Raw genomic sequence first — 144,179 nt, forward strand, 5'->3', positions numbered from 1 at the left:
GGTGCAGCGGCCAGGGCAGCTGGCTTCGGAGCACAGGGCTCACGGTTCGATCCCTGGCTCCCGCGGCAGCTTATCCCAGCACCACTTGACTCTGGGCAATAGCTCACTTAATTTCCACGATGGCCCCCAGCGCCTTGAGACCCGTAAGGGTGAGTAGTTCGCGCTTTACAAATATGGATTCCAAGTTCGAAAACGATAAAGCAACGATCTCGGTACCCCAAAAATCTCCCTTATCCCCATGCAAGCCACACTCCTCTTCGGTGAGACCCGCTAGGTTCACATCACTCTCACACTTAAAAAACAAACCAGCTACCAATCGAAGCAGGAAGTATATTCAGAACAACCTGCATTACCCACAAAGCTCTCTAAACTGAAAAAAACTATTTTCCTCGCAAATAAACTGCTGGCCGTAACCGGCCTTTGCGAAGCTCAAACACTCTGCTCTTGATTCCGCCCAAAGAAAGATTACCCGCCTGTTCGTTCTCTGGGCTTCTGCCTAGAATTTGGAATGCCCTACCCCAGGAACTCAATCATTCCTACACTGAAGAGAAAAGTTCAAATACTCCTCAACAAATACTTGAACCTTCCCTCCTAAAATATTCCAGGCTTTCCATTGCTACCCCCGAACTATATCGTCCTTCTAGTACACCATATATGGTATTTTTATTTTTACCCTGAACTTTTCTTCTTATGTATTTCTTGTATGTGTTGTGCAATTTCTGTAAAGAGCTCTGATACCTACGGGTCAAGTACACTCTATATAAAACTTGAAAAATATATAAATCCCTTTAATGTTGGCTCAAACCAACATAAGATCTTGCAGTACAGAACATGTTGGTGAAAAATGTTTCTTCATTTAGTGACGACCAACAATTTGAAGGGAAAATTGTGAAAGTCTGCAAAAATGTATAGTGCTGTACAATTCAATACCTTCCTGCATGTCAAAAAAATAGCACTTTATGGTGCTCCATTTGAAAACAAATATTTTAGAAAGGGCATGTTATCTTTTCATGTGTCAGAAGCTTGGACAGTGCTACACCATTAAAAATGGATGGTATTCCCAAAGTCTAAAATATTGTCAATGCCCTGGGAGCATAGTGCAGAACTACTGACGTGATAAAGGATTGACCAAAATATGTTTGTTTTTTTAGAGTTTTATATAGCGCAAACTAGACCCGAAGATATCGGGTATCAGAGTGCTTTACATAGCACCAGTTTTGTTACATGAGGACACATTCATTTTTGTTAGGCATGGGGAGATTAAGTGATTTGCCCAGAATCACAGGATGTTGAGCGTCGTTGCCGAGACTTGAACCCGGTTCCCCAGCTTCGACATCTACCGCTCTAGCCGTAAGGCTACATCCTCTCCCCACCCCAATGACAAAAATTCTTAATTGATTCTTATAGACAAAACACAAGTTCGCATTACTCCTAATGCCAGCCTCTTGATGCCTATTCAAAAAAATCCAAACGTTTTTAACAAACGAAAGTGGTACAGACAAGTAATAAAAACGATATTTATTTAATGTTGAGTCAGGGTATAGACCATGTTCTTGCTACAGACTGCTTCACATTATCCCATGGATGTTGGCCCATCTCCGCTCACACAGGTCACTTGTTTCTTTTACATACAGCTTGCTAGCAGGTTTCTGTTGACTACAAACCAGTCACTTCCAAGCTGTACATGTATTTTCACGACAGGCATATTATTGACTCCTCTCTTACCATACGTTGGAACTGTTTAGGTGCAAAAGCACATGCATTGAAACAAAAACTTTGACAAAACGTCGGCACCACATGATCCATTACAAGCTGATGCGCCTCCCTGGCGTGGCGGAGCAGGAAATGGTAAGCCAGGTAAGCAGAATTGGCAGATCTGGAGTCTTTTGCAGGATATAGGCAGAGGGGTGTGGGAGCATGTCACAGGAAAGACAGAGCAGGTGGATCACTGAAAAAGCAAGAAATAAACGCTTTACTTGGTGGATAGAATGAGGAAAGGGAATGAAGAGTCCGTCGCAGCTGGATAGACAGCAGTGAAGGAGTGTCTGTCGATGGTCAAGAAAAGGGTTGACTGGACAGTCCTTGTTTAAAAGAATGTGTGGAGAGGGGTGATTGTGGAAAAGATGAGCGCGGCAAAGAATTCCAACATATGATATACAAAGCGAAGAAATATCACTTGACTGGTACGTAAGGAAGTTAGTTGGTTACAGGACACTAAGCAGGAAATGGAGAGCAAATCATTCAATGGGCCCAGTGGGATAGCGGAGGTGTGTCAGGGGACAAAGCAATGAAGTCCAGCTCAAGAAGAAGAAAGTTGCTAGACAGTCAAAGTATGAGAAGATGTGTGTTGAGGAATATCATTAGACAAGGTAGAGTGGTGTGAGACATCCATCACTTGATAAGCCATGTGAAAAAGATGGCATTGGTTACTAGACAGGCAGAACTGAGAAACGATTTGGTACAAGGCAGGGTGAGTTGCAAATGATGATCGTGTCAAGGGACAGTGCAATTGTGGTGACCACCCTCCCCACCAGCACATAAGGCGGAACAGGACACAAAAAGATCTGACCAGTATATGTTGACAGGATGGGGGCTGAGACACCACTTCTTTCACTTACAAAATCCCTTCATCGAACACCAATGGGCAAACTGGAAGGCTCAAGAATGTAAGTGTGTGAAGACTGATCAAAAAGATGGGTGGGGGAAAAAGTTGACGCCCCAATATGGAAAGGAAATACAAAACAGAACAGCCCTGAGCAACAGTGAAGCAAAATAGAGTAAATCAATAAAAAAAAACATAGGAAAATGACGAAACAATAATAAATATTGATAACTCAATGGTAAAACCTGTGATCTATGCAGTTGGTGCATCAAGAAAAGTGGGCCGGACATACACAGAGTTGGTAATCAGGGTAGGGGTTACGTCTGTAGCAAATGAAAAGTGTGGAAGGATCTGTCAGCCCTTTCTGGGCTGTCATTAAGGAGAAGGCTGAGGAAGGGTGGGGTCGAAGCCCTTCGCTACATGTGGGATATACAACGCCTGCGTGGTCGACAGCTAGACCTATTTCGGTGCCTGAAATTATGAAGCTGTGCGACCCTCCCTAGGGAAAAGGCAGGGCAGCCTGTGGTGAACCACATGCACGCTGGTATTTGAGCATGAAGAGTGGGCGTCGTTACCGGTGAGCCTTCACAGACTTGCATTTACTGAGAGGTAGGCGACCACATCTCAAGGCATGGTGGTGCGCAACAATGTAACCAAAAATAGATACATGTGATGGATCTTTAATGCATGTCAAGAAACATGAAGTGAACACCCCAACTGAAACGTGTAATTATAAACTTTTTCCTAGCAAGATTTTGTCTTTTTTTTTTTTTATAAAGAGTTTATGGTTTCAACTCTTCTATCATACACATCTCCGAAAATTGTTGCCACCGGAACCCCCACGCTTCACATCCGCAACACCCACCCTGTTAAGTTAAGCATGAGGCCTGTCATATAAACACACAAATGGTGAATAGTTGGGCAAGCGGTCATGGTACCATGAAATCACTGCCATCCTGCATGGTCTGAATTTTGTAGCCATCGATGGTGACTTGTTCGATTGCTTTGGGCCGGATGTTTGGGGTCTCTTTTGCTGTTTACGGTGAACCTCTTGTCTGCGGTTCTTACGGACAATTGTTTACCAATGAAAGTTCTTTGGTTAAGCACCGGTTTTAGAATAGGGTGCTTAAGGTAGATGTGATTGTCACATTTGCAAACTTCATGACAAACAGGAGGTGAGGGCAAGCAAGCTTCCTGCAAAAAGTGAGTCACAGCTCTAAATCAACTGGGCAAACTGGCAGGCGAAAAGGAAGTGGGACTTCCCATCACATGTGCAGGTCTACAAGTAGGTGGGCCTTCCCTCTCTGCAAAAAGCAGGGATTGTTAAGCATTTCCTGGTATGGAACCGTCATTTGTTCTAGTAACACATAGCTTAGTTTGCTTTGGTCTTGTAGGATGGTGCTTTGTGAAACGACCATAAGATGTCCCTTTTGTTGAGCAGGAGAAGACTCCAAAGAATGGTCCCCGTTTGTGTGTACTCTCTGCCAGACAGTTGATTCCTCCATCTTGGGTTGTAAAAGTGGCTTGGACAGGACATCTGCCAGAACCAAGCACCAGCCCTCGGGGCTCTCAATGTAGGTCAATCCTCTTCTTCATCATCGTCCTCCATGGTGATTGCATGCCGCCCACTGTCACCCTCCGACACCCGCTGGATAGATACAATACCGCTGAGCAAAGCATATCCAATCATGGCCAACACCCCCACCATGACAGACAAAACTTGGGTCCGCCGCTTGTGTGGTTCTTCTTCAGTGTCTGCAGAGTCGGCAGAATCTCCAGAAGGCGCCTTCAGGGGTGCCTGTGGACCATCTACAAACAAGGAAGGAATAAAGAGAGATAGGTTAGAGAGACACAGAAAGGTAATGCCATTTAACAGTGTGCCCGGGCTGTGGTTTAGCGTGATTGGATGGGAAATTCTTTCTATAAGGAAGCAATTATCCGCGTTCTGTATGGAAAGCAATTCAAGTTAGAACTTGGGGAGAGGGTGGGACATAGACAAATACTTTAACAGGAAAACTGAAGATCTAGGAGAACAGACAAAAGAGAAAACAGGAAGCTTTTCTAATAGAAGAGCTGGGCCAGAATCAGTCACGTTTGATGTTAATGTCCAAAATAAATTGATCTCTGTCCCAACCTCACACAGTCACTGTGTACTCAGCATATCGAAGAATACTGTGGAGTGCCACGTTCTTACCTCCGTCCCAAGTGAAGTAGATGTTCAAAATGGACGTGCAGTAGTTACAGAGATTGTCTAGAGACTTCAAGTGCTGCTGCAGTTTGCTGCTGGGCAGATGTGCTTTCAGCAGAGGGGCCAAGTAGCTGAAGACATGTGCATCGAGTGAGGCCGGTCTGCAAAAGAGAATAGAAAGATCACAGGCCACAAGAAAAAAAACCTAAAAGAATGGAGCGTAAGTGATAACTTACAGGTTGAAGGAACAACAAAAATGGTCAATGGCAAACAGCAACCAGATAGTGTACACTGAGACTTCTCTAGGAGGCTGACAGAGAGTAGTCTTCTGTTTGAGCGTTCTTGAGAAGGCAGACTAGTCAGAAGTTCCCTAGGGCATTCTCCAGAAGTATGGAAGTAGTTGGCAGTATACTAGAACATTTGAGGTTGGTGGTCGTCAGAAGCCTCCAATGGTATTCCTTAAAGGCTAGCAGTAGTCAGCAGTCACTGATGCCATGCTTTTGGAAGCTGGAGGCAACTACGAGCCCCCTAGGGGTTTCTCCAGGAGGCTGCAGCAGGTAGGGGTTCCCTAAAGAACTCTCCAAGATCCCGCTTGTTGTTAGCGGTCCTTGGAGCATTCTTTGGGGAGCTGGCGGAGCAAAACAGAAATTTCCAAGAGACTTTTGGTAGAGCTTTGTGCTGCTGAACGCTCCAGGAGTCCAACAGTCTTCGGTCTGTTGACAATTCCGCAGCAGACTTTCAATAGTATGGGGTCTGGGTTACCTGGTTCAGGAAGCCGGTATTAGTAAACTAAGGGAAGTCTGCAGTAGTCAAGATCCTGCAGTGAATGTTCCACCTGGCAGTATTAGTCAGTTGTGTGTCAAACATATTGGGAGGAGACGGGCAAGGGTTATTGGGTCTAAGGGGCATAATGGAGATGTCCAACAAATGTCTTTATAGAAATTGCAGCAAGTCTCAGAGAATGCTCCGGGTGCTGTCAGCAGATACAGCTGGCTTAGAAGGAGGACCGCTTGACCGAGAAAGGGCTTTGGCTCCCAATTATGGCGCTCTGTGGCAGTGGTTCTTAACATTTTGATAGCTGTGGACCCCCACGTAATCAGTAATTGACTGCGGGGACCCCCCACTCAATCATTATTGGAATCCTGGGAACCCGGCCTAAGCAATTTTGATTATTTGAACCACAATACAACACACAAATACAGAAACAAGCATTCATCTAACAAACGCACGAATGGTGAAATACTTTACTTAATTCACAAACAAATATTTAAAAAAAATCAACATTTAATAGAAATGTTGGAGCTTTTTTAACTTCAATTGAGGCCACTCATCATCCATAGTATATTCTGCTTGATGCAGTTTCACAGCACCCACAAATCAATGAGAACACCAACTTAACTTTTAGCTTCCAATTTCAATTATGCTTCTTTATTTATTTACACTTTATTAATCTGTTAATTTGATTTAAGTCTCTAAGAGGGCATAGACCCCTCCTTGAGTAAGCAGCGTGGACCCCCAGGGGTCCGCTGACCACAGGTTGAGAACCACTGCTCTACGGCATACATTACATTTGGTAGCCTAGGTTCAAAGAGGGAGAGTGTTTATGGAGAACCCATCAATGGGCGTCTGGCCCAGGGGAGGCGCTTGCTTTTCCTAGAGGCTGGCTTTGAAGGCCTTCTCGCGCTCTCTCCCCTGTGGTCCCTGAATAAGCAGTTTTGTGCACAGATCATACTGCACCACAAGCCAGCTCTCTGCCCTGCACAAGCGGCCCAATTCACCTGGCTGGGTTCAGATCATAAATCTTCAGGTCCCTTAGGGCCAAGCTGACAAGGATCCCTCTAATGAGACCAACGCTCAGGTAGCTTGCGGCTCAAGTGGGCTAGCGGCTTCCTGGCAGAGAGGATTTGTCGGAATGGGGGAAATAGCGTGGTAACCCACCAGGGCTTACTCTCCCGAAATAACTACCATTTCCTCGGACAGCGGAGGCCAAATATAAGGTACAGTTTTTAAGTTAAAAAACTAATTTAGTTGACGTGCATGTTTAGAGATGTGTGCGCATCCTGCAGGTCTGAGGATCAAATCTCCAGCAAGGGCATACCCAGTCATTCTTTATTGAAGGTCGATTAAATTAATAGCCGTCAGTTCAATGAAGAACAGAAATGATTTAATTACAACATGAAGAGATAAAACTTTAGGCTTGCAAACAAAACTTGTTATACATTGTTTCTGGGCTCTGTTAGCCGAGGTATCCATGCAGTGAACATGAATCTCAGGGTCAACTGCAAAGCCAGCAAAATGCCTGCATGTGCATTCCACAGCTTCCCTCAAAGTCTTTGCTTTATGGCTGCCACACAACAACTCTTCCGGGCCCCACAAGACCTCTTCCGGGCCCCGCAACATCTCTTCCCGGCCCCACACTTTTGTCGATACCTAAAGCTTTGGGCAGGATGAGGGCAGACACCACATTTTGTAAGAGTGGATAGATATATATATATAGATATATATATATATAGATATATATATATAGATATATATATATATAGATATATATATATAGATATATATATATATATATATATAGATATATATATATATATATATATAGATATATATATATATATATATATATAGATATATATATATATATATATATATATAGATATATATATATATATATATAGATATATATATATATATATATATAGATATATATATATATATATATATATATATATAGATATATATATATATATATATATATATATATATATATATATATATATATATATATATATATAACAAAAAGTTTGCCCCATTTAGAAAAGCCAGCATTCAGGTAGGTTTCTGTAATTTCGTTTTTTATTTTCAGGAAAACAGCGTGGAATAAAGAAAACAAAGTCCATGCAATTTACAAGCCTGACGCGTTTCATGCTCCCCTGAGCATTTCTTCAGAGGCTTCTGTAAACTCTGTGTGGAGCTTTCAAAGTCTTTAAATGATTAACACCTGCTCCAGTGGGCGTTGGCGCCCCCAGAGCCTGCTGGTGCTAGTAGTTCAATAAATCACGCTCCAGTGAGCTGCTCCCAGAGTGAAATAATTCTTCAGAGTAAAACCTGAGTGGGTCTGGAAAATGTTCAATCTGATTCTGCGCTGCAAATCACATCCTGAAAAACGACCTTGAAAAGGACTTTGCCATTGAAGAAGGGAACGCTGTTCCCGAAACGCGTCTGGCGATATTGAACTTTGCTGTTACTACCAGCTATCTTTGCCTGTTGTTGCTGCCTGCAATAAATATTGAGGAATCACGCACTTGTTGGTGTCTCTCACAGGGGCTAACTTTGTTTGATGGTATTTTGAGCGGCTTTGCTCGGCCGCGAGAGAACGCCCACCGCGAGGAGAGCGGGCCCGCAATGGAGCCATGGCGGTTTTGGTGCACAACGGGAGGTGCGCTCAAGCTGGCGGCAGTAAGACACAGCAGTCAGAGCTGGCTGTATGTATCGACCCACATGGGAATTATTCCATCACGGATTTCATCCGACCCAACCCACTTGGGTAACACTAAACCTTGCACTACCAAGACCAGAAGGCCAAGGGATTGGCCCCGCCCACTGGGGCAGGACTTTGTGACATAATTCGTGCAGGTAATGAGGTCTGGCTGAAAAGGACTTTGCCATTGAAGAAGGGAACGCTGTTCCCGAAACGCGTCTGGCGATATTGAACTTTGCTGTTACTACCAGCTATCTTTGCCTGTTGTTGCTGTCTGCAATAAATATTGAGGAATCACGCACTTGTTGGTGTCTCTCACAGGGGCTAACTTTGTTTGATGGTATTTTGAGCGGCTTTGCTCGGCCGCGAGAGAACGCCCACCGCGAGGAGAGCGGGCCCGCACTGGAGCCATGGCGGTTTCGGTGCACAACGGGAGGTGCGCTCAAGCTGGCGGCAGTAAGACACAGCAGTCAGAGCTGGCTGTATGTATCGACCCACATGGGAATTATTCCATCACGGATTTCATCCGACCCAACCCACTTGGGTAACACTAAACCTTGCACTACCAAGACCAGAAGGCCAAGGGATTGGCCCCGCCCACTGGGGCAGGACTTTGTGATATAATTCGTGCAGGTAATGAGGTCTGGCTGAAAAGGACTTTGCCATTGAAGAAGGGAACGCTGTTCCCGAAACGCGTCTGGCGATATTGAACTTTGCTGTTACTACAAGCTATCTTTGCCTGTTGTTGCTGCCTGCAATAAATATTGAGGAATCACGCACTTGTTGGTGTCTCTCACAGGGGCTAACTTTGTTTGATGAATATATATATATATATATATATATATATATATATATATATATCTGGGCACTGCCTTTGGTGCGCAGGTTATGGTTGGCACCGCTGTTGGTCGAGTTATGAATTTTGGTCCTAATCATAACTCAGTGTTTGGGTATTTTTTATTTGTAACCATAATTTCACGTTAACTGTGTTTAAGTGAATTTATAAAGGTTTCTTTAAAACATGTTAACTTGTTATAACCAAAGCAAACAATAACTTCACTTTAAACTTTGTTTCCCCAAAAATTATATAAGTTAGCGCCATGAGAACTCATCGTGAACGTGCACTGTATAGCCAATAGCATACAAAATATATATATATATATATATATATATATATATATACACACACATACACACACACACACACACACATATACACACACTTTCAAAAGTCCCTTGCTCCAATAGACTCATCATAAACAATCCAAAATCTTGCCAGTACTTACGCTTCCCCGAAGAAGAACTTCTGGTTCCCTAGTCTCTGAGAGAGATGGGTCATACACTCCTGTGCGTCCCTGTAGAGCTAAAGACGAATAGATGATCAGAGTCAATAGAGCAGATTTATATTGTGCATTCATCGAACATGAGGGCTCACAGAGCACTTAGAACTCACCATGTGGGCCATAAGTGGGAGCAGGCATCAGTGGGTAACAAGTGTAATGCACGTGGAGATTGGACCTTTCTATGCGTACTAGGGCCCGCCAGCGGTTACCAAGCACTAGCCGTGGTAGGTACCGTTCATCACTGGTGCCACCGGAGCTTCGGTTACCACTGCACTCCTATTGACAACCAAGTCACTCCTTTTGTACTCTTGACTCTCCAATTATGGCTAGATTGGTCAGTCAAGACGTACTCCGTGATGTGTAGTTGGTTAGAACTTAATAAACAATGCCCTGTCTCAGCAGTTGTTTTTAAAAAGAAGAGATTTTTTGTAGGTAAAGTACAGCTGTTAAATATATGCTCAATAAGAGAATGTCCAAACAACTTCTGAGGCCTGGTCATGAGCCAAATAAATGTTATAATCTTTTGGGTCCCAGAAACAAGGTTTATGTTTCTCAACAGTTCCAGGATTCAGAGACAGAGTTACAAATAAGTTGTATGCTTAGATGTGTCTGCTTATGGCGCATGAGCCTGGGTTAAGATTTTCCACATCATTCACCAACCTCAAGTGAAAAAGAATTCTCAATCCACGATAGATTTCTGGTGGAGAAGAGGACACTAGTTCAAAGCAGAGGAATTAAAAGTCCTACACATTGCAACTTTGCTATGAAAAGCTTAAATATACGAACTGTAGAGCTACCAAAGTTAAAATGAAAAGCTGCCAATAAAGAGTTTGAGGAGTAATGGCATGAAGGTTCCCACTGGCCTGCAATGCAAAGTTTCTGCCGCTCTGGATTGTTTTCTGCAGATATGTATGTGCCCCTGTGCCCCTCGTCTTTCCCTGGTGCCCGACAGCTCAGGGCACCTGAAACCCAAGACCGCCCTACACAAGTTTGAGGACCTCAAGACTCATCTCCTCTCCATTTTCCTCTTACCCATGAACACAGCTCCATCTTCTCCCACCTTCAATGTGATCTGTATGTGTCTGCTGGGTAAAAACACCCAGAGGCAAGTGTGGAATGTTTTCCTGTTGCTACACATAGTGTTCCACTGCTGTCTTGGGGCTAGACTCGTGCTATATAAATAGTTTTAACAAAATGACAAGCCCAGAGTGAGGGAACAAGTGGAATCCGGGAATGGTGGACAGAGACACAGGTGGCCTGAAGTTGGGCCATTGTATAATTTATAAACAAGTGTCAACACCAACTTAAAGGACACATATAACAGGGAGGGACAATGCAGGACACATATTCCAGCGGTCTGCTGTACAGTAGCTGCGTAGAGATGCAGTCCACCAATACACACCTCCTTTTCCAGTTCTTCTTCGTCCTCGATCCACCGGTCTCCCCGTAGTGTCTGCAGTCGTTCCAGGTGCCGCTTGTGCATTTGGTTGGGGAGGAAGAAATTCAGAGGAAAAGGGATGGCCTCCGCATACCACTTCCTAGTGTGCTCCACGTAATTCTTGGAATCGACCCAGAAAGTGTGGATCTGCAGAGGGACAGAACTGGTCTAAGGGTGGACAAGAACTCAAGAAACCAGAGAGGCCCAGGAGAGGACCAGTGCAGGGGGAATGCCTACAAGAAGGTGTGCAAACACAAGCAATTCAAGGAAAGTACTTGGCTGACAATTTTGCATCGAACGACTGTCTGACCGAGGATGTGGTGTGAACAATCATTCAGATTCAGGATCTCTGGGAGAGTGGGGTGAAGAATTGAAACCAGAGCATGCCCATCCTTTCTCCAAAACCAGACCAGTTTAGCAGATCATTAACCTAGAGGTACCTACAAACAACAAACTCTAACAGTGGCTCTTCTGGTTCGATCAATGGCTTTCCAGATCCAAACGAGAGGGTTCCCAGATAGAGAACACACTACAATGGCATAACAAATGTGGATGGTGCTACACAAATGTGAATAGCCTAACCATACAATGCTCTAACAGAGCAATCGCTGTGACAAGGGTAGACATCCGCTTTAGCTTGGTCCCCAGAGAAAGACATACATTTTGTGCAAATAAGTCTGAAAGACAGCGGAATCCTGGGCAATATTATTTTATTATAGCATGCAGGTGGAGTCGGAACGTGGAACATCAAACCTGTTTTTGCAGATAGTGCAAGGAAACACTGGAAATTGCTTTCCGATTAAGTGAGCTAAATGTGGGTCAAGTGTGTTAAGCTAAAGCCAACAGTTAGAATAGCCCTTAAAGAGGTTTATGATCATGGGTCAAGGCAAGGCTTGCAACAAAAATAAATGACAGAAAGGGGGGGTCTCTCCAGTAGAGCTGCTGATCTCGGGAGCAAGTGGAAAGAAACTTTTTTTTTCCAGAAAGTATGAGACGTGCAATGTGAGGAGATAGAGGAGAAAAAGATGAACATTAAGCAGACAGCAATTTGAGAGAAGCATCAAAAGAAGTTTAAAGTAGGTGTGCAGTAACACAATGTTGAGTAAGGAACATCTTACTTTACTGTAGTATTAAGATAATAGACTTACAAGATGTGATCCCTAAATTCTCCGTAATAATTTATGCCTTCTATGAAAAGCTGTCTAAAAGTCACGGGTAGGCAGGGTATCAACCCCAGTCTCCAGTAAATATTTTAATTCCCGCCCCTCTAAATTATGTGTCAAGTCCAGTCTTTTGTCACGAGAGACACTTACATAAGCCGGAAGCAGCTTTTCTTCCAATAGAGACACAAATGCCAAGGTATCTGCACCTTGTGTAGGCGAAAGGTCGTAGTCTGCATTATATTTCTGAAAAAAAGAATAAAAACACGATTTTTGAAACTATCAAGAGAAGAAAAAAATGCGTCCAGGGGCTATGACTGTTTGTTCTCTCTATTTGATAATAAAGAAAATGGATTTAGGCACTTGACTGTCCAGAGAAAGAGAAGGTGAGTAGTCAAGGCTTACTCTAGGAGGTGATTGTGGGCTAGAAATTCAGATACAGCACAAGATAGAACACACAAACTTAATGCCCAACCTAAGCTATAGCGTCTGTTTATTAATATTCATGCAATAAGTCACATACAAGTAAGATATTCATTCAAAAACAGAAGATACTACTATGTTCTATATTACTTCAGTCAATGGGGTACAGCTACTAGAAAAACAAAAATCAATATAGTATCAATTTTGCTATTTAAGCCTGGCATAATTACTATTTCAATCACCCTCATTGCCATTGTGCGTTGTCTTTATCATAATTATATCCCATTTGCCCACATGAGCCATTGTTTCTTATAAAAAACCTTCACCCAGGCTCCAAGTGAGTAGGGTTCCCTTGTTTCCTTTTCCAATAATTACTTGGCAGCCCTTGGTGCAAGGTGAAAGAACAAATTGGGCTTGCGCCTGTATGGTAGAGTTTCTGGCAAAAGTAAACCCGATAGCCCAATACCTTCCTATCAAAATCCCAAAATGTTCTTATGTAAGGGTGCCAAAGGCGAGTTCACACACAATATTGGTGCCTTGGTGACAACGCTATCGAGGGTCTGACAGGTAGGGGTTCTGAAGCACTAAGCTGTCGGAGGAGAAAAACCAGTTAAGGGCTCACCGATGTGCTATAGAGGGCATGCACAACAATGTCCCCCAGGAGTTGCCAAACGGGAGTGGATTGTATCTCAAACCTAGCCAGGTACAAGTGCCTAAAATGAAAGTAACTGGAAACGTAAAATGTAACGTAACTGGAAAAATATGTAAAGCGCTCTGATACCTGATTCGGTTCGGGTCTAGTTCGCGCTACATAAAACTCTGCAAAAAAAAAAAAAAAAAGGTGCAACAAGCTTTGATCGGCTCAACCATTAAAGACTGGGAACAGTTTTTTTTTGGTTTTTTTTTGTCAGTGGCCTTAAATGGTTAGTATATTCTGAATTGTTAGGGTAAGCAACCTGTAAGTGCACGTCAGTTTGGCCGGCCATCTTATGCAGGCCAAACAGACATTTGCACTTAGAACTTTCCCACCCATCTGTATTGTACAGTAGGGTGGAGAAATAGCACAAGCTTCCAGTCCCTTCGTGAGAGCCTAATCAGCCTGCTCAGACAAATGCAGGCACTGCTCTCACAGGATGATATTGGGTGGGGAGTCTGGGAGCCTGGCCCAAGAACTTCTGAATGAAAGGAGCACAGAGGTGACCTGCAGATGGAGCGGGAGAAGCAGGTAAGTGTGTTTTTTTTAAATTATTATTTGCCCTCGTGCTACCCCACCATTTTATTTTGGCAGCAGCTGCTGCTGGCTGCTTGAGGGAGTTTGCCCGCAGGCCAGGGCCTGTAAAAACTAAAGGTTACAAGGACGTTATAATTATTAAACAGAATTTTAAAAAACCTTAGCAAATCACTAAAAATCCAAAGGTTATGGGGATGTTCTAGTTCGGTTCAGATTTTACACACATAAACCCATAGAAATTCAGCCGTTATAGTTACCTCAAGAAATTATAACTTGTGCCTTCACCATGCACTGCTAATGACCCCACATATTACATCAGTCATGACATCTTCTATGACATAATTGATACTATCACTGCAAAAGTTTCTTATGGTTTTAATTAACTTAACAATAAAGAATTTCACTGCAAAGTTTGCAATAAAGTGATTGATGAGAAAACTGTGCATAGCGTGGATGCGAGTAAGAGTTACCTTAGGGCATGAGATATAGTTACTTGAGATAACTATAACTGGTGAATTTCTATGGTTTTATGTGAGTAAAAATGGAGGGATATATATATATATCAAAACAATACCCTTGCGGCATATAGTGATGCATAAATTATGCAAAAAAGGAGAGAACTCTGGGTAGTTCCCACGTTTAGGTGGAAGGCAGCTCCTGAATAGAGCACCCTCAACACCAGCGACACTCTAAATTTGCTCACCTCAAATGTCTGCTTTTGTATCAAAGTTTTTAAGCATAGGATTAGCACAGTGCTATCCACGCCGAGATAGAAATAGACAAAGTCTTTTGCCATTTGTACAGCAAAGTCACAAACTTGGGGACTACCCAGAGTTCGCTCCTTTTTTGCGATATATATATATATATATATATATATATATATATCTCCCCTCACACGCCGGTTCACAGTTCCCCGACCCTCGGGTGCTCACATATATCTCCATCTATATCTATCCATATCTATCCACACACACATTAAATGCACCCGACCAAATGTGGACAATGCTTTCAATACATTTCAATGGTGACTATCACAAAAAGTGTGGGAGGATCTCAAAAACACAGTGGGAGGATGTTTAGCCTACTGTCAGTCCAAGGGTACTTTGCTGCAGCCTCTCTTGGTGGCAACATTATGCTTTTGGGCTACCTTACCGTAACTTTCTATCTAACCCCATCCACAATTCATACAAAACAGGATTAAAAGAAATTCTCTTCATATCCGCTTAAGATTCCAACGCTGGCTAACTTCTCCATGTGTGCTTGTTGCATGAATTTTTAACGGACTGTGGTTTCTCTTTTTGTGGTAGTTTATTATCTTATAGACTGGATTTTTGCTGTACGCCGAAATTCGGCAATGCATTACTTGTTTGGGAAGGCCAGTGCTTCATTAAAAATAAAATAAGACCAAACCCTTGAGGTGACAACAAGGTCACAAAAGTAGCACAAAAACATAGCTAACTAAGGTGTATCTAGGAGTGTTTATTGGAGCCGTACAAGATGAGAAGGTGGTCTTATAGACAGAGTGAATGTGAATGTGAGTGGAGGGCAAGGTTGTGTCAGACTATGTTACATAAGGGGAGTGCAAGTTTGAATGAGGTTGCATGTGAAGAGGCAGTGCGAGAGCAGAGCAAGGCTGTCTTCCTCACCTGTTTTCTGAGGTGTGCAATGATTTTGTGAGTCTGGCATACAACACCATTGGCCGAGGTCTTCAGAGCAGGCAGGGTGCCTACAAAAAGGAGAAAGAGGCTTTCTTCAACAGGAGCAGTTGACTTGGATACATCTGACCAAGAGCACTATTCTAGACATGCACAACACAGGCAGGAAAAGAGGTCCAAGCAGAACACACACATTGGAACATGGTCACAAACATACACATTCCTGGTGAAACAGCAATTCACTGGGTTTGTAGCAGCTAACCCCTCAAATCCTACTTAGTATACACACAAAAAATGTATAAACTATGGAAGTCTAGTTCTCAAACTTAAGGTCTAACAGTTAACTTCTTCCCAAAATACTTTCTTTGCCCTTTTTATTCTCTCCCAGTTTGTGCACATATGAAACCTGCTCTTTCTTGTTTGTCCTCTTCTTACCAGAGGGGCTTCTCCAGGGGTTGCTGATCTTGTGGACTTTGAGTGGTGCTCCGGCAAACCGAGCATATGTCTGAAAAGGAAAGAAAGAACACAGTGAGGCAAATGATACTGTTAAAGTGGATTGCGCATCATGGGGTTCCCAGTCTTGAGCAAGGGCGCAGTCTCAAGGGGGCGAAGCAGTGACGTCGGAGTTCAAAGGTCTCGATTGCTACAGAAAACCAATGAAACATCTCAATCAAGCCCCATTTGTAAGGCCACGGAGTATGCGCTACTCATGTCAAAGTACATCAGGTTAGGTCTTCAACTTCAGCACTGAGAAGTGAGGGTGAAGCTAAAGGCTGGTAGGACCGGTCTCTCAAGCCTGGGTGGAAAATGTGCAGGCTGGCAGGGCCTACAATCACATATAAGCAATTCAGCACAAGGGAAAACAATCATTTTAGTGTGCCAGGACCACCTTCTTCCAAAATACTTGTGCGTCACAGAGGATATAGCTCTGCATGCATCAGTTCGGAGAATTTGGCATCAATATCCAAGACCATTGAAAAATATCCCACCAAAATCCTGCAACTTTAGAATACACCCCCCCCCCCCCCCCCATCAAGACGTATACAAGCCACATCACTACTGCAGCACGTTACTACAGGAGCTGCAGATTACTAATTACTGTACTATCTTCCATCCGCCACACTCGCAATGCAGAGCACTGCCATGAAGGAGCCGCCCTGTGAAAAGTATTAAGTGTGTCCTCTTACTCAATCTAATATCAACAATCACCAATAATAAGGGTTCTGGAATGTTTCTTTGTTTGATGACGTTAAGTTAGGTTGAAAAACCTATTTTGGCATTCTTAGATGGCCATGAACAGATGGCCAATTTAAGCTGAGAGACGAGTTCTAAGGTGGAAGAAAATAATATAGCTTTTGTAAGCTTTCAACAAAGTACACACCAAGTATTTTGGGTGGCGATTAGCGCTTACATGTGCGAAGTGTGAAAGACAGCTATCATCAATGTGCTTGACTGTTCTACGGATCATGCCTGTATGCCACTATTCAAATTTCAAGAAAGTCTTTTGTTGTGACAGATACCATGGATAACTCCAGATGAACAAGTTGCCTATATAGGCGCCACCCCAGTGCACTGATTTCAGTTTCTTTATGTGACATTTCTCGCCAGGAGCACAGAGCCCCAAAGGACACTGCCAACTGGTGTGGGAAACAAGGGCCATGAAAAGGTGAACTGCCCTGGCCCTAGAAATCCATTTGCAGAGAGGGGAGTACGAGTGGGTCATTAAGAAATCTGCAGCTAGACTGAGTGTCTACCAGATAAGGTGTTACCAAGGATAAGTAACATATTCATTTGATAGAGACGTCTAGACACAGATTCCTTACTTTAGAACAGATACCCAAGCAATACCTCACCGGAGGTGGGTCTGCAAAATCATTTCAAATCAAAAGGTTCTGCAGGACCAAACGGGCAAAGTGCCCATCCTTATGGACCAGACTGTCCAGGTAGTAGTGTTTTGTGAATGTGTGCAGAGAGGCTCATATTGCTGCCTAGTAGATGTCAAGGACCGGAATGAAGCATGCTAACGTAGTGGTAACAGCCTATGCTCTAGGGAAATTAGCACGCAAGCCATCAGGGAGTTGCTTCTTGGCAAGTGCATAGCAGATCTTAATGCAGAGTATGATCCATCAGGAGATGGTCTGTTTCTGAACAGCCTTCTCCTTCTTCACTTCGACATGCCCCACAAAGCGTTGGTCATTCACCTGGAACTCTTTCGTGCAGTCAAAGTAGAACAACAACCCTTTTTTGGGTCCAGACAGTGGAGTCGTTCCACTTCCTTTGAGGGATGCGGCATAGCATAAAGGGTAAGCAGGTTTTGGACTGGCCTACCAGAAAAAGGAGTGAGAACTTTTGGCAGGAAGAAAACTATAATGCAAAGCCAGCTTGTCTGGGTAGATTTTCAGGTACAGGGGCTTAAATGACAAAGACTGAAGCTCACGGATTCACCGGGCACATGCTATTGCCACTAGGACAGCCATCTTGATGGTAAGGAGTCTGAGAGGACAGTTGTGCAGCGGCTCAAAAGAGGCGCACATCAGAAAAGTGAGCACTAGATTGAGGTCCCACTGAGGCATAATGAAGGAGGGAACAGGTGCTGTAGACCTTTCAAAAACAAATATACAACGGGGGATTTGAAAAGGGATGGTTGATCAGGTAACCGAAGAAAGGCTGAGATGGCAGCAGGATAGCCATTTAAGGTGCCCAAAGCAGAGCCTTGCTGAGCAAGAGAAAAAATAAAAAGAAGGACCTGAGAGAGGGGAGCGGAAAGAGGTTCAACCTGTTTCTCTGCACACCATGCCACAAAATTGCCCCAATGACAGGCGTATACTGTTTTGGTAGAGGGACGCCTGGCTGTCGAGATAACTTTGCAGTCTTCGGGCGGAAGGTCAAAACTTGTCAACTGTCAAAGCTCAATCTCAATGCATGAAGACGGAGAATTGACAGGTTCGGGTGGAGAACATTCTCCTGTTGCTACGACAGAAGATCTGGAGTACGGATTCCACCGGAGACCAGGGACATCTTATTCCCACCTTTCCCAGATGGATAGTCTATCCCAGGAGTGACGCATCTATCACTACCTTCTGATCTGGTTGGGGAAGGGAGAGAATATGCTGCTGACCTAATCACTGTTCTTTAAAAAAGCCACTGCAGGTCTTTCGCAGTTCCCTCCGAGATCTGGAACACGTCGTAAAGAGTCTCCTGATGCTGCGCCCACTGGATCTTTATGTCCCACTGCAAATTCAGCATATACCAGCGGGCATGTGTTACATGCAGGAGGCCATGAGGCCCAGCAGCCTCAGGATAGAGACTGAATCATTGGTATCATAGTCCGAATATCCTGGACTCACTGTTTGGGAGGATAAGCCTGAAACCGCAGTGTCCAGAACAGCCCAGATGAAAGGGAGCATCTAAGAGGGAGTCAGGTGTGACTTCAGCACATTGATGGAGAACTCCAGCAAATGCGGGAGGTCCGCCGTAGTCTGGAGGTGGGAGACCACTGCATGGAGCGGTCCCGCCTTCAACAGCCAGTTGTCAAGATAGGGGAAGACTAGTAACTCTGATAGTCCCAGATGAGCTGCAACCACTCATCACCTTGCTGAATACCGGAGGGGCACTGGTAAGGCCAAAAGGGAGCATGGCGAACTGAAAGCACTCAAGGCCTACCGTGAACCGCAGGTAACTTTTGTGGACGGGGATATGAAAATATACGTTCTGTAAGTCCAACGCTACCATCCAGTCTCCCGGGTCAGGGCAGACCGGACTAGAGTGACCATGAGCATTTTTAATTTCTCCTTCTTGAGGAAGAAAAAAGAGAGGGCACAGGTGTAGAATAGGACGAAGGCTACCATGCTTTTTAGTCACTAGACAGTAATAGGAATACCAACCATGACCATCTTCTCTATGGCACCATGTCTTTTATGATATGGTATCTGTCGCACAACTAGAGCTCTAGGCAAATGTGGAACCTCACTTCTGCCAACTTGGTGAAAATATATTTAAAACTTTGTGAACTTGACAAAATTTGAGAAGTTTAAATTTAAACACTAGCCACAGAGCTAGTGAAGCTTCCTTCCTTTACTTCTAAGAATGGGCACCAATCTGCTGAAGTTTAGGAAACAGCTTAAAACTTGGCTATTCTCTCTTTAACTCGTGATGGCTTCCTTCTTTCTGCGTGTAATTCCTTAAAACTTAGCACTAGGATACCGGTGGGCAATTGCGTCCTCAATAAAAACAAATAGAAACAAAATGTACAGAAACATTTAAAAAGGTTTTGCTGAGAAAAACTGTGCAAAAACATGCTTTAAGGCAATCTTTTTATGCATAACACTTTGCCCATTGATGCAATTATGACGTTTTCAAATTTTTGCAAATTCATAAAGAAGATTTGTGAAGTTAGCTCGAAGAAATGTAATTTCCTACTTCCCTTGTTTAAACTTTAAATAAAAGAAGCGTTTGGCTTTCCTGGAGGCTGAGGTAAAGATCTTTAAGTTGATAAATTTGTACAGTTGGATCTCCAACAAGGGCGGTCATGTTTTCTGTGACTAACAAAAAGGAGCAGCTGAAGGGGGCTTTCGCCAGTTTAGAGAATGCAGAAGTGGGTCGGTCCACTGTGGAGAATAGAGGTCCCTGCACTTCTCTACAGAAGGCGTGTTGTGAGAGCTGGCGTGGAGACATGTGGGTTTAGAAACCCTAGCATTAGGGAAGACGGTTGTGGTTGCAGTGATGAAGACGTACTGTTAGCAAGACTGCGGTAGCATGAATGAAAACATGTGCTATAGGCGAGGCTCTGTGGCTGGGTCTGCACACTTGGCACCCTCGCTGGCAAGGCCCGAATTGTTTTTCTTACTGTGGTTGATGAGGTAATGGAGGAGCTTGCAACGAATGGAGAATCCAAACTGCTGAGTAGAGGAAAAAAAAAGACCAGGATGTGAATCTTTCCGCTTGTGGGATGAATGCAGAGCCCACTTGGTGCAGACCCTGGCTCTGGCTCTAAACTTCAGCATGAGTGTGGATCTCAAGATTGGGGCAAAAATCTACGCCTATGTAGATAGAGCCTTGCTCTTGACCGCGTTTGATGTACTGGACACCTACTCCAACCTCATTCAGGGTGCTATTCCTGGCTCTGGGCATGCACCCCTAAGTCAGGGAGTCATGGTAAGGACATCTACATTGTGGACCGTGGCTACTGGCAGGGTCTTGCAGCAACAGACACAATCCTGATTCTCAGTTATGGATTATTGCTCAGAACATCGGCTAAAACGCTGAGTGTTTGCCCTGGACCTGACTCTGGGCACGTGACCCAAACTCTTGGTGTGGACAACAGATGTGAACTGGGGTCTTGGTAAATACTTCAAGTTGCCATTACAAACCTCACTGATTCTAAAGCTGATGTGCGGCTTGGGCTTAAGCCAAACCCGGCACCGGGTGAAGAACCGGTCTCAGATTTCAGGCTGTAACTGGGCTCCAAATATAGACCTCATCTGGATTTTGGAATAGGCTCCAACCCACCTCATGTCGCAGTAACCTGCAGGCTTCTGGGCACGGACCATGGCCTGGCTCTGGGAATGGAGACAAGTCCAGCCATCACCAGAAAGCCAAGTCAAGCCGGTATTAGGAGCAGAACTCTGCTCTGTCCTTTAACCATGAAACTATACATGGGCTGCAGCTGTGTTCTGTGTGCCGATAGTTTGCAGAACAGCTCTTGGCATGGACTACCACAACTCTCTGTGTAGACACCGCCACATCGCTGACTCTGCAAACAGACCCCATCCAGATGGCAGTCTTGTTGCCCTGCACATCCCAGCCCAAGGCGCACAGCAAGGGACATACCACTCCTAGTTTTGGGCACAGACACTTGTCCAGCTCTGGGTTAGACTCGAAGCTTGTCCAGCTGCTGGGATAAGACAGATGTTATGTGGAACTTTCTCATGGAACTCTCCTGAGAGACTAATCCTTACTACAGATCACGGTTGGGCTAGTAACAGTACATGTTCACGGTCACAAACTGGGGAGCGTGCGGTTGGGGCTTGGGGGGAGGGCTTCTATCCAGGCACACTCTGGCATCCTTTAGTGCTTCTATCACACTGGAAAATACAAACCCCAGCCTGTAACTTGCGTTTAAGGCACTCCAAAGAGCTAATATAAGATTTTACAAGCTAGTCTACCAAAAAACTCACATCTTTTCTGTTAAGAGTGGTAAGGGAAGACTGGGTTTAAGCAACCCAGGTGGACCCTCTGGGCTGTTACTGTCACTTATTTCCAAGGAGGCTCGTTTCCATCAGTGGTTTGCTCTAGTCTAAGGTAACATTCTGAATGATGAACGCATGCACACCCCTATAGAAGAACAAATGGCTATGTGGTGGCAGTGGCCAACGCTGGCTAGAAAGTCTATCCCGTTCACCGCATTATGTGAAATGTTTAAAAACAAAAAAAAATTGGTTTCAAACGGCCGATTTGCGGAATCTGGCCATTTACGACCACAAAAAGCATTTTTTTAATGTACAAAAGCCAAATTGCAGTTCGGTAAATTGTTACTGGCTGCATTTCAAAGAAATTCTTTTTGCTTTATTAAAAAGCTATCAGATATTGTGGTCTGCAGACCCCAGCAGGCCACCATCCCTGTAACTGCTGTGCTTCCAAGTGAGTCACAAATTGCGAACTACCTCATTACTATTTATGAGGTAGGTTGATTTGAGACCCCACTAGGAATCAACATTTTAAAATATATTCTTTGGTACATTAGGAATTGCGATTTCTAAACTGTGATTCAACAAGAAACGCAATTTGGAAATCGCTAGTCCTCCTTTTTGTACATATGGCCCCCTGTGTGCCTTTCGGGATAGCCCTTCAACTTAGCCAATGACTCTCCATTCCCAAGGAGGGAACGGTGTCCCTATGACATGGAAACTCGCTGGTGTTTGCATAAGACCAAGGGAAGTAGCTGCATGATCCCCTGTGTAATAATTGATCTTGTTCATTACTGGTAGAACGGGATTTGTGGAGACATTTTTCCCAAGACAACATAAACAAAAGCAGTAAATTAAGAAACCAGCATCACATTTGGATGAAAGATGGGAAAGCCCGGCCACAAATTGCGCACAATTGAAAGTGTGCAGGCCTCTTTCTAAATGCGGTGTCGGTATTCAATGAGTAGGCGGAGGACCACACAAGATCTTAGAGAAGCCCACAGGTTTATGCTGAACCCCAAACCCCTATGTCAGAAATTACAAGCTAACAGTCAGAAATTACAAGCTAACATTAAGACGGCCCTGCTTTGAAATTTTGAATTTTTTTTTTTATCTCTGAAGACAAAAGAAACCGAAAAGAAATTTATGCTGCTAACGCCCAAAACCAGCAAATTTATTAAATATGGTTTTAAGATTTGTAAAGTATTCTTAATGAATAAGTTTTATGTATGTATGACAGTTTTATTAAATATATATGCTTGTATTGCACCTGTTTTAATTAACTATGCAAATAAAGATTTACTTCAGTCAGTCAAAGAAGTCTGTGTTCGATATTTCATCATAAAAGACATACTACATAGATCAAGCATAAAACAATTCAACCCAGAAATATAACCAGTTAAAAATGGGTATATTGCCCTTCAGTACAGATCCACGTATGTAATTAAAAATATATACAATAGTTTAAGACAATACATTAATATACATTAAGAACAGTCTAAAATAGCATTAAATCACAATATACGAGACTTCATTTGCAAGAAGGGACCCATAAGAACAAAGCATTTAGAGTACAACATATCGTGCCTAGGTGCATCAAACCTGTACCCAATCTAGCATATTAGGGGGCAGTTAATAAGGAATTAATCAACCTTGCACGTAGGATCCAAGCCCAACCGATAAACTTAGCGACCCCAATTACCACCAATAGTGAGGTATCGGTCTTTAGGATTCTACTAGCTATCTTCGCCGAACTTGTACCTAATGTCCTACAGACTGGGCGTAACCACTTATGTCTAGGAGCATGGTACACAGGACAGACAAAGAGAAAATGGTCAACTGTTTCTTCCATCTCTGTGCACACTAGACAATATCCATTACTTCTGTTGGCCCAAGATTTACTTACTTACTTACCTGTGTCAGACATTAATGCATTTGTGCAGTTGCCCAATTCCCAGTTTCAGAGGCCTATGAGCGCGCGCAGGGCCAAACAACCGGCGACAGATGACCACTGGTTTGTATTAAGCATGTCCTGTGCATTTGAAGTCCAGAATCATGTGCTTGATTCATAGCCTGAGCTTGAGACTCCCTGATAAACGCTGAAACCAACCATGTGCATCAGAAGACCACAGATTGCCTGCTTCTTATTCATGTCCCAGCTTGTCACTCCTGTGTTTGTCCCTCCCATGTTGCATTGCTTCTTCCCAATCCCTTTGATTGGCTAGCATCTCTGCTTCCACTTTATGCCACCCCAGTCTACAACACTATGCCACTCCACACCAGACCATGCCACTCCAGGACACTTTACTCCACTGTATACCCCTCCACACTATGACACTACTCCACGACACTCTATGCCACTATACAACACTTCACTGTACTCCACAGTACGATTCGCCAGTCCACACCCCTCTGCTCTACACTCCATTCCACTCTGCGCCCCTCTACAACACTGCACGTCACTCCACTCTATCCCACTCATCGCCAGTCCACTCTACCACACTCCATGCCACTTTACACCACTCCACTCTGTGCCACCCCACTCTGACAAACTATGCCACTGCACAACACTTTACTCCACTGTATGTTAAGTCACCCCGCAACATTTTATTTTGCTCTAAGTCCTTCCGCTCTGACACTCCATTCTACTCTATGCTCCTCCATGACACTCTACGACACACTTACTCCATGCTGCTCTGTGCCACCCCAGTCAATGACGCTCTACTCCACTGTATGCCCCTCCACGACATTTTACTCCACTGTATGCTACGCCATTCCACAACATTTTACTCCACTCCACAACCCTCCCTCAAAGCCCCTCCGCCCTCCAACCCCCCATTCTACAATGCTCCATTCTATGGCTCTCCACTCTGATCAATGCAAAACAACACTTGATGGACAGAATGCAGAACAATGTCATACATTCACCCCAGTACAGAGATCTAGGCCTAACTCCATCGTTTTTTTGCTCACCACACTACCCCAATTCAGACATGGCCATATGCAAATCAGCCTTGACCCTGTGCCTCATGGGAACAGTCCAGCCCGAACTGCCAAGCCATGTCTTTCCTGGACCGGAATCAAGCATCCTAGGACCGGTTTCTGGCTATCAGCCGTCTTCAGCCAGGATAGCTTGACTCCAGTGGTGTGAAGAGCATGGGACTCACGTCTGAGCAACCCACTCTGATCATCCACAACACTCTACTCCACTCTATGCCACACCACAACACTACTCCATGCCACTCCATGACACTACTCATTTTACACCACTGAATACCACTCTGCACCGCTCCACTGTAGTTTGCAACACTCCACTCTACTCTGCACCACTCTACACTGCAGCATGACATGCCTCTCCACTCTACGCCACTCCACAACCCTACACACCCCCCTACAACACTCTTTTCCAGCCCACTCCACCATACGCACCACTACACTCTACCACACACCACTCTAAGACCCTCCTCTCCACGACCCAATACTCCACTCTATGCCACTTCACAACACTATATGAAACTCCATGCCCCTCCACTTTACTCCACTCCACAACAAACTACTCCACTCTGTGCCACTCGTCTACGACACTATTCCACACCACGACACTCTATGCCCTTCCCCTCTACAACACTTGATTCCACTCTACGGCCCTGCATGACACTCTTACTCCACAACACTCTACTCCGCTCTACTCCACTGTATGTCCCTCCACTCTACAGCACTCCACTGTATGCTCCGCCACTCCACCTGCTCTACAACCTCCACCGCCATTATACAACACTCTACTCCACCCCACGGCACTACTCCACTCTATGACACTCCACGACACTACTCTACACCATTTACTCTAATCTGCACCACTCCACTCTTACTACGACACACTACTTCACTCTATGCCATCCCAGTCTAGGACATTACTCCAATGTGCCCCTCCACTCCATACCAACCCACACCACTTTACTCTACACTACTTCACACAACAAAACAACACTCTGCTCCATGATACTGCTTTCCACTTTACACCACTCCACAGGCCTCCACTCCATGGCACTCCACTTCACGCCACGCCACTCTTCTTCCCTCCACTCTCCTCAATACCATCAACTTTTAGCCACATTGAACAGCAACCACGGTAGTATAGAACATGGCTAAAACACATTGGCAAAGCCAATAGCTCTTAAATAGGCAAGGCCTATTGGCTTTGCCAATGCCGGTTTCCTATAGCACGTCATATCACACGTCTGCTGTGTCCAAAGGCTGTATGTAAACCGATAATACTATTACCAAACTAATGGTGCTCTATTTATCGTCTCAAAAGGATGGAAAGCTCAGTCGGCCTCACCATAATTCTATATAGTGGCCTGTACATCACCACAAACCAGTGGCAAGCTTTTTAACTCGCGGAGCCATCCTACTGGCATAGTGAGGAGCATTAGAAAGCCACCACCTGTCTCCTCTGGGCATGTCAAGACTGCACAAACAGAAGACAGAGTGCCCCAGTGAATGCATTGGCTGTCCCTACCCCATCAGACAAGGAAACCCACATTAGGTCAGCTGTAGCTGGTGACTTGGGCCATATAGGACTGGATGTAGGCACTTCCTGATTTAAGTTCAAGAGTCGCCATGGCAGCCTACAGCCTTTTCGCACGTTAAACAGTCTTACAAGCAGAGTACCTAGTGAGAAAACCATACTGTAACGTTCGATCAAGAAACGCCACAACGTGAAATTGTGGTCTGAAATGAACAACCTAGAATAGCAGTGATCTGTTAAAGATGCTTCAGAGCCCATCTGCAAGACTGGAGTAATAAAGTTAAAATTCATGCCAGATGTCCGTAGGTTTGGAGACAATAGTAATACTGTACCCACAGACTGTTCTCTGTCCTTACATATAGTGAGATAGTTAAGTCAAGCTCTACGAGCACCGGCAATAGCACTACTGACCACCATCATGGCAGTACTAACAAACCGTCCTTGTATCTTTGGTATACTGGGGAATCGGAACATTAAGCACATAAAACTTAATTGATGGCACCAAGCAGTTCTTACTAATCAACAACAAACTTAGGGGTCTAATTAGGAATCCAAGAGTGATCCTATACTCATAGTAGCTTTGTCAATAGTACATGGATACAATGATGGTGAAACCAACAAACCAGATCACATGATGTGAAGAACCAGTAACGTAAGTCACCCCTGGTTGAGGATTCCCATCAAAGGTCTTGTATGAATCAATCACTCTCTGTTCTGTGAATATACTACTGCTGTGTCCGGGGAGGCCTCCCCCTGACTCAGTCACTGCTTGAGACAACGACGGACAGAGCGGGGTCTCACATATCCTGAGCCAGGTCCAGGAAGAGGTGAGGTCCACTCCCCGGACACCCTGGTAATTACTATTGACAAAGCTACTATGAGTATAGGATCACTCTTGGATTCCTAATTAGACCCCTAAGTTTGTTGTTGATTAGTTATTTCTAATGGGGGATAATACTTAGGCTTGGTCTTTAAACATCCCTCTAGCCCTGCAATAGAGTGTGTTTTTTCACCAAGCAGTTCTTCCCAGAATTTACTACCTCTAGAGTATTTCCATGCAGAGTGGAGAAAACCTGATTCCTCAGGCAGGAAAACAGTGATGGGTGGAATGCTTCAGTTACTCACAGCGACTGGTAAATTACTTGCGCCCGTGTTGTGTTTTTTATGCCTACCATGCCACTGCCGACCGGAACCGTCCTTAGTCTCGCTTGTTGCCCCATTAGAAACAAGCATTTGCAATGCACTAGGTCTCACATATACGAGAGTGTGAGCTATTGGCATTGTACATGACAAAGCCAATAGCTTAAAATCTCGCAAATGCGAGACCTAATGCATTGCAAATGCAAGTTTGGGAAATGCCCCCCATGCCGTGCTTTCACGTTAATGTCGACCACGCCTCCTTTTTTAGACGAGCCGCGTCTGAAGAAAGGAGTACGTGCGGCACTTTTACAGAAAAAAGCATCTGTTTGTCAAGCTGACAAACAAATACTTTTTTTGTAAACGTGCCCCAAGCCGTGGTTGCACTTAAATAGTGGATGCGCACCTTTCTTAAGACGCGACTTGTTTAAAGAAAGGGTCGTGGCCCACATTAAAGTGAAAGCGCTGTAAGGGGTGCTTGTAAAGCAAAACAAGTGGAAAAATAGAAGAAAAAAACTAAAGGCATGGCCACCACTGCATCAGCATGGGGTGCCCTGGTATGAGTTGGGGGAAGAGCGTGTCCTGCCTGAAACAGCAGGCTGGAGAAAAACATATAACCTAATAGTGCTGGGAGGCTGTAATTAAAGCCTACAAAGTAACAACACATGTAACAGGGGGTGTCCTGATCGGAGGTTACGAAATGAGACAAGGCGGTAATAAGGAGGGACTACTAAGCCTATTGACCAATGCAATGTCACAGTTTCCGAAGGAAAATGGCACAAGCCAATGAGAAATATGGGCAAAGACTTGGCAGAGCTTCAATTCCATACTAGAATACAGAATGCCTCGCAGAGCATGCGCTGCCCAGGCTCGACATAAAAATACCACCTTCCCACTCAATGCTAGCAGCAGTAAGCCCATGACTAATTTCATTCTTTACATGGTTATATAAAATGGAAACTAGAGGGTCATCACCACGGGGGTTTCACAAAAAAGTGATAAAAGGTTGAATGAACAAGTCATGATTGTTACAATTCTTGGCGCTTTTAAACTGCTTTACTGTTGAACAAATTTCCTGATTTCAAAATTCTCAAATTTAAAGACTTGATGAATGCAGCCTCCTAGGTAAAATGAAATCAGTGTGTGTTGCAAGAAGTCCAGACTGGGGCAATACCAATAGGTCCATGTATCAATTTTCATTAACTTTGTGCCGATTTCCACAATATACAAATTTCAGATCTGCCCAAAGCATGTCCACCCACATTCATGTTATCTAATGACTTAAAAAATTAAATTGCATGTTCAAATACAAGATGCGAGCGCTTTTGGGTGCAGGTAAACCAGAATATTGCGCGGATCTTAAACACATACCTCATTATCTGAAATTATATGGTTTTGTAACGCATATGTGCGTGGGCAATTCAATGTAGTTTAATTAGGTTTCTTTAGCATCACCCTATCCTGTTGGGCATAGCCAATAATGTTATGAGAATTCTTTAGCATCACCATAGCCTTTTGACATAAACAATAATTTATTAACAATTCTTTATCACCACCATAGTTTGCTTGGCCACAAGTCGGGCCCCTAGACCAACCCTCTGCCGCACATGACTGAAGGCGGAGTGCAGCAGAGTGTTCGGCCACTCGCAGCAGGTAGCATGTACTGCCTTGCCGGCAGCCAAGCCCTGGGATTATCCCCAGCTGCACATGTTCAAAAGCAATGGGCACCCACAGAGGCAGGGCGCAGGCCCTGCAACTGATCCTGGCTGTACACAGCCAAAAGCCACGACTGGTGATAGATTGTATGCCCATGAGGGTGCAGGGCCTGATCTTAGGTCAGGTCTTCCGCAAACACTCCATTGACCATTGCCAACAACCATGGGCAGCGGGGGGTTGGCCACCCAAGGGGAGTTGGGAGAATAGCATAGCCGCCCACAGAGGTTGTGCAAAACGGATGCTGGGTTCCCGCAGGTGGTTGGGTGCAGTGCCCAGCAAGATGCCAGGCTCTTACGTCCAACCTCCAGCAGCGCACGGCCAAAGTAATGCAATAGTTGGGTGTTAAAATGACATAAGAACATTTCAAAAAGAAAAAAGGACTGAAATTTGCTAATTATAGTTTAGTAAACTAGCTATAATTTGTGCCCCTTCGTGCACTGTTTATAACCTCACATATTACATCATTAATTACATGTTAAATGACATCATTGATGAAATCTCAAATGACATTACTGATGACATCACCCATTCATTGTGACAGCACAGAATAGAGTTTGTGGCTTGAAATTATTGAACAAGCTGTGCCTGTTCCCAATTTTCTATTGTTAATCTAATGATACTGGACATAACCTTTGACCACATGCTGGGCACATACCAGATCCATCCAGTCACCCACATTTGGTGGAGGTTACCCTGTTTTTACTGGTATTCATCTGCCGAACAAAATGCATCAATAGACTTTAATGCAATTATAAGGCAAGAGATGGATGGATGGGTATGTGTACAAAATCTGCCTTTTTTGCTGTCACTCTAGATTTGTTTGCCTTTTGCTTGATGCTATATTTTGGCTGGCTACAGAACTATGTGACCTTTACCCCTACTAACCCGTAGTAATGTGCCCACACTCCCACTTTAAACAGGATTGACCTTTGTGTCAATTGAACAGGCCACGGAGGCCTTCGGGCTGGGAGGAGGGCAGTACCTGCCTGCAGTGGCCTTCAAGAGGTGGCGAGAGCGGCTTGGCCCCAGTTCCCAGAGGCGCCCCCGCTGTCCCACACCCTAAACATCCTTCTTTCCTGTGGTAGAGGGCGGAGGCTGATATCTTTGCTGTACTCGGCCATGAGGCGGGACTCCGCCCCGCTGGTTCCACCTTCCTGGGAGGCTTGGGAGACGGACCTTGGGGCTGCCCTAGACCCGGGGCAGCGCAAACGTATAGGAACCCTTACGCGCAAGGTGTCGTGCAATGCACGGTTTAAACTGATTCATTTTAATTTTATGCATCGTACTTACCTGACCCCGGTCTCCTTACGGCGTATTTCGGAAACCAGGGGGGACAACTGCCCCAGATGTGGAGTGGAGGGAGCGGGGTTCCTGCACCTGGCCTGGGACTGCCCATTGGTCGGGAGCTTTTGGAAGGCAGTGGTTGATCATATACGTGCCGTCACTGGCCTCCGGATTGACTTGACCCCGCTTAATTGCCTATTAACCTTGGTCCCGAAACCTAAACAGAGAAACCTTTCCTATAAAATGTTGCAGCTATTGCTGGTGTTGGCGAGGCGTAGGGTAGCAATTACCTGGATGGGGCAGAGGGCTTCTGAGGTATCGGCCTGGCTTAGGGATGTCAGAGTGGTCTTTGGCCGAGGAGACGCATATGCAATGCACGCGCAGAGACGAGAAACTGCAGGAGGATTTGCTTGCATGGCGAGTTATGTGTGCTACGGGGTTGTCCAACAGTGATTCAGATGGCACGAGTGCGGAGTTATTTACATCTGAGGGATCGGGTTCTGATGGAGAGGGAGGTGGGAGCGAGGTGGTTGAGTCTGTTCTGGGATAGTGCCCTGCTGGATCCGCATGTATAATTCCGGATGTTCTTAAGAATTGCTTTGCTACTGGAAGACGCAGCACAAACTGTGATGTACCCAAGTGTGCCATAATGAGGTGAACGAACAGTATACACGTATTGTATTATTGATGCCAATTGCGGGGGGGATTGTTTTGCTGTTGCAATAAAAACCTAAAATAACGTTTTTTTTAAAAAAACATGATTGACTTGGTATATAGTGCTAATTAGCATATTTAACTGATCTCTAGGTCCCCAGTATATGGTACAGGTGGCACCAGGGTCTGGAAATGAAATGCCACTGGTGGATTGCAGCACCTGTTGTGCCATCTACTACACTGTCATTGCAAACATGGCCTCATGCCTACCTTTATAGCCTGACTGTAGCAGTGAAAAAACTGCAATTTGAACTGACAAAATAAACCCTTTTGACAGGTAAAAACCTTCCTTTCAAATATTAATAAGTCACCCTAATGTAGGTCTTGCAGCCCACAGGGCAAAGATGCATGTTATTTGAAAGTAGACCCTGTATAAATTGAGTGAATAAAACCTTCTTTTGTTTGTTAATTTAAACCAGGATACATTTGTACAGTACATATGAATACAGTTCACAGCAAAGGATTAAAATAACAAAAGGGTAAGAAACAGGTAAGTCATACCGAAGTGTCGATTTAAAATCCTAAACATTTTGAAGGCAGTGCTTGGTAAAACTCGATAATCAGAAGTAGTATGACCTTAATACACATCTGTGTCTAGAGCATTCAAAATAAAATGCCTGTCCTGGAAAGAAGCCCAGATTGAAATCAAACTTATTTTTAAATAAGTCTAGATATCACATGTGTTGCAGAACTTTCCACAATAAAGAAACAGGTCACCAAATGGTAACTCTTTTGGAACCGGGTCCTTCTTCCTTTGTGGCCAACAATTTGGTGGCCACATTCATACATACATTTGGCGGAGTGCACAATACTGGCACATTTTCCCCGTACTATATAGCCTCATTGACATTATGGCAGCCACCTTTCAAAAAGGATAGTCTAAGCTTTTCATTTTTCCCCTTAATCAATGGGGGCATACACATACAATGTGAGCCAATGATTACAATTTGTACCCACATAAAATGCAACTAATTGTGGAGTGGGTATGACTAGTCAAGGCATGACGGATTTCCAATATTGGTATAAAAAAACCCTCAGACGAATAAAGGAGTGCCTCACCTATTTAGTCATGCTGGAGATCAGATAACCCAGAGTTACATTTTCAGCAAAGGAAGTGGCCATGTTGGACGAATGTTTTTTGCGATTAGAGGAATCCAAGCCTGCTGTGTAAGAAACTGCTTTCCTTTGCTTTTTTAGCACCTTCTTGAACTGCACCATTGACATTAGTAAGCTCCAAAAGGCTTCTGCATGCATGTACCAATGTAATGTTAACATGGCCTTACAGCGACAAGCACCTAAAAGCTATTTTTACAGTAGTGTGGCTGGCTGGCCCATAGAGAAACACTAGAAAGCAATTTTTAAAAACAAATACTATTTCCCGGGAAACAGACCAACTAGAAAAATAATCACTTTTATTAGTTATTAGAAACTCCATTCAATGGTGAAGTCGGATTCTTAATAAATATTAAGGAAAAGTAACTTTTAGAAAGTTACTTTTTCCCTGCCTGAAGTTCCGGGAGGTTAATTTACATTAATTCTCCAACTCATCTCAGCCTCTACTTAGCCTGATTAAGGTGTGCAAGTCCTTGCAGGAGCTACATAATAGGTTACTGTGATTGACAGGATTGATCTGAAGGGGAAGGGACGACTCCTCGGAGCTCAGCAGAAGGGTGTGTGTCTGTGGGCATCCTTTTTGCAACTACTGTGTCAAACCCAGCTTGACATACCTGCTGGGTTCAAATATAACACATGGGGCACTGCTTAATGTGTGCCAGGGGTTTCCGGAGCTCTGCACCAGATTTTAAATTGTCAATATCTGTACGTATGAAAAACTCGACATGGTGGCACTGTTTGTCAAGCACAGCAGTTGGTTGTTAATTTAATATTCCTTAAAATGACGATTACGTGCCTCCCAAGCAATTCTTTTAGCTTTGGGGGCCTGGAATAGTCTGAATTGTTACACTTGGAAGAATGTGATGTTTAGTAGTTATGTTGGCACCATCAGTGGCAGCGCAGACGGGGACAATGGATGGTGCAAGCTGCAGTGGCCTCCTGACAAGTGTCTTGGCAGTTATTTGTTTTCACAAATTAAGCACCGACGTGGAGCATATTTGAGAAGGAAAAGAACAGTATGCCAGGACAATTCCTGTGGACCCACTATCTGGTTGCTGAAGGACATTCTAATTGCTGAAGGGGGCACTTAGAAAATCACAGGGCTCAGACAACAGCCAGCAGCAGGGTCCAGTCTCATCTTGAACCCAGGACAAAGAAGTCAACCCCACGGGTCCTAAGGATGACTGACTGTTCAAGATACAGGAATACAGAAAGCTACAAGAGGCCTTTCCTGCAACTGCCCGGCTGACCTGTTGCAACTGGACTTGGATTGGACACGGTTGCTGGCCGCTTTCTGAGCCCTGTGAGCTTCTAATGCCTCGCCTGCGGTCCAGAGGCCTTTATGAGAGTACTCCTGAGGTGGGTTGGTACTTAAAAAAGTAAGTCAGAAACTACACTATTTGATCAGGAAGACCAGGTTGGTGTATCCGTCCCGTGCTCCATGGCTGTCAGCCTCAAATTGTGCCTAGGACCCAATCTACAGCGACCATTGACCATCATCGTCACTTTGCGCTTTTTTGAGCTATAGCCACTCAATACTTTACAAATTCCTTTCTTTGGTTCCCCCCATTACATTTTTGTCATGTCAATGACATTTTGTTTATATTTTTACTCTACTTTTCTAAATCAGGATTTTTAATGTTTTGCATTTTTTATTTTATTACTGTTTTGATAATAAATAGATGTTTTACACATTGACCCAAGTTAAGTTGGTCTGCCTGCTCTGCACTATAGCTCCCAGGGATTTGAGCTCAGGTTAATCTAGTGACTGTGAGCTCATCATGACAGGGATTGTGTGTATTAGTTAAGGTGGCTAGGCACCCGTCTCACCTAATAATCCAATTTTTTACAGGGTGCATTTGTCACTAATAAGACACTTTCAGCTAGGCCCCATGTACAGATCTCCATAGTTTAGTAAAATACACTACGCCCATTCCTGAGAGATGCACAATAGCATACAACTTTAGAGCTATGTTTACGACACCAATCTGAGTTAAACCCCCTCTAAGTGGGTCACTCACACAAACTACATTATTCTGCAATCTGCAGTGCCTTGAAATCTTCAGAAAAGTTCTGGGAATAAACATCCACACCCTATAAACATCCTTGTTACATAACATTTGTCTACAGCACACTATTACAACTGTATAACTTAGCCATTTGCTCAGACATCCACTAATTGATACTCTATTGTCAACAAAGGCTTTGGCTTTTCTGAAAGATTTTTGTTGCAACTGGCTTTACGCCACAAACTACAATGAAGGATGACTCTGCAACCCAAATCTGGTGCACTCAGCCTTTACCTTGTTGAACATGGAGTACAACTTGCCCACAAACTTTACTGGTTTACAAACCACTCACCATATAACTTTCAACACACAACCACACTTGCCTCCGTAGCTTACATTATTTCCATTCTATGCACCCACAAGTGTACACACAGTGACTATGTTGGACATGGCTACTAGCAACATTCTTTTTAAAAATGATGTAGAGGTTAAAGAGTAACGTGAAAAACAGCACAACAATGATATTACTGGCGATAGCACCAGTGAAGTAACCAATGTCATTTGCGCTGTCATAAATTAATTAATTTAACATAGCTACCAAGTTTTCTCTTCACATATGTGTGACATTTTCATATTTTCAGTGCATTTATATGTTACATTCAGTGCCATATGTGTGACTAGAGTGACACTTTAATTAAAGAGAAGACAGCAGTCAAGTTCATGTAATGAAGTAAATATCTGGAATGACCCCCTTTTTGGCATGTAATTAAAAATCCTATTTCTGCAGGGAGTAATGAAACCAGAGGAGACTCTACCAGTAGGATGTCCGTTGCAGGACTATGCCTATAAAATAGACATTTCACTGGTTGATTTTCCTCCAGATTTTGAACCACTTTTAGAAAACTGAAAATTCTGTATTAAAGCCCATCCTGAAATCAATCTCCATAGATTGTTGGCTCGCATGTGATCTGAGATAGTGCCCTAGTCACAATATCCACTTCCCTTATTGTTACAGAGAGGCAAACTCCTGACACACTTTTCCCTCCCCTCTCATCCTAATATTTGCCGCTCAGTCTTCTCTTCCTTTGTCCCCTCCCTCCACGACATTTTACTTCCCCATCCTTCTTTCTCAATCTTGACCTCTCCGCCTACCTTTCCTCTGTTCTTGATCTACCTATCGACTTTACGTTCCCTCTCTCCATCTCTCGGGTTCTCTTGGTCTCCTTTTCTCCATTTGCTTGCTGTCTTTCGTCTTCTTTCCCTCCTACCTCTCCTCTCTCGTAATCCTTTTTTTCTTTGTCCACACGTATTTCTATCTTTTTTGTCCCATTCACTATTCCTTTGCTCTCCACTCCTCTCTCTCCGTCCCCTACTCATACTCAATAAAGGATGGCTCCTAGCCCTTAATAAACCTGGGGTGCTAAGTATTATGCGAATTATACCTATTACTAGCAGCCCGTCCCGACGTTGTCCGGGGCAGAAATAGAATGTGTGGCACATCACTTACAATCCGCTCCCTGTGACATACGTGATTTATAATGAAAGTGTGAGCAACTGTGCCTCTGAAAGCCTTTTCATTGTAGTAATTGGAAAAAAGTAAACCGTGAGGTTAGCAGCATTAGGTAAGTATCACAAAATGTAAGATTATTTCGGAGCGTTATTTATCATTGAGCTTACACGTCGTTATTTACCTGTTTATTGAATTTGTTGCTTGAGCCCCCGCCTGAGCACCGTAGCAGTATGCAAAGAATTCTGATCCCCGCTATTAGACTGAGTGGCTTGAGCCGCTGCGTGAGCACTGTAGCAATGCCGCGGCCCGTGAAGCCTTGCCCATTGGTGTTTGGCCATGCCCCTCTGACAATCATTGAGCTTACACATCGTTATGTAACTGTTTATTGAAGTTGGTGCTTGAGCCCCCACCTGAGCACCAGAGCAGTATGCAAAGCTTTGTGATCCCCGCTGTTAGGCTGAGTGGCTTGAGCCCCCGCGTGAGCACCATAGCAATGCCGCGGCCCGTGAAGCCTTGCCCACTGGTGTTTGGCCACGCCCCTCTCACAACGTCCAGGAGGCGCGCCCCGTGAATGCAGCGCCCATTCAGGTTTTGCCACGCACCTCTGACAACGGCCAGGCCCACAACGGAGTAATGCGAAGGTTTTTGTTTACAATGCAGTTTTCGCTTTTACCAGTAATGACGGGGAATGGCGCGCCCCGCGCCTCGTGAATGCCACGCCTATTGGTGTTTGCTGTTTGTCCACGCCCCTCTCACATTGCCCACGCCCAGAAGGGAGTCCTGTGACGGTTTGTTTGCCACGCCCATCGCTGACAGCACAACGCCCACAAGGGACTACTTTACCCCCAAGGTTGTTTTACCTTTGTAATGTATATGGTGGCCACTTGTATAGCCTATGTCCATCTGCTGCAACTGTCCTTTCCAATGCTGTATTGGGTGTTGTGATTGGTGCTGTGGTTCCTGAGATTACCCGCTTCAAAGGTTTGGGCTCTTTCTTATTATATTAGTATAGAAGATAGGGGGGTCACTAGGTGGCGCACGAGCGGAATAGCCGCTGTGTGGTGAGGCTCCCGCGGACCGGCTGCATAATCCTGCATTTATCCTCCTCTTCGCCTGCATGAGGAGAAAGAGTTTGCAGGGAGTGACTTTTACTGACCTAGGGGTCCCAGCGGAGCAAGTCCCGGAGACGCTGGAGGAGCTGGCGAGTACCGGAGAGCGGGCGTAGCGGAGGGCGTGATTTCCGCTCGTTGCTCCTGGAGCGGCTGGTCGGTGTGCCCGGCTACGAGATGCCCCGGCTGGCCACGAAGAACCCAGGCCGCAGTGCCGGAGAGCGATCGGCTCTGTGAAGAAGGTCGGTGCTGAGGCAGACATCTGCTGCTGGGCATCGCGCGGAGACTTGCTGGTGGGTCTCTCTCAGCGGTCCGTGGCTGTCCCCGGAGATCGGAGGTGCGGCGACTCGACTGCGGCCATTTTGGTGAGACATACTGCAACCTATACTCGCACTGCTGCCTGGTCTCCGCGCTGTTGGAGGTGCCTCCTGCTACTGCCTGCAATATCTACCTGCGTGGCCCTTGGGAGCTCACTGGGAGGCTGCTGGACTGGACTAGGAGGTGGCGGCGGATAAGTTGTGAGGGCGCTGCCATTTTCCCCTACTTGCTGTGGAGTCAATGGATGCGGGACGCTGCACTAATATCGGAGTGCATCGACTGCGGTGCGGAGTGTGAAGTGGACGCAGCGGCTGGCAGTACACCGTGCGCTGGGACCTGACACCAGGAGTGAGCTGTCAGGGGCTGGAGGTGTTAAACGTTGTAGGTGGGCTACCTACATCGTGTGGAATTTGGAGGCCTCGTGCACTGGGCCGCCCCCTGGGTGTGTGGGGTTATGCGCTATGGGCTGTGCTAGAGGATACAGGTGATTGAGGTCTGTCAGCGTTGCTGGTTGCCGGTAGTCCCTTTGAATACGGGCACTAGGACAGATACAGCTATCAGGCGCGAAGTCTGTGTGGCAACTGTGCCGGTAGGAAGAGTCGTCCACTGCTGGAGGCGCAAAGTGAGCACTAAAAACGGGACTGAGGCGCCATGGAGGGCTGATCCTGGGTCCCTGGGCCGCTACAGCGGAGTGGAGCTGTGTGTGACTATTAACGGAGCGGCGCACAGTGTTGTGTCCCCTGGCCTTTTTGGTTGCAAGAATTGCTGGATAACAAGAAGGGTCTACCTGGTCCTCCCTGTCCGCAATAGGCTTGGGGTTGCGGCACTAACGTGCACCTCGCGGCAGATAGAGCGGGCCCGGATCCATTGAGGGTGAGGCTGGGCCCGGGCATAAGATGGGGCGAATGGATGCTCGACAGCCGAAACTTACATTTGAGGCTAAAAAAGCCAATAAACAGCAGACTGCATTGGAGGGGGCTGGAGCGGAAGCCTCTCAACAGGATTCCCTACAAACATCGAGCGAAGATCTTAAATCGCTTCTCACAGAGGTCGGGCAAGGGTTTGGGACCATGGCGGACAAAATCGATACGGTCTCCACCCGAATGGATGCCATAGTGCGAACAATAGAGGGGCATGAGACGAGTATTAAGGAGGCGGAACGAGTCTCCGATGTAGAAGACACCACTGCCCAGCTCAAAAAGGCGACGACGCAGATGGACAGGCTGCTCAAGGTAATAGCGACAAAGAATGAGGACATAGAAGCCCGCAGTCATAGAAACTACATTCGGGTCCTGGGAATTCCAGAAAGTACAGGTACAGGACGAATGGAGGAGTACATTGAGAAACTACTTAAGGCTCTGGTGGGTGCCGACCAGTTGTCATCTCAATTTGTGGTGGAAAGGGCGCATCGGTCGCTGGGGGTGAGGCCCCCCTGGTAGCCTGCCCAGGCCTATCATCGCTCGCCTATTGAGCTATCGGGACAGAGACGTTGCTTTAAGAATTGCTAGAGAGAACAAGCATTTGCAATGCAATAGGTCTCGCATTAGGAAAGTTTGAGCTATTGGTATTGTAAATGACATTTTTCTCATTTATGTGTTGCTTTTGAAAATAGCGAAAGTAATAGCTTTGTCATTTACAATGCGAATAGTTTTAACTTTCGCAAATGTGACACCTATAGCATTTGTAATGCAATATGTGTAGTATTTTCGTGACTTATATGTATTGATATTACAAATAAAAATGGCTTTTAATTTTTTAATAATTAATACTTAAATATAAGTTATTATTTTATAATGGCAATAGCTTTTGTAAATAACTTTTGTGAAGATTATGTTCATTGTATTTTGTTGTGACGAAAATCCAAGAACAGGAGTTAAATATTAACATCTTTTTGTGACATTTGTAATAAAGCTTGAAATATTGAGAGAACATATTTGAACCAGTTGTTGTTGAATGGTTGCACAGATTGATGCTGTGGTGGTGCTGAGTGATGCTGTGGCGTTCAGTGATGCTGTGGTAGCGCATAGTGATGTTGTGATGCCCCTGAGTGAGGTTGTGATGCCCCTGAGTGATGTTGTGGTGGTGCTGAGTGATACTGTAGTGAGGGCGACAGACAGACAGAGTGAGGGCGACAGACAGACAGAGTGAGGGCGACAGACAGACAGAGTGAGGGCGACAGACAGACAGAGTGAGGGCGACAGACAGACAGAGTGAGGGCGACAGACAGACAGACAGACAGACAGAGTGAGGGCGATCGATAGATAGAGTGATGGCGATAGATAGAGTGAGTGCGATAGACAGAGTGAGGGCGATACATAGATAGACAGATAAATGTATGTTGCATTGAGTAGAGTGTAAGTAGGAGGTGTGTAATTATGTGGCACTGAGTGGTATTATGTGGAGTGTATTTACGTTGCATTGAGAAGAGTAATTATGTGGCGTGTAATTATGTGGCACTGAGTGGTAATATGGGGAGTGTATTTTGCATTCAGTAGAGTGTAATTTTGCAGCGTGTAATTATGTGGCACTGAGTGGTATTTGGAGTGTATGTTGCATTGAGTGCAGTGTAATTATGTAGCATATAATTATATGGCACTGAGTGGTATTGTGTGGAGTGTGTGTTGCAGTCAGTAGAGTGTAATTATGTGGTGTGTAATTATGTGGCAGTGAGTGGTATTTGGAATGTATGTTGCATTGAGTGCAGTGTAATTATGTTGCATGTAACTATGTGGCACTGAGTGGTATTTGGAGTGTACGTTGCATTGAGTGCAGTGTAATTATGTGGCACTGAGTGGTATTTGGAGTGTATGTTTCATTGCAGAGTGTGTGAGGGTGCAGAGTGTGCTGGTGCAGCGTGTGAGGGTGCAGGGTGTGTGTGAGGGTGCAGTGTGTGTGTGAGGGTGCAGTGTGTGTGTGAGGGTGCAGTGTGTGTGTGAGGGTGCAGTGTGTGTGTGAGGGTGCAGTGTGTGTGTGTGAGGGTGCAGTGTGTGTGTGTGAGGGTGCAGTGTGTGTGTGTGAGGGTGCAGTGTGTGTGTGAGGGTGCAGTGTGTGAGGGTGCGGTGTGAGGGTGCGGTGTGAGGGTGCGGTGTGTGTGTGTGAGGGTGCAGTGTGTGTGTGAGGGTGCAGTGTGTGTGTGAGGGTGCAGTGTGTGTGTGAGGGTGCAGTGTGTGTGTGAGGGTGCAGTGTGTGTGTGAGGGTGCAGTGTGTGTGTGAGGGTGCGGTGTGTGTGTGCGAGGGTGCGGTGTGTGTGTGCGAGGGTGCGGTGTGTGTGTGCGAGGGTGCGGTGTGTGTGTGTGCGAGGGTGCGGTGTGTGTGTGCGAGGGTGCGGTGTGTGTGTGCGAGGGTGCGGTGTGTGTGTGCGAGGGTGCGGTGTGTGTGTGCGAGGGTGCGGTGTGTGTGTGCGAGGGTGCGGTGTGTGTGTGCGAGGGTGCGGTGTGTGTGTGCGAGGGTGCGGTGTGTGTGTGAGGGTGCGGTGTGTGTGTGAGGGTGCGGTGTGTGTGTGAGGGTGCGGTGTGTGTGAGGGTGCGGTGTGTGTGAGGGTGCGGTGTGTGTGAGGGTGGTGTGTGTGTGAGGGTGCGGTGTGTGTGTGAGGGTGCGGTGTGTGTGTGAGGGTGCGGTGTGTGTGTGAGGGTGCGGTGTGTGTGTGAGGGTGCGGTGTGTGTGTGCGAGGGTGCGGTGTGTGTGTGCGAGGGTGCGGTGTGTGTGTGCGAGGGTGCGGTGTGTGTGTGCGAGGGTGCGGTGTGTGTGTGCGAGGGTGCGGTGTGTGTGTGCGAGGGTGCGGTGTGTGTGTGCGAGGGTTCGGTGTGTGTGTGCGAGGGTTCGGTGTGTGTGTGCGAGGGTGCGGTGTGTGTGTGAGGGTGCGGTGTGTGTGTGAGGGTGCGGTGTGTGTGTGAGGGTGCGGTGTGTGTGAGGGTGCGGTGTGTGTGAGGGTGCGGTGTGTGTGAGGGTGCGGTGTGTGTGTGAGGGTGCGGTGTGTGTGTGAGGGTGCAGTGTGTGTGTGAGGGTGCGGTGTGTGTGTGTGAGGGTGCGGTGTGTGTGTGTGAGGGTGCGGTGTGTGTGTGAGGGTGCGGTGTGTGTGTGAGGGTGCGGTGTGTGTGAGGGTGCGGTGTGTGTGTGAGGGTGCGGTGTGTGTGTGTGAGGGTGCGGTGTGTGTGTGAGGGTGCGGTGTGTGTGTGAGGGTGCGGTGTGTGTGTGAGGGTGCGGTGTGTGTGTGAGGGTGCGGTGTGTGTGTGAGGGTGCGAGAGTGCAGTGTGTGTGTGAGGGTGCAGTGTGTGTGTGAGGGTGCAGTGTGTGTGAGGGTGCAGTGTGTGTGTGAGGGTGCAGTGTGTGTGTGAGGGTGCAGTGTGTGTGTGAGGGTGCAGTGTGTGTGAGGGTGCAGTGTGTGTGTGAGGGTGCAGTGTGTGTGTGAGGGTGCAGTGTGTGTGTGAGGGTGCAGTGTGTGTGAGGGTGCGGTGTGTGTGAGGGTGCGGTGTGTGAGGGTGCAGTGTGTGAGGGTGCAGTGTGTGAGGGTGCAGTGTGTGTGAGGGTGCAGTGTGTGTGTGAGGGTGCGAGAGTGCAGTGTGTGTGTGAGGGTGCAGTGTGTGTGTGAGGGTGCAGTGTGTGTGAGGGTGCAGTGTGTGTGAGGGTGCAGTGTGTGTGTGAGGGTGCAGTGTGTGTGTGAGGGTGCAGTGTGTGTGAGGGTGCAGTGTGTGTGTGAGGGTGCAGTGTGAGGGTGCAGTGTGTGTGTGAGGGTGCAGTGTGTGTGAGGGTGCGGTGTGTGTGAGGGTGCGGTGTGTGAGGGTGCAGTGTGTGAGGGTGCAGTGTGTGAGGGTGCAGTGTGTGTGAGGGTGCAGTGTGTGTGTGAGGGTGCAGTGTGTGTGTGAGGGTGCAGTGTGTGTGTGAGGGTGCAGTGTGTGTGTGAGGGTGCAGTGTGTGTGTGTGAGGGTGCAGTGTGTGTGTGTGAGGGTGCAGTGTGTGTGTGTGAGGGTGCAGTGTGTGTGTGAGGGTGCAGTGTGTGAGGGTGCGGTGTGAGGGTGCGGTGTGAGGGTGCGGTGTGTGTGTGTGAGGGTGCGGTGTGTGTGTGAGGGTGCAGTGTGTGTGTGAGGGTGCAGTGTGTGTGTGAGGGTGCAGTGTGTGTGTGAGGGTGCAGTGTGTGTGTGAGGGTGCAGTGTGTGTGTGAGGGTGCAGTGTGTGTGTGAGGGTGCAGTGTGTGTGTGAGGGTGCAGTGTGTGTGTGAGGGTGCAGTGTGTGTGCGAGGGTGCGGTGTGTGTGTGCGAGGGTGCGGTGTGTGTGTGCGAGGGTGCGGTGTGTGTGTGCGAGGGTGCGGTGTGTGTGTGCGAGGGTGCGGTGTGTGTGTGCGAGGGTGCGGTGTGTGTGTGCGAGGGTGCGGTGTGTGTGTGCGAGGGTGCGGTGTGTGTGTGCGAGGGTGCGGTGTGTGTGTGCGAGGGTGCGGTGTGTGTGTGAGGGTGCGGTGTGTGTGTGAGGGTGCGGTGTGTGTGTGAGGGTGCGGTGTGTGTGAGGGTGCGGTGTGTGTGAGGGTGCGGTGTGTGTGAGGGTGCGGTGTGTGTGTGAGGGTGCGGTGTGTGTGTGAGGGTGCGGTGTGTGTGTGAGGGTGCGGTGTGTGTGTGTGAGGGTGCGGTGTGTGTGTGAGGGTGCGGTGTGTGTGTGCGAGGGTGCGGTGTGTGTGTGCGAGGGTGCGGTGTGTGTGTGCGAGGGTGCGGTGTGTGTGTGCGAGGGTGCGGTGTGTGTGTGCGAGGGTGCGGTGTGTGTGTGCGAGGGTGCGGTGTGTGTGTGCGAGGGTGCGGTGTGTGTGTGCGAGGGTGCGGTGTGTGTGTGCGAGGGTGCGGTGTGTGTGTGCGAGGGTGCGGTGTGTGTGTGAGGGTGCGGTGTGTGTGTGAGGGTGCGGTGTGTGTGTGAGGGTGCGATGTGTGTGTGAGGGTGCGGTGTGTGTGTGTGAGGGTGCGGTGTGTGTGTGAGGGTGCGGTGTGTGTGTGAGGGTGCGGTGTGTGTGTGAGGGTGCGGTGTGTGTGTGAGGGTGCGGTGTGTGTGTGAGGGTGCGGTGTGTGTGTGAGGGTGCGGTGTGTGTGTGAGGGTGCGGTGTGTGTGTGAGGGTGCGGTGTGTGTGTGAGGGTGCGGTGTGTGTGTGAGGGTGCGGTGTGTGTGTGAGGGTGCGGTGTGTGTGTGAGGGTGCGAGAGTGCAGTGTGTGTGTGAGGGTGCAGTGTGTGTGTGAGGGTGCAGTGTGTGTGAGGGTGCAGTGTGTGTGAGGGTGCAGTGTGTGTGAGGGTGCAGTGTGTGTGTGAGGGTGCAGTGTGTGTGTGAGGGTGCAGTGTGTGTGAGGGTGCAGTGTGTGTGAGGGTGCAGTGTGTGTGTGAGGGTGCAGTGTGTGTGTGAGGGTGCAGTGTGTGTGTGAGGGTGCAGTGTGTGTGAGGGTGCGGTGTGTGTGAGGGTGCGGTGTGTGAGGGTGCAGTGTGTGAGGGTGCAGTGTGTGAGGGTGCAGTGTGTGTGAGGGTGCAGTGTGTGTGTGAGGGTGCGAGAGTGCAGTGTGTGTGTGAGGGTGCAGTGTGTGTGTGAGGGTGCAGTGTGTGTGAGGGTGCAGTGTGTGTGAGGGTGCAGTGTGTGTGTGAGGGTGCAGTGTGTGTGTGAGGGTGCAGTGTGTGTGAGGGTGCAGTGTGTGTGTGAGGGTGCAGTGTGTGTGTGAGGGTGCAGTGTGTGTGAGGGTGCGGTGTGTGTGAGGGTGCGGTGTGTGAGGGTGCAGTGTGTGAGGGTGCAGTGTGTGAGGGTGCAGTGTGTGTGAGGGTGCAGTGTGTGAGGGTGCGGTGTGTGTGAGGGTGCGGTGTGTGTGAGGGTGCGGTGTGTGTGAGGGTGCAGTGTGTGTGTGAGGGTGCAGTGTGTGTGAGGGTGCAGTGTGTGTGAGGGTGCAGTGTGTGTGTGAGGGTGCAGTGTGTGTGAGGGTGCAGTGTGTGTGTGAGGGTGCAGTGTGTGTGAGGGTGCAGTGTGTGTGTGAGGGTGCAGTGTGTGTGAGGGTGCGGTGTGTGTGTGAGGGTGCGGTGTGTGTGAGGGTGCGGTGTGTGTGAGGGTGCAGTGTGTGAGGGTGCGGTGTGTGTGAGGGTGCAGTGTGTGAGGGTGCAGTGTGTGTGAGGGTGCAGTGTGTGAGGGTGCAGTGTGTGTGAGGGTGCGGTGTGTGTGAGGGTGCGGTGTGTGTGAGGGTGCGGTGTGTGTGAGGGTGCGGTGTGTGTGAGGGTGCGGTGTGTGTGAGGGTGCGGTGTGTGTGAGGGTGCGGTGTGTGTGAGGGTGCGGTGTGTGTGAGGGTGCGGTGTGTGTGAGGGTGCGGTGTGTGTGAGGGTGCGGTGTGTGTGAGGGTGCGGTGTGTGTGAGGGTGCGGTGTGTGTGAGGGTGCGGTGTGTGTGAGGGTGCGGTGTGTGTGTGAGGGTGCGGTGTGTGTGAGGGTGCGGTGTGTGTGTGAGGGTGCGGTGTGTGTGTGTGTGAGGGTGCGGTGTGTGTGTGTGTGAGGGTGCGGTGTGTGTGTGTGTGAGGGTGCAGTGTGTGTGAGGGTGCAGTGTGTGTGTGTGTGTGAGGGTGCAGTGTGTGTGAGGGTGCAGTTTGTGTGTGTGTGTGAGGGTGCAGTGTGTGAGGGTGCAGTGTGTGTGTGAGGGTGCGGTGTGTGTGAGGGTGCGGTGTGTGAGGGTGCGGTGTGTGTGTGAGGGTGCGGTGTGTGTGAGGGTGCGGTGTGTGTGTGTGAGGGTGCGGTGTGTGTGTGTGTGAGGGTGCGGTGTGTGTGTGTGTGAGGGTGCGGTGTGTGTGTGTGTGAGGGTGCGGTGTGTGTGTGTGTGAGGGTGCAGTGTGTGTGAGGGTGCAGTGTGTGTGTGTGTGTGAGGGTGCAGTGTGTGTGAGGGTGCAGTGTGTGTGTGTGTGTGAGGGTGCAGTGTGTGAGGGTGCAGTGTGTGTGTGAGGGTGCAGTGTGTGTGAGGGTGCAGTGTGTGTGAGGGTGCAGTGTGTGTGAGGGTGCAGTGTGTGTGAGGGTGCAGTGTGTGTGAGGGTGCAGTGTGTGTGAGGGTGCAGTGTGTGTGAGGGTGCAGTGTGTGTGTGAGGGTGCAGTGTGTGTGTGAGGGTGCAGTGTGTGTGTGAGGGTGCAGGGTCTGTGAGGGTGCAGGGTCTGTGAGGGTGCAGGGTCTGTGAGGATGCAGGGTCTGTGAGGATGCAGGGTCTGTGAGGATGCAGGGTCTGAGGATGCAGGGTCTGAGGATGCAGGGTCTGAGGATGCAGGGTCTGTGAGGATGCAGGGTCTGTGAGGATGCAGGGTCTGTGAGGATGCAGGGTCTGTGAGGATGCAGGGTCTGTGAGGATGCAGGGTCTGTGAGGATGCAGGGTATGTGAGGGTGCAGGGTATGTGAGGGTGCAGATTAGGGTATGCTGTAGCAGTATGAATGTTCGCAGGTGAGATTGCAATGAATATGTACAGTAGTGGTGGTGTTTGGTGCAGCATGATGTTGGAAGCCCAATGCCATCCAGGTATGCTATAGCAGAGGGGTGCAAGAAAGAATTGAGACAATGTGTGGCAAGCCTTGGGTTGGATTGTATGTGCATCCAGAAAAGTCTGGCATGGTTCCCTTGGAGATTTGTCAAGGGCTCCAATGTGCCGCCCTTTCCTGGGTGCTTGGAACTGGGTTATTCTTGCATCAGGAACCCGACCAGCCTGCTGATAATGGAAGGATGGAGTGCACATGAACGGGCACGCTGCAGAGACATCTGTGCAACACACAGGCTGAAGATTTGGAACAGGCGGTCACCTCTGAAAGGCTGGTAGAGCATAGGAACAACAAGCCACAAGCCTGTCATGTTAGTCATTCTTCCCTAGCCCAGGTATTCCTTGGGTAGAATTAGTCAGCTGACAAGCTTTGACACTCCCCATACTAGCCGGCCTCCGGCTGTCAGTGGAGTAACTGGACTCTGTGGCAGTGATGTCTAAAAAGTGTACCTTTACATTTGTATCTTATTTACGGCTTTGAGTGTACAGCGTGAAGTCCTAGAGCGCACAGTGGTGTCATTTAAAAAGGTTTGTATGTTAATGCTTGTGCAGTCAGTGTGGACTCTGAGTGTAAATGCAAGCGTGTGTTCCCTCCCCTCACATGGCCGTGCAACAGGAGATTCTGGAAGCCATTCCCTTCTGTACAGAAAGAGCAGTCTGCTGAGAGAGCAGGATAGCTCACATATGATGGCCCGCTGCGTCCAACAGACACACACACACACACACACTGCCACGTGACACAAATACACAGCTTACTCGTGAGCAAAGAATCACACGCTCCCTCTAATCGCACAACCAAACAGTAAACGTCATACAAGCAAACACTGCCCCTCCAAGTATTCATAAAAGCGAGCGTGGAACACCTTCACAATCCTGTTCTACTCACACCCATCAAGAACCCTTCATTAATAAATGTGTATTATTTTGCCTTAACTTGAAAGTCAAAATGTAAATAAAACGTTCAAATCGGATCTCTTGAATTTGTGTAGCTACTTGAGAACGTCGCCATGGCCATGTTCTAAAGCATTTGCGATGCATTCTGCAGCACTGACAGCAGGTCACAATAGCTCAATTTTAAAAAGTCTTAGAATGGGATTTTGTGAAACTATTTGCATAGTGACGGCCCCTGCTTGCCACATAATGTTAAGGGTTTTGCTCAATCACCGCGACATCTACACCTTTTTTTCTTCCAAAAGGCACCGGCTTCCACCCACCTGTCCACTCTGCTGCTCTCTCTGCCAATTATTCACAAAAAACACTTCGTGATCACCCAACTCACAACAGTGACTGTAACGCAATGCCAAATACGGATTTTTTCAGTGTCGTCAGGATTCGACCTTCACCCTCTAGGACAAGTTACAGTACAGGGTTCACTGCAGCAGGCGCCAAACCCACTGATCCATCTCAAGAGGATTTACCACACGTTCTCACCAAAACACCCTTAATTATTTATTTGCAGAAGAGTAAGGAAATTGATGCAAATGTTTGGGGAAGGTGTGAAATTTTGGATATTTTTAAACAAAGACAAAATGTAGTGTGTGAGAAACAGGATGTTTGCTAGAAGGAGGATTTCAGGGCACAGAGTAACCCATGTTATGGAGAATGCCACTGTTCCTTCCTGGGGGATTCCTCTCTCATGCGCCCACCCTGAAGGGGACGCATGCCGCCTTCCTACACCACAGCAGGTGTTCGTGGTGTTTCTGCCAAAAGTGATTGGGGGTGTTCCGGGCCCACACAGCCTCACTTTAGTTAAGTGGAAAATGTAGTCTTTGTCGTACTGCATGTTAAAAAAAAAACACTCGTGGAACAAACCCCGCGCAATTTAGGTGCCTAGAAACTACCATTGCACTTTTGCGTGCTAGATTACAATAGAGTGTAGAACAACAAAGGTTTTGGATCCTACGTCTACCCAGCCCGGATCTCAACAACAAAATAAACAGAACAGAGTGGCTGGATAGGAAAAGTTTGTATCATTAGTATCGGTCACGCAGTCGAAATGTACTACGTTACCAAGGACTTCGGTACCAAAAACAAATTTATTTAATTTTTAACTGTTTTTTTAGATTCATCAAAACGCATGGGCAAACCAAAGACTGTCACGACAGTGAATACATAAATGCAATATTTACATTTGTACACACATACCAATATACATTATTTACAAAGTGAAAGAAACACAATTGAATAAAGATAGTTATAAAAGACACACCAAAGAAAAACAATAACATTAAATCAATATTCAAACATTAATTGCATTTATATACAGTGAGAAAATTCCTACAAAAAGCAAGGGTACAACCAGTCCGTGGGGATGTAAAACCAAAGGACAGGCGGGGACAGATGGAGTAGTACACCTGCCTGCCTAACAACACTGTGGTTGATATTTATAATGGGTTGCACCACTAGGGTCCCAGGTGGTGTTTACTTTCTCTTCCTAGGTGCACCCTTTTGAATAACCACAGGATGGGTATGTCGACGCGTTTCGAACCGGATTATTGACGGTTCTCTTCAGGACAGGGACTGGGAACAATGATTCTGTAACAATATACAGAGTGGGTGTCAGTGTTAGACATAATAGTTGTGTGAAAACTTTTAGTAATCACTCCACAACATGGAAAGACTTATACCTGCACGTGGCAAAGGATGTGCCTCGGTGTCGGTAAATCGCCAGGAGGGGGGTTGATTCTGTAGAAACATGCAAAATTAGAGCTTAGCACCCTAGTCCAAGTAGGAACTTTCGGGCTATACTGATACATATCACCTAATGCCATCAAGGACAAGAACTCGTACCTGTGGTTAGCCGGTTCGGATTCATAAAGGTTTAGTTGTCCGCCACGCGGTACACACACGAGAGTGGAACTGCTTACATATTGACAATGTTTCGATGCGCAAGCTGAAAATGACACACAGAAATCGGCGCGCGAGATTAGACAAATACTCCAGTGTGAGACAAAATGTGTGAGTTACGAAGCCGAGTGACAATTCCTACCTGAATGAGTAGCTTGTACAACGTGTGGCAACAGATGTCAGAAATCACTTCAGAGCTAGTCTGTAAGTGAGCCGGGACCTGCGTTACAAGAAGGCAAAGGTAATTAAACCAAGCTTTCCCATGGGGCGGAGGGTCATGGCGATGTGGCGCATAGCGCGTTTTGGCAGGGAACCTGCAATCCACTTACTTTCTCAGGAGGATTCAATCACTCGGAATATCTCGGACTGGAACACGCACAGTCTGTTAGTGTGTCTCAGCGTTTGCGTGAATATTTGAAAACTCCCTGGCCTGTTGGCTTGTGGGAGTGGCTAGTGGGCGGGGTGAGTGAAGGATCATGGTCCATGTAGTTCGGGCCATTTTTAGATAAATATTGACAGAGTTTTGTTGGGCACAGGACCTAGTGAGTACAGCGTGTGATCATACCGGGGCAAAGATATTTACAATCAGATTGACTGCGTGTTGGACAGTGTATCAACAAGACATAGTGAGCCTACCAACTATTGGACAAGGTGCCAAGACAATGCAACAACAATCATAGTATGCACAACATGTACAGACTATTATGTCGAAAATAAATGAACAACCAGGTTTTTTTTTAAAAATCAGCAGCACAACCAAGCTCAGCCGAGGAACTAAAGGTTGGATCACAGACTGGAAATTTCAGACATTTCGTTCAGGCCAGTGTTAGACGTGTCAAACTTCAGAATGAGGTACGCTTCTTTCTGCGACAAGCGCAGATCAGGGTCTCCACTGCCACTCTTGATGACCGCCAGGACTGTCCATCTGATGTCTTGACTGGAATGGTTTTTTTTCAAAAAGTGTGAAACAAGTGGGGCTGTCAGGATTTTATTGTTAATTCTTGAGCGGTGCTGAATGATGCGCTGGCGAACCTCCTGAGTGGTTTTGCCGATATACAACAAATTGCACGGACATTGGATGGCATATACAGTGTACTTGGTTTTGCAATTTGTGTGTTCATTATGGCGCCAGAACTTCTTCCCATCGGTGAATAGTGACCCCTCCATGGTGAGTTCGCAGACGGAACCGGTCCCACACTTGCGGTGCCCCGTAACAGGATTTGCTCCAAAGATGGTATTCTGGTGATCCCTTTTATGTTGCGGTCTAGTCGATGTTATCATTTGCCCAATGCTCCTGTTCTTTTTCAGAGCAAAGAGGGGGGCACCTATGTCCGGGAGGATTTCCTTGACCAGGTGCCAACTGCGTCTGATGATTTTTTGCAGCTGGTTGGTGTGGGGACCGAAGGTGGAAACGCATACCATCCGGTCTGTCGCGGGTTTGGATCTTTTTTCAAGGAGGTGTTCCCTTGGTGTCCATCTCGCTCTCTTCATAGAGTGTTTCAGGAGCTTTCGGGGGTAGCCACGTTCCTGTAACTTGGAGGTCAGTGCTTGTCCATGCAGTTCGAATTGCTCGATGGTGGTACAGTTACGACGGACGCGGAGATATTGGCCATAAGGAAGATTGTCCCTTAGGCTGCGCGGATGGTAGCTCTTGTAATGTAGAGCATTGTTTTTATCTGTCTTCTTCTGGTACAAAGAGCATGACAATGCATTTTCTTTTACTGAGACTTCGACATCCAGAAACGGTAGTGTTTTTTCATGATAGCTCAAACTGAATTTAATGTCTGGGCTCCTGTTGTTCAGCCACACATGGAATTCTTCCAACTGTATAGATGTGCCATTCCACACGCACCAAACATCATCTATAAATCGGAGCCATTGTCCAATGGAGTCTCTGTAAGGGTTGTTATTCAGGACAAACTTTTCCTCAAACTGGCCCATAAACAGGATGGCCATTTCGGGGGTTAAAAAAAACCTGGTTGTTCATTTATTTTCGACATAATAGTCTGTACATGTTGTGCATACTATGATTGTTGTTGCATTGTCTTGGCACCTTGTCCAATAGTTGGTAGGCTCACTATGTCTTGTTGATACACTGTCCAACACGCAGTCAATCTGATTGTAAATATCTTTGCCCCGGTATGATCACACGCTGTACTCACTAGGTCCTGTGCCCAACAAAACTCTGTCAATATTTATCTAAAAATGGCCCGAACTACATGGACCATGATCCTTCACTCACCCCGCCCACTAGCCACTCCCACAAGCCAACAGGCCAGGGAGTTTTCAAATATTCACGCAAACGCTGAGACACACTAACAGACTGTGCGTGTTCCAGTCCGAGATATTCCGAGTGATTGAATCCTCCTGAGAAAGTAAGTGGATTGCAGGTTCCCTGCCAAAACGCGCTATGCGCCACATCGCCATGACCCTCCGCCCCATGGGAAAGCTTGGTTTAATTACCTTTGCCTTCTTGTAACGCAGGTCCCGGCTCACTTACAGACTAGCTCTGAAGTGATTTCTGACATCTGTTGCCACACGTTGTACAAGCTACTCATTCAGGTAGGAATTGTCACTCGGCTTCGTAACTCACACATTTTGTCTCACACTGGAGTATTTGTCTAATCTCGCGCGCCGATTTCTGTGTGTCATTTTCAGCTTGCGCATCGAAACATTGTCAATATGTAAGCAGTTCCACTCTCGTGTGTGTACCGCGTGGCGGACAACTAAACCTTTATGAATCTGAACCGGCTAACCACAGGTACGAGTTCTTGTCCTTGATGGCATTAGGTGATATGTATCAGTATAGCCCGAAAGTTCCTACTTGGACTAGGGTGCTAAGCTCTAATTTTGCATGTTTCTACAGAATCAACCCCCCTCCTGGCGATTTACCGACACCGAGGCACATCCTTTGCCACGTGCAGGTATAAGTCTTTCCATGTTGTGGAGTCATTACTAAAAGTTTTCACACAACTATTATGTCTAACACTGACACCCACTCTGTATATTGTTACAGAATCATTGTTCCCAGTCCCTGTCCTGAAGAGAACCGTCAATAATCCGGTTCGAAACGCGTCGACATACCCATCCTGTGGTTATTCAAAAGGGTGCACCTAGGAAGAGAAAGTAAACACCACCTGGGACCCTAGTGGTGCAACCCATTATAAATATCAACCACAGTGTTGTTAGGCAGGCAGGTGTACTACTCCATCTGTCCCCGCCTGTCCTTTGGTTTTACATCCCCACGGACTGGTTGTACCCTTGCTTTTTGTAGGAATTTTCTCACTGTATATAAATGCAATTAATGTTTGAATATTGATTAATGTTATTGTTTTTCTTTGGTGTGTCTTTTATAACTATCTTTATTCAATTGTGTTTCTTTCACTTTGTAAATAATGTATATTGGTATGTGTGTACAAATGTAAATATTGCATTTATGTATTCACTGTCGTGACAGTCTTTGGTTTGCCCATGCGTTTTGATGAATCTAAAAAAACAGTTAAAAATTAAATAAATTTGTTTTTGGTACCGAAGTCCTTGGTAACGTAGTACATTTCGACTGCGTGACCGATACTAATGATACAAACTTTTCCTATCCAGATTACAATAGAGAACACACTGGGGACTTACGGAGTGCGGTCTGCGGAAACCGAGCAGAATGTTCACCTTTTAAGGCAAAAATCCAACTTCGCAACTTTCCAAAAAAGAGTCCAGTGCTTTAAGGAAAGCGGGATTTCCCACAGGGGCGATTCCTCTGAAAAACAGAAAACAAGGCTTGCTTTATAAAAGCAGAAACCTCGGGCCTAGGTAGGGGGGGGGACGCGGGGTGGGCTGGGCAGGGCTGGGAAGGCCGGCTTGAGGCGGACAGGCTCAGCAAACTCGCTGCTTCCAGCCAGAGCACAACAAGTGGGGGCGGGACTTCCGTCTTCGGGAGCCCGCGCACGCGCCCACGGAGAGAAGCAGTGCTGGTGACGCGGGGCTCCCATGCCAGAGGGAGAGCCCCACGAAGGCTGCAAGAGTTTATAATGGCGGTAAGTGGGGCTTGTGGGGTGGGGGGGTGCGCTTGTATGGCGGCGGCGGCGGGGGTCTCTGTGTGTGTGTGCATGTGTGTAGGTGCGCTCCTGTGTGTGTGCGGCGGGGGGTGCCGGTGAGTGGGGGGAAGTAGGGGGGGGGTGTGCGCGTGTGTGTGTGTGTGCCTTCCTGCCTGCGTGTGCATGTGTGTATTCAGGGAATCTGTGGCAGGGGACGTGCACGGCGCCGGCCTGGCGTGCGCGTTCGCGCACCCAAATCCTGGAAAAAAGCTTGTAACACCCTTTTGTCCCTCATTCCCCCGAGTCAGCTAGCTATAAGTCTCCACCTGGACGCATCCTTCACATGTGGTGAACTCATTTGCTAGCCGCTGGGCGAGCTGTCGGGCTTTTGCTTCCTATTCCTCCTATGCCCGGGGTACAGCAATACTTTGCAGTAAACGTGTACGCTTTGAAAGGATGGGGGAGGTGGAGGATCCACAGGGCAGGTATGTCATCTTTTGGGGGCGACTGGGGAGAGTTACTGTAACGCTCGCTAACTGTTATGGTCCTAACTCAGACTGCCCAGAATTTATTGCTGACTTATGGGGTAAGATTCTGGCAATTGGATCCACTCATTATCTGGGGGGGGGGTGCAACTTCAATGTGGCACTGAACCCACAACTAGTTAGGTCCAATGCCGGGCCACAACACTACACTAGGGCACAGGAGGTTCTGCAGGGCATAATACTGGAAGGAGGGTTGATCGACAGTTGGAGACATGTGCATGCCGCACAACGCGAGGGTACACATTTTACGTCTTATAAGGGAACTTGGGCTCGCATTGACTATTGTCTGGTTACAAGGGGGCTCGGACTGACCATTGGGAATGTGACACATCTGGCCCGCACATTTTCTAATCATTGTCCGGTTAAGGTCTCGCTGTCTCTTCCGGGGTACGATAGACCCCGACCGAGTTGGCAGCTCCAGCCCACAGCATTGCTGGATACAGTTTTTAGGGCGGAATTGGGTAAGGAAATCGAGGACTTTTTTGTCCGGAATAAAGGCTCTGTAGACAGCGTAGAGATGACATGGGAGGCGTTTAAAGTGACGATACGAGGGCACTGCATGTCAAAGAGCTTTGGGGTGTTGTGGGATATTCAGAACACAGTGCGCAAACTGGAGCAAGATCGGAAGGGGTTGGAGAGAAGGATGGGGCGGGGGGAAATGGGGCAGGTACACAATGATTTTCGTACACTTTTAACTGAATACGAAGATGCCGCGCACAGGGAGGCAAAGTTTAGGGGGAAGTATTGGACAGTGCGCAAATATGGGGAGGGGGCGATAGGCCAGGGAAGGTGCTGGTTGCACTAGCGAGGGGCCCTCGTTTCAATACCCATGTGCTGGAAATACAGGGACCAGGAGGGGAGACTCAGGGATTCGCTACAAATACTGGAGACATTTGTCACACATTACACAACACTGTACACCTCTCAGAGGAGGGACGTCATGGACCTGGAGGACTTCACAAAGGATGTTGCACTAGGTTGGCTTGGGGATACACAGGAGTTCCTTAGAATCCCCTTTGAATTAGATGAAATTAAGGAAGCAATTATGCAACTTCAGAATGGGAAGGTGCTGGGTTCAGAGAGTCGGGACATATTGTTTGGGGTCAAGGGCAACAAGTTTTAAAGTGTACTTTGGCCTTGGGACAAGTAGGCCCAACCCCCTACAGCACAAACCCTTTGGCTGCCAGTTTACAGTATCACTTTATGGATCAGGAAAGGGCCATGTCTGCAGTAAAGGTAATATTTGTGTCCATGTGTTAAATGCTGTTCAAGCTTGTATTTATGGTTCATTAATGCAAAGCCTTTATTATTAGGGTGAGCACTAAAAGTAAACGCTGTAAGCTCGGCCTGCACTACTGACGGTGGTTTCAGTATAAATGTGTATACACGTTTTCAAAGTTTAGTAATATGAGGCTATGTATAATGCTCCCAGAATGCTCTCTGATTATATGCAAATATTTGCCGAAGCTTCAAAGCAAGAGTGATGATTCTTTGCTTTCAAAATAAATTTTTTTTTTTAAAAATGCAAGTAGGAAAAAAACCATTTTGCTACTGTAAGATTTTAGGTACCATATCTTTGCAGCATCATTTAGCAATATGTTGATGTATGCTTGTATTTCCCAAAAAATATTCATAATGGAAAATCAGTGTAACCAGTTTAAATACGAATACCGGAAACAAAAATAAACAAGCATTGGCAAAGCCAGGTCTGAAATTGGTGGTCAGCCTTGTGGTTTTGTCAATGCGTGACTTGTTCAGGCATGGTTTTTATAAAACTGTATCCGTGTGGGAGCTGCTGGGCCCTCACTATTCTGACAAGCATTGGCAAAAGCAAAAAAATTATTGGTCTCAAAAAGCACACATTGCACCAGCAGTTCCGGGCACTGAACAAAACTACTTTGTGTGCCAATATGCTCCTTGTCAAAGACCAGAATACTGTCACTGACAGTGAAGCCATGTGATAGACGGAGAGAAAAAGAGAGCGAGAGAGACAGAATTTTATTAAACACAATAGGTCATGGTTAACGCCAGGCCTAATTAGAAGCCCAATTATTAACGAAAGTCTCAAAAGTGCATACATGGGATATATCCTTGCATTAAGTGCATATATACAGTTTCCATGAATTCACAAGAATTTACAGAAGTAAGCCAAGAAATAGTACTCCTAGAAATTATTTGTAAACTGCATTGTAGCATGAGCACATGTGCATGTGTAGATTGGCTCATGTAAAAATCTTAATGTTTCAAGTTCACTTTTCCTCGAACCACTTTTTTCCCAACCCTGGAAGAAGTTTTACGTCTGCAACTGTCAGGAGTAAATTTACAACCTTTTTCAGTACAGGAAAAGATTAGAAAAGAGTTGGTGCAAACCCAACACGCACGTTAGTAGGTTTGCACAATCTCAAAAGGGCATTCCAACCCTTCAACTATTTCCTACCAATACCTTCAGCCCAGTATGTAGACCTGCAGAAACGTGGCAGCATAAGGGAATTGCTAGTATGCAACCCTACTATGGTACGAGCCCTGGCATAATTCGAGAGGTTATATCAGAACTCTTATATAATGAGATTGCTGCCGTAATTTGTCGCCGCATTACATGGTACAAAAAGGACAAGTGGATTCTGTTACAGGGCAAGTAGTTTTATGAAGCAACCTGCCCCATGGACAAGTAGATATTTTATTAAATTCCACACCCCTGCCCTTGAGATAGGAATACTGCCTACTTCCATGAGAGAGGCGATAGTTACATCCTTATTGAAACCAGGTAAATCTCCAGAGTCTTGCGACTCCTATAGGCCATTGTCACTGATGAACTGTGATACTAAAATAATGGTGAAAGTATTGGGGAATAGGCTGACCCTCCTACTTGATAATATGGTACTACCTGACCAATCGGGGTACGTGCCAGGTAGGGCAACCTCCCATAACCTTAGGACTTTGTTTGCATTGCTCCAGAATGTAGCGCCAGATTTCCCGCTTGCCGCAGTTTTTTTAGATGCAACTAAAGCATTCGACTCGGTGGAGTCAGATTATCTAATTGGAGTGATGCGAAGGATGGGTTTCGCCGAGGTATACCTCTCCTGGATTTAGCTATTATATCATCGCCCCACGGCTCGAGTGCTGGTTAATGGCCATTTGTCACATCCTCTCACCGTCTCTAGGGGCACCCATCAGGTGTGTCCATTATCGCCGCTCCTTTTTGCCCTAGCGGTGGAGCCCCTGGCTTGTAGACTGCGGCAACTATATCAGGACAAGGCATTCCGATGCTGCCTGCGACAAATTCTAGTTTTGCTGTATGTGGATGACATTACCCTCTATGTTAGGGATCCGCAACAGAACATTAACCCAATCTTACGCAAGTTCATAAAATTTGGTCGGCTCTCGGGCATTAGCATTAATTGGGGGAAGTCACAGGTTTTCCATCTCACCCCAGTGGTTAAGCAATTCCCATTGGACTTTGCGATAGAGTGGTGTGGCTCGGAACTACGCTATCTCGGAATACAGGTAACCCAAGATAAGGACGAAACTATACGTGCCAATTACGGCACGGCCATCACACGGCTTAATGCCATGTCACTCGCTGGATATCATTGCCTCTGTCGCTTGCTGGGAGAGCTTCTCTTATCAAGATAGTTGTCTTGCCCCAGTTTCTTTATTTATTTCTTAATGTTCCTTACAATCCGGGGCGTTTTTTCTTTAAAACATTGCGCACTGGATTGCTTAGGCTTTTATGGGGGAAAGCAAGCGAGACTCGGATGGTCAACGCTAACGAGGCCTTATGAACAAGCAGGGGTTGATGTTCCAGATTCCAGATTTTGAACACTATCCTTATTGCTGGGTCCACCCCCCTCGTTACATGCCAAATGGTACCTCATAGGTATTTCTAAGATAGGGGATCTTTTAGAGGGGGGCTCCTCAGCCTCTTATTCTTCCCTTCAGTCTAAATGCCAACTTCATAGCTCCCAAGCTTATACATACCTTAGACTTAAATACGCCTGGCATGCTGAAGGGTTGGACGGTGTGAAGCTGCCAGAATATGCCCCGCAAGAAGGCAGGCTCCTCCAGGAGGAGATCCCGACCCAGGCAATATCCCTGACCTACAAGACACAAATCAATAATATCCTGGACAACCTTGGCTCGTTGCGAGCCAAGTGGGAACTTACCACCGCCCCATTAGAAGATATAGATTGGGAGACTGCCCTTATGCACCCACGCGAGGTAGCGGTCAGACAGACTGTGCCTCATACAATATAAGATCCTCCATAGTTTCTATTTTACAGAGCACGTTTACATAAGATGGGGAGGGTGGGGGATCCAACTTTTCTCCGATGTCATGTGGAGCACGGCATGTACATACACACTGTTAGACGGGGACCTGGAGGGTCGGCCGAGCACAAGGGAGAGGCCTCCAGTGAGGACCGTCTCTAGCGATCGCACAGACAGGTAACTTCCCCCCCACAGATGGACACCACACGAAGATCAGGGTAACACCTTTTATAGGCAATTCTTGGAGTAGGGTGATACGATACAAGGCGATCAGGACACGATGATCCTCTCAATTCTAGTCTCTAGTAGGGGAAGGGGGTAGCGGGACAGTCTTGGTACCCACAGGTACTGAGGTGGAATGATGGTAGCTCACAATCCTCGAGCTCGGTGTTCGAAGGGGTCAGACCGCGGCAGCGCCAGCAGGTCCCGAAGAGGTCGTAGGCGGCAACGGGCCGCGGCAGCGCCAGCAGGTCCCAACGAGGATGAAGGTTGCAGAGGGCCGCGGCAGCGCCAGCAGGTCCCACGAGGATGAAGGTTGCAGAGGGCCGCGGCAGCGCCAGCAGGTCCCGAAGAGGTCGTAGGTGGCAACGGGCCGCGGCAGCGCCAGCAGGTCCCAACGAGGATGAAGGTTACGACGGGCCGCGGCAGCGCCAGCAGGTCCCACGAGGATGAAGGTTGCAGAGGGCCGCGGCAGCGCCAGCAGGCAGGACAATAGTTCACAAGGCAGGGCTGTGGCAGCGCCAGCAGTCCGTCAAGGATGAGTTCGTCGCGGTGTCTCTCGACTCCAGGATACAACTGCCTTCCTGTCCTGGGGCTGCCTCAGTTATAGGTCTGGCGCCCTTTGATGTCCGGACCCTCGCTCTTGGAGGTCGGGAGGTCTGGGATGAGGGAGTCCAGACACCCAGCAGGGGGGTGGAGCCAGCGCCCGAGGAGGCTGGGGGTGATCGGCACCTGGCGGGGGAGAGCCATCGACACTTCTTACTCCCATTGACCTGCCAAGTGGTCCGTTCACCTCCTGGGTGGATGGTGGTGCCGGGATGTCGGGGCCTGGCCAGGCCCAGGGTCGGGGTCGGGCTGAGGCCGCGCGGCCGCGTGGGGCCGTGTCCAAGATGGCGGCTGGGCCGGGCAATGGTGCTGACGGTGGCCCGGGCCTGTGACACAGGGACATCCGGGAGCAGGCGTCCCATGGGGGGACGGGTTGCGGGTTTGTTCTGTGGGTAGTACCGGGAGGGCCGGGACCCGGGCCCTGTCCTGCGGGGAGGGAGCGAGCCCTTCATGGGGCCTGTCCAACATGCGTCCCCCCCCCAGCTGAAGGCGGGGAGAGTCACCCATCTTCTTGGGGACTTTCCTCGTCGAGGCGGAAAAAGCGGGACAGGCCGTCCGCGTTGGCGTGGTCTTGACCAGGGCGATGCTCCACAGTGAAGTCCATCCCCTGCAGGGAGATGGACCATCGCAATAGTTTGGGGTTCTCCCCCCGCATCTGCATGAGCCATTGCAGGGGCCGATGATCTGTCTGTACCCGGAAATGGGTTCCGAAGAGGTACGGCCGGAGCTTCTTGAGGGCCCATACCACTGCGAAGGCCTCTCGCTCAATGGTGCTCCAGCGCTGTTCTCGGGGCAGTAGGCGTCTGCTGATGAAGGCCACTGGTTGGTCCACTCCTTCGGGGTTCAGTTGGGAGAGGACGGCCCCAATACCATGGTCGGAGGCATCGGTCTGCACGATGAACTCGCGGCTGTAGTCGGGGGCCTGGAGCACAGGAGCGGTGCACATGGCGGCCTTCAGCGTCTCGAAGGCCGCTTGACAGTCGGGAGTCCAGTTGACTCTTTTTGGGTGGTTCTTAGACGTGAGTTCCGTGAGGGGCCCCACAATGCTGCCATAGTCCCTTACAAACCGCCGGTAGTATCCGGTGAGCCCCAGGAAGGCTCGGACCTCGGTTTGTGTTTCGGGGGGTTGCCAGGACTGAATGGCAGCTACCTTGAGTTGGAGGGGGGCCACCAGACCGCTCCCCACTTGGTGTCCGAGGTAGGTCACGGACCCCTGGCCGATTTGGCACTTGCTGGCCTTTATGGTGAGGCCGGCCTGTTGGAGGGCCTGCAGGACCTCTCTGAGGTGGTGGAGGTGGTCTGTCCAGTGGCGGCTGTATACCGCGATGTCGTCCAGGTAGGCGGTGCTGAATTCTTTGAGGCCCGCCAATACCTGGTTCACCAGTCTTTGAAAAGTGGCTGGAGCGTTCTTCATGCCGAAGGGCATCACTCTGAAATGGTAGTGCCCATCCGGGGTGGAGAAAGCGGAACGTTCTTGGGCCCTGGGGGTGAGGCCGATCTGCCAGTAGCCCGCTGTCAGGTCGAAGATGCTTAGGTAGCGGGCTGCCCCCATGCGGTCGACTAGTTCATCTGCTCGGGGGATAGGGTGAGCGTCGGTTCGGGTGACCGCGTTCAGACCCCGATAGTCGATGCAGAATCGGAGCTCCGGTGTAGTGCCCGGGGCCGCGGCCTTGGGGACCAGGACGACCGGGCTGGCCCTGGGACTGTCCGAAGGTTCGATGACCCCGAGGGCGAGCATCTTGGAGACTTCTTCTTGGATGCATCTATGTACCCGATCCGGTACTCGGTACGCCCGGTGTCGAACAGGAGGACTGTCCCCCGTGTCCACGTCGTGCAGGCACCAGGAGGTGACTCCGGGTGCGAGGGAGAACAGGTTTGCGAACGGCAGCAGGAGGGCCCGGCAATCTTGACGCTGCTCTGGGGTCAGGGCCTCGGAGAGTCGGACCCCGTCCACCGAACCATCTCTTTCCCGGGTCCTCAGTAGGTCAGGGAGGGGCTCGGAGTCTCCTTCTGCGCCACTGTCGGTAGCCAGCAGCAGGCTGAGCTCTGAGCGCACGAAGTGGGGTTTGAGTCTGTTGGCGTGAAGGACCCGGAGGGGGTTCCGGGGGGACTCCAGGTCGATGAGATAGGTGACGGGACTCTTGCGCTCGATCACCTTGAAGGGCCCCGTCCATTTGTCCTGCAAGGCACACGGTTCGATGGGGGACATCACCCATACCTGCTGACCCGGTTCAAACTCGATGGAGGAGGCATGTTGGTCGTACCACTTCTTCATGTCCTCTTGACTGGCCTCCAGATTGGCTTTAGCGATTTCCCTGAATTTCCGGGTCTGGTTGCGGAGGGTCAGGAGGTATTTGTAGACGTCTGGAGGGGTTTTTAGGGGGGCCATTTCCCATTCCTCCTTCACTAGGCTGAGAGGCCCGCGAACGGGGTGTCCGTACAGGAGTTCGAAGGGGCTGAAGCCGAGGGACTTCTGGGGGACTTCTCGGTAGGCGAAGAGGAGGCACGGTAGTAGCACGTCCCACTGGCGGCGTAGGGGTTCTTCCAGCCCCATAATCATCCCCTTGAGAGTGCGGTTGAACCGCTCGACCAGTCCGTTCCCCTGGGGGTGATAGGGTGTTGTGAATCGGTAAGTGACCCCGCACTGCTGCCAGAGGGATTTCATATACTTTGAAATAAAGTTTGTACCCCTGTCGCTGACGACTTCCCGGGGGAAGCCCACTCGAGAGAAGATCCCCATTAAGGCTCGACCCACTACTGGGGCTGTTATGGTACGAAGGGGGACCGCCTCAGGATAGCGGGTAGCGTGGTCCACCAGGACCAGGATGAAGCGATGCCCCTGTGCTGTTCGGGGGTCCAGGGGCCCCACAATGTCTATTCCCACCCTTTCGAACGGGGTGGTCACCACGGGGAAGGGTTGCAGGGGTGCCTTGAGTTTGCGGCCGCTCTTCCCGCTGGCCTGGCAGGTCGGGCAGGACCGGCAGTGGTTGGAGACGTCATTTATCATTTTGGGCCAAAAAAAGTGAGTCACCAGGCGGTGGTAGGTCTTGTCTTGCCCCAGGTGCCCAGCCAGGGGGATATCATGGGCCAGGTTCAACAGGAAGTCTCTGAAGTGGAGGGGCACCACCAGCACTCGCCCGGCCCCCAGTTCCGCGATTCTCTGCTCGCTGTACAAGAGATCATTGTCCCAATAAACCCAGTGGGCCCCGGTGGTGTCTCCTTGGCCCTGGGCGAGCGCTTGCTGTCGCAATCCCTCGAGGGAGGGGCAGGTCTTTTGCTCCTGCCGGAATTGTTCTTGGGTGGGCCCCCCTTCTTGACGCCACTGAGCCAGGTCGGGAAGCTCGGGGGGCTGTGTGGACCCCTCTGTGGTGGGGTCCGGGTGGTCGGTCTGGAGGAAGTCTTCTTCTGGAGCGATCGAGGGCGGAGGTGCTGCCCATTCGGGTTCTTCTGGTCCAGGGATGGTGCGGGTGGCCATGGACCGGGTGGTCACGCACGCCCAGTCCGGGAGACCCAACATCCCCAGATGTTCTCTTCTTTCAACAGCTGCCCACGGGGAGCTCTCAAGATCGTTCCCCAGGAGGCAGTCCACGGGGGCATCGTCGCGGACAGTTACTTTCAGCATGCCGGACACTCCTCCCCATTCGAAGGGGACGCAGGCCATCCGACACAGGCTCTCCGAGTTATCTGCCGATCGGACGGGGCAAAGCACGTTTGGCAGGATTTGTTCTGGGGTCACCAGGTGACAACGGACGGCCGTCACACTGGCCCCGGTGTCACGCAGGGCCTCGGCCTTGCGCCCATTTATGCTCACCCATTGGCTGTACTTCCGAGTGTTGGCGGGCAGGGGAGTCCGCGGGACCATGTCTCTTCCTCCTAGGCATGCCAGGGTCATGGCGGCGGGTTCCCACTCGAACTGCTCCGACTCGTAGGCCTCAGAGTCTTCGGAGACTTGTTCTTCTCCTAGGGCGGCGGCCGCCACCTGGCGGGGCCCGGGAACCTGGTTCTTCGGGCAGGTCGGGTCACTGGCATAGTGGCCGACTCGCTGGCATCGATGACACGTCACGTTGGCTCGGAACCCCGGGCGCATCGGGGGGTTTCCCCGGCCCGCTGGGGGCGGGGTGGCGTTAGCGGGAGCGGCTGGGACCGCGTCTCTGCCCCGGCCCTGTCCTCCACCTCCTCCCCGGGGGCGATGATGACCTTGGTTGGTTCTGTTCTGCTCGTTTGGCCCACTCCAGGCCACTCGGGTGCTCTCCCACCGGTCAGCCTCAGTGGCGAGCTGCCGTGGGTCAGTCAATTTACTGTCGAGGAGGTGCTGCCTGAGCGAGCTCGACGAAGCAGTTGTTGGAGAGGTGCTCCCACACAATGAGATTGAAGAGTTGTTCGTAAGCGGTTACGTTGTTACCCTTTATCCATCCCTCGAAGGCCCGGCTGAAATAGTTCACGTATTCCAACCACGTTGTACCTGGGATCCGGGTGCAGTTGCGGAACCTCTGGCGGTACATTTCGGGCGTAAGCCCATATCGACTGAGGAGGGCGGCCTTCATGTGGTCATAGGACGTCATTTGATGGTCCGGAAGCTGCAGCAGGGCATCACGGCCCTCATTGACGAATCTCCCCCATAGACCGGCTCCCCAGTCACTTCGAGCGACCCGGTGGGCAGTCATGGCGATCTCATAGGCCTTGAACCACTGCTGTATGTCGTCGTGTCGGTGATATTCTCGGACCACATCCTTGGGGATGTGGACCTTCTGCTCGGTAGTACCCGGGGAGCGCGGTGGCTCGGGCACCCCTAGGTTTTTGTTCAGTTTGCGTATTTCTATCTCCGCTAGTTTGCACTCGTGCTCGTATGCCAGTCTTTTTTCTTCGAGATCCCTCTGTCTCTGTTTTTCCTCTCGCTCTTCTCTGAGCCGTAAGTGTTCTAAGTTTATTTTTTGTTCCGCCAGCTTCAATTCTCCGTCTAATTTGAGTCGTGCCAAGTCTAACTCGTGTAATCTATTTTTTTCCCGCTCCTGGATCTCTTCTCGGGAGGGGCCTGTTCTCCGTTCTTCCGTCAGGGTGGTGTTGACTTCCGGGGCTACGGGGTCCCGGGGGGTTGCGGTATTCGTCTCTGTCCAGGCCTCTAGGGCGTTTTTGAAGTCTTCTTTTGTGCTTAGCCCGGTGGTAGCAATGCCTAAGTCCATGCAAAATTGTTTGAGCTCTCGGTGGTTGTATTCTTCCAGCCTTTCCATCTGGAACTTCTCTGCCGATCCGCTCTCTTTGGTCGTCATTATGGTTTTTAGTCGTAGGGTGAGTTACTGTCTGTACGGTACGCGTTGGTTCGGATCGCGCCGCTGGCCACCAATGTTAGACGGGGACCTGGAGGGTCGGCCGAGCACAAGGGAGAGGCCTCCAGTGAGGACCGTCTCTAGCGATCGCACAGACAGGTAACTTCCCCCCCACAGATGGACACCACACGAAGATCAGGGTAACACCTTTTATAGGCAATTCTTGGAGTAGGGTGGTACGATACAAGGCGATCAGGACACGATGATCCTCTCAATTCTAGTCTCTAGTAGGGGAAGGGGGTAGCGGGACAGTCTTGGTATCCACAGGTACTGAGGTGGAATGATGGTAGCTCACAATCCTCGAGCTTGGTGTTCGAAGGGGTCAGACCGCGGCAGCGCCAGCAGGTCCCGAAGAGGTCGTAGGCGGCAACGGGCCGCGGCAGCAGGTCCCAACGAGGATGAAGGTTGCAGAGGGCCGCGGCAGCGCCAGCAGGTCCCACGAGGATGAAGGTTGCAGAGGGCCGCGGCAGCAGGTCCCGAAGAGGTCGTAGGTGGCAACGGGCCGCGGCAGCGCCAGCAGGTCCCAACGAGGATGAAGGTTACGACAGGCCGCGGCAGCGCCAGCAGGTCCCACGAGGATGAAGGTTGCAGAGGGCCGCGGCAGCGCCAGCAGGCAGGACAATAGTTCACAAGGCAGGGCTGTGGCAGCGCCAGCAGTCCGTCAAGGATGAGTTTGTCGCGGTGTCTCTCGACTCCAGGATACAACTGCCTTCCTGTCCTGGGGCTGCCTCAGTTATAGGTCTGCGCCCTTTGATGTCCGGACCCTCGCTCTTGGAGGTCGGGAGGTCTGGGATGAGGGAGTCCAGACACCCAGCAGGGGGGTGGAGCCAGCGCCCGAGGAGGCTGGGGGTGATCGGCACCTGGCGGGGGAGAGCCATCGACACTTCTTACTCCCATTGACCTGCCAAGTGGTCCGTTCACCTCCTGGGTGGATGGTGGTGCCGGGATGTCGGGGCCTGGCCAGGCCCAGGGTCGGGCTGAGGCCGCGTGGGGCCGTGTCCAAGATGGCGGCTGGGCAATGGTGCTGACGGTGGCCCGGGCCCGTGACACAGGGACATCCGGGAGCAGGCGTCCCATGGGGGGACGGGTTGCGGGTTTGTTCTGTGGGTAGTACCGGGAGGGCCGGGACCCGGGCCCTGTCCTGCGGGGAGGGAGCGAGCCCTTCATGGGGCCTGTCCAACACACACACTGTGGGAGTGCAGACACATTCAAACCTATTGGCACACGATCCGCAGAGAACGGAGCAATATATTGGGAAACCAACTAGAGCTGGATGCAAAATTCCTCCTACTGGGGGTCCCTACAGACATCGATTTGCAGCGACACAGGCTCCTGTTGGCCAATCTAGGATTAGTAGTAGCGAAAAGGGACATAGCTATGTATTGGGGGCCCAACAACTTCACACACTCGAGGAATGAAAGGCTAGTATGGACCTATATATGGTTGCGGAGAAAGCGATTTACAAGGCGCGGGTTGCCTGCTTAAATTTCGAAAGATTTGGATGCCATGGATAAAATACTATAATTTGGAATTGGACACGGATGGGGGAAGTCTAGTCCTCACACACGACAGGACAGAACCAAGTCTTTAATAACTGTGCTGCCCAGCAAATGCCCGATGGTTAAGACTGTAAGAAACCTGCCTATGTGTTAGCTTATCTGTGACGTTGATGTAAATGTATTTCTCATTGAAGAACCTGTCACAACATCTTCCGCCTGCTGCTGTAACTGGCTGCCCGCAATTGAACATACTCCATGTTTTGTTTTTCAGTCAGTAAAATGAAAAATTAAGTTAAAAAAAATATATATACCTATTATAATGTTAAACATGCAGGCAAGCTTACAGTGTGGTCACGAAAACGTTCACATTTCAAAGTAAAATACGAGTTTACTGTTTACATGCCACGTTGCTATGAACAATATCATTTTTATGATACAGCAAAGATTACCTCTTTTGCTTTTTCGGGGAGCATTAGGAAGTTTTCATTGCTCATGATGTAATCTAGGTCTATGTCCGACAGCGATTGTATAAATAAAGGCATTTCGAACCTGGTTCCAAAGGCTGCATCTTGTCTACAAATAATTATAAAACTGGAAACAAAAATAATAGGTAGCCAAAAAAGCTGTGCTAAGGTGCAATGTGATCAGAGTTTTCATGACCACATAGAATTTTAACAGGCATCTAAAGAATTGACTGCAGTGGAAGTAAAGTATGCCCTGATAGACCCACACAAAGAGAACAACAATGATTCAAAGGAAACAGGATAGGCCTAAATTATGATGGCAGCAAAAAGTAGAACATTTAACCACAAATTCTGTTAATTTTAAATGATTTGTAGATTCATCGCCTCCCCAGAAACGTGCCTGTACGCAGCACAGCTTTACTTGTCTCTAAACCCACCCTATCATTGCCCAACACACACACTTTTGTTTTTTTTTTAAGTATAATCAGGGTTTTAAGTGGGCCGAGTCGATGTGCGCATGCTCACACTGCTCACTTCTCACTAGTGGAGATTACTGCATGACGTCCTGCCAGGTGAGCGTTCTGGGGGAAGGAAAATCTTTAACGAGTCATTTTCTCTCTGGATTTCCCTTCTCTTTTTGAAACTGGGGAGCAGCACAATTGTGGTGGTGTCCCCAGGACTTTAAGTGGAAGCTTTTTCAATATTATATACAAGCCATAGTTGCTGCTTATTTATCTTGTGCAACTAACAACCATTGACAAAGCCAATAGCCCTGACTTGTAGGTATGATGTTACTTATTGATTATATATCTGGATGCAATGACGGAAACAACAAAATACAAGTCGGGAGGCACACTATGCTAAGCACAGATTTTTAGCTTACGTGTTTTTAAACCATGCCTTAATTACATTGGCCACACTCCTTTGAGAGACCCCCCAGTTTTTTCAACCCCCTTAAAGCACTGCTTATAACTGTAGCCATGCAGTGGCTGCAGTAAACCCATTAAAGCTCTGGGAGAAGTCTAACCTCTTCTCAATCTTTTAGTAGTGATGACAAAGACAGCAGACTCTGTTTTCACGGCTCCAGCACAGCCTAAATATACAGGCTTTGTTGCAATTAAAAATAATAAAAGCTACACAGAACCGTCACCAATGCCTCTCTTTATTAAGGACATAGCTATGGGGAGCGCGAAAGTCACGCTCCACTCCAAAATGCACTGCAGCTTTAGGATACTAGATCCAAACTCATATTACTCCATTTGTCCATCTTAAGTATTAATCCATGCTTTAATCAGAAATGTTTTATCTTGTTTTCAATTTTTCTTTCGCTTATTATCCACATATGCAACCAATTGCGTTTTTAGGAAACTTTACGTATCAACATGCGCCAATCCAGGCTTCTTTGTAAATACGAATCCAACACAACAAGTAGTTCCAAGCAGCTTCTTTATTCTTAACCCAATGCATTTCGGGCAATTTTTTGCCCTTCGTCTGGGGTAACTGAAAATTACAAAAAAGTCCATTAATATTAATACCTCCCCTCAATTTGAGTTTCACTGACTGAAGGTTGTGAACTTGTAAACCCAAATGATACGATGCATTTATAAATAATTTGTTGTTGTCGAGCTATGATACATGTACTAACTCAAATTGAGGGGAGGTTATTAATATTAATGGACTTTTTTGTAATTTTCAGTTACCCCAGACGAAGGGCAAAAAATTGCCCGAAATGCATTGGGTTAAGAATAAAGAAGCTGCTTGGAACTACTTGTTGTGTTGGATTCGTATTTACAAAGAAGCCTGGATTGGCGCATGTTGATACGTAAAGTTTCCTAAAAACGCAATTGGTTGCATATGTGGATAATAAGCGAAAGAAAAATTGAAAACAAGATAAAACATTTCTGATTAAAGCATGGATTAATACTTAAGATGGACAAATGGAGTAATATGAGTTTGGATCTAGTATCCTAAAGCTGCAGTGCATTTTGGAGTGGAGCGTGACTTTCGCGCTCCCCATAGCTATGTTCATGTAAAGTGCATGATGGCGAGGCACAATCCAGTTTGCACGCAAAGGCAAAAGTAAATGGAATAAATTCGGATGCAATTGAATAAGTATGAAATAAATGGTGTGCAGACCACCTCATTCATTATTCTCTTTATTAAGGCACAGAGGGTGAAATTGAGATGATCAGACAAGACTGGTTTCAGCTGCTACTTTGTTCGATAAAAGCGACCCAAGTCACTTTTGGTGCTTTGCCGACGATGACACTTGAACGGATTCCCCATTTACAAAGTCTGCAGCTCTGGCCGTAACACCACATCCTCTTTTTAATCGAATGCTGTTGCTTTTCCTCGAGTGCAAAGAACTCCCTAAAGTAATGTGTTTGCTTGTACCCTGGAGCATGCACCCTGGAGCAGTCCGAGCATCAGACTCTCTTTCCACGCCTGGGACAGGCAGGCCTGCTGTAGTGGGGAGACTATTAGAAAGGAAGGAAAAACTGAAATAAAGACTGCTCTTCTCATACATGGCGCCAAGATAACCATCAGGATATTGTAGTAAAGTGGCAGAAAGCAGGGGAGAGTAACCGGAGGAGCTCACTGCCCGGACCACCACCCAGTCCACTGTACAGCATAAGAATCATAGAAATGCTGCCTCCTGGAACCAATCAACTGCAGTGTTACCGGAAAGCGACAAAGGGGCACTGGTTCCACAGGAGCTGGGCCAGCGCTTGTCGTTGTTTATGTTTTAAGTGACACCCCCTCCTGATTCAGTCATCATCGCAACGAGTCCAAGCCTGGCCGGCAGTGATAAATTACCTGGGGCTGCGACCAATGCAGAGCACCAATAATTGCGCTTGCTGCTGTTTAACTATATTTTCGCATCAAATTTGTGCAATTTATACAGGAGACCGGAAGAGGTGGAACGTGTGACCAATGCATTTTAGTGCAGTGATGCGGACACCATCTAAAATGCATTTGTTTAAATCCTGATGCGTGGTACTTAGCAGGGAAGATTCAACATGCCATTAGTGATGCAATATGTGAGGTCATAAGTGCATTATGGGGCAGAAACAAAGCTGCCAAGGTTTCAGATTGCTATGTTCGACATTTTCATAATGTCAGAGTAATTAAGGGTGACATTTCAATGCCTATGAGTGACACTTTCTCGCGAACAAAATCAAGCAATGAAGATGGGGGAAACATAATAAATATTAGAAATTACACCCTTTTGAGCAACAAGAAACTCTAAGAAGATATGACAACTGCTCATAGCACCAGCAACGGAAGGAAGGGCACTAACCGGAGACAGATTGGGTTGATCTGATCATTTATGATGGCGTGCTTGCCTAAAAAACTAATTTTATAGCATAGCAAGTGCAACAAAGAGATAATACCATCACTCAGTTTCAGGCATAATTGGTTGCTAATGCAATAAGGTAAAAAAAGAATGCTGGGTAGCGTCAGCATAAAACTCAGAGGTGTTCCGCTCTAAACAACTGGTAGTGCTAATCAATGAATAAATACAAATTGCTGATGGTAAGAAGCTGATGTAAATCAGCAGCAGATCCACTGTTCCTGATCATGTGGTCCCATTGGATATAATATGTATTATTTTCTCTCTCTACTTACTGTTGATCTTCAACTTTTGCAGCACTGCAGGCAGCGTGACTGGTATTGGCGACTCTGCAAGGCAGCAGGCCAGGAGCCACCCCTCACCGGCAATCATTTTGGTTTGCCACCCGACTTTAGTACAGGCTGCCAGCTGTCCTCATTCAGTCCTGTCTGTCATTGCAGCTACTACAACCGGTCACCGTGACGCTCAGTCATGACTCTATCGTGAAGACGTCACTCTCTCCCTGGCCTCGACATTCAATAATGGATTTGCCACGGGCGGCCGCCAAAATAAGATAATATTCATGCAGCCACAGCGGCCTGGGCAGCCCGGTCAGGCCGGTGCGAGTAGCAGAGGCAGCCCTGCGAGCCGACCCACGCCATGATGATTGCATTGTGGAAGAGGTGTGGCGCAGCGTCCAGGGTGCCTGACTCTGCACCACAGGTTCGGAGTTAGATCCCCGTGCCGGCAGCAGGTTAGCCCAGCACCATGTGACTCTGGGCAATAGCTCGCTTAATCTTCCCGACGGCCCCCAGCGCCTGGACACCCTCAGGTAATTGTGCGCTTTACAAATACTGGATTTCATTTCATTGCAACTGGCATCGCCCACAAACCAGTAGCCTGCCAGTCGCCTTTCTCACAAACTCCCCACTCTGGCAGCAAGATGTGACGTGGTGCCATGGCCTTAAGTATCACAAAACCCGGAGTTGCTAGCATGGAGGGTGATGTGTGCCGTGGGGTCGTCCAGCGGGGACTCGGATGCCACCAGTGCTGAACTGTTTACCCCTGAGGAGACGGAATCCGAGGAGGACGATGCTGGGAGTGGGGAATTGTCTTGGGGTAGTGCCCCGTTGACACCGCACGTATGTTCATTGCTATATATGTGATTTGCTTCGCTTCCCAGAGATTTGCTTATGACTGTGATGTCTATACCTGAGTGGGCCACAATGAGGTAAACGAACTGTATACACAAGTTTTACTAGTGATGCCAAGTATGGGGGGGGGCGGGGGACTGTTTTGCTGTTACATGCTAAAATAAAGTCTAAAAAATAAATAAATTTTTTAAAAAGTATCACAAAACCCGACTGGACACAGCTGTACTGGAAGTAGCCATTGAGCACTACCTTGTGACATCAAGCTCTGTGACTCAGCCGTGCAGCGAGGCAGGAATTACAATTATTGATAGAAAAGATACATTGTAGCACAAGCAGCAGTGAGCCTGCCAGTGCCTTAGCTCAGCTACGTAACAAGGGTCCCGTGCCTGAGGCAGGGGCACGTGCAGGCCTCGGGCGGCGTGCTGCCAGAACACACTCAGTTTGCAGCGCTTCACAGTGACAGCTGAGACACATGCATATGGCTGACAATGCATTTCAGTGTGGTGATGCTGAGCACCACACTTAAATGAGTTAGCCTAATGCCTGATGAGGGGTACTTGGCAGGAGAGCACAAATTATAGTTAGTTCAGTAAACTATAACTGGCAAATTTTTTTTATATTTCATTTTTTGCATACTTCAACACCTATAACGCTACTTTAACCTTTGTTTATTCAGTGAATATGTTACTAATAGACAATCAGTTTTGCTTATAAAAACCCATACACTTGGACTGGCTGAAATATATTTTTTATCCCATATCCTTTGTTGCATTTGACAGAATACAAATTGTTAAGATGCTGCCGGTGTTCTCCAATGCCTGAATACGGATAGTGATATAAAAAATGCAAAAAATATTAGGATACAACCCCACCCACACCTCAATTCCGCGCGTTGGCTGTTCTGCTTCTCAAAGTATTAATACCCTCTACAAATATTCAACTTATCTGCTGTCTAGACAATGGTGGCACATTCACAACTTCGCTGGCTGGGTGACCCCGTCCTCTACTGACGAGTAGTGGATCTCATACTCTGTGCCTGGTTTGGGTGACCCTAGATTTGATGTGCCACTTCGCAGGTGAAATTGGTGAATACTCCTCAACGCCTATTCAGTCTCTCACCAGCACGGCCAAGCTCTCAGGCTCCACGCTCGGCAGTCCCCAGGCACCAACCCAGCAGTACAGCTCCATGGGCGCCGCCATCTTCCCACTACCTCTTCCGCACTCTGACAGCACCGGCAGCCCGACTTCGTGGGTGACCAATCACAGACTAAAACTTGGAAGCATTAACAAATCACAAGCACCAGAGGCCCGCCTCTTACTCCGCTGACTTCAGGAAAGACAGAATCCACAAGCCTGCCTTAGCTGCGATATCACTCATAGGTCACAACGAAAGCCATAGGCTCGCATTTCCAACGGTTGACAAATCGAAGGCAGGAAAGGTTCTACTTGCGCTTATTGATAACCAATCACAATCCAGGATTTCCGAGTCACGCAACCTGCCTCAGCAGCTTTTAGCCAATGGTATCATATCTATATGGAAATCCTCTTTCTATGGTGATCAATGATAGGCTTTTAAGAAAGGTGTCGCCACTGACGCTTCTGGTGCAGACAATTCTTAAAGCACGTGCGCGCCGTAGTTCGTTAATTTGCACCGATTTTTGGATAAATGGCGGTTGAGAAGAATTCTCGATTTTGTTAAATTGGTTTAACGAGTCTAGAGCCTTCTTAAAATTAGTCGTTCGGTTCCAACTCTTTTCATGGTTCTTGAGTGGGGCTGAATAGACGCATGTGAAGAAAACAAACATTGGCAAAGCCAATAGGTCTCGCTTATGCGCGATTCATTGTCCTGTCAATTATTTTTAGTTATGTGTTGTATAGAATGGTACGGTATGCTATCGTATGGCCTGTCATTGCATAACTAGTATGGCCAATCACTGTATAGTATGATATGGTGTAGTCTGTCATTGTATAGTTTGGCAGCTCTAACCTTAACGCCCCATGCTCTCCTTCTTTGAAAAGTCTGTCATTACTGATTGTAAACTAAATGCTAGTGCTCTCTGTAAGAGAGCCACATACAACACCATAAAAGATTTTTGACTTTTAACAAACCGTAGATTGCATCATGGATCTTCCAGATTTTATTTAAGCCTTCTAAGTATAGGATGAACATCCGAACTATCAAGTTTCCGATGTCTATTCCTGAGTAGCTCATCAAGGTCTGTGTACCACAATACAAAGCAATAACCTGCTACTCAGGCATTTACACGGGAAACTTGGGAGCGCTGAAAAAACTCAGCATGCAAAACACTGTGACAATATAAAATATGATATAAAGCTCTTATAATAAAATAAACAGACATTCTAAAAGAAAAATGTTTAATTTTTAAGGCGTCTTTGTATTTATTACTTAATATATGTATAATTTATTCTACATAACTTTTGTGATACACAAAATACTTTGTTGAATACATAAGACAAAAAGTAGGACTTTGTTCAAAGCTGGGCTATGTGGAGGAATGGAAGGGGGTTTGGGAAGAAGATCAAAGCGCTGCTTGAGGGAGATTGCAGCTGCGGCTACACGCTTTAGACAGGAATCTAGATTCTATGGCAGGACAGGAGGCTCTGATTATGCTTTCTCTATTTCTTTACTGACAAACAGCAGCCAATAAGAATACAGTAAAGAAAAAAGCAACTACAATACCCATGAATACCTGGGCAACCATAGAGACTACATCGCTATATAAAGGACCATAGAGGGTATTACTTCCTCTTTCTTTGCTGCTCCGCAGCCAGTTAAGTCATTTTTCTACCATTTCATACGCTATTCTGGTATATGTATGTTATGTACTGGTATTGACTTGCCTTGGTGTTTGTTGGTGTTGCGTCTCTGAGGCGCTTTGCTTTCACCGTATTTCGGGCGTCTTTGCTCTGTTTGCGCATTACTACCGCTGTCTCTGTGTGTTTCACCGCTGCGGCTGGTTCCGTTGCCGTGTTTCCTGCTGTTGAGAGCGCGGGTCGCCTCTCTTGGTCCTCGGGCGCTTTGTGCCAGCGTTCATTGTGGAGTGGGAATCAGGGGACTCAGGAGGGCGCGCGCAGTTGTCGCGCCTCGCTCCACTTCCTGATTTGTTTAGGCGGGCTTCCGCGCATGCGCAGAAGCCCTCCCTTTGAAGCTCCGTGTTTACTCACGGTTTTCCACACGCGAAGGCAGCATTATAAAAAGCCTGTGCCCACAGCCTACCAGGGAGTCCCCAATCTACGCCCTTTCCCCTTTTTGATAGGTTGGGGCTGTATAATTTGTAGAGGCATTGCCTAGAGTGGCCAGAACTTAGCAAGCCTTCCCTCCACGTTTTATAACCTTTAGGTAGGGTGTACCTCTGCCTGCCTGGCTTGCTTTGGGGTCGTCACTCCCCCTGAATTGGTATTTAGACTACTTACCTGAATATTGTGTTTTTCCTCTGTGGGCTTATTCATTCACATTGTGCAGTCAATATTATTATGATGAGGAGCCTGCAGATTATTTGGAGCAGGATCTGGTTGACGCACTAGATCAGGGGGTGCAACACTCCGTCAATAAGGCACTGGTCCGCGCTATTGCGCCCTTGAAGCGTCATTTGACAGAATATGCTTCACAGCAAGGTTGGGTTCCTTCTTCCTCCGCCAAGCATTCTTCAAAGTCTCCAAAAAATCCCCATCACTCTGATTTTGCGAGGTTGGCCACATCACTGTCCTCGGATGGTGCTTCAAAAAAGGCGTCCAAGGTTGTTCAAACTTCCACTGAGACTGATGACACTTCTTCTTCGTCTGCTTCTTCAGGGCCGTCTGTCCCTCCCCCTGCTAAAAAATCTAGAAAGGAGCATTTTGTGGACGCCCCTTCTCAGCCTCAGGTACTTACCTTTGAGCCTTCTGACATAGTCCACCCTAATTCCAAGTCTTGGCTCCCTTCCTCTGAGGTCGCGGAGTACGTTCAGGCCCACATTTGGGAGCCTTTCGATCAGGATGTGCGTGCACGTCTTCGGGCGGAGTGTCCTCGCCCAGACTTGGTGGACAAATTGTCAGACACCCCGGAGGTGGACCCCACAATCCTCACCTATCTTAAAAAGTTCACTAAAGACCCCAAAAAGGGTATAGATAGGTCTTGGCGCCTGTGCCAAGATAAGATGTTGGATCTCCTTGTTAGGGGTGTTACTGGTCGTCTTAAATAGGTTCCGATTCAGAATTGATGCAGTATATATATATATGTATTTAATAGTTAAATGTAGTTTATTGATTTTATTTATGTATTATTTCATGTATAGTTTCATTTTAAAAAACTCTTTTGAAATATATCTTTAGTAATTGCATTTAGCAATGCTTGTTAGTTTTTCAATTCAGTGAGGTATCACATCTAAGATTGTGCGCTCATGAGAGACAGGCTCGTGACTGCCCTCGCGCTAGATTAGATGTAGAGAGAGCCTCGCGCTGGTCGCGTGGCTGAGGCTATAAATACAAGCCTCAGCCAACTGCCAAACGCTTCGTCTCTCGTTGTGTCCAGCGAGAGCTTCTGTCCCTTCGTGGGAGTTCCTTGAGCCTTGATTTCTTGTTTGGCCGCTTGTGTGGCCTGAGTCCCGACATTTATCCCTTCCGTTCCTGTCATCTCCCGTGACTCCGGAGCCCCAGGCTGTCAGTGTCTTGAGCAACACGGAAGACGACGTGACAGGTTTTCTGGCGCTCTCAGCGGCAGCCGGGAGGTTTGTTTCCGCGCTGCCGTCTTCCCTGTCATCCTCCGTGACTCCGGAGCCCCAGGCCGTCAGTGTCTCGAAGCAACCTAGAAGCAACACGGAAGACGACGTGACAGGTTTTCTGGCGCTCTCAGCGGCAGCCGGGAGGTTTGTTTCCGCGCTGCCGTCTTCCCTGGCTGTCAGTTCGAGTCTCCTGTTCCCCGCCTCAGATTCATATGAAGAAGATCAGTAAGAGGTTTCCTTTTCTTTTCTTAAAAAGAGCCACGCATATTCTAAATTGTTAAAGGAAGTGGCAAAGGAGATTAACATAGAAGTTCTCAAGACGTTTAGGAGGCATAGCGCGTCAAGGAGAGCTGATCTAAAAAACAAGCCTTGGTAAAGGCAACTTTCTCTGAATATTTGCACTGGAACTTGATTCACAGTCTTAGCGCTAGTTATATGAAGAGACCCTTAAGCAAGGGTTTGAAAGGGATTAATAACTACTATTGAAGAGGGTCAAACTCAGAGGAGAATTAGCGCTAAAAGGCGGACTGGATGAAATAAATAAGCCTTTGCAAATACTATTGTGTTTAATAGGTGAACTGTATCTAAATGGACTATGCTGTGTAATGTTGACTTATTTTCTGAGTGTTGAAGGAAAAGTTAACATATTTACAAGTTAGATTGGGACAATAATCTCAAGTGATTGAGTGAATTTAGACAGGCTGTATTTCTTTGTATTTCCCTGTCTCCCAATTGCAGAGTACCTTTACAGAAGAATTATTCAAAAGACTCAGGTATGACTTAGCATGAGTTTTTAGAGTTCAGTTTTAAACTAACCACACTAATTATACTGGTTTGTTCACTCAGTTAAAGTGCCAAGCTATTTTGACATGATGTGTTTACTCAAAAGGTGTCGAGATTTAGAACCTGAGTTAAAACTTCAGTAAAGTGCGAACAAGGGTCAGACGGATTTATGGTCAGTAAGCACTATGATCTATTAATAGTTATGGTGAATTAAGAAGTTTGACAGCAAGGTAATTGTGGTTCATATTGTTCATATTGCATCACAGCATTGTTTGAAGACAGCGCAGAAATTACCTAACAGAAGGTCCTCGGCCTGGAGCACTTCCCAAGAGAGACACAACCGAAGATTTAATCTTGTATAATTTGTTGTGCGTCTCTCTGTCCACTTCCCCTTTCCCTGGGGGAGAAGTCAATTCAGTCAGTGTCCAAGTCCTGATTGGTTTGGTTGATCCTTGAGGGAGTTGGGAGTTTGCAGCTCGAGAGGAAACGTCAGAAGAGTCTCGCAGGACTCTCAACACTCCTTGGACCCCTTACAAAGATTCTGGATTTGGGTTTCCGGGCTAAGGAGTCGGCTTCTTTCATCGATCCGGACGAATTGATTGGATGGGCCCAGCGGGCTATCTGCCAGTTAGGAAACGCTAACTGTGCCCTTTCCACTGAGCGGCGACGTTCCATCCTTTTGAAGATGGACCCCAAGTTGACGGAGTTGGCTTCCTCCGAGTCGAGACCTCTTGCTCAAGGTTTCCTTTTTGGTCAGCCCTTCCTTAAGGAGTTGACCAAATTTGTCGCAACATTCAGTGGCCTCGATAAGGCAGTCATCTCTACGTAGGGCGTTCCGCCCGGTTTTTGGAAGGGCCAGGCGTTCCAGGGGACGTTGGTTCGGCCGTGGATCTTGCCAACAGTACCACCGTGGCAATCAGTCCCAGCAGGGAGGAGGTCAAAATACTTCCTATTCAGGCTCCAAATCAAACTTCTATCCCTCCCGCAAAGGTTGTGAACAGGCCAACAAAGGACGCTATGGAGGAAACCAGGGAGGACGTCAAGATTTCTCAAACTCAGGTGAGCTTGATTCCTTACACAGACGTTGTTCTGGGGGGCAGGATACAATTTTTTCTAGAGAATTGGCGTGTAATCTCCAGCGATGCATGGGTGTTACAGACTGTCCTCGGTTACAGGATAGAGTTTTACAGTCCTCCGCATCAGGGTCAGCTCCCCTTTCCCCTTGTTTTTTCCCAACTAGATCAGGACGTAATATCCAAGGAAATCGAGTCTCTTCTGGCCAAAGGGGCCATAGTTAAGACTTCCCTCCATCCACAGGGTTTCGTCAGAAATGTCTTCCTAGTAAAGAAGAAAGGGGGCGGTTCACGATTAGTTCTCAACCTCAAGGATTTCAACAACGGGGTTGTTTATCGCCATTTCAAGATGGAGGGCATCCATCTGCTCATGGATCTTCTTCGCGAAGGCGACTGGATGGTACACCTGGATCTGAAGGACGCTTATTTGTCGGTCCCGATCTTCAAGGATCATCGTCGTTTCCTTCAGTTTCAGTGGATGGGACGGTGGTTCGAGTACACAGTCCTCCCGTTCGGTCTCTCGTCAGCACCGTGGTGCTTCACAAAACATCTGAGACCAGTAGTGGAGTCTTTGAGGGCGCGCGGAGTTCGTCTAATTGTATATCTCGACGACATTCTCCTTATAGCCCAATGTCCAGTTCAGTTACAGACTCATTTAAATTGGGCGATAGAGCTGTTACAGTCTCTAGGGTTTCTAGTGAATCCTCTGAAGTCGCCCCTCTCAGTCTCTTGAATTCCTGGGTTTTCTAGTGGATTCGGTCTCTTGCCAACTCCTCTTGCCCTCTCAGAGGATCAGGTCCATCAAGAGGGAGTTGAGATTACTTTTGTCCAGACAGAGTGTGTCGTTGAGATCGATAGCTCGGATTGTCGGACTGTTGGCGTCTTCCATTCAAGCGATCTTTCCGGGTCCTTTGCACTATCGGGCACTGCAGCGTCTGAAGATCAAACATCTTCAGAAGGGTCTTCGCTATTCCGATCTGGTTCCTCTGTCGGAGGAGGCGAAGTCAGAGATGTTATGGTGGCTAGATCACATGGAATCCTGGAACGGGAAAGAACTGTTCGGATCGTCCCCGGGTGTGGTGTTGGAATCGGATGCCAGTCTTTGGGGTTGGGAAGCCCGTTGCGGCTCCGTCACGACGGGCGGCCGTTGGTCGCTGGAGGAATTGAATCTCCACATCAATTGCTTGGAGCTCCTTGTGGGCTCGTTCACGATCCGTTGCCTTGCACCTCACGTGACGAACTGCTGTATACTCCTCCGCATGGACAATATATCTGCGGTTCGGTATGTCAACAAACTTGGCGGGACGAGGTCGAGGCTTCTGGCAGAAATTGCAAAATATTTTTGGCACTTTTGTCTTTAGCGGAAGATCACTCTTATGGCAGAGTATCTCCCGGGTTGGGACAATCAGGTAGCCGATTGGAACTCTCGGCATCTGATGGACTTCAGCGACTGGAGGCTTAATCCCAGGGTGTTCCGGAGCCTTCCCCGGATTTGGGGGCGGTGTCAGATAAATCTGTTCGCCTCTCGCCTCAATGCCCAGTTGCCCCAGTTTTACAGTTGGCGTCCGGATCCGGAGGCTCTTGCCACGGATGCGTTTCTTCAGATTTGGCCTCAACATCTCTGCTATGTGTTTCCCCCGTTCGCGATGATTTCCAGGGTTTTGGCTCGCACAAAGCACTTCCAGTCGGAACTCATTCTGATTGCTCCTCTTTGGAGGGCTCAGGCTTGGTTCCCGGATCTTTTGGAGATGAGTTGTTCGACGCCGATCCTTCTTCCCCAGAAGTGGAATCTGTTGCTCGACCTTCTGCTCAATCCGCATCCTTTGATTAAATCAGGTCAGCTCCAATTGGCTGCGTGGCGGATTTCGGGGAACGCTGGCAAGTCCCAGGCTTATCTGGGGACGCTGCACGATTTATCGGTGAAGCTTGGGCCCCCAACACACACAAACGTTATGCTTCGGCTTGGCGCCGATGGTGTGGTTGGTGTTCAGAACGGGAAGTGGATCCCACTTCAGCGTATGTTGCTTTAGTTGTTAATTTCCTGGCTACCCTGGCTTCTTCTGGTTCAGCTTATAGGACGGTCAATTCTTTTCGTTTTGCTCTTCCTGCAGGTCACGTCTCTGTTGTTGGGAAACCGGTTGGGGAACATCCCTTGGTTTCTATATTGCTTAGAGGCATTCGACTGGTAAATCCGCCTTGCCCAAAGTATGTTGCTCTATGGGACTTTATATCCCTACAGAGCTGTGTTTGTAATAAACTTTTTTTATATGTAATTACAGATTGTAACTTGCGGCTCCTGAAGAAGGCGTTTTCGCCGAAACGCGCGTCGAGTAATGTCTCAGCATTTTTTATTGTAGACACTGTTAAGTGTGTGTTGGTGTCTTTTTATCTATAAAGAGTGTATATTGTATTATTTTATGTAATTGTCATATAACTTGAACATCTAGTTCTTTATATGATTTTTAAAATGTTAATTAAAATCATGATCAATTTTTATTAATGTTTTCCTTTTGATTGTTTGCCTACTCCTAGTTCTACTTGGTCCAATTATCTGTAGTCTGTCACTCAGATTGCCTAGGAAGTTTTTGTACACATACCTTGTTTACCCTGCCCTAGGAGTCATTAGCTATCACTACCCAGGGGGTCCTTGTTTCTTCACACATTGTTTACCCACAGCTTGTCTGTGTAGGGCTGTTCCTTTTTGTATCATTACACACTATATCATTGATTGTGAGTACTCCTATTTATCGATTTGTCTGCAGTATATTTGCAAACAAGAGATCTCTATGGCTCAATTAAAAACATTTGGTTTCTCTGAAGAGGAATTCGCTCTACTTGTAGGAACTAATATTACCTCGGCCAGTACTGGCAACACAGGTAACCATAGGAATGAAGACAGCCACAAATTATTAGAACTTAAAAAGAAACTAAAACGGATGGAGGCACATGGGGAATTTATGGTGGCTTATCTCAGAAATGGCATTATCCCCTTGGGTCTCAAAGTCCGAAACATCCCAGGACTCTTTGTCCATCACAGACCATTCCTTGAAAAATGGAGTCTTATTGCCAACAGATGTTCTCGAGATCTCATGCTCTTAATTGTCGAAACTGCCAAAGAGCTGGCACTGGCAATTAAGACTGAGATTGAGGAACTTGAAACTAAAATTAAAGCGGCAGGGAACATAGAAGAAGCATTGAAGAAAATAGATGAAGCGAACAAGGAATTAGAGTCTTTTAGTGCCTATCTCGATAAACGTAAAAATGACAAATTGATTAAAGACAAACGCTACTATACACTAGAAGGTACCTATCCCTATCTAAAACGGGATTTTTATAAACAAAACCATTTTGTAGATGAGACGAGATCTACTCCTCAACGAGTTAATAACTTCACAGATTCCTCTGACTCTGAAAACGAAAGTGCCAATACATTGTATGAAAGAGACGGTAATTATATTCAGTATAATGGCCCCCGATCTAAACCTTTTTTATCCAACAGGGGCCTCCGTCGGGGTCGCCCTCGGGTTCATTTTCAGAGTCACAACAGAGGAATTTTTCAGCAATCACATCATCAACATCAGCCCCAACACCAACAACATCAACAACAGGAACCCCTGTTTATTCGCGAAACACGCAATCGCCAATATTGGGGCCAGGGGATGTGATTCCGATATTTAACCTCTCATCTTCCATCATTGACCCCCAAGTAGAGTCTCTGTTATCTAAAGGCCTTTCATTTGTCCCACATACATATGCTAACATCTTTGAATTACAATCAGATGTCATTTCCTTCTTTAGACGGATTAGGCTCAAAAAATTCTTTGCCTCAATGACTGACTCCAATGAGACCCATGACCTAAGTAGACGTCCTTCCCTTCCCTCGACCTTCTATCCTACGTTGGACCAACTTGGCCCTGAAGTAGCGGCATTTGAATTAGTGGTTCTTCAACAGCTAGAAAGGTCACTTAGGTTTATACCTAAACCTATTTACAATCTTAGTAAGGAAGAATCTGATTCTTTGAAATCTTTAAGAAATAATGACAAATTAGTGATCAAGAGCTGCGACAAAGGTGGAGGTATCGTGTTGCTAGACTCGAACCTTTATGAATCTAAAATGAACATCATGTTGGCAGATATCACTACATATTCACAAATTAAAGTAAACCCTCTAGGTAGAATATCTAATAGAATCCTCAGTCTTACAAATAGGGCCCTCTCATCCGGTGATATAGATCAAAAAGATTTTGAATTTTTGAACTTCCATCAAGGGAAAACTGCATGCATCTATGGCATGCCCAAAATTCATAAAAGTATTTCAGATCCCCCATATAGGCCTATTGTATCGACCATCGGAACAAACACTGAACCTCTTTCCAAGTTTATTGATTTTTTCCTGCGCCCACATATACCAAAAATTAGGTCCTATGTCAGAGATACTGGCGACATGATAAACAGAGTTGAGAATTTAGCTTTCAATCGCAATACCGATATCCTGGTAACAATGGATGTCGAAGCGCTTTATAGTAACATACCACAGACAGAAGCGCTTCTTGCCACTAGCTGGTTTATTGATCAGTTTAATATCATGTGCCCGAAGGCATTCATTCTAGACCTTCTACATGTAGTGCTCACAGAGAATATCTTCGAATTTGGTGGCACCCTATATCGTCAGATAAAGGGAGTCAGTATGGGGGCCTCGGTAGCACCCTCGATTGCCAATATTTATATGGCAGCATTCGAAATGAAGTTCATTTACAATGAGGTTGCCCCCTTCTTCGAGTCGGTTTCCCATTGGTCCAGATACATTGATGACATCTTCTTTATCTGGACCAATGGGAAAGACACTCTGATGGAGTTTCTTGAGTGGATTAATCTCATTGATGTTAATTTAAAATTCACAGCCCACTATGATACAGAACAAGTGGAATTTCTTGATTTAACAATTAAACATCAGAATGACAAACTGTTTGTTAATCTTTTTGTGAAGCCTACCGCCAGGAATACCCTCCTCCATTTTAATAGTTTCCATCCTCGTTGTCAACGCGAAAGTATCCCTTTCTCTCAATTTCTCCGTATTAGGAGAAATTGCACCAACTTAGCTGACTACGATGCCCAAGCAAATATCATGCGTCAAAAATTTCTGAATCGAGGATATCCTCACAGATTAGTGAGGGATTCATTTAAACGAGCAAGATTTTACGATCGTGACGCTCTTCTTAGAAAACAAGCACCAAAAGATAATACCAAACTTGTCTGTGTTACCAAGCACTCCACTCTAGATAACACAGTGAAACACATTATGAACACTAACTGGTACATTCTTAACTCCAATCCGACATCAGAAATTAAGTTGGACAAACCTCTGTTTGCACATAAACGGAACAAAAATTTGAAGGATATAATAGTGCATTCACGATTTACTGTTAACCAACCTAGATCTGAATTTGTTCAAAGAACCATAGATAATAATTTCCCTGTTAAAGGTACTGTGAAATGCTCTACCTGTAAATCATGTATGAACATCATGGCAGGTGAGTCATTTGAACACAATGGTTGCCGTGTCAATGCAAAAGACATGTGGAATTGTAAAACTGCGAACTGTATATATTTCATCTTATGCCCATGTCAACTAGGGTATGTGGGCGAAACATCTAGATCTGTATAGGTAAGGCTCACGGAACATCGTTCAGCCATCCGCACCCATAAACACGCAGCACCATTAGTGAAACACTTTCTTGAGAAAGGACATGCGCCAGATGAATTTAAATGGCGCATCATTGAAAAGATCAGACTTCCGGAAAGCAAAGGTGGAAGTACAGTCAGAAAAAAACGAGAAGTTTTTTGGATCTTTTTGCTTGGCACCTTTAAGAACGGATTGAATTCCGAACTGCCCTGGGAAAACGCTATCACCTAAATATTCCCCTTATTCTAATTTTTTTTCGCTAGCAGCAATCATTGTCCTTTTTGTTTGGGCAGATGCACTTCCCTCTCTAACCCCTGTAGGTGCCTAACCAATTAGCAATAGTCCGTGTAGCCTTCTGAGACGCTAGGATATATATATATATTTTTTATACACTTTATTCAGCTAGCACTTTATTATCATTGTCATTTATTGATATTGTATATATTTTCAGTACTCTCATTATTTATAAATTATCTATACATAGCATGGACTAAGACCAGATCTGTGTCTATATACTGTTATAGTGTCTCTTCCAGGTTCACAATTGTTTACATCATTCATTAGGACTGTTGTCCTCCTGTATACCATGTGCATTTGTTCATCTTGTTTAGTCTCAGAAGCATCGATGGCATATATAGCCCTCTTACGACACCTTGATTAGTCCATTATAGCCAGGAACTTTCATATATCGTTCTCTGTATTGAGGCTAAGACATTTTTTAATAGCCCTTTAACGACGTTTTGTTTCACTCGTTATAGTGAGGACTTGTATATATCGGTCTCTGTACTGAAACCAGGTCTGTGTGTACAGATTGTCACAGTCCTTCTCTTAGGTCTATATTTGCCTATACCTTCTGTTGGGACTATTTTCTTCTTCAGCTAGGTGCAGTCTGTTGTTTACCTCAATTAAATATATTCCCGCCTCGGTTGCACGCCCCGCCCATTGCACCACACATTTAAAGGGATTGGCGAGCGCTACTCAGTTGATGCTTCACTTGATCGACGGCACGCCACATCCCGTTACCGCCGCAGAAACCATCTCTACCTCGGGACAATTTTTTTTATATCAGGTACATTCTCCCGGCCTAGATTCCTTTATCACTAAAGCGGCAGCGCATATTATCCACTACCGTTTTGGCTCTTTCTAACTGCATGGCCATGTGGTGTATTCCGCACGGTATCACTGTTTGCTGCTGTGTTTATGTATTCAAACGGCCCGTTAACTGTGATCCGTTATGATGACTGAGGAAAGCTAGCCTCTCTATATATTTTTTAGATAACATCAGACGCCTGATCTGTAGCTAGAACGAGTGGTCTAAATACAATTGTTCGGGTTATCCATAGATGCCCAGTCATTATTATTTTCTATGAAAAAATAATACATGTAACATGAGCGCATCTTTATTTATTTATTTTTCAGTCGTTCTTTTGTATCCTTGGTAAGACCTTACCCATACTAATTATCAGCCGGTTCACGTACCCTCTATCCAGCAATCATTACAGATATCTATCTGTCTGCTCAGGTAATTATACGAACTTTGAACTTTCATTTGTGACACGGAGACTTGTCAATGTCAAATCAAACCTTGCTCATTCTCCTTTTCTGTTTACATTCATTTATTTTCCAGAATTACCGATTATGTATGCATCTATAAATATTGTTGATCAACATTTTATCTTCATGTCCTCTTGATTGAGTGTCGACACCTGAACATATTTTAAAAGGTAAATAGTTAATCACTATCGTTTTTAGTTATATGGACGCTAGTGCCTCGATTAACACCACAAGTTCGTCCATATTCACCAACTTACAGACGTCCTTTTATCTTTCAGATATCTTGCTGATTTAGTAAAGGATTACTATTCATCTATACGTCCCATTTTTTATGTTACCTCGAGCACAGGAATCATTTCCTAACTACACAGGTATTACAGACAGTTTTCATTGGGTTCAGCCTACTTTAAACCTTGGGTGGCTTTAGACATTGCTGCTCTAGTCAGTGTCCTTTGATCTTATATCCCAGTATCTTCCACCTGAAGAGACGACATTTAACATGAGTCTGCATTTGCATGGAATCGTTGTGTTCATTGATCCATTTATTCGCCTTGCCTTGATATATTACTGGTTTAGTATTATTTATATACTCATTATACATTATTTACTCGTGTCTTAGGTACACTGTTACTGTGTCATTCATCTGAAGATAACATCCTTCGGTTGCTTTTGTCTAGTAAGTCATGATCAAGCCATGTTAATATCATAAATCTATGTTAATTTGATGTCAATGTTATATATTGTCACTGTGTCATTCATCAGAAAACAACATTTTTGGGGATCATTTCCTAGCAAGTTATGATCAACTCATGTCAGTACCATATATCGAAGTCATATCAATGTTAAAGTTATAAATACGTTCTTTATAGAGAGGCCTATTATATGTGTTCTCTGTATCTCTCGGTATTTAAGCTATATCAATGTTAAATGCTATAAATATGTCTTGTATAGAGAGGTCAAATATATGTTCTCTCTGTACATTAGCATAGTAGAGTGAGTACTGCACAATTTCCCTGTATAGATATATGTCTATCACATGACAAGCCAGACGCAAGATATACAAGTTGGACCTCCTATTCCTAGGTTATAGGCTACATTTTAATGTATATATAAATTTGCATTGACAATGTAAATAGCGATAAATATGTTTTAGGTATATTTAAATTACCAACGCGAATCCCTACAGAGCTGTGTTTGTAATAAACTTTTTTTTATATGTAATTACAGATTGTAACTTGCGGCTCCTGAAGAAGGCGTTTTCGCCGAAACGCGCGTCGAGTAATGTCTCAGCATTTTTTATTGTAGACACTGTTAAGTGTGTGTTGGTGTCTTTTTATCTATAAAGAGTGTATATTGTATTATTTTATGTAATTGTCATATAACTTGAACATCTAGTTCTTTATATGATTTTTAAAATGTTAATTAAAATCATGATCAATTTTTATTAATGTTTTCCTTTTGATTGTTTGCCTACTCCTAGTTCTACTTGGTCCAATTATCTGTAGTCTGTCACTCAGATTGCCTAGGAAGTTTTTGTACACGTACCTTGTTTACCCTGCCCTAGGAGTCATTAGCTATCACTACCCAGGGGGTCCTTGTTTCTTCACACATTGCTCTATGGGACGTTTCCATTGTTCTATGTTTTCTAGAACCTTGGCCTCCCAACTCATTGTTATCTCGTAAACAGCTTTCGGCAAAGTTGACGATGTTGCTGTCTTGCAAACGTGTTTCAGATGTGCGGGCTTTAGACCTGGCTGGTCGGACTTTCTCTCCGGACGGGGTCACGTTCTCCATTTCTAAACGCACCAAATGTAATACGGCCTCTGTGACGTATGGATTAGTTACTTACCTGTAATCCTAGTTCTCTTCCAGGGGTATCCTCATCAAAGTCATAAGCATTAGAATATTCCCGCCTATGTGCGGGACCCCGGAAACACTATATTATATGTGCCCCACATATACATATACTCCTATATATATCAATACATATATATATAACATGCAATAGCTGCCAGTAGAAAACAGAGCTGAAATATGCTGTGTAGAATTTCCACCATACATGTAATAATAAGCATTAGAAACATGAGATAAAACAACAAAAAATTTGTTTTAGAAATTGTTTTAATGCTCAGAAAGCAGTAGAAATTCTTATAACTCACTGGAAGCATAGAAAGCTCCCAGGCTGCATTGCAAACACACAGTCTAAAAAGACTGAAAAGCTAACCTGTAGCTGCATAGCAATAAACTGACACCGTGCCTTTAAGGCACTCATGACCCCCAGTATCCCATCATGCCTCAGGGGTGACAGTTAGGTCAGTTGTTCTTTTCGGAGACTGAAAATAAACCCAATAACAAATAGGTTAACAATATCTCCTTATTAAAAGAATGTCCTTTGCCCGGGGAGGCGGGAGGGTTGCTTATGACTTTGATGAGGATACCCCTGGAAGAGAACTAGGATTACAGGTAAGTAACTAATCCTTCTCTTCCAGGGGATCCTCATCAATAGTCATAAGCATTAGAATAGAATAGCGAGCCTCACCTCATCTCCCTGCGGGCAAAGGAGTAACAATACAGTAATAAACCATATTAAGCTTAGTAAATACTAGGCTTGTACAGGCCGTGGGCTACCCAAATAGATTCCTCAAAGAGGCTTGTCCTACTTGAGTATCGGCCCTGGAATCAGAATCGAGACAGTAATGTCTCGTAAATGTATGAACTGATTTCCAAGTCGCAGCCTTGCATATCTCCGACATTGGAATGTCGTGCAAAAAGGCTACTGTAGCGGCCTTCCCTCTGGTGGAATGCGCTTTGGGTGACTGCAACAAAGGCTTGCCTGCCATCTGATAAGCCAACTTAATCCAAGAGACAATCCATCTTGCGATGGACCTCTTGGCCGCCGGAAAACCTGTTCGCATTGAACCATAGTTCACAAACAGTTGATCCGTTTTCCTAATCCCTTTGGTCCTTTCCAAATAAAACTTGAGCACTCTTTTAAGATCTAAAGAGTGAAGTGACCGCTCGGCTGGGGTCGTAGGATCTGGAAAAAACGAAGGGAGGGAAATAGTCTGATTTATATGAAAATCAGAAATGACTTTAGGCAGGAAAGTCGGATGAGCCCTTAGGACTACCCTGTTATGATGAAAAACAGTGTATGGTTCTTTCGCGCAGAGAGCTTGAATCTCGCTGACTCTGCGAGCAGAGGTGATAGCCACCAAAAAGGCCGCCTTCCAAGAGAGATGTTGTAAAGAGGCCTTGTGGATGGGCTCAAAAGGTGGTGACATTAACCTGGATAGCACCAAGTTTAATTCCCATGGAGGAGAAGGATTTCGCACAGGGGGATACACTTTCTTCAACCCCTGGAGGAAGTCCTTAACCACTGGAACTTGGAAAAAGGAAACCTGCTCAGGTGACTTTCTGTATGCTACTATGGCTGACAAATGCACCCTAATAGAAGCGTACTTTAAACCAGCAGTCGCTAGGGAAAGGAGGTACGGCAGAATGACATCCTCCTGTCCTGTAGTAGGATCAAGGTGATGATCTCTACACCATAAGAAAAACCTCTTCCACTTAAACGCATAAGACGCTCTCGTGGAAGGTCTCTTAGCCTCCTTCAAAATGTTCATGCACTCAGGAGGCAAGTTTAAATGTCCGTATTGCAGGACCTCAGGAGCCATGCTGTTAGGTTCAGTGAAGGGAGGTTGGGGTGCATTATCCTCCCGTTCATCTTGCTCAACAGGTCCGGCCTGCAAGGAAGTCGTCTGTGTGGACACACAGACAGATGTAGAAGATCCGGGTACCACCACTGCCGTGGCCAATCCGGAGCTATCAGTATCATGTCCATGCTCGACCTGCAGAGCTTGGAGACTACCCTCGGAATCAGAGCCAAGGGAGGAAACGCGTAAGCGAATGTCCCTGACCAGTCCATCAGTAGAGCATTCCCCTGAGTCCCTGGCCGGTGGAACCTGGACGCGAAGGCGTGGCATTTGGAGTTTTCGTCGTCTGCAAACAAATCTATTGATGGACGACCCCAGCAGCGAAAAAGCTCTTCCTCGACGTCGTCGTGTAGCACCCAGTCTGGCTGATCTTCGAAGTGTCTGCTGAGTGCGTCTGCTTTTCCGTTCAACTCGCCTGGAAGGTGCACAGCCACTACCGTGAGTCCCCGAGAGAGGAGCCAGAACCAAATTGCCTGAGCCTCTCGAGACAGAGGGCGAGACCTTGTGCCTCCTTACTTGTTCAGATAGAACATGGTGGTCGTATTGTCCGTCTGAACTAGGATTGAGCTGGTCTCTATCGCTGGGAAAAAAGCTTTGAGAGCCAGGAATACCGCTCTGAGCTCCAGCATATTGATGTGATACGTCTGCTCCTGCGCAGACCACTGGCCTTGAATTTGAAGCGGACCCATGTGCGCTCCCCAACCTTGTAGAGAGGCATCTGTCACTATCGATTGGGTCGGAAGAGGCTGGTGAAAACGAACCCCCACCAACAAATTCTTTCTTTTTGTCCACCATTTGATGGAGTCTTTCGTCGCATGGGAGAGCCTGATGCCATCCTCCCAACGACCTGTTGCCTGGTCCCATTGATCCTCCAGTGCCTGCTGTAGAGGACGCATTCTCAGCCTGGCGTTCGGGATGAGAAAGATGCAGGATGCCATGGAACCCAGCAGAGATGCAACTTGTCGGGCTGTTGGAAGCCGAGATTGTAGCAGAATTCCACATTTCTGACTCATGGAAAAAAGTCTCTCCTCCGAAGGAAACGCTTTTCCCACGTTTGTGTCCAGAACGGAGCCTAGGTAGTGGATTGATTGAGTAGGCCGCTGGACTGACTTCTCCAGGTTCACATGAAGGCCGAGCCTGTGTAACTGGAGTAGACACAGATGTAGATCGTGTTTTACCTGCACTGGAGATGGACCTTTCAGGAGCCAGTCGTCCAGGTACGGGTAGATGAAGAGCCCCTTCTTGTGAAGAAAAGCCGCCACCACTGCCATGCATTTGGTGAAGACTCGTGGTGCGGACTTGAGACCGAAGGGTAGCACTGTGTACTGATAGTGTTTGTTTCCTACGACAAACCTTAAGTACTTGCGATGTTGTAGAGCAATAGGGATGTGAAAGTACGCATCTTGTAGGTCCACCGAACACATCCAATCTCCGACTTGAAGATGTGGGCATATTTGGTGAAGTGCCAACATGCGAAACTTTTCTCTGACGATGACCTTGTTTAGAAGTCGTAGATCGAGTATTGGTCTGAACTTGTCCTCCTGATCTTTTTTGGGGACAAGAAAGTACCTGGAGTAAACTCCCTTTCCTCTTTGAGCGAGAGGAACCTCCTCTATCGCTCTTTTTTGTAGTAGGACTTTTACCTCTCTTCGGAGCAAGCTTAGTTGATGAGGGTAAGCGCTCTTTGGAGGAATGCTCTTTGGCGGTGCACGGAAGCGTATCCTGTATCCATTGCGCAGTATATTCAGCACCCACTGATCCCTTGTGATGCTGACCCACTCTGCCAGGTGTTGTGAAGCACTTCCTCCCACTGGAGTGGGTAACGGCGTCAGAGGAAGCCACTGTTCAGGCCTTTCCTCCTCTTGTGGTGTTAGTGGATTGTTGATGGCCTCCTCTACCTCTGGCAGGTTTGCCTCGAAACTGGGGTTTGCCTTGGTTCTTATTTTGGGACCACTGAGGGGTTTGAACCCTCTGTTGAGCCCCTCTCCCCCTGTTGGTCTTGAAGCGGCGCTTGAACTCTTTCTTTTTCTCTAAGCCCACCGCTTTCACTGTATCGAGTTCCGTTTTCATTCGGGTCATTTCTTCGTCAGCATGCTCCCCGAAGAGAGCGGAACCAGAGAAGGGGAGATTCAGTATGCGATGCTGAGCATCCGGCTTCAGGCCTGTCAGGCGCAACCATGCCGACCTCCTGGCACAAACCCCATGCGAATAGGAATGTGCTGCAAGGACAGCACCATCCGCAGCCGTGCTTATGGACTGATTCGCCACTAGACATCCCTCAGTCACGGTCTCCTCAAAATCCTGCTGGTCTTCCTTAGGAAGCTTGGCCTTGAACCTCTCCATAGAGTCCCACAAGGCTCTGTCGTATCGCCCCAGAAGCGCAGCCGCACTAGAAACTTTAAGAGTCGAAGCAGCAGACGTGCAAACTTTGCGACCCCAGGAGTCTTGGGTCTTGCTGTCTTTGTCTGGTGGGACTGAAGAAGAACCTGCAACTGCGTGGGTCTTCTTCGCCGCTGCCACAATCACTGAGTCCGCTGGAAGATCAGATTTTACAAATGCCGGGTCCGAGGAGGCCGGTTTGTATTTTTTCTGAATGCGGGCTGGCACCGCTCTGATCGTCGCCGGAGTCAGGAATACCTGATTGACAGTATCCATAATTCCCGGGACCAATGGCAGTAAAGGACGGGAGATCGCTTTCTTGTGCAAAGTCTCAAAAATGACTGTCGTTGTAACTTGAGGGACAGACATTTCAATATTCAGCTTCTGAGCTCCTCTTTGTAAGACATCCAGATACGTGCCAATGTCATCCACTGGGGAGGATCGGGATGTAGGACTGTCCGTCAAAGTAGGGGAGTAGTCCCTCTTGGAAGACCTGGTAGAAGAGGTAGATGAAGTAGACGGAGTTCGCCGCCGTCTACGGTGAACACTGTGCCTCCTCTCTTTTGAACGTTTCGACCGTTCTACTCGTTTAGGAGAGCGAGACCTGGCCCGCTCCTCTTGTTCTTTTCTGGGAGATCGAGGCCTTCTGGGAGATCTAGAAGGTGTTCTTTCAGGAGATTTGTGCCTGGGAGGGCTATGCTTGTCCATCTCCTCCACCAGATCCTGAAGAGGGGACCTGTGCTGCGAGCTGGCATAGTCTTGCATACGCTTTGCAGCCCCAGAATCCCTCCAATGGTCCAAAGATCTGTACCACCTAGGTGACAGTCTGACTTTATCCGCACGAGGATCCGTCCGACGCTCAGGTGATTTGCGTACCGGACTTCTGGACTTCGAAGATGCAGTTGAGGAGCCAGAAGACCTTGAGGTGGAATGACGGGAAGCTGACTCCGTTACCATCACCACATCTGAACATCTCGACGTCGAGCGATCTTCCCTCGTGGTCGAGTGCTTTCGGGGAGCCGGCGGATCAAACAATCTTGCTTTAGATCCATGTGAGGATGTGTGGTCTCTCGACGTCGAGTGGCGATGAGCGGCCGCCGACGGAGTTCCATGTCTCGACGTCGAACGGCGAGTACCCGCCGTCGACGGAGTCCTCTCTCTCGAAGTCGAACGACGATGCCCAGTCGTCGACGGAAGTATCGACGTCAAACGACGATGTCCTGTCGTCGACGAAGCACCCTGCCTCGACGTCGATGGACGATGTCCAATCGTCGACGGAGGACTTTCTCTCGACGTCGAACGGTGATGATCAGCCGTCGACGGAGTTTTCTGCCTCAACGTCGAATGTCTGTGCGACGACGGCGGAGGGGTATTGGACACCCTCGACGCCGAGAGCTGACGAGACATCGACGGAGAATGCATCCTCGACGCCGATCGACTCTTCCCTGTCGACGGCGGAGGGGTCTTGGTCCTCGATGCCGAACGTCGCTTCTTCGACGACAGCGGAGGAGTCACACTTCTCGACGCCGGTCGACGTCTGGATGACGACGGCGGAGGGGTGACCTCCCTCGACGCCGGTCGTCGCCTGGTTGACGACGGCGGAGGGGTCTTGGGTCTCGACGCCGACCGTCGCCCAGTTGACAGCAGCGGAGTTCCCTTCCTCCACGTCGGACGTCGCCCGGTTGACGCCGACGGAGGAGATTTCGACGATGGAACTGGATCCTTCGATGTCGTCGACGTACCTGGTCTTCTCTTCGACGGCGAGCCCGCCGTCGACGGTAGTTTAGACGATGAATGATCCACCGGTGGTTCTTTTCTCAGCGCCGAGCCCGAAGCTGAGGGTGAGGGGTATGAAGACTTCTTTCTGGAAGCTGAATGAGTCTTCTTGGAGCCCTTCTTCACCGGAGGTCTTCCTCTTGATGACCTATGAGCTAGGCCATAAATGCGAATCCTCTCCCTGTCTTTTAAAGTTCTTCCTGACAGGTGTTCACAATGAGGACAGGTGCCTGGATCATGTTCCTCAGGCAGACACAGGATACAGACGTCGTGGTTGTCTGACTTGGCCTTCTTGTTGCCACAAGAAGGGCACTTGTCAAAAAGTGAAGGCATTTTCAGGAGAAAATGCTCACCAAATTGACTGAAAAAGACAGTATCTTACTTGACTAGATGTTAAATGTCGAGTAAGAACAAAAAATTGTCAAAAGTGAAGAGATTTTCTGTCAAAAAACAGGAAAATCAGTGGAGCTGTGTAACCAGGGTCCTTCACTGAAGGAACCGGAAAGAACAACTGACCTAACTGTCACCCCTGAGGCATGATGGGATACTGGGGGTCATGAGTGCCTTAAAGGCACGGTGTCAGTTTATTGCTATGCAGCTACAGGTTAGCTTTTCAGTCTTTTTAGACTGTGTGTTTGCAATGCAGCCTGGGAGCTTTCTATGCTTCCAGTGAGTTATAAGAATTTCTACTGCTTTCTGAGCATTAAAACAATTTCTAAAACAAACTTTTTGTTGTTTTATCTCATGTTTCTAATGCTTATTATTACATGTATGGTGGAAATTCTACACAGCATATTTCAGCTCTGTTTTCTACTGGCTGCTATTGCATGTTATATATATATATGTATTGATATATATATGAGTGTATGTATATGTGGGGCACATATAATATAGTGTTTCCGGGGTCCCGCACATGGGCGGGAATATTCTAATGCTTATGACTATTGATGAGGATCCCCTGGAAGAGAACCTGCTTTTCCTCAACATCCGCAGTTATGTGTCGTTCAGTGCATTAAGGATTACGAGGTGAGTATGGCTCCTTTTAGACAAAATTTGTCTGGTCAATTGTTGATTGCTTTACAGAAGCCCTTTCAGCCTGTGACTCCTGCTACATTAGCGCGCTGGGTGCGTTGGCTCATGTCCGAGGCTGGCATTGATGTTTCCATTTTTGGAGCGCACTCCGCTCGGGGTGCCATGGCTTCTAAGGCCTTTTCTGTGGGTGTGGGTCTGCATGACATCATGAAGGACGCTAATTGGTCTTCCGACTCAGTGTTCAAAATGTTTTATTTCAAGCCGATTGCAGATATTGCTTAACCCCTTCGCTGCTAGGCCTTTTCCCCTCCTGTGCTGAGGCTTTTTTTGGCGTTTTGGAGTAGAGCGCGCTTAGGCCCTTGTAACTTTTTGACCACATAAGGTATCCACGCCAAATTTGCGTCCTTTTCTTCCAACATCATGTGGATTCTAAAGGCGCCCAGGGTTTGTGGATTCCCTTGGAGGGGTCCCAGAAATTAACCAAAATATAGTGATTTTTTTGTTTTTTTCAGAAAAATGGGAAAAACGGGCTGCAAATGAAAGCCTCTGGGTTTTTCCCTGAAAATGGTATCACAAAAGGGTTTGTGGGGCTGAAATCTCCATTTTCTCAGCTGTCAGGGAATGACAGACTTTTGTCAGAGAACCGACATTTTTCACTCAGTTTTGGCATTTTTCTGGGACATAGCCTATTTTTGCTATTTTTAGAGCTTTCCACCTCCTTCCAGTTAATGGTAGAAATGAGTTTGAAAGCAATAATGGATCCTGGAAAGCTTTACATTTTCGAAAAGTAGACAAAATTCTGAATTCAGAAAGGGGTCATTTGTCTAAATCCATGAAGGTTTCGTTATAGAAACTAACAGTTAGATATTGAAATATTTGAAATTTTGTTGAAAAAAACAGCCTTTTGTCTCAACGTTTTCACCTATAACTTTTTCTAATTTTGACAGCTCTTGGAAAGCAATATACCGTTACATTTGTTAGACCTTCCTGGTTGTGGGGATATATAGGACTTGTAGTTTCACCAAGAACCCGACGAACCCAGATCCAAAAACTGAGCAGCAACTTGCAATGGTATTTTTTCATTTACTGGGTATAGTGCACTTTGTCTTGGAAAATGTATACATGGAATAATCTGTATGAAAGACACCTATGTATTTCTGAATTGGGTACAAATTATAGACTTCAGAAACAGTATATAATTGCACATTTTCAAAGTTGGGAATACTCATACTAGCATGAGAATTATTGGTCATTTTTCATAAAGATTTTTTTTTTACACAATGTCTTTCATTCAAAGGGAGAAATGCATGAAAGCTCAATTGGTAATAACAGTTGATTTACAAATCTGAATTACCCCAAGTGTCCCGATAAAAACGGTACCTCACTTGTGTGGGTCGGCCTTGTGCCTGCGACAGGAAACGGCGCAAAATGCAACGTGGTCACACCTAAATTTAGCAGTTACAAATTGACCCTTTTTTGGCAAAGTGCCTACCTGTAGTTTTTGCACCCTAGCTCTGCCGGCACCTAGGGAAACCTAGCAAACCTATACATTTTTGAAAAGTAGACACCCAGGGGAATTCAGGATGGGGTGACTCGACTGCCTACCACCAGGTGTTGTTACCCAGAATCCCTTGCAAAGCTAAGATTTTGACAAAATAAACACATTTTCCCCACATTTCTGTGGTGGAAAGTTCTGGAATCTGCCTGGATCAACAAATTTCCACCCACCCAGCGTTCCCCCAGGTCTCCCGATAAAAACAGTACCTCACTTGTGTGGGTCGGCCTTGTGCCTATGACAGGAAACGGCACAAAATGCAACGTGGTCGCACCTCAATTTCCCAGTGAAATTTTACGTTCTTTGGACAAAGAGACTACCTTTTGTTTTTGAGCCGTAGCTCTGCCAGCACCTAGGGAAACCTAGCAAACCTATACATTTTTGAAAACTAGATACCCAGGGGAATTCAGGATGGGGTGATTCGTCTGCCTACCCCCAGGTTTTGTTACCCAGAATCCCTTGCAAACATAAAAAGTTGACCAAAAAAACAAATTTTCCTCACATTTCTGTGGTGGAAAGTTCTGGAATCTGCGTGGATCAACAAATTTCCACCCACCCAGCGTGCCCCCAGGTCTCCCGAAAAAAATGGTTCCTCACTTGCGTGGGTAGGCATAGTGGCTGCGACATGAAACAGCGCAAAACGCAGCATGGTCGCACCTCAATTTCCCAGTGAAATTTAGCACGATTTGGACAAAAAGACTACCTTTTGTTTTTGCGCCGTAGCTCTGCCAGCACCTAGGGAAACCTAGCAAACCTATACATTTTTGAAAACTAGACACCCAGGGCAATTCAGGATGGGATGACTCGTCTGCCTACGCCCAGGTTTTGTTACCCAGAATCCCTTGCAAACATAAAAATTTGACCAAAAAAACACATTTTCCTCACATTTCTGTGGTTGAAAGTTCTGGAATCTGCGTGGATCAACAAATTTCCACCCACCCAGCGTGCCCAAAGGTCTCCCGAAAAAAATGGTACCTCACTTGCGTGGGTAGGCATAGTGGCTGCGACATGAAACAGCGCAAAACGCAGCATGGTCGCACCTCAATTTCCCAGTGAAATTTAGCACGATTTGGACAAAAAGACTACCTTTTGTTTTTGCGCCGTAGCTCTGCCAGCACCTAGGGAAACCTAGCAAACCTATACATTTTTGAAAACTAGACACCCAGGGCAATTCAGGATGGGGTGACTCGTCTGCCTACCCCCAGGTTTTGTTACCCAGAATCCCTTGCAAACATAAAAATTTGACCAAAAAAACACATTTTCCTCACATTTCTGTGGTGGAAAGTTCTGGAATCTGCGTGGATCAAAAGATTTCCACCCACCCAGCGTGCCCCCAGGTCTCCCGAAAAAAATGGTACCTCACTTGCGTGGGTAGGCATAGTGGCTGCGACATGAAACAGCGCAAAACGCAGCATGGTCGCACCTCAATTTCCCAGTGAAATTTAGCACGATTCGGACAAAAAGACTACCTTTTGTTTTTGCGCCGTAGCTCTGCCAGCACCTAGGGAAACCTAGCAAACCTATACATTTTTGAAAACTAGACACCCAGGGCAATTCAGGATGGGGTGACTCGTCTGCCTACCCCCAGGTTTTGTTACCCAGAATCCCTTGCAAACATAAAAATTTGACCAAAAAAACACATTTTCCTCACATTTCTGTGGTGGAAAGTTCTGGAATCTGCGTGGATCAAAAAATTTCCACCCACCCAGCGTGCCCCCAGGTCTCCCGAAAAAAATGGTACCTCACTTGCGTGGGTAGGCATAGTGGCTGCGACATGAAACAGCGAAAAACGCAGCATGGTCGCACCTCAATTTCCCAGTGAAATGTAGCACGATTCGGACAAAAAGACTACCTTTTGTTTTTGCGCCGTAGCTCTGCCAGCACCTAGGGAAACCTAGCAAACCTATACATTTTTGAAAAGTAGACACCCAGGGCAATTCAGGATGGGGTGACTCGTCTGCCTACCCCCAGGTTTCGTTACCCAGAATCCCTTGCAAACATAAAAATTAGACCAAAAAAACACATTTTCCTCACATTTCTGTGGTGGAAAGTTCTGGAATCTGCGTGGATCAAAAAATTTCCACCCACCCAGCGTGCCCCCAGGTCTCCCAAAAAAAATGGTACGTCACTTGCGTGGGTAGGCATAGTGGCTGCGACATGAAACAGCGAAAAACGCAGCATGGTCGCACCTCAATTTCCCAGTGAAATTTAGCACGATTCGGACAAAAAGACTACCTTTTGTTTTTGCGCCGTAGCTCTGCCAGCACCTAGGGAAACCTAGCAAACCTATACATTTTTGAAAACTAGACACCCAGGGCAATTCAGGATGGGGTGACTCGTCTGCCTACCCCCAGGTTTTGTCACCCAGAATCCCTTGCAAACATAAAAATTTGTCCAAAAAAACACATTTTCCTCACATTTCTGTGGTGGAAAGTTCTGGAATCTGCGTGGATCAACAAATTTCCACTCACCCAGCGTTCCCCCAGGTCTCCCGAAAAAAATGGTACCTCACTTGCGTGGGTAGGCATAGTGGCTGCGACATGAAACAGCGCAAAACGCAGCATGGTCGCACCTCAATTTCCCAGTGAAATTTAGCACGATTTGGACAAAAAGACTACCTTTTGTTTTTGCGCCGTAGCTCTGCCAGCACCTAGGGAAACCTAGCAAACCTATACATTTTTGAAAACTAGACACCCAGGGCAATTCAGGATGGGGTGACTCGTCTGCCTACCCCCAGGTTTTGTTACCCAGAATCCCTTGCAAACATAAAAATTTGACCAAAAAAACACATTTTCCTCACATTTCTGTGGTGGAAAGTTCTGGAATCTGCGTGGATCAAAAAATTTCCACCCACCCAGCGTGCCCCCAGGTCTCTCGAAAAAAATGGTACCTCACTTGCGTGGGTAGGCATAGTGGCTGCGACATGAAACAGCGAAAAACGCAGCATGGTCGCACCTCAATTTCCCAGTGAAATTTAGCACGATTCGGACAAAAAGACTACCTTTTGTTTTTGCGCCGTAGCTCTGCCAGCACCTAGGGAAACCTAGCAAACCTATACATGTTTGAAAACTAGACACCCAGGGCAATTCAGGATGGGGTGACTCGTCTGCCTACCCCCAGGTTTTGTTACCCAGAATCCCTTGCAAACATAAAAATTTGACCAAAAAAACACATTTTCCTCACATTTCTGTGGTGGAAAGTTCTGGAATCTGCGTGGATCAAAACATTTCCACCCACCCAGCGTGCCCCCAGGTCTCCCGAAAAAAATGGTACCTCACTTGCGTGGGTAGGCATAGTGGCTGCGACATGAAACAGCGAAAAACGCAGCATGGTCGCACCTCAATTTCCCAGTGAAATTTAGCACGATTCGGACAAAAAGACTACCTTTTGTTTTTGCGCCGTAGCTCTGCCAGCACCTAGGGAAACCTAGCAAACCTATACATTTTTGAAAACTAGACACCCAGGGCAATTCAGGATGGGGTGACTCGTCTGCCTACCCCCAGGTTTTGTCACCCAGAATCCCTTGCAAACATATAAATGTGACCAAAAAAACACATTTTCCTCACATTTCTGTGGTGGAAAGTTCTGGAATCTGCGTGGATCAACAAATTTCCACTCACCCAGCGTGCCCCCAGGTCTCCCGAAAAAAATGGTACCTCACTTGCGTGGATAGACATAGTGGCTGCAACAGGAAACGGTTCAAATCGTACGGTGGTGAATTTACATTACCTCATTGCAAAACTACCTTGGTTTTGGGGGGGGCATCTGAGTTTGTGGCCCGGGGCTCGGTGGTATTCTTTGCAAAGGAGCAAACCCAAACAGTTCTGAAAACTAGACACCCGGGGGAGTCCAGGGAGGTATGACATGTGTGGGTCCCCCAATGTTTTCCTACCCAGAACTCTTTGCAAACCTTAAAAATAGGTAAAAATAGCACTTTTCCAAACATTTTGGCGTGGGATCGCCGTGCTGGCAAAAAAGTCCTACCACCCTGCGTTCCCCTTGTTCTCCCGAGTAAAAGGATACCTCACTTGTGTGGGTGCCCCAAAGCAGAACACGCCAAAAATGAATTTTGAAAAAAGTAGTTTTTAGTCATATTTAAGTTTTACAAATTAAGCACCCCAGCCTGAGTCACATGCCTTTGGCCCACCCACACAAGTGAGGTATCATTTTACTCGGGAGAACAAGGGAAACGCTGGGTGGTAGGACATTTGTTCCGGCAGCGAGATCCCACCCAAAAAAGTATGGAAAAGTGGGTTTTTGGACCAAAATTTAAGGTTTGCAGGGGTTTCTGGGTAGGAAAACATTGGGGGACCCACGCATGCCATACCTCCCTGGACTTCCCCGGGTGTCTAGTTTTCAGAACTGTTTGGGTTTGGTAGTTTCCAAAGATGCCCGCCAAGCCCCGGGCCAAAAGCTCAGGTGACCCCCTCAAAAAATAAGATTATTTCGCTAAAGGTAATGTTTTGGTCGCCACAGTATGAATTGGGCCTTTTCCTAAAGCAGCCACTATGCCTACCCAGGCAAGTGAGGTACCATTTTTATCGGGAGACCTTGGGAAACGCTGGGTGGGTGGTAATTTGTGTGAGCCTAGTGATGCCACGCTTTCCCACACTAAAACGTGTGAAAAAACTGATTTTTCCAAACACAAAATGAGGTTTGCAAGGGATTCTGGGTAAAGGAACGTTGAAGGATCCATGCAAGCCATACCTCCTTGGAAGCCCCCGGGTGTCTCCTTTTCAGAAATGTGTGGGTTTGGTAGGTTTCCCTAGATGGCTGTCTCGCACGGGGCCAAAAACCCAGGTAACCCCTCTAGCAAAAGCTGGTGAACTTAACATTTTCACCACTGTTCCTCAAAGACACACACATACAGGTTGGATTTGGCACGAGGGCGAGTGTTGGTTCAGTACATAAAATTTTATTAACAAGATATTTCAAAAAAATGAAATGGTCTGTCAATAAATAAATGCATAAAAACCGAACCAGTGACTCGCAACTCGTGAGCTGTAAAGCCACAACAAGGCACCAACCATTTTACAGGCCATTCACGCACCTTTCATACCTGATACAAACCAGACCATTGACACCATCCGAATGGAAAAGCAACACATAACAACAATCACAATAAGGGGCAAGGTACACCCTACTGCAGAAAGAGAAAAAAAACAATTATTACTGCACACCCATCTAATCCGCAAGCACACACACATACTGGTTGGATTTGGCACGAGGGTGAGTGATGATTCAGTACATACAATTGGATACGCAAGTAATTTCATCAAAAATGAAATACACTGTGTATAATTGAAAGTATGATAAACTGAACCACTGACTCACAGCTCGTGAGCTGTAAAGCCACGTCAAGGCACCAACCTCTTTACAGGCCATTCATACACCTTTCGTACGCGTGACACATACAAAACATTCACACCGCCAGCCGCGGACCCATCACATTTCAACACTCACACCAGCAAACAGCGCCATTCAAGGGCCCATCACTTTCACACGCCCACATTTCTGACACTGCAACTACACAAAATGATGGACTGTGTGGAGTGTCACTCAACTAGCAGTGTGTGTATTGACCAACAGAAAGTAACTACTCACACACCGCCTGCCGAGCGCCAGTCCACCCACACCACCATCCAAGCACCACTCCACACACGCCGCCAGCCAAGCTCCACTCCACATACACCGCCAGCCAAGCACCACTCCACTCACACCGCCAGCCAAGCACCTAACCATACACTCCGCCAGCCAAGCAAAAATCCACGCACCCTCCCAGCACAACTCCAATCCATGCACTATGCCAGCCAAGCACCAGACCACGCACACCACCAGCCAAGCGCCATCCACTCACACCACCAGCCAAGCACCTAACCATGCACTCCGCCAGCCAAGCAAAAATCCACTCACCCCCCCAGCACAACTCCAATCCATGCACTATGCCAGCCAAGCACCAGACCACGCACACCACCAGCCAAGCGCCATCCACTCACACCACCAGCCAAGCACCTAACCATGCACTCCGCCAGCCAAGCAAAAATCCACTCACCCCCCCAGCACAACTCCAATCCATGCACTATGCCAGCCAAGCACCAGACCACGCACACCACCAGCCAAGCGCCATCCACTCACACCACCAGCCAAGCACCTAACCATGCACTCCGCCAGCCAAGCAAAAATCCACTCACCCCCCAGCACAACTCCAATCCATGCACTATGCCAGCCAAGCACCAGACCACGCACACCACCAGCCAAGCGCCAGTCCACGCACACCAACAATCCAAGCACAATCCTGCACACACCACCATCGAAATTAGAATTTTTTAAAGAAATACCACAAATCAAATGTAGAAACCTACAAATCTGCTAACACAAATTCAAAAACGAAATGCTTTGCACTAATGCAAACCTAAAAGCAAACTAAAAAATATTACAGAAAACAGACCAGACAGTACACTTACAAGCTCAATGAAACTCCCAAAACTTCTTCTGTGTGTGGTACGATTTAAAACAAGCTGGCACACACAATCCAGGATTTGAAGGACAGTCAGGACAGTGCATACGAGACTCCCTCCGCACTTCTCTTCGCCAACAGACTCTACATCTTTTAGTGGGATTGTCTTTTGCAGTTGTGGGAGGAATGTATTCTGGAAAGTGGCGATCTTTCAGTCTAGCCACTTCCTCCACCACTCCAAATCTTGGCACACTTGCCTGTTCCACTAGTACAAGGCTGCCTATTATAGTCTCCTGAAACTTAACAAAAGGCATCTTTGACTCAGGACAAGATTTCTGGAAAACAACAAAAGCATTAAAGGATGCCAAGTGGAAAAGATGGATAGCCAACTTCTTGTACCAAACGTAAGCCTTTCGAAGAGCAGCATAAGGTTCCAACCTCTGATCTACTCTGTCAACACCACCCATGTGCCTATTATAGTCTAAAATGCACACAGGTTTACGCACTTCAGCAGTCTCACCGCGAACTGGCAGAGCTTCAGTGCTTTCGTAATGGATAGTAGTCAGCATGTAAACATCTCTCCTGTCTGAAAACTTCACAGCTAGAAGCTTCCCACATCGCAATGCAGTAGACTGTCCCCGCACAAGCCTTTTGCAAACAAGTTCTATTGGGAAACCTTTCCGGTTACTGCGCATCGTGCCACATGCAACAGTGCCCACCAACTCCTTGAACAAACGCACACTAGTGTAGAAGTTATCTACATATAAATGGTGGCCTTTGTTAAATAATCGTCTACCTAGTTCCCACACAATTTTCTCAGTCACTCCAAAAGTGGACGGACAAGCAGAAGTGTTAATGCTGGAATCCTTACCGGTGTACACCCTGAAATTATAAACATATCCAGTCTCACTGTCACACAGCATATACAGTTTGATGCCATAGCGTGCCCTCTTACTAGGAATGTATTGCCTAAAAACCAAGCGGCCCTTGAACAATACCAAAGACTCGTCCACAGCTATTTCTCTTCCAGGTGCAAACATCTCAGGAAAACGATCAACAAAGTGATCAAGGACAGGCCGAATCTTAAAAAGACGGTCACAATCAGGGTGATCGCGTGGCAACGCTAAATCATTATCAACAAAATGCATCATGCGAAGAAGAAGCATATATCGATCACGAGTCATAACTGCTGGAAATATAGATGTTGCCATCAAGGGACTAGTGGACCAATAAGAAGACATTGATGGCTTCCTTAGCAAGCCCATCAAAAAAGTTAATCCCAAAAACTTCTTCATCTCTTCAACATATGTGGGAGACCAATGGGTAGCTCTGGAATGGGGCTTAAGGCTGGCACTGTGGTCCCTCAAATACTGCTCTGCATACAAATTAGTTTGCTCCACAATCTCCTGCAAAAACTCATCGTCAAAAAACAACTGAAAAAATTGAATTGGCAAAAAATTGTCAGTATTCACTCTACACCCTGGAACACCAGTGAAGTCTGGCAATTCCGGCTGCACCATGCCAGGGGCAACCCAGACGTCATCACTAACATGAGGAGAAGAAGCCACCCTAGCCTGCAGGCCAGATGCCTCTTGCTGCACTACATCAACGGGAACACTAGCATCCCCAGATGCCTCTTGCATCACTACACCAACAGGAATACTAGCATCCCCAGATACATTTTGCATCTCTTCACCAACAGGAGAACTCACATCCCCAGCTGCCTCTTGCATCTCAACATCAACAGAAGAACTCGCATCCCCAGATGCCACTTGCTGCTCAACAACAACAGAAAGACTAGCAGCACCAGATGCCTCATGCTGCTCTACAACAGGAAGACTAGCAGCACCAGATAACCTTTGGCGCACCACAGCAATGTGAAACCTTTTGGGCGCAGCCTTTACCACACTTGCCTGTTCCCGACGAGAAAAAAAGGGAAACCTTGAGGACCTAGGCTGCCGCTCACATGGCTCTTGCCTCTCTACCGGCACATCAATGTCCCTCTCTACCACAGGCACTTCATCAGCACTAGAAGAAGAATCATCATCCGATGATACCATGCGAAGAGAAAACTCACTGCCTGAATCTTCTGCACCTACCTCATGCTCCGAATCGGAGTCAGTGTCTGGACCATGGTCAGAGGAAGACTCAAAAAGCAAACTAACAACCTGCTTAGCAGTAATCCTGCGAGCAGCCATTATCCTTACAAATCAAGAAGACTACACACACAAGTGAACAACAACCTACACTGTGCAAAGGAAGAAGTAAACAAGGTAGAGTCTTCACACAAAAAACAATACACTCAAAAACAATTCAAATCTAACCAAAAATAAGAAGACTCACCAGCACCTACTCTGCTGAAACACAGCAAAAAGAAAGGAAATCCCACTGGAAAGGAAAAAAAAGTATAGATTAGACAAAGTACACATCAAGCAGCAATACAAAAAAAAAGTTAACAATCAAGAAACACAAAGCCACACAAACAGCAATAACTTCACTTTTCATAACAACACATTTATCTATGAAAAATAGTACAAAAAACATTTACTTACCAAGCACATGCAACTACACAAGCTGCAAAACCAGCATTAACCGAACCACAACCTACACCAATACAAACAGCAAAAGCCTGGATCAAAAACAAAGAAGAAAAAAAATAATTTAATACTACATTTCACAAACAACATAACAAATGAATAAACAATACACAAATTTACCCCCAAAATCACATCCACACAGATGGGCCATCAAAAAGGGCAAAACGGACAAAAGTACGGGTTGATTTGCCCACCGGGGGGAGGCCAGAAAATCTAAATTTAAAATCCGACCCACCTGAAAGCGACCCTTGCCCAATGGGTCACTTCCTACAATCTAAAATAAAATCCCTGGTGCTAGTGGGGGCATTTCCACCGCACAATCGCAATGCTGTGCGCGACCGTGAGCCAGAAATGCCCTGCAAAGAGACATCAGAAGAGAGGAAAATCACTTACCTCTCCCCTGATGCCTCTTTGCAAACCCCCCCAAATATCTCAAAACCAACCTAACACCTCCAGGCGCAGGAAGCAAATGGCTTCCCGACCGCCTGGGAATCCCTGAAGATGTTGGCGCGTGCTGTGCGCGCTGACGTCATCAGGGATTCTCATGGGGAGGGGGACAACAGAATTACTGTGGTTAACTGCGATGCTGGACAGAGGCACTTGCATCCTTGATTTTCACAAGCGCAATCCTAAAACAGTTCCTATGACCAGGAGCTTCTTTCTCCCCATCTGCTGCTCTCAACAGTCTCTGACCATTTATACACATAAGAGGCATGTGAACTCACACAGAAGATCCCCGTTTGGCAACGCCCACCAACTAGCGGAGTGCACCATCTTTCCTAAATTTACCCACTATGATGGACAGCTCACTCAAGGGACCTGTGCACACATTGGTGCGATGGCATAGTAACACACACTGACACTGGAGACAAAGCAAGCGCTCGAGTTGCAGCACAAATTCAGGAAAACATTCATCAGCCCAAAAACATTTGTGACCTTCCCACTATGATGCACAGCTCACACAAGGGACCCCTGCGCACATCTGTGCAATTGCATAGTAACGCACACATGGACACTGGAGACAAAGATGGGGCTCGAGTTGCAGCACAAACTCAGGAAAGCAATCATCAGCCCAAAAACATTTGTGAACTTCCCACTATGATGGACAGCTCACTCAAGGGACCCCTGCGCACATCGGTGCAATGGCATAATAACACACACAAAGGTCACTAGAGACAAAGCAGGTGATCGAGTTGCAGCACCAATTCAGTAAAACATTCATCAACCCAAAAACATTTGTGACCTTTCCACTATGATGGACAGCTCACACAAGGGACCCCTGCGCACATCTGTGCGATTGCATAGTAACGCACACATGGACACTGGAGACAAAGATGGCGCTCGAGTTGCAGCACAAACTCAGGAAAGCAATCATCAGCCCAAAATCATTTGTGACCTTCCCACTATGATGGACAGCTCACACAAGGGACCCCTGCGCACATCTGTGCAATTGCATAGTAACGCACACATGGACACTGGAGACAAAGATGGCGCTCGAGTTGCGGCACAAACTCAGGAAAACAATCATCAACACAAAAACATTTGTGAGCTTCCCACTATGATGGACAGCTCACTCAAGGGACCCCTGCGCACATCGGTGCAATGGCATAATAACAAACACAAAGGTCACTGGAGACAAAGCAGGTGATCGAGTTACAGCACAAATTCAGGAAATCATTCATCAGCCCAAAAACATTTGTGACCTTTCCACTATGAAGGACAGCTCACACAAGGGACCCCTGCGCACATTTGTGCAGTTGCATAGTAACGCACACATGGTCAATGGAGACAAAGATGGCGCTCGAGTTGCAGCACAAATTCAGGAAACAATCAACAGCCCAAAAACATTTGTGAGCTTCCCACTATGATGGACAGCTCACTCAAGGGACCCCTTCGCACATGGCATAGTAACACACACATGGTCACTGGAGACAAAGCATGTGTTTCAAAAGCAGCACACAAAAAAAAACATTCATCAGCCCAAAAACACTAGTGAGCTTTGCCTAGGCAGCACAGGTGTGTTTTTCAGCCACTTCAGGTACACAAAAAATAAAAGAGATGAAGGACAGAGGCACTTGCATCCTTCAATAAAATGAGCACTACATTCACATTTTAGAAATGACCCCATCTGTTTTTTTTTTCCAACAAATCAACATTTTGTCATACCAGAGGCATGAAAACAAGTACAAAGTAATGTTACCCCACAAAGGGGAGCGACCCTTCCCCAAGGGGCCGCTCCCCGAACAACGAAATTGTCCACAAATGAAAAAAAAAAAAAAAAAACTACCATTCCAGCTGCACGATCGCACGATCGTGCAGCAGAATGCTCCAAACTTGCAACGAGTGAAAGGAAAAGCCTTTCCTTTCACTCGATCTCCTTTTGAAAACTTTCCCCCCTGCCCCAGCCGCAAAACTGACCTCAGAACCATCCGACGCGCAGGAAGCAAATGGCTTCCCTGCACGTCGGTAAACAACAGGAACCCCCAGTGACGTCAGCGCGCGGTCATTGATGACGCGGGCGGGGAGGGCGGGGGGAGGCAGGGGAAGGTCTTCCCCTGCCATCCCCGCAGAAACGAACAAAATCGGGCTGACTCGGGGAGAGCGCTGGCGCTTCCCCCGAGGGTGGGGCTCATGACGAGCTGGGCTCGTCATGAGCGTGCGAGCGCCCTACTCCATGACGAGCCCAGCTCGTCATCAGCCCCGAAGGGGTTAAGTTGTGGTGGCTCAGCTTTGAACAAGCATAATCAGAGCCTCCTGTCCTGCCATAGAATTACAAATTTGCAAACATTCATGACAAGAATTTTCAATTCTATTAAGGACACGGAGGCGAGGATTATCCCACCCAAATTATTTACCTGCATTTCTCATGTATGCTTTTGTACCTTTGGTTATTGCATCATTCTACAGTGTTTCTTGCACTGTTACCCTCCCTTGTTGCCTTTGGATTTTTTCCATGGTATTGGGATTGTGTATTCCGACTCTGTTTTTCTTTTCAGGATCTGATCAGAAATGAGTTTTCTTCTGTTCGATCCTTCATCGGCCTTCAACGGTTCGGATCCTAGCTCGGTTGGCTCCTGATTCTCCAGTCTCCTGGTCCTTGATTCGTGGTGGAAGTCTTCTGTTGCTCATTCTTCTCTTCCGCCTACGGATGGTTTTTCTGCCATGATGTTCTTCATGGAACCCTGAGTTTTTATTAAGACTTTGATTTTTATTATTGACTGTTTTGGACAAAGAAAGAGGAAGTAATACCCTCTATGGTCCTTTATATAGCGATGTAGTCTCTATGGTTGCCCAGGTATTCATGGGTATTGTAGTTGCTTTTTTCTTTACTGTATTCTTATTGGCTGCTGTTTGTCAGTAAAGAAATAGAGAAAGTATAATCCTCACCTCCGTGTCCTTAATAGAATTGAAAATTCTTGTCACGAATGTTTGCAAATTTTTAATTGAGGGCTGGGCTATGCATTGTTTATTATGAAGACGGAGAAGGGGCTGGACTGATGCACCCCTGCGGTCACTAGCTTACAGCATAGCGGTTAGATATAAGATCAAATAATGCTGTCTATTACATATTGCAGAACATTACTGATTTATGACTAAAGTTAGTCTTGGTGGCCTGGACTGTGCACTCACAGACTTGCAAGCGTTCTTCTGCAGGTGGATGCCTCGGCTGAAAGGCAGTCCGTCCCCAGTGGTGGGTGCTTTGGTGGTCCCCTTGGGGGATCATGGGCACAGCACATACTCCCCCAGCAGCAGCAAGATAATGCACTGCCAGAGACAACAAGCAGTGTGGGGTTCCTATCCTGGGATGAAATAAGTTTGGAGGGGAACGGGGTTGCAACACAGAGAAATGGTGGGTTGGAGGTGATTCGAAAAGCAGCAACATGGAGAAGGGGAGAACATGTGACTTAACAGCCAGAGCAGCTGGCTTTGGATCCTATTAACAGGGTTCGAGTCATGGTCTCGCCTCAACATTCTATGATTCTGGGCAAATCACTTGATTTCCAGATGCCTAAAAATCCAAAAATGTATGACTTGTGTAATCTAACCAAATAACTGGTGCTCATGTAAAGCACTCCAATACTTTCTAGTTGAGTTCCCACTAGAAGCAACTGTAAAAAATAAAGTGTTGGTGGGAGTGGAAAAAAGCAGCAAAGTGAAAGAAGAAGTGTAATGTTGCAGCTGGATGTAAACCTGAAATTAAAGTTGTAAAACAGATGCACTCTCGGAAGAGTGCTTAATGAAGAAAAAGAAAGCAATACGGAGTGAGCAGTAGCCTTGGAGGAAAGAGGCAGTATGGGAACAGTGGTTCTACCACATATTTCAATGTATGACCCCCTGTAAAGTTGGGAATTCACAACATATGTTTAAGCAGTACACAGTAAATAAAACATACATTTTGATTCATCAAATCTTTTTTGTATTTTTAGGAATTTTGAGAAATAAACAAAACAAGCATTTGCAATGCAATAGGTCTCGCATTAGGAAAGTTTGAGCTATTGGTATTGTAAATTACACATTTTTTATTCATGTGTTGGTTTTGAAAATAGCAAAATTAATAGCTTTGTCATTTACAATGCCAATAGTTTTAACTTTTGCAAATGTGACACCTGTAGCATTTGTAATGCAATATGTGTTGTATTTACGTGACTTAGATGTATTGATATTACAAATAACAATGGCTTTTAATTTTTTTAAATAATTAATACTTAAAAGTTATTGTAATTTATAATGGCAATAGCTTAACCATTTGTCAATAACTTTTGTAAAGATTATGTTCAGTGTATTTTATTGTGACGAAAATCCAAGAACAGAAGTGAAATATTAACATCTTTTTGTGACATTTGTAATAAAGCTTGAAACATTGAGAGGACATATTTGAACCAGTTGTTGTTGAATGGTTGCACAGATTGATGCTGTGGTGGCGCTGAGTGATGTTGTAGTGGCGACGAGTGATGCTGTGGCGTTCAGTGATGCTGTGGTAGCGCATAGTGATGTTGTGGTGCCCCTGAGTGGTGATGCTGTGGTGGGGCTGAGTGATGCTGTGGTGATGCGATAGATTGACAGAGTGAGTGCGATAGATAGATAGAGGGATGGCGATAGATAGATAGAATGAGCGCATTAGATAGATAGAGTGAGGGCGATAGATAGAGTGAGGGCGATAGATAGATAGATAGACAGATAGAGTGAGGGCGATCGACAGATAGATAGAGCGGGCGATCGATAGATAGACAAATAGATAGAGTGAGGGCGATCGACAGATAGATAGCTAGAGTGAGTGCGATAGACAGATAGAGTGAGGGCGATAGATAGATAGAGTGAGGGCGATAGATAGAGTGAGGGCGATAGATAGATAAAGTGACGGCGATAGAGTGAGGGCGATAGATAGAGTGAGGGCGATAGATAGAGTGAGGGCGATAGATGGATAGATAGATAGAGTGAGGGCGATAGACAGATAGCGTGAGGGCGATAGATAGGTAGATAGATAGATAAATAGATAGATAGAGGGCGACAGTAAACATCCCGTATTCAAGGAATTTACTGTGTGCAATTTTAATTTTGATTCAACGTTTCAATGCGTACCCTCGAGCACCTGTGTTATGCTACTAATATAAATGAATTCGCAGATGTTAATCACTGTAACCAAACAAAAGGAGGCGGACATGTGGCCTCTGGCTTCAAAGGCACAAAACCTGAGTTCAGATCTTAGTTCCTGCACATAGGCAAAGCGTCTTATCTGACAGTTTTGTGCTGAGCGGGCGGGCACAGTGAGTGCTGAGAAGCCGAACTACCAGTGTTCTCATTGTTTTGACTGCCTCCTTACAGTTTTTTTTCTATCCAGCCATGAAGTGAAGGCACCTCAGCAAGTTAACTACACCACATATTTCTGCGTGCAACAAGAAGTATCTGGGGTCTGATTCCAGTCGGGGCGAGTTAGACATTTATCCTTTTTTGACCAACAAAGTCAGTTTGAAATGGACAGTAAAATAAATAAAACACACTGCACGCCTTCTGCTGTGGGCTCAGAGACGAGAATGGACAGGGAAGGAAGGCCCGGCAGAAGAGCTGTTATGTCTGATGCTTGTGGATGTCTGACGCTTGTGGATGTCTGATGCCTGATGTTTGTGGATGTCTGACGCTTGTGGATGTCTGACGCTTGTGGATGCCTGACGCTTGTGGATGCCTGACGCTTGTGGATGCCTGACGCTTGTGCATGCCTGACGCTTGTGCATGCCAGACCCTTTTTGGATGCCCGACGCTTGTGGATGTCTGATGGGTGATGCTTGTGGATGCCTGATGCTTGTGGATGTCTGATGCGTGATGCTTGTGGATGCCTGATGCTTGTGGATGTCTGATGCTTCTGGATGCCTGATGCTTCTGGATGCCTGATGCTTCTGGATGCCTGATGCTTCTGGATGCCTGAAGCTTCTGGATGTCTGATGCTTGTGGGTGTCTGATGCTTGTGGATGTCGGTTGCTTGTGGATGTCTGATGCTTGTGGACGCCTGATGCTTGTGGACGCCTGATGCTTGTGGACGCCTGATGCTTGTGGACGCCTGATGCTTGTGGACGCCTGATGCTCCTGGTTGTCTGATGCTCCTGGTTGTCTGATGTCTGATGCTTGTGGATGCCTGATGCTTGTGTATGTCTGATGCTTGTGGATGTCTGTTGCTTGTGGATGTCTGTTGCTTGTGGATGTCTGTTGCTTGTGGATGCCTGATGCTTGTGGATGCTTGTGGATGTCTGACGCTTGTGGATGTCTGATGTTTGTGAATGTTTGAAGCTTGTGCATGCCTGACGTTTGTGCATGCCTGACGCCTGTGGATGTCTGACGCTTGTGGATGTCTGACGCTTGTGGATGTCTGACGCTTGTGGATGTCTGACGCTTGTGGATGTCTGATGTTTGTGAATGCTTGAAGCTTGTGCATGCCTTACGCTTGTGCATGCCTTACGCTTGTGCATACCTGACGCTTGTGCATACCTGACGCTTGTGGATGCCTGACGCTTGTGGATGCCTGACGCTTGTGGATGCCTGACGCTTGTGGATGTCTGATGCTTGTGGATGTCTGTTGCTTGTGGATGCTTGATGCTTGTGGATGCTTGATGGTTTTGGATGTCTGATGCTTCTGGATGTCTGATGCTTGTGGATGCCTGATGCTTGTGGATGTCTGATGCTTGTGGATGTCTGATGCTTGTGGATATCTGATGCTTGTGGATGTCTGATGCTTGTGGATGTCTGTTGCTTGTGGATGTTTGATGCTTGTGGATGCTTGATGCTTTTGGATGCCTGACGCTTGTGGATGTCTGATGCTTGTGGATGTCTGATGCTTGTGGATGCCAGATGCTTGTTGATGCCTGATGCTTGTGGACACCTGATGCTTGTGGATGTCTGATGCTCCTGGTTGTCTGATGCTCCTGGTTGTCTGATGTCTGATGCTTGTGGATGCCTGATGCTTGTGTATGTCTGATGCTTGTGGATATCTGATGCTTCTGGATGTTTGTGGATGTCTGATGCTTGTGGATGTCTGATGCTTGTGGATGTCTGATGCTTCTGGATGCCTGATGCTTGTGGATGTCTGATGCTTGTGGATGTCTGATGCTTGTGGATGTCTGTTGCTTGTGGATGTCTGTTGCTTGTGGATGTCTGTTGCTTGTAGATGTCTGTTGCTTGTGGACGTCTGTTGCTTGAGGATGTCTGTTGCTTGTGGATGTCTGACGCTTGCGGATGTCTGACGCTTGTGGATGTCTGACGCTTGTGGATGTCTGACATTTGTGAATGCTTGAAGCTTGTGCATGCCTGACACTTGTGCATGCCTTACGCTTGTGCATGCCTGACGCTTGTGGATGCCTGACGCTTGTGGATGCCTGACGCTTGTGGATGCCTGATGCTTGTGGATGTCTGATGCCTGATGCTTGTGGATGGCTGACGCATGTGGATGTCTGACGCTTGTGGATGCCTGACGCTTGTGGATGGCCTACGCTTGTGGATGCCTGACGCTTGTGGATGGCCGACGCTTGTGAATGCCTGATGCTTGTGGATGCTTGATGGTTTTGGATGTCTGATGCTTCTGGATGTCTGATGCTTGTGGATGCCTGATGCTTGTGGATGTCTGATGCTTGTGGATGTCTGATGCTTGTGGATATCTGATGCTTGTGGATGTCTGATGCTTGTGGATGTCTGTTGCTTGTGGATGTTTGATGCTTGTGGATGCTTGATGCTTTTGGATGCCTGACGCTTGTGGATGTCTGATGCTTGTGGATGTCTGATGCTTGTGGATGCCAGATGCTTGTTGATGCCTGATGCTTGTGGACACCTGATGCTTGTGGATGTCTGATGCTCCTGGTTGTCTGATGCTCCTGGTTGTCTGATGTCTGATGCTTGTGGATGCCTGATGCTTGTGTATGTCTGATGCTTGTGGATATCTGATGCTTCTGGATGTTTGTGGATGTCTGATGCTTGTGGATGTCTGATGCTTGTGGATGTCTGATGCTTCTGGATGCCTGATGCTTGTGGATGTCTGATGCTTGTGGATGTCTGATGCTTGTGGATGTCTGTTGCTTGTGGATGTCTGTTGCTTGTGGATGTCTGTTGCTTGTAGATGTCTGTTGCTTGTGGACGTCTGTTGCTTGAGGATGTCTGTTGCTTGTGGATGTCTGACGCTTGCGGATGTCTGACGCTTGTGGATGTCTGACGCTTGTGGATGTCTGACATTTGTGAATGCTTGAAGCTTGTGCATGCCTGACACTTGTGCATGCCTTACGCTTGTGCATGCCTGACGCTTGTGGATGCCTGACGCTTGTGGATGCCTGACGCTTGTGGATGCCTGATGCTTGTGGATGTCTGATGCCTGATGCTTGTGGATGGCTGACGCATGTGGATGTCTGACGCTTGTGGATGCCTGACGCTTGTGGATGGCCTACGCTTGTGGATGCCTGACGCTTGTGGATGGCCGACGCTTGTGAATGCCTGATGCTTGTGCATGCCAGACCCTTTTTGGATGCCTGACGCTTGTGGATGTCTGATGGGTGATGCTTGTGGATGCCTAGTCCTTGGACACTACTATGCTGTGTTCCAGTAGCCCATGTTTAGTGAACTCTGTCATTATACCACCTTTAGCTGAAAATAATGCAAAATCTTTGAGTATAAGCTCGAAATTCATTAGGTTGTAAAGGTTTCCTGCAAAGAAATTATATTGCAAAAGCTAAGAAGTGAGACATCTACCACCTTTGCCTCTGCTTCCCAGCAATATTCCACAAGAGCAATTTCTACCACAGTAGTGTTAGGTCTGTAAACCGCAGTACAAGTACAAGTGCTGATCCTGGGACCTTACTCTTAGGGTAGTCTTTTCACTGTTCAGTTTGTCAATAAAATACAGTGCAGATAATGTTTCTGCCAAATATGGCGCAATTGGTTTTACAGTCATCTTAGGCTACTGCCGAGCACAGGCTAGGGGGTACAGGAGAGTAAAATGAATTGCCCAAACGTGGGACGTCAGTTAATTTAATGATCCAGAAAAATAAAATGAACTTGTTAAAGCTGCAGAATATCTTAAGTGATCAGCAAAAAATGCCTTATCCCAGGCCCAATCAGAAAGGCAGACACTGCTAACAAGGACTGGCAAAGACAATAGGTCTGCCTGTTTTAATTTACACATATGTTTTAGTTATGTGATACGTCTAGATACAACAGACAGCTCAAAGGAGCATTCAAATACAGCGCAAGTGGCACGTTTGATGCACAAGATTTTAGTTAACAGGTTTAAAGGTATACCCCAAATTACATAGCAGCAGCCTGTGGTGTGAGAGACAAATGTTGGGGTGAGGAGGAGGGAGGGGGAGAGAGTGCACTGCAGAGGAAGAGGCTGAAGGTGGGAGGGTGGGGGATATAGCGAAAGGGTGAGAGAAGAGGCATTGCACAGAGTGGGGCAGGGGAGAGCATTCCTTTGAAGTGTGAAGCTCTCGGCATTGCTGTGGCAGCAAACGGCAAGCGCGTGCACAGGCACATGCACTCGGCGTAATCCGCCTGGTTCAGCTTTCCTGTTTCACCTCTATATGTCTCGACATCTGCAATGCCAGAGGCATTGGCAGAGGTCGAGACCTAAAAATACTTATTGATATTATGAGACATACACAACAAATTACAAAAACATGTTCACACTGGTGACATAAAAGTGGACAGATTGTGACAATACACATCAAAAACTCAGAAGAAATTTAACAAAGAGACAAAAAATGAAAGCTTCTTTTTTCTTGTACTACTAGCGACCACAGAAAACCTAACAAGACCACTCAAATATATAGATCTTGCTGGGCTGAATACATGCTAGTTCTAGAACGTTGACGTTTCAACCGTCTTCGTGTGTGTGTTCAGGACAATAAAAATTTTGTATGCCCTTGTATATTGTATCAATCTGATTGCACTTTCCGTTCGATAAGAATTCAATTTGTCCCAATGTACTCTGGTATCTTGTTCCTGATAATGTAGATATATCAGGAATTGTACTTCAATTATCCATAGTGCTTCCAAGTCATTGGATGATTAGGCGCTCATCCTCCGGCTCGCGGCTCAGAGCAGTCAGTAATAGTATTTAACACTGCATCAGACGATAGACCTGGACCAGCCTAGGTTCGATTTTTTACCCACAAAAGTCAGGTATTAGACCTCCATCTCTCCGGAAAGGCAGCTCGGAGTCAGAAGAGGACAGCCAAGGAGGACAGAGGCAACAGCAAAAGGAGCAAGTGAAAATAAGATCCCTTGTGAAGTGCTCAAAAACAAAGAAGCTCCAAAAACCGGAGCAGTGGACGGATACAAGTCGTATAGAAGTACTTGGTCCATGACGAATGACCCATGCATGCCATGGACCAACAGGAATAAAGGATATGAGAGTGACAAAGGAGCAAACAAATGGTAAGCTTACAGATGAGCTGAAGCCCACAGATTGAATACATGTCTGTTTGAGACAGCCCATGTGCTGTCTAGCCAAGACTTATAGGAGAGAGTTCCTGGGCACCACATTAAGAAAAAGTTTCTGAAATCATTAACCGTTGTTGGTATCTCAAAGAAACATTTTAGAGAGAACATGATGAAAATGCCAGAAAGAGTGTTAGCGGAGTAAAAGAGGGGTAAGACACCGACCCCAAAGCATTAAAACCAAGAGAGACTTCTAAATACTGTTGGGCAGTCTGACGTAACTAAAGAGGACGTTTATGGCATATGGTACCTTAGCCAAAGGTTAGACAATAGAAACAGGGTCGAGCAGACTGATAAAACAGTAAAGAAACATACGAAGTAAGTGGCAGTCAAGATGCCAGGCCAGTGGAGTAGTGGGGGGAAGGGTCTGCCCCGTGCAGTACATGTTTTTGAGGCAGCGGCCTCTCTCCTCTGCTCTTACATGTGTTTGCTGCGGGGCGGCAAAAGCAGGGACCACCACGGGTGGCAAAGTGGCTAGCTACGCCACAGTACCAGGTGCAAAATCCTTGAAGATATTGAAGCCAGGCATGGGATCCACAACCAAAGAGAGCAAACAAGCAACAATATGGTAAACTCAGGGACAGACATGGCACTGATTTCCAGATAGGAGAATCCAAAAAGGAGACGTGCATGGTCTATGGTGTCACAACCAAGGAGGGTTTTTTATAAACTTGAGCCCGCACACCAGAGAGCTCTAGAAATATTGACTGATTGCTCCACAACTAGAAGGTGCTTGATCATCATGCAGCCTTCTTTCATCAGTCTGCACAATCCCAAGAAACTATTTTTGTCCACCATCTAAGGTCGAAAGGGAGGTTCCTGCTCAGTGACTAGATTGGGTTGTGCACCTGGTGTATCAGACTTCCTTATTATTGCATACATGCCAACATTTTAGAATGGGAGTGGGAGATTTTAAAACAAATCGGGGGAACAAACTTTCCACATTGACACTCATTGAAGAAGAGGGGGAGACAGCTAAAACAAAGCCATTTTTGGCTTACAAAATCGTGAGGTTCTCACCCGAATCAGCTATATTGGCATGTATGTTATCGAGCTGTGTGCATCTTCATAGGTTGGGGGTCATTGAGTGGCAATAACATTGAACAAGGTGATGGTCTAGCTTTAACAGTACAATGAATTACACAACGAAACAGGTGTTTCTGGATAAGGAAATCTCACTGGTAGTTCTGTGGCTTGTTTCTTCAATGGTACCCTTACCCCATGCATATAAGACGATATTACAGGACAGACTGAGCTTCTTTTCGAGGGTGTTTTGTATTTTTTTTTAATACGAAAATGCTGGATATAGAAAGGGAACACGATTATTCAAATTACCTCAAGACAAACCCAAAGTTATTTATTTTTATTAAGGGTTCTTATTGAATTGTGGCATTCATGGTAAACTATTGCATTGTAAGGCTATGCAATGATTTTCTCTGTTTCCTCTCACTCCTCATTTGAAGTCTAGATTGTTGATGGAGCTCCCAGGGCACGCGCTAGCATGGCGATTCCAGCTGTGCAGCCTTCAGAACCATTTGCCTTGGAATCTTCTAAGTCCTCACAGTAGAAATGATGGGTTACTATTATGAGCTTATTGCTGGGTACAGCTTAAGCAACCGATGATGCAGTGTAATGCTCAAAGTGATAACGTCGCTGGGATGAGTAATGAAGATATTAGTATACCCCGTCATCACAGGCATTGGCAATGAAAACTATGTAGCAACTGACGTTCTGAATGCTCGTTTTTGCTCTGACTAGAAGCTGTTCCCCCCATGTCTACTGTATGGGTAAACCAGCAAGAACCTGGACACCTTCTGTTTGCGGCTTTGCAAACTAATGATGACTTAAGGAGCTGAACGTGCGAGTAATCATGGGCTTCAGGTCATCTAAGCGGAGACCGTAATTCCCACAAGAACCAGGATCAAGTTGCAAGTTTTTGACGGCTTATTGGAGATGTCACTAGCAAGATCTTTTCGCATGAAAGTGGCCTTTCCGTTGAACTGCCCAAGCGAGTAAAGGAGATCATGCGCAGAGAGCCCTTTACTTTTTGTGTGTGTGGCAGCACACAAAAACAAGTACCTTAAGAGGAGAGTTGCTATACAACTTTTGGGGTAGTGCCCTACACCAACAAGAATGCCTCACCAAGGGAGAGTGCTGATAAGGGAACATGCAGAAGCAACTGGAAGTTAGTTGGATGTTAAGCAGTGATCTGATTGGTTACGTTTGAGGTGAATGTGCATCTGTGGCAAGGGAGTTGGTAGAACCTCCATACTTCAAACCATATCCTAAATGGATTCAGTCGTTTAAACTATAGCAGTTCTTTAACTGGTGCTGCGCTACCCTCTGAGCTAGTCGGTGCTTGAGAGACAACCCAACTTTAATTGTCGAGGGTCATAAAAGTCATTCTTAACAGGCCCTTAGTAGATAGACAAATAAAATACAGAAATAGATGACAATTATTTTTCCGCAATCTATTTTGTGTTTACAAATTTCCATTTGATATCTTGAACCTAATGCAATTATTTGCTACTAAGGCCAAAATGTGTTTTGCGATAATTCGTATTGCTTCCTCAGGACCATAAGCAACAAACTTCAAATATTTAAGGATTTCACTTGGTTCACTAGTCTTAACTATGTTTTCCTGATTCAAAGCTGTGTTTTTATTATCTGATACAAATTTGTTAGAACTAGCTGATCCACATTCACCTGTAATATATTTTCTGTATTGTTACAGGATATTTCTTACTGTTACCAATGGCATAGTATCCTTTCTCGATCCAGGGTACAATCAAAAGCAATCGAGGCAGGACACTACGACATTAGCAGCAGAAAGAGGTAGTCAGCATCAATTTAATAAACAATTGTAATCCATTGGATAGCAGATAATAGGAATACCATTTTAAATTATAAAATATCTTCAAGGCTACTGACCCAAGTGGACTCCATGAATATATTATTGCGAAAGGCATTGCAGTTACTTGTATTGGATCTAAAATAATGACTGGAAATTCGGAAATTCAGACTAAATCAAGTAAAACATGTTGTTTAAATGTCTTCATCATTTATTGATTTATCAAAAATAGAATTATTAAGAATTATTTCTCAAGAATGACACAGAACTGGCTTTTGCCTGGTAGGATCGGGAGGATTTCTATCCAAGGAATGTTTGAGAAAAAAAGAGCTAAGCCACTGAATTTTTCTGCACAGTTTTCAAAGACTTTGGATGAGATATTAAAAGATTTTCTGAATGAGAATTCCTGGAAAAAAAATTAAAGACTTCTTGCTAAAGCCGACCTTCCGGAGGAATGTAACATGGTTTTCCATTAGAGTTTTGAGAAAATGAGGTGAAATTGTTAATTTTATCACAATTTTCAAATAATTTGGTTAAAAAAGACATGAAATGTCATAGTGGCACTCGTCTAATATTTAAATACTTTTTTGGGGTGTTAGACAATTATGATTCGTCACCAGTGTAATGGGGTTGAAAGCCTGAGAAAATGTGGCAGAACGGAGCACTTTTCATTCCGGTTCATCTAAAAAGTGACTGAAAAGCCATATGATATAGGTAGTGAATTGTATGTGCAGTTTGTAATTTGTAAGATGTTTATAGCAGATTTCTTCAATTCTGCCTTCCACCTCCTTTCAATTCCCCACCCTGCCATTTCAATTATATTTTCAGTAATCTAATTTATTTTATGTGGCTGCCGCAGCTTTTCACTCATATGTTTCACAAATGAACGTTAAATGGCACCTAGTAACTAAAGGCAAGGTTTATTTCCTGGCGGACAGCCCATTGTTCCACCAGGGCGACAGAGTAAATTACTCTGTCGCCTGGTGGACGGACTGCCCGCCAGATTTATAAATGACCACCATGCTGGGGGTCATTTATAAAGCTTTGCCAGGAACCATCTGTCAATACACTTCGCTGTTTGTTTCATGGCTCTGTCATGTTGAATGAGCCCTGCAGCAAACAGTTTTCTTTTTCATTTTCTAAAAGAAAATTCCAAAACTAGATTTTAATTTAGAAAATAAAAATGCTAGTGCTCCCTTCACCATGGGAGTCGCTGAGGGGAGTATTTAGCAGTTTTCACCGACCGTTACCGGCAAGATTCTCCTGGCGGTTACATGCAGTGAAAAATGACCTCTAATTCCAACCATCTAAATCAGGTGGGCAATTATATGTCTGTCTCGGACGTCTCTAACTCCACAGGGCCCTCAGATGGGCTTAATCACAGCAGAGACGGAGTAGTCTCCGTTGCGATTAAACGTATGGTCCACCGCATCTAAATCCGGTGGGCGGACCATTACCTTTGCTTTAAACATACTCTGTCATCGTTGCGATGGAGTATGCTTTCCGGCAAGATATACATCGGGTCCTTAGATTGGTGGTAGATACAAATTGGACTGAGAATTCAAACTGATGGTAAAAATACTGTTGTGCCAGTGAGCAGAGGTGAGACATTAATTTAAACTGAAAACTACACTAAAAAGAAGCAATAACAATACATGAATTGTGCATATTGCATGCAGCCCACCATAAAGGGCTTCAGCAGCTGGGTTGGGGTAGTAGGAGCTGTATAAAATCAATTGCAATATATACAATGCATTAGTACAATGTGAAGCAGAATTCACTCTCTGCCTTCTAGTATAAGGATGCTTCTTTAGGGTTGATATTAAACTCCTGAATAGAGATCGAAGGCCTTCTAGTTGAAGTGAGTTGTTTGCCTTTCATTTATGTTTCTTCTTCCCAATTGATTTGCTGAGTTTTCCTATTTTGACTCCTTGGCAAACTCTGGCATGTTGCTGGTTTACTGTCTTATTTATGAGACAGTCCCGAAGACCCAAGATTCTTCAATCAAAGTTAAAGAACCTGCAAATAGTATTTTGAGTGCTTATAATGTCCATGTCCCAGACCTGCTATATTGCTCCAAAGGATCAAAGACAAGGCCCACTTAAGTGGATGCTCAACAAAAACACTGCGCTTGAGAGGACAGATGAAAAAACGGTTGACGAAGCCCATATTACACTATAGTAGAGATAGATGAAAAGCCCTGAAGTGCACACCTTAAGAGCCAGTTGCTCCACTTAGGGGTGACCTTCACAGCATTGATTGACACAATGTCATTCTTGGACATCATGCACTGGCACAATACAGATAACTTAAGCTCACTGAAATTCCTTGAAAGACTTGCACATCAGTCTTAGCATACAGAGGTCTAAAATCCCTCTCACTCAAGGCATGTCAAGTGTCCCATACAGCATGGACTCTCTGAGACCTCCACCTTCGTAATCATCACAGAGGCGGGTTCAGGGACACCCCTGAGTGACAAGACCACTGAGAACCTGTATTTTCCCTAAACATCTGCCATGTTCATCCAAAAATTAGGGTCCCAACCAGCAGATCTCATTAGCCACAAAAGGAAATAAAACCTTTTTACATAAAATGAAAACTGGTTTGTGGCTCCCACCTTTCTAGTGAGTTATGCTCCATGAGGAAAAGTATGGAGCCTCTAAGACAATTTCTTATCGGCATGTGATAATGCAAGGCCCTCTATTGTACCCCAAAGTCAGTTCACACACACAATAATTGGTATTTTACTATTATATGATTATTTTGTAGTATTAGCATACAAATCAGGTGGATCAGAGTGATCCTAATTATTATAAACAGGTCCACTGGAATTATGCGATTCTGCAGCTGTGGCTTATTTTGCATAGTTATAGATTTGCTGCATTTGCCGCTCATAATCCATCATCTGCTGCACAATCAGCAGATTTGAACAGGAAATTGTTTCCAACTCAAACGGATCAAAAGATACTAAAACATGGTGATGTGTTCACACATAGTTGAGAGCCCTTCACAAAGGTTAATTGGTCATCTTTCTGTTGCTTATTTCAGAATTTGGTTGAAACTGGTACTAATGAGGCAAAGTATTTGCCCAGAAAGTGTTATTACAATGTGTTCAAATGATAAAATAAAGAAGTAACACTATTAAGGAAAAGTGCCACATTATGCTGAATAATGTGCCTTTTCTTCAGGCAAAATGTAGCCAACCATACCGCATAATTTGGTGCTCCCCATCGCATAATTCCAGTGGAGCTGATTATAAACACCTCAGCTGATACTACAACTCAGCGCAGAACTTTCCATCCTACACAAAGGCAATTGGAATCAAGACTAACTAGAATGATGACATCAACAATCATCAACATGTGTGAGTAGGTACTGTAAGCCCTTGAGAACCAGTCTGGATCTCAATATGATGTGAGAAATCAGCAGCTTGTGACTTTGAGGATCACAACAACAACCTTGTCTGCTGCATCAAAGGGTACATGCATGTCACAGATCTTGTCATAGTATGACAAGTTATTCCTTCAAAACTGATCACACCAAAAAACAATGTGTCATTTCACTCAGTTACACAAGGAATAGCATGTAGGACACCCAGGAGTCATTCACATCTCTGTTGCATTCAAATGTTTACTTACTCCCTCTAGTTGATTCAAATGACATGTTACAGATGAGCTTTCAAAACTATGCATATGATACTCAGATCATGATCTGCCCTGGTGGAGATAGAATAACACATGTGCCATTCCCCCATGCCTCGTTCACTGTCAAGAATGGATGAGTAAAGCAATCTCGAACTTATTAACTCAAAAAACAATATTTTACTCTATGACAAGATCAAATCAAGACGGCCACATTTACACTGGACCTCATTGATGGGCAACGCCTCTTGTCCGGCTGTCAGAGTAAGAAATCTAGGTGTAACCCGTGTCACTGGCTACTTGTTCGCTCCTCCAGGGAATATTGAAACAGGGTGCACACCTCCAATTTAAAATACTTCTCAAAATCACCCTTTGTCAAGGTTTCACTGCAGATTGGAACTTATTGGGTCGCTCCTACTACCATACCTTGATTATTGACAAAACATGCATAATGTCTCCACATAAACTTCAACTGGTGGAAAAATGAGAAGTTAGAGAAGTACTAGGGGCATATTATCAAGCCCATTATCGCCGCTTTAGGGGCGTTTTCTGACGAAAAGCGGCGATAATGGCATCGCACTACTAGCAAGGACACCTTAGTGCGTGTTTCCTTGCCTTAACGCCCGGTTCCCTATCGCCTCACCTCGCATCGCTAATGAGATGCAAGGTAGGCGTGCCCCTCACAACTACATCATAAAATATCGCTAACGATGCTTCGCTGTATTTACAAGCCCCGTCCGGTTTAGCGCTGATTTTTTTCATGCTAACTGGGCCTTAATGCTGGAATTTAAAATCTGTTAAATTCCAGACTAAGGCATACCTTACATAGGGGGTGGATTGTGTGGCTAAGACCAGAGGTCCTATCATCAAGGATATCGCAGTCTCCCATGAATCAACGCTGGAAAACCAGCATTTTTCCATGTAAAACGGCAATATCCCCTCTATCACTGGAATTTTTATCGACTCGGTGATACGCGTTGTTAATAACAAGCTAGCCAGGCGAAAAATTCCAGCGATAGACGGTGATAAATAAAAAAGGGCTAAGCGCGCTTTGCGATATTTATCGCTGTCTATTGCTAATATGCCCCCTAGTGGTGAAAGGGATGATATGACTACCTATTAAACAGAGGGTAGCAAAGTGCTTTTCATTGCCCACTGCATATTGGTTTCGGCATTTAAAGTGTGAAGGATAAACCCCATCTGGATACACATCTGTTATTATTCAAATAAAGGAGAAGAAGCAGGAGGTATGCCAAAGAGCAGCCATTTTTCCTCTGTTGGTAAAAAATATCGCCGATATCCTATAATTTCTGTCATCACTTCTGGGTCTTAAAATAAAAATATGGTTGGGGAAAATGCTGAGTACACTGGATTGTAAAGCCTTGCACAGCCTGTTCCTAGCCCTCAGACAAAAGCAAGATCAATTCAAGTGCAGAAGGTTTCTGAAGACAATCCTGTTCCACCAGATGTACTCGGTTGGACCCAAGTGCTCTAAGATAGCTGGAATGAACTACTGGAACTATTAAGTTGTGCTCTAGTTAGATTGCTCAAATGATATAATACTATGTATCTTTAAAACTGGAACTTGAGTACATCCTTCCATGGATAGTGACTGCTAGCTTTCTTTACCTTTCTAAGTTTCCTCTACTTTCATTTTTTCCCAGCCTAAATTCCCTAATTTTTCATGAAGCACTCTTTAGATACCTATAAATGGCATGTAATGAGAAAAAACAACCAATAAACAAGAAAGGTGTGCTGAGCACACAGCTTACTCTGTGCGGGGCGGATTGGGTCCTACAGACGTACCAGAACAGATACCAGGGGGGAGGATTCCCCATATTAGGGGCGCCTCATACTGACTATTATTGGAAACTTATTTTGGATATTCTCAGAGTAAATAGGAATCGTGAGTAGCCAGTCTTTTCACTTTCATAACTAATATCAGAATTTACCAGACGGAATTACAACCGTCAAGAAGGGATCTTTAAAAAAGCATTTAGCCCTGAGGAAGTCGCGGGACCATTCTCCCTACAGTACGACAAAACACGTGTCGGCTATGTTAAGGCTAAGAAGTAACACAGTCGAATAAAAGAACAAGAAAGAACAACAAACAACAAAAATTACTGCTGATTCTTGATTGATATTCAATATTGGATTCATTTGCGTGTGCCGGGGTCCTCATATATTGTGCCGAGTTCTGTTCAGGTGCCCCGGAGCTTCAAAAATGAACACATCAAGATTAATTTGGATGTCACAATCCAGGTGTTCTTTCATTCATAAATACATTTCCAAGAGTGGAACCCAAATCATCAAGAATGAAACCTGAACCTAAAATGTATATAATCCTATTCTTAAATATAATGTTTTTTTTAACACAGCATGTTAAGTTTTACAGGTCAATTTTCAAAAATCAGTTAAGATTTTGATTTCCAATTGTTCAAACTATTTCTTGTGGCAATTGCTTCTCCTTGTAAAAAGAGTCCATATTAGCAATGGAGCATTCAAAATAACGAACTGATCTGCACGGCATAGAAATTTGAACTTGAATTATTCAGGATGATTAAACAGAGTGTGCAACGAAACAAGTTCTCTGGCCGAGATGCTACTGAGCGATTGCCAAGATTTATTCATTTGGCGTACGCTGAGGCCAACAATGTAGGCTATGACAGAAATTATAGGATATCTGAGATATTTATCAGCAACAGAAGAAAAATGGCTGCTCTTTGGCATACCTTCTGCTTCTTCTTCTTTATCTGATTAATAACAGATGTGTAGCCAGATGGGGTTTATCCTTCACACTTCAGCAGGAAGTCGCATCCATTCCAGGAAACTACAGTATTATTAGATTTAACACCTAGAGGATTTCAACACAGACTGATATCACCACACACTAACCTCGGAAAAATTTACTTTTCTAAGTTTCTGTAAATAAAAGTGGGATGGATTGGGAGTAGCATAACTACATCATTATCATTTTAGGATTAGCATCTGCTTGTTTGGAACAAAGATATGACCATCATCCTCCCTCTATCCAACAGCTAAGTGGTGTCTCTAAATGTTTGGTAGAAAACAGACTTGCTCCATATGGAACGTATATGGTTAACATTGGGGTTGGCTACAGCAAAAATAAATATCGAAAAAATGTGGGAGCGGAACAAGCGCCCTAGTTAGGAGATTAGAAGCATGATATGGACTGGTGCAGGCTGGCTTAAAGGGTTGTCTATGAAGGTCGGGGCTGTCCCCAGAAATGGGTTAACATTTTGGGGCAGTGGAATGACTACAGAGGTAATATATTTGAGGAGCCCCAGACACCGTTGCTTTCTGTGAACAGATGACCCTGGTAGAACCATCAAGCAATGTTGAGAATAACATTGAGGAGGGGGCGGTGGGGTTTGAAGTGTCAATGTGTATGATGCGTAGGTTTTTCACAGTGCTCTATTTTGCACTGTTCCTTTTTACTGAAAACGTCAATAAAAAAAAATTTTGGGGGAAAAAAGCTATGACCTTCAGTTGTTAGAATGTGTTTGTGTGCTCATCAAGGTCTGGAGGGCTGCAGGTGTGGCAGTAATAAAGACTTCTTTTGAGGTTCAAGTTTCTCTTGACAGTGGAAGATACAGTTTACCTGGGGCAGGAGGAGGTACATGTTAATAGTATTAGCATTATATGGAAAATACCAAAACAGAAAATAGGACAAATTAGACGGAAATCTCTGTGTCTAAGAGTTGATGACACCAGTAGGGAGCCCATTCCAAGATGGAAGCACTCATCCTGCATTCCATTACCTGTAATTCGTTCGATATGCCAAGCTACATGTTTCAACCATCACAAAACAATTAGTTTCTTTATAAAGAGGATCCGAGAATTGGAGATATACAATTTGGAGAACAGGGCAATAAGCAATTGTTCTGTGTACAAATGAGAGAGGAAAGAGTGTATGATAGATGAGCACCTCTTAAGTTTACATGTCGCATTTTGGTGGTCAGGGTGGCGTGAAGGATCAGAGGAGTCAGTTGAAGATTTGTTGACTCAGTTCAGAGATGAGACCCTCCCCATTTTATGTAGGATTCTAGAATAGTATGCGGAGCTGGATGAGACGAAACCCAATTTTATAGCGATTTCTTGTGGACCTCGCATTGCTTTCTCCCACTCTTCCTGGTCTGGTGTCCCGACGTTTTCTTCCCAATCTACCTTTAGAGTCTGGAGTACGTCTGGGGTATTGTTGATTATTTTCTATATGTCATTGACACTGTACCCCTGGTCAATGGATCTGCCAATAATACATCTTCCAGAGGGGTAGATTCTTTTAGTACTGCTCCTAGTCGAACATGGGAGAGTAGTGCAGACCAGACGTCTATACACCTGTATTTTTCAGTTGCTGTGATTTGGTTTTCTCGCTAAGGGGCTCAAATTTTATCATGTCTCCCTTTATCCCGTGGTCGCTTAGTTTGGAGATTCGTATCATATTCCACTTTGTGAAGACTTACAGATTTCCCACCTCTCACACAGAATCACTGTCCCATGGTGGAATTTGTTCCGCCAGGGTGCCTTTTCATCCTAAATGTGATGTCACCTCTCTCCAGGTTGCAACCACCGTCTCTTTGTGGGCCGGCATTCACCCCTTATGGTGAGTTCTGTCAGTACTGCAGGGCATCCTCTAAGACCCATAATTCATCTGTCCACACTAACCTCTGGTTTCCCTTGGTCTGCGTACACTCAGTTATTTACTACTCCCAACTGAGCGGCCCAGTAATATGCTTTAGCATTTGGCAGGGCTATTGTCCATCATACACCACCCCATCATTAGCTTTTGTAAAGCATTATGGGGAGGAATTCTGTCCCAGAGCAGTAGTCTTATTTAAGCCTCTATGTTCTTAATAAATGATACCAGAATTTGGAAGGTGTATAGGAATCCAGGCAAGGCAATCAGCTTGAAAAGGGCTACTCTGCCTAGCAGCGACAGCAGCCGCGTTCGCCTTTGTCTCACATCTGCTTTAAAGCGTTCTAATCGTCGGTATAAATTTCGGTCAAAGAACCTTTCTTTGTGCCCGGTAATATATATTCCCAGGCATTTGAATTCCTCATTCATTACGGGTATCACACAGCTTGATGGGAGGTGCGGTGGTCTTCCTGTGCGTGGATGCAGTTGGGATTCACCCCAGTTTATCTTGTGTCCTCAATATTGCCCAAAGGTTCTGAAGAGGTGGAGTAATCTAGGAACCGATAGGCTGAGGACCCATAAAAAAAGAAAGTTTGAGTAAAGGCATAACAGGCCTATTGCACTGTTGGTCAGTACATTTTGTTTCATTTGAGGTGGTTTCTAGACATTCAGTGGTTGACACTGTGTAGGCATTCAGCCAGTCTTATGGTCAAGGAAGAGTGATTTGATGATCTTGAAAATTATTTGTGTATCTTTAGAATAGTCATGTGAGATGTGGTCTTATAGATATTTTTGAAAGTTCTAAACAGAAACCTAAAATAATGAACTGATTTTTATCCCATAGTTTGTAATCTTTTTGTACTAAATAAAATCTGACACCATGCAAATGCTTATGTATAAATAGTTGTACTTGTTTCTAATACTACTGTGTCAACTGTTCTGGATCCCGTATCAGTCAGAGAAAACTGGATAGTATAAGTGGATAGCACTGTCATTTACTACTGATGACGACAGCCTCTGGTACACTGCACTTCCATTGGGTAATCAACCTTCTGCCTTTCTACACTGACTCTCGAAAAGTAGAGCTGTCAAAGCTCACTCCGAAAGTAGTAAGTCTAATAACATATCAGACTAAGAAGAACTTAATAAGATGCTCAATGAAACAACTCAGTTGCTTCTGGCACCTTCTGGGGCTAAAATATTGCCCACAAATTTTATATAGAACATACGCAGGACAGCTGTACAATCAAAATAAAATTTGTGATCGGGGCGATGTTAAGATGGCGACCTGAGCAGACATGTCCCAGTTGTTTCTTGCCAGGCACAGGTGTATAAGTGCAAAGTCCTGGAACATGAATAAGAAAAGCATTTGAAACTTAGGGGAGATCTTGGGAGACATAGATGCACCACCAAGTAATGAAACCATGTACTCGATCCCGATGCTCTCACGTAGCCACCACTCATACAGAGCACCAGCGATATGAACAAGATAGCGATGGATGCCTCCATGATTGAACTTTGGCATTAAGAGTAAGGCCAGGCCTGGTGGTGAGCCACCCTATTTCATACAGGTGGTAACCAGCGCAGTAGCATAGCTCTGCCCGAGGAGGACACATGCAATCCCAGAGACCATTTGATATACAGAGCATCCTGCCTGTAGGAGACGCTCAGGAGATTGACTCCCTGGAACCTGAGCACTTTTAATAATGCAGCAGCGAGCACCACTCAAAGAAAATGCACAGCAAACAGCCTCAAAGGGCACAACATTTGGGGGAGATGCCTTGTTGTCATGCTGAGCCAGGTGGGTTGATCCAGGCTAAGCCCAGGACACAACACATTTATGGGGCCTCAAGAAAAATAGTGGTGTTCAAAGATAAAAAATACAAAAAAAATAACAAAGACAAATAATGAGAACACCTCTGATGGAAACATGTAGATGCTTTGAGAATGGCAATAGAAAGGGGAAGACGCATGCTGCACACAATGACCTCACACACTGAGGCAGTACAGCGATCACAAGGCCGTTAAACAAGAATTGCCTCATACATTGAAGAAATTTCCCTCCAGACAACAAACCAGCCTGAGAATATTGCATCAATTAAAAATAAAACTGGGCTATGACAACAAGGAAGATTTTTTTCCCTCTTTACAAGTGAAAGGGGCAGTGAATCTTTTGAACGTGGCCTAAGAAGTGAACACAAAAAGACTACATAGCTTATCTTGGCAACTTGCAGGGAAATGCAAACACCCAACCACCATAGCGAGCTACTTCAAAAGCATCGACATCAGCGATAGGCAGCACCAATACCCGTATCAAAAGCTGACCTTCAAAACTCCCTTTAAACACTATAAGCTCGCTTATAAAACACACAGAAAGCTGAAACTGACAGAAACATTGACAAATTACACTAAGATTCTGGTGGATTTGAAGCTAGGAGTTTAGAGGTGGAAACATGTCTAGAATCACTTAAATCTTCAAAATAGAATATGTAGAGACGGCGGTGCTGGCTGACGAATGCAAAGACAAGGCCCTTATACAAACCAAAGAGCTGGAAAATAAATCCAAGAGAGAAAACCTGAACATCAGTGATTTGGTGGAGCAGGCAGATGGGGCAGATATTATGGCCTTTATGACAAGTCAGTTTTCTTCGCTGCTTGGAGACAATGACAACCAAATGCACCTAGAAAGAGCTCAAAAAGTGGCCCTAAGAAGATCTCAACAGAACAGAAACTGAAGGCATACTGACCACATTTAAGTACTTTCTAGCTACTTGTAAGATTTCTTCTTTCCCTGGAAAGTTGCCAGAAATCCCTTTCAGGGTCACCAACACCATATCTTCCAAGCTGTATCTCAGACTACTATGTTCAAGCATGCATGTGTTCATGCAGTAACAAGAAAACTAAGCTTTGTAAATGTCAGATATAGATGGACACACGCGTCTGGATTGTTTTTAACTAAGCTTTGTAAATGTCAGATATAGATGGACAAACGCATCTGGGATTGTTTTTAACTTTGCAGGAGCAACACCGTATCATATTGTTGTCAAAAGAGAGACAACAATTCTGAAAATGGATTTGGATGTCTTGTCACAAAAATAATGCAACAGAAACTTTTAGCATTCTGAGCCATCACCATGGGGTCCCACTGCCCAATGAGTGCAACACAAGTAAAGAAGAGGCAGAAGCCAAATAAGCCTAATTAACACAAAGAAAGCAGAGAGAGCCCTCCATTAGCAGGAGATATAACATTGAAAACATTTAAGCGGAGGACTCTTTCCCAGATGAATAATTAACTCTGGGAGATACCACTGCCGGGACTGCTAGGCTGTATGCTAGGGTGGTATGGGTCTCCTCAGATTAATCAATAATCACTTTTTAATCCATACATCTCCGGAACTGTGAGGCAGAGTGTGGTGATTAAAATGAAGCTGTAGGAAATCTGTACCTGGAACTACATTTCTTTTCCATTTTGGGGATCAAGTTGAGGCCAATCAAAATGTAGGACTTTTTTCAAAATCTCTAAACTAACCAAATAAAGCTTGGCCAATTTATCCAGGGTTTTTCGGAAAGGCGCATGAGGTAAAGAGCAGGAACTATTCAAAGAACTGTGTATTCTAGGAACACAGAGTAGACTTACTGAAGGAGAGGGCAGTAAGTGTTCTCTGTGGTTTCTATAGACCCCTCAGCACAGGACAAATAAGGATACAGTAGGGATTTGTTTTAGCGGGACATCCAACGCAGAGATAAGTGCTCTGTGGTCACAATCTAGAAGGAGCTGTCAAAGTAGTGAGACAATTTTGGTCAGATCCTTGTTTTACTGTACAGCTCAGGTCTTGAAGGCAGTGCATGGCTCTGTAAAGGAGTTCGACCTGCAGAATGCCACATCCCAAAAATGACATGGAGTGGAACCTTCAACTTGTGATGCATTCATTGAGTCCTTAAAAAAGACACCGTCACTAGCGACCCGTCCCTGCCAAAGTGGCGGGTGGGCCGCAGGAGGGGGGGTGGGGAGATTTGGGGGACAAAAAAAAAAAATAAATAAACGTACCTGATCGCTGCCGCCTCGGCCGTCCGCTCCATTGCAATCTTCCTGCTTCTGGGACAGGCTCCCAGACTGCACTAAGGCCAATCATGATGCTGCATGAAAGCAGCATCAGGAAGAGGTGTGGTGCAGCGGCCAGGGCGACTGACACCAGATGCTGGGGCTCACGGTTTGATCCCCGGCACCGGTGGCAGGTCAGCCCAGCACCATGTGACTCTGGGCAATAGCTCGCTCAATCTTTCTGGCGGCCCCCAGTGCCGGGATGCCTCCGGGTAGCTGTGCGCTTTACAAATACTGGATTTACATTTATTTATTTTTCTACATTGGCCTGAGTGCTGGGAGTTTGCGCTCCCAGGACGACTGGGAGTGTTTGGCAGTCCTGAAAAGGCCGGCCAAACCCTCATGCGCATGAAGGGACAAGGGAGTGAACTACCACTACTCCACCACAGTGTCATACTCCTGGGCCAGCCCCAAGACTTGTCAGAGTCCTGGGGGCAGATCCAGAGTATTAAAATAAAACATTAATAAAACGTATTATTACCATTTTATTTGCGGGTGGTGGGAGGGAAGGACGGTGCTCTTCCGCCCTAATGGAGGGCCCGCCACTGGACACCACTCACACAGGACATGTACATGTAGTACACAAACACCCTTGCTCTACACACATCCCAGATGTCGCAACTTTCCACATGCACAAAGGTGAAACAAGTGACCCCAGAATAGTTTTTATAGAAAGACTTTAATACGGCAACTTGTGTTTTGAGGTATTAGAGCGTAAACTTAGATAGGGAACAACAGAGCACTGAATTGCATCTGAGGCCAAGGGGTACATTTCAGAGTCTTTTACAGAGAGAAAGGGGAGTTCCAGTTGTGTGGTGGATAGTGTTCTTTGAAAAGATGTGTCGTCGACTATCTTCTGCATTGCAGACCTGTGCAGCATTTCTGATGTGATGTTATAGGGATTTAAAACAGGGCAGAACAGCTCACTCCATAAGAGTATCCCGGTGCTGTCAGCTAGAAAAGGAGGCAATGCAAATGATAATCCTGGCATCTACAATGAAGGGATAATCTTCTGGTTCTTGGTGATCTTCAAACATTAAAATTGTGCTCAGTGAGATTTTGTAGGTAGTGACGACCGCTGGAACGGACACAGGGATACCATAAACCTGGCGAGGATGGCATTAGCCACTGACTTTTTTTCCGACCCTCAGAGATCACCCTTTGTAGACCAACTGATTAAACTTGCTCATCAAGACCGTCCTGAAGACTTTTAATTATAAGTACCTTTGAGTTATCGCCTTGAAAAAGACCAGGTCCTGTGCATCGTATGGGGTGAAACACGTGTTGGCTGTTCACTAGCTACAAATTCTCGCTAAGCACTGTAACAATGCTTGAAGAGCATCAAGGACCACAAGATTAATAAACTATTTCACTACAGTAAGATGATTCATGGACTTCTGTCCTCACTATAACTAAATTGGAATCCGACATTGGATTTAAACTTATGACTAACTTATACCATAGGTCAGAGTTCTTCATTGTACTGTGGGTTTTTAGGGGTACAACCTACCTATAGGTTCGTCAGTTAGAACACAATTCTTAGCCTTGTCTAAAGTGGCACAGACCCCCTAGATTGTTACTCGTACTCTTTTTGTCAACTACCAAACTTGGCTAGTGAGGACCTGATGGAATCTGTGACGCCACAAGAGCTGTCTCTGTACTATGCACAGCCCTAAAGCCTGATTGTGAAGGGCCCAATACCTGGTTGTCCTCCAAACATTTACAGAGCTGTCGATTAATTGCCATTTCAAGCAGTTTAATAGGAAACTACAGAAGAGAAATTGGCCGATAGTTGAAAAAACAAGCAGGATCAGCTGACAGCTGTTTAAGAATTGGTGAAACATAAGCACGCTTCCATATCTTTGGAACCTTTTTTGTTTCTAAGGAAAAATAAATAAGGTTGTGAAATGCAGTCCCAGCAGAGACGCCAGGGAAGAAAATACATGAGCTGGGCAGAGATCTATTGGTGACCCTAATTTGACCTTCAAAAACAATTCTTGCACTTCCGTTACCTCAATAGGGTCAAAATTGCCTAGTTGGCCAAGAAGAATTAGCAGGTGGATAATCATAACTAATGGAATTCTCCCTGTACTCTGATAGTTGCTCAACACTCTCAGAAATCTATTTTGGCTTGTCTTGGAACTAAAAGGACAGGGAATTATATAATTCTTGTGAATCTAGAACTAAGGTCTGGCAAGCCTTAGGAGTGGTAATAAATTGTGGCAACTGGGAATGCTGTTCCTTAACCAATTATATTAGACAGAACACGCCACTCTGTTTTTTCTTGCACAGTTTTGTCTCTGGTTTTGTGAGCTCAAGGCTGCTTGTATGTTGTTTTCTATCTGAATATAATGAAGACATTATAGAACATAAAATGATAATAAACATAGGGTTACGTTTGCATGCTAAATAAGGATGAGCATCTAATAAGGTAAGATATGATTTTATTAGAAGAATATTCATGATTAATAGCCTACGCGTTATTGAACAAATGATTTTGGTGATCCAATACCACCTACTGCTTGCCCCCATCGTCAGAACCTATGGACTCAACATTGTGTCATACGCAGACGACACCCAACTCATCCTCTCCCTATCCAACGAACCAAACACCACCAGACACAACTTTCGAGAAGGCATGGAAGCCGTCACCAAATGGATGAAAAACAGCTACCTATAACTAAACACCAACAAAACGGAAGTACTCATCATGGGCCCAAACCCAGACGACTGGAACAACACCTTGGGGCCCCCCACCCTCGGAAGCCCGCCCATCCCCATGGACCACGCACGCAACCTGGGAATCATCCTGGACTTAAGAGCTCAAAATGGACCACCAGATCAACTCAGTCTCGTCCTGCTGCTTCCACACCCTCCGCCTCCTACGTAAGACCTTCAAATGGATCCCCCTCAAACACAAAAAGACAGTCACTCACGCCCTGGTCACCAGCAGCCTCGACTACGGCAACGCACTCTATGCCGGAATAAACAAAAACCTCTCCCGCAAGCTACAGAACATTCAAAACGCCGCCGCAAGACTGGTCCTCAACTGCCACATCTCTCAGCACCTATGCACACTCCACTGGCTCCCTATCGAAGCTAGAGTCACCTTCAAGATGCTAACCTACGCTCACAAGGCCCTCCACGACACCGGACTACTATGCCCGAACAGCCCACTCAAATTCCACGCACCCGAAAGGACTGTACGATCCGCCCAGCTCTCCTACACCGTGATCCCCCGCACCGGAAAGACCAGATCGGGAGGCCGCTCCTTCTCCTTCCGTGCGGCCAGAGCCTGGAACGACCTTCCGCTCCACCTCAGACAGATAACATTGCTTCCCATCTTCGCAAGAAACCTCAAAACCTGGCTCTTCGACAGAGCCCCTCCTTGATGGACTGGAACCTGCGAGCCCCCCCCGCGCCTTGAGACCCTTACGGGTGAGTAGTCGCTCTTAACAAACAACTGAGTTTGATTTGACTACCCCTAGGTCATAAGGTTTTGCTATTTTTTCCACAAAGACCGGTGCATGAAGCCTCTTCAGGAACACTATTAGCAGCATGCTTGATGGAAAGTCCATTTCTCACACCACACTGATCCTAAAGCAAGGACTGTATATACCTCATTCAGTGGGACCACTGACACAGAACTGCTTCTACACTAAAATGGAGAAGATATGTCTCAGTCTAGAACACACCACCACTGGAACATAGACCACAATGGTATTGGGAAAGAGAAGACAGATGTCTCACAATAGGACTGGAAGACTTTTTCCCATGGCACATAACCAAAACACAAGATCCAATCATCACTTAAGCACCGTTTTTGAGGGAGGTTTCAAGCCTCATCTCCAATATGTAGCAAAATCCCATTGGGATAAAACACAACTGGTAAGGCAACATTCTGCGTACTGAAACACTTCCTGAAACCTGGATACTATCAGGAGATAGCAACAGCAGAAAATGCATAACGCAATGTATCTTGAACAGATGCTTCCTACAGCTAAATACCTCTCTGTACTCCTTGGGGTAAGTGATAGTTAACATGCACTTAGGCTGAATTTTTAGCAATGATGACTTTTTCTTTACCACCTATTCCCAGATGCAATTTTGTCATTAACGGACCGTTTTATTGTAGCCCGTCACATTGAAAGCAAATGGCTGGAGTTTGACGGGGGCAAGATAGCGGCCGCTGCGGTGGCCGTGTGAGCAGCTTGTGCACTGCTCTCCCGTGGCTCCTACCTGAATTGATGCACCCAACTCTGATGGAGTGAGGACAGTGTTTGAGCTGGATTTTTTGGCGGCGGCGTGTGGTTTTGGCGGTCCCGGTTGACGCAGCAGAGCCCATGGATTGTGTTCCCCGCACGGTGCTGTGCGGAATCTGGCGTCTTCGGCTGTTCTCGCGGAGTGGGGCGGAGCAACATCGTGCAGCGCTTTGGAGCGAAGTGGAGCCCGTGGTGGAGAAACACTGTAAGGGAACCGGCGTTGTGTTTTTCCTCGCGGCTCGCAGCAAACGGCTGGAGTAGCGGAGGAGTAAAGGCCCTGAAAGGGAGAGGGGCTAAAACCGGTGGGGCTGCAGCCTCAAGTAAAGCAATGGCAGCGGTGGCAGCAGTGAATGGAGGGGGTGTCACTGCTGTGAATATGGCTATAGCTACCACTCCACAAGCGGATAACTGCCGTGGTAATGGAAATGGTGTTAACAGACGGAGGCAAGCTGAGCAGATACATGGTTCTCTAGGGCCAGGTGAGAACGCTGACTTTGGGGCTGCGGGACTGAATAAAACATCAGTGCTAGATGGTAGGCGGGTGCAGCAAGATACTCCTGTTAAAGACCGCACTGTACCTGCAATCTTTTATAGAAAATCTGCGTTAAAAGCCAAGTCAGCTGGAGACCCGGACTCGGTAAATCAACCCTCAGTCCTGCCTGTAAGTGGGCTTGCTGGCAACAGTATGCTATTGGTCTCATCGGCAGATATGGTTGACAGAGTTGATTTGGTGACAGATATGGCTGTAAATGCATGTGCTAGTGATACGGCAGTTGAAAAGCTCCTGAATAAATCTATCGAAGCTCCTATATTAGTTCCCGGGAATAGTTTGGTTGTGCCTAATGGGGGCGGGCTATTAACTGCGGGTAAAGACATGTCAAGCTGTCTAAATATAGACAACAATGGATGTACTCCTCTGGATAAGGGGAACGATGCGGACTCTGCCGGCTCAGGGGGAAAATTCTATTCCATGTCTGACTTGTCTATAGTATCAGAAAATGACAACGATAATGATAATGACAATGTGAGTGCCGCTGGTGACTGGGGGGATGATGGGGAAATACAGGACGAGGACGATGATTCTTGTGCAGATCAATCTCTGAATCAAGAGACTTAGGAAAATGCAGGAATTTGGTGATCTCCCACCGCTCGAGATGATGATTCCAGTGGATTAACCCAGATGGGACAGCACACCACCTGAGTAGCCGGCTCAGGCAGCATTTAGTATGAATAACCCGGAGGATGATGGTGATGTGGTTACTTTGAATACAATTTATAAGAACATAATGGCCCATCGGGCCGAGACAAAGGCAGAAGGCTTGCGAACACAGGGGGCGGTTCGTAAATTACAGAATACGGTACGCCGTATCGCGAAGTCATGTGCAGAAATAACTACTCGGTGGTGGAGGTAGAAGAGCGTATTTCTGGCGCAGAGGACTCTCTGGTCAAACAACAGTCAGCTATTGAAGTTTTGCAAAAGACCAAGGCTGATGTAGACTGGAAACTAATAGATCTCGAAAACAGATCAAGGCGTAATAACCTTCGTGTCTTGGGCGTACCTGAGTCCAAAGAGGGGCAGGATGTGCGACAGTTTGTTGTCGAAATGTTCAAGGAGGCCTCCCCTGATTTGAAAGACTGGAATTGGGAAACTGAGGTCATTAGGGCACATAGATTCCCTTTTGTACAACGCAGTAGAACAGGGGGGACCAGGGGAGAGGTGAATGCACAGCCTAGAGCAATTCGAATTTATCTTAACAACTATTTGCTTCGTGAGGCAATATACGATCTTGAACGGCCTGATAGGCGTTGGTCTGGCAAAGGGTGCAATTTTTTTGTGCGCCCCGATTTTTGTCCGACCACTGTGCAGCAAAGGTGGAAATTGTAGCAGTTAATTTCACTCTACCAGGCCAAGGGGGCGCAGGCATTCCTTTTAAATCCTGCCAAGTTAAAGGTGATTTATAAAGAAAAAATTCAGTTTTCTACATCAGACGTTGTGGCGCAAGACTTTTCGAAGACATTGGGCTGTCAATAAGTGTATAGTACCTGTCTTCTCACTCTTGCATTATCATAGTTTCTTCTTTCTCTTCCTTTTTATTTTTTCCTTCTTTTCTTTTTTTGTTGTTGCTGCTTTTCCCTCTTTCGGTATAGTATCCGTATGATTGCAATACAAGGATACAAGGGCAGTGTGTTAAATAGTCAGAATGGTATATGATTATAAATGTAATGTTTTTTCATGTTCAATCATATGAATAATATGTGAGCATGTCAACATCGGAAGAGGGGAGTACTATAACTGAAGAGATTGGGTGGTGACGGGTGGGAATTCGGGTAGGGGCCCACGGGGGGGGGGCGCGATGCACAAACACTCTCCATCACTGAGGACATGGTCCTTATGTCCCGTTTTGGGTGGTTTGGGGTGGGGAAGGGTTGGGGGGATGGGGGAGCAGGGGAGTGGCATGGGGGGAGAAACACAAAATTAACACATTAGTACATTTCCTTTCATTGAATGATAGCTAGCGATGTATAGCACATGTTTCTTTCTATTGGAGGCACATTAGAGTTAGATGGCGGTTAAGGGTATTAAATTTGGCTCATTGAATGTCTGGGGATTGAATCATCTTCATAAAAGACAGCGGGTTGCTAGTGAGCTGCAGATGCTCCATTGTGATGTGATGTGATGTGTCTCCAGGAGACCCATTTAGCATGGGCTAAGAGAAAATTATTAACAGAGTTGGGGTATACTGTAGTGGCTTTTACTAAACAGGCTTGTACATCAAGGGGAGTCGCAATTTTGGTAAAAAAACATATTGTTAACACAGGTAGGATTTTGACGGATGGTTTGGGGAGATGGGCAATAGCTGAGTGTGTTATTGGGACATTGAAATATACGTTAGTGTTCTATATATGGTTCGAATATGGATGAGGCATCCGTTCTAGAACTGCTTAATGTTGAGTTGGCGTTATGGCCAACTCCAGTAATTGTTTGTGGCGATTTAAATATAAATCTACTGCCCAATTCTTTGGAAAATGACAGTTACAGAGATACCAGCAGAAAACCAAAAGTGTTTAAGGCACTGCAATCTTTGATTACTGCACATGGCTTGGTAGATGTATGGGCCACATTGAGGGGAAAGGACCAAGGATACACTTTTTTTTCTTGTCCACACCAAAAATTGGTGAGGTTGGACTATTTTTTTGCCTCGCGTAATTTGTTGAAGGATGCCCGAATCCAAGTGTATCCAAGGGTCACTTCTGATCATGGCCCGGTGGTATTAACTTTAGTATGTTCTGGGGTAGCAGTTAAGCCTCAGGTTTTTCTTTTGACCGGAAATTACTGTTGGATAAAAAGTTTCTTTCTTATATGAAGGATTGGATTATTACTTTCTTTCGCATTAATCGGGGTAGCACGGACATTGGGTTTGTATGGGATGCTTTTAAAGCAGATTTCAGGGGGGAAGCTCTTAGTTTTGGGCTATACAGGCAAAAACAACAGGGTGAAAAGCTACAGGAATTGTACCACGGCCTGACACTGGCCGAAGAGATGCTTATTCGGGGCATACATGCTGGTATCGATGTCGGAGAGATTTCAACAGAAGTAGCCAGGTGTAAGGCAAAAATAAACCTCCACTGGAGCCAAGAGGCAGCTAAGAAATATTTAACTAAGCGACAATTAAACTATGAGTATGGGGAGGCAAGTGGCAGGTGCCTGGCCCAAAAAGTTAGATCAAAGGAAGCGGCTCAAAGAATGGATGCTATTTTGGATTCCAGTGGGATGCGCGTCGAAAATGAAACTGGTATATTGGATGTATTTCAAGATTTTTATGAAACACTTTATGCAGGAGAACAGTATCATTGTCAAAAAGGTGAATTACTGCTACAGCGCTTTTGTGAAAAAGATCTGGATGAGGTAGAAGCAGAGAGGTTGAAGGCCCCTATAAACTATGGGTGAGCTAGAGAGAGCTATAAATGAGCTAGCAGCCGGAAAAGTGGCAGGGCCAGATAAACTCCCGCTCGAGATTTATAAAATCTTTTTTGGAGTCCTGCAGGAGGATATGTTAGCCACATTTAGGCAAGCTCAGATTGGTGACTCTCCTATGTCATGGGATGAGGCCAGTATTGTTGTGTTTAAGAAAAAGGATAAACCCGCTGATCTTCCAGCATCATATCGTCCGATATCGCTACTGAATGCGGATGGTAAAATATACTCGAAAATCTTGGCGACTAGGTTGGCGGAAGTGATAACCCCACTGGTGTCGGTTAGACAGCATGGATTTATTCCTAAATGGGGAACAACGAACCATGTTAATAGGGTTATAACGCTGTTCGATCATGCTAACTGTAGTGGCGACGTGCTTAGCCTTATTCTATTAGATGCCGAAAAGGCTTTCGACCGCGTCCCATGGGGATTTCTGTGGGCAACGATGCGACGACGTGGGTTTAAGCAACAGTTTATCACCGCTCTACAGACGCTGTATCGCCAACCAGTTGCCAAGATCTGTACAATGGGGCTTGAATCCAAACAAGTGTTAGTTAGGCGCGGGACTAGACAGGGGTGTCCCTGTTCCCCACTATTATTTTCATTATATATAGATCCTTTCTTAAAGATGATAGAAAGCAGTCCCCGGTTTCAGTCAGTAACTCTGCAGCAGCAACAATATCACGTTTTTGCAAACGCTGATGATGTGGCCGTAGTATCACCTAAGCCAGCAGCAGCGATGTATGAAATAGAGCAATTTGCAGCAGAGTAAGGGGCAGTTTCAGGATATCAGTTAAATACATCTAAAACACAAATTTTATGTGTTAATACAGGTTCATATACTGATCAAAGGGTCTTACAAGAGGTGACTTACTTGGGGATTAGGATACAGGCCTCCTTGAGTGCGCTGGTGGAGTCTAATTGGGGGATGCTTGTGGCGGGGGTCCGTAGACAATTGGATCAATGTGAATGCCTACATTAACTTTGGTGGGAAGATGTAACGTCCTAAAAATGATGATTCTGCCAAAAAGGTTATTTTTTTTAGATGTGTGCCCTTGGAGATTCCTCGAGCCAATACTGCTTTATTACAGTCTATTTGTGCCAGATTTATATGGGCACGAGGAAAAGCGCGAAGAGCAATGCGATATATGGTTTTGCCAAGGGCTGAAGGGGGCTGGGCTGTCCCTGATTTTACTTTATATTATTTTGCGTGTATGTTGCAACATATGAATATATTGTTCACTGGGGTAGGACCAACAGATATGGCTGAGTCTCCTTCCATCTATCAAATGTTGCTTGGCAGCGATGCAAAAAATCGACTGTTTGTCAGTTTGGATTGGAGCTATTATAAGCGAACGAGATTTAAAATTCTTATAGCTGCCTATAAAGTATGGAACGACGTCTAGAAAATGTATGTGGTAGAAAGAGTTTCTTGGTACACTACACTAACAGCATCTACCCTCCTTCCAATAGTATTTTGGGACCGTGTGGTACGCAACTGGCGGGCTAGAGGAGTCTTCATGGTTGGTGATTTATATATGAATGGTGGGCTAAAGTCGTTTGAGCAGCTTAGGAATCAATATCATCTGTCTCGGGCGGATTTTTAAAATATCTACAACTTAGGGATTACTTGCTGAAAGCCCGCTGGCAAATTCAACTCAACCCCCTTATTGAGGCAGTAAGGAAAACGGCACAAATTGGTACACTCTATAACTTAATGCTGGGCACAATGCCTAATGATTTGGAAACTCATAGCTGCAAATGGGATAATAGACTAGGATGCCAGGGCATACAGGTTGAGACTTCTATAGATTTGGCTGGACGACTCTTTATGTCCGCTAATCTTTATGCCCAACATTATAAGACTGTCTTCAATTTATATTTTACACCTGATAAAATCGCTAAGTGGGGGGTGCTCAGGAGGGAAAGTGTTTTCGCTGTGGGATGGAAGCCGCTGACGTGGTGCATGTTTTTTACTCATGTCGGCACTTAAGTATGTTGTTTGGGCATATGGAAAAATTCCTCACTGAAATCTTGGGGGTGCCTACACAATTGTCAGCCACGCAGGCTTTGTTGGGGGTAGAGATGGGAGCAGCAGCGGACAAAGTGCCAAGTAAATCAGTATATTTGATTTTCTTAGCCACAGCGGTGATTAGGCTCTGCAATGCATCTTGCTGGCTACAAAAAGATGCTCCATCATTTGAGGCATGGAGGGCAAGGTTCCTCGCAATGTTCAATATGGAATATAGTCTATATGCTCTTAACGGGAGGCGGAAAATGCAACTTGGTCGTCAAATTTGGGAGGCAGTTATGACTTATATGGAATTATAAATTCATGGTCTGGGTATGGTTTGTTGTTTTACTTTGCTTATAGGTGTTTTTAAGTGTCTATTTCTGCTACATCTACAAATTGGCATCTATATTGGCATGGTATAGTATCCCCTGTTTGTAAGGGCTGATATGCACCTATGTATTAATTTGAAATTTTCTTTTTTATTGTGAGGATGCTATCGCCTATCAGACATGTGCCTTGTCTTTTGTTTTTTTTGTTTGTGTTGGTTTTGTACTCATGTATTCTTAATAAAAACATTTTAAAAAAAAGAAAGCAAATGGCTGTCTACTAAACCTATAAAATGCATTTGATAGATATTAGAACATTGGAATGCTGAGCACTCTATTATAGACAATGGAGAGCTCCAGGCTTCTAATGGCCGGAAGAAGCCCGGGAAGCAACATTCCAATGTTTTTTCATTTCACAGCTGTTGCTGTGAACAAAGACCTCTCGGAGCCCGAGGGGATTTAAACCCCCTGGGCTCCAAGAAGTCAATTAGAACAGTCTGCCCTCTAGGGGCAGAAGTTTCTAATAGCTTTACAGCCCTGTGTAGCAGGCTCTACCGGCGGTTAAAGGCCTGCTCCCTTGTTAAAGGCCCTCGTCTTCAGTTATGGTCTTTAAACCTGGAAGGAGTCTTTAATGGCTGGTAGAGCCCGCTACATCGGGTTCTAAGACTATATTGTATCCTCTGGAAGTACACATTATTTTCAACATTAGGATTGTGGTCATTGCACTTTTGGAGTTTGGGCAGGTCCATATGAATGCAATGTCTCAGATGCTTGTTACAAACATTGTATTTCTTCCATTTTGTGTGGAGATGTTCGCCCAAACAGAGTACCTACTGGCAGAGGATAGCCAACAATGTTTTTGCAGTATTGGGGTGCCGGGGGATTAATTCCACCAAACTATAACTTCCTCCCACCATGGAAGATGAAGGTTTCGTGAAGGGGCACACACCCTTGTATGGCTAGAGACTTCTTCTAACTGAGCGAGATATGGCTAAGTACTGGCACTCATCCACTGCCCCACCCACTCAGTAGCTGTTAGGAGAATGGAGAAATGCTCCTTGCTTGAAGAATTCAGAACCCGCCCCCAATAAACAGCTAAAGATACAACGCCAATGGTGGGAAATCTTCCAGATCCGCCTCAGGACTTGACATGAACGGGTGTAATTGAAAAACATCTACAATGCCATCATTGCCTATTAATTTATATGTAGCGAGCAATGGTTTTGATCTATCCTTGTTTTGAAATTCAACTAATGCTATTTACAGATCTGAGTTGATGTCACCGTAACTAAATGCCAATAAAATATTTTATTTTAAAAAGTTCACATTATAAAAAGCATTATGTGGCTGACGCTCACTTAGGGCCCGAGGGGCCAAACTTTGGAACTCAACCTGGAAATCAGAGGATTAGTCAACATTCTGCCTTGTGTAAGATCTAGGAAAAAAAGAACTTCTGTATTTGCAAGCGAACCTGTTTCTCCTTGGATTGAACTCCACCTTCAATGCCAGGAAGCCCATTGTTATTCAGGTGCCTAAGAAGTACATGTAGAAGTCCGTCAAATAGTGTTGGAAAACATTTCTTGTTTCCTTGAAAAATGGTAACCAATTTGCAGACTTATGTCCAAGTCTGAGACTAAGAGTTAAAACAATTCCACTCAGTTAAGCTTGAATTGTGCCTATTGTGTTATTCTGAGCTATTGCATAGTACATGGGTTGTACATTTTTTAATTCGAACGTATTACTGCTTGATCTTTCTAGTGTACGGAGAAAAGAGAATGATCACAGCTGAGTGAAGTGAGGAATTGTTAAATTAGGGCCAATCTTTCAGGCTGTGCTATGGGTTCCAAGCTTGTACAATTCCATGACTTTCCGCAATCTGTAAAGGACAAAACCCCCACCTGCTCTATGATGTCTTCCTGCCCACCCAGAAAAGATTCTTGTGAAACATCATTAGCCAGAGGGCCGGCACCAGTTGTGCTTGACTCCCGAACTCACTGTCGTGCACTGAAGATCAGTCTTGGCTAAGTGCACACAATCCAGATGTGTAGCACAGGCTCATTTTCGTCTCTTCTCTCTGGCCAAGGCATAAGCACTGAAATCGGGGAGCTCTTGTCAAGGACCTTCTACAGGACGGACATACAGATCCTTTGACCACAACGGAAGAACCTCGCCAACCCCGGCTGACTGTTAGGCGTGCTCACTCTAACCAAGACCCACTTCTGTCAAGCCAAGCACTTTGAATAGTCATTTACAAACCCCACTGAGATACCACTACAAAGAATCCCTTACTTTTAAATTATTGAGAATACCAGTGTATGGAATAATATGCTGATAAATGTACTGGCCTTCAGTTTAACTCTAAAACTTAACCAAATGCTAAACTAAACACAACGCTAAGGCTAAACCTTTACCGAAACCTAGCCCGGACTCTAAGCCCGACCCTAAATCATACCCTAAATCTAGGCTAAATGCTCAATCTAAGGTAACTTAATCCAAACCCTACTCCTACCCCCTAAAGCCAGCACTACCTATAATCCTAAACAAGCAATGGCCCTGAAGCACACTGAAGTTTCCGTCGAGGAAAGAAGTAGACAGCTCAGGATGTGGTGGTAAGTGAGGATTTATTGAGGAAGGGAGATGGAGACATCAAGAGCCCACGCCAACCGCTGCACTGGAATACCTGGAATACCTAGGCACAGGATTCCACATTCCAGAGCATGCGGCGAGAGGAGCACAGGAAGAAGCACGAGCAGGCACGAGGATACAACACATCCTCCTTTCTAGAAAAGAAAAGAATTAACCATAACATGAAATACATACAAGCAAAACAATGAATGTAAATACATAACATTTTGAAGTAAGAAAATCATACACCAACATTGTAGTCTTTGTGCCAAAGCGGAGGTTTCCTCAAACGGGGAAAACTCAAACGAGGGGAGTGATTGGGAATGGACTGATGAGGACTAGGAGAAATAGGAAAGTGACTTGAATTGGAACTGGAGGAAATGATCCCGGACTGGTTAGAAGAAAAGGAACTGCTAAGGAGAGGCGGAACTTTGACAACCTTAGAGAGGCTCCAAACATTGCCATCTGACAGTTCAACAACTTGCCTACCTACTCTAATAACTAACAATGGGTCAGAAAAACGTGATGTACCAGATCTAAGAAAACCAGACTTTCTCACCCGTACCCAATCACCAACCTTGCATGGATTGCTGGAAATAGGAGACCCCACAGGAGCGCCACAACCATTACGTTTACTATCTACAAGGTCTTGCATCCAGGGCTGGCTTAGGTTACATACACCCCTTCTCCCTCGCATTTTTTCAAAAGGGGACAGGTCACCTTCAGATTTTGGAGTATTCCTATAACTCCACAGAAGTTTCCTGACAGACTCATAGCAATTCTCACCGTTGCACACAGCAAGTTGCAGACCCTCTTTGAGCACCCTAATTCACCTTTCAACCATGCCGTTTCCTTGGGGGTAATAGACAGAAGAGCGTTTGTGTAAAATGCCATGGTTACAACAAAAGGACTTCATCTCTGTTGAGGTGAACTGCGTGCCATTATCTGAAAGAATTGAAGTAGGGAAACCCTCCTTTTCAAATATAGAATTGAGAAAGTCAATTATTACCCTAGAAGATACATGCGGAACAAATTTTACTTCGGGCCAACTGGAGAACTGATCTATCAAAACAATGGCATAGATTGGACCTTGACCTAAGGACATCGGACCAGCAATGTCAACAGAAACACACTCCCAAGGCTTTGATGGTCTGGAGATAGCATCGTGATGATATTTAACTGGCTTTTGTGACTTATCGCTCACACAGCATTCAACACACAATCTAACTTTTTTCTCGATTGCTTTGTCGACACCAGGCCACCAAAATTCACTTCTTATCCTTCTCTTCATACTGGACATCCCAGGGTGACCCTCATGAGCTATGTCTAACACTGTGTTCCTTAAGCTATTAGGAACAACCAAAAGTAAACCTCTCAGAAGAGTTTCTCCCTGAACGGAAAGTTCTTGAGCAACTTGAAAGTAAGGTAAGATATTAGGAGATAAGCTGTTCTTGGAAGGCCAACCATTTTTGACATAAGATACAACCTCCCAGT

The 144,179-nt window shown here is 46.1% G+C and overlaps 1 protein-coding gene and 2 long non-coding RNA genes across 3 annotated transcripts; 1 reads left to right on the forward strand and 2 right to left on the reverse strand.

The window, feature by feature from the left end:
- Positions 1-1,503: 1,503 nt before the first annotated feature.
- Positions 1,504-71,351, reverse strand: MTX1 (metaxin 1). The gene is made up of 8 exons (XM_078670688.1): positions 71,060-71,351; positions 15,960-16,029; positions 15,516-15,595; positions 12,369-12,461; positions 11,020-11,202; positions 9,561-9,637; positions 4,797-4,951; positions 1,504-4,411 (listed from the first exon to the last, which is right to left on the reverse strand). Exons 1-8 carry the CDS (start codon positions 71,138-71,140, stop codon positions 4,182-4,184), a joined length of 969 nt encoding a protein of 322 aa, XP_078526814.1. The 5' UTR covers positions 71,141-71,351; the 3' UTR covers positions 1,504-4,181.
- LOC144798487 (uncharacterized) lies at positions 47,941-48,501 on the reverse strand. The gene is made up of 3 exons (XR_013603549.1): positions 48,442-48,501; positions 48,279-48,336; positions 47,941-48,186 (listed from the first exon to the last, which is right to left on the reverse strand). It is a non-coding gene; the product is annotated as an uncharacterized LOC144798487 (long non-coding RNA).
- On the forward strand, positions 51,200-51,763 carry LOC144798488 (uncharacterized). Its single transcript, XR_013603550.1, has 3 exons — positions 51,200-51,259; positions 51,365-51,422; positions 51,515-51,763. It is a non-coding gene; the product is annotated as an uncharacterized LOC144798488 (long non-coding RNA).
- Positions 71,352-144,179: the final 72,828 nt, after the last annotated feature.

The sequence above is a fragment of the Lissotriton helveticus genome, chromosome 12, assembly GCF_964261635.1.
Source record: "Lissotriton helveticus chromosome 12, aLisHel1.1, whole genome shotgun sequence".
Taxonomy (NCBI): Eukaryota; Metazoa; Chordata; class Amphibia; order Caudata; family Salamandridae; genus Lissotriton; species Lissotriton helveticus.

Excerpts from the sequence above, each read along its gene's own strand:
- MTX1 (XM_078670688.1), bottom strand. The coding sequence starts at position 71,140 with ATGGCGGCGCCCATGGAGCTGTACTGCTGGGTTGGTGCCTGGGGACTG. Across the intron at positions 15,596-15,959 it reads CCCCTGGAGAAGCCCCTCTG|GCACCCTGCCTGCTCTGAAG; the intron begins GTAAGAAGAGGA and ends TCCTTTTTGTAG. Across the intron at positions 12,462-15,515 it reads TTGCACACCTCAGAAAACAG|AAATATAATGCAGACTACGA; the intron begins GTGAGGAAGACA and ends TCTTTTTTTCAG.